Source organism: Oryctolagus cuniculus, chromosome 19 (genome assembly GCF_051225735.1).
Source record: "Oryctolagus cuniculus isolate XC-2025 breed Fujian yellow rabbit chromosome 19, ASM5122573v1, whole genome shotgun sequence".
NCBI classification, from domain to species: Eukaryota; Metazoa; Chordata; class Mammalia; order Lagomorpha; family Leporidae; genus Oryctolagus; species Oryctolagus cuniculus.
The window spans coordinates 16,898,679-17,037,364 of NC_142885.1; the positions used below are offsets into that span (position 1 = coordinate 16,898,679).

Consider the following 138,686-nt stretch of genomic DNA (forward strand, 5'->3'; position numbering starts at 1 on the left):
CGGCTGCACCTGTCCCCTGTGCCCTACAGCTTCTGGAGGTGACCCTGTGGGTCCTCGGTGGCTACGGGCGGGAGGATGGGCACTCTCGAGCCAGGGCCCCTGCCTGGCCCGGATGCGCCACCACACAGCAGTTGTTTCAAGCTTGCCAACCCCAGCCCAGGCTGGCATCCAGTGGTGAGCCCCGCCCCCGGGGGGATGTGGGGACTGGAGGGAGTCACCCAGGAGGGAGCTGGCTCTCCCCCAGGGGAGATGGAGGACAGTCCCCGAGGCACAGGTGGCTCCGAGGGTGCAGAGCAGCTTGGGGGGGGGTTCCCCGCTTGCCCGTGCCGCTGGCCTTTCTCAGGCGGCGGCCACGCTGGGGCAGAGGCCCGGGTCTGGCACAGGCAGTGTGCGGCCCCGTGAGCTCTCACGAGCTCCCACGCAGCAGCAGGAAGCCACTGTGTCTCTGGGGAGGGAGCCGGGCAGGAAGAGGAAGGCTTTGGCCAACAGGCACCGTATCACGGCTGGCTCCGCGAGGACACTTCCTCAGAGCGAGCCCGCAGGCAGGTGTGTGCGCCGGGCAGGGCGGGGAAGCCCAGGCCACCAGGCCTTGTTTTTTGACCCAGTTCCCAGCATGAGAAGGGCCCGGCCCCCCTCCCGGGGCCTCTGCAGTGCAGGGGTCCTGAGGCTCACATTGGGACCACACCCGCAGGCGCAGAGACCTGCTCAGTGCAGGGAAGGGTGGCCCCCACCAGTGCCAAGTCCCAGCCGTGCCCAAACCTCACCCCGTGCCCCTGGGACAGGCACGGGGCGGGGCGCCGGCCGGTGTCTCCTCCAGGCCACGGCGGGGGCAGGGCCGTCCGCTCACCATCCACGGCTGGGGTCACAGGGCCGCGGTCCCTAAGGAGCCGGCATGATGGGCCTGCGGGCTTCCCCCAAACCCTCCCTGTGGTGTTTTCCAGAGAGGGTGCTGAAGCCACAGGGCGGCCATGGGCCACGGGCCACGGCACCAGGCACCCGTGGGACAGCTGGGCTGGGCAGGCTGACTTGTGTCTGTGTGTGTGTAACACCTGCTCCCCAGCACTGGGTGTGCGTGTGTAACACCCTCTCCCCAGCACCGGGTGTGCATGTGTGTGTGTGTAACACTCTCCCCAGCACTGGATGGCTGTGTGTGTGCAACACCCTCTCCCCGGCACCGGGTGTGTGTGTGTGTGTGTGTGTGTGTGCAACACCCTCTCCCCGGCACCAGGTGTGTGTGTGTGTGTGTGTGTGTGTAACACCCACTCCCCAGCCCCCAGCCGACCAGGATCCCCGCAGTGGCCTCCCCTGGCACGCACCTGCCCGCCCTCCAGGAGAGAGCAGGCAACGTGGCCTCAGAAAGAAACGCGTTCGTGTGTGAAAGGCATGGATGGATTTTATTTATTACCCTATATCTACAATTTAATTTGAGGTAAAATATAAGCAACACATAAAAATGCCTATTTCTGCTACCATGTAATAGAATTCTCCGTGGTGGATATTGTGGTAAAGCTACTGAAGACTACGCCACGACGCACTCCAGCGGCGCTGGCGGCCCCGCCCCGCCCCGCCGCGGCCCACGCGCGCACGCACGGAGCCCTCACGCTCCCCGCGGGGCTTCCTTTCACGGTGACAAAGAACACAGGGGCCATGAGAGACAGCCCAGGAAGAGGTTTCGTCAAATATACAGATACTAACTGTTCACCCAGCGCCGCGGAGCGCATCGCGCGGATTTCTCAAATAGAAAAACTAAGGAGTGAACTAGCACAGGAATTGTCTCCACTGCGGAAGCTGAGATGTTCCAGGAGGAGCTACCTTCGCTTGATTGGACAATCAACCCCACGGCCGCGGGCTCTGCCGGACAGGCGGACAGGCGGACAGCCGGCGGCCCGGCCCTGCCGTCTTCCCAGCATCGCTGCAAAATCCTTATAATACATTCCCGAGTAAAGCAGCCGGTCCAAATCTACAGTCACTCTGCCTTTGATTCAATTCACAGAACTGCTGAAAAAGTAGACATTTCTATCTAAAAGTAGAAAAGAAGGTTTGTATAGAAGGTATTTCTGTTATACAAGTATATTACACGGCGTGGGCGTGGGCGTGGGCGTGGGCGTGGGCAGCGACCGCTCCGCGCAGCTCCTCCGCCACGGCAGCCCGGGCTGAAACGGGAGAACAGACAGCGGGCACAGGTCAGGCCGGCCTCGGCCGCCCGGGCCCTCGCCACGCGCTTGGGAGCTGAGGCCCCGGAACGCAGACCGCGAGGCGAATCCCGGGGCCACCCGAGTCTCCGCTGGCAGAGTGCGTGGTTAAGCTCCAGGGCAGAGCCCACGCGGACAGCCCAAGTGCTGGCGGGGGGGGGGGGGGGGGGTGTGTGGACAGGGCACGGGGATCCTGTCTCTGATTCTTGCTTTAGTGCCGCCCCTCCCGCTAATAACACGGCCAAGTCCCAGCCGCCCGGAACAGGCCCAGAGGTGCAGACTGCAGGTGCCACTGCGCCCACGCCAAGACAGGCAGTGAGGACGGGGAGTCGGAAACTGCCCACCAGGGCCCACCCCCACCCCACCAGGGCCCGCCCACCCCTGGACCCACCCCCACCCCGAAACAGGCAGGCGGCTCCGGCGCGTTTACCCGAGGACTAGCAGGTCTACCACGTGGGCTCCGGCTCCTGCTTGATCTGAGAGCTTCCGTCGGCCTCTTTGACTTCTGGCAAGAACAGAAGCGCCCGATTAACCGCACCACCGACCGCGAAGACAGGACCGGCAACCACACTGGACTGTAAACGGAACGCTCCCCCAGCGCCGGAATGTGCGCACCCCGCACCCTCCCGCGGTCCTAGCAGCTTCCGGCTTTCCCAGAGGGCTCTTACCTTCCGAGGCCGGGGCCTCCAGCTGGCTGGGCTCGGCCGATTCTAAAGGCAAACACAGAGATTGAGGCCCACAGCGACCTCAGCAGTGCAGGCGAGGCAGACGGGGAGGAAGCCCCCCAGGGTCTGCACAGAAAGCCCAAGGCCCAGACGAATGTGAACCCGAGATCCCACTGACCCTCGCTCAAACCGGGCTCCCCGGAACCGCTCTGCCCCGAAAGCGAGCAGCGCCTTTTCGCGTCGCCGTGCCCCGTGCCGGTGGGCTCCTTTAACCAAGTCGTCCCGAGACACAAGAATTAACAAAGTCTCCCATTACGAGCAGGCCGTCTCACGAGCGAGCCCAGCGTACTGGCTCAGCTGGGATTTTTTAAAGCACGCTACATAAAAGGTACTTCCCAAAGTAAAAAACAAAAATTTGCAGAAGACCCCTGCATACCCATTTTGACCCAACATAATTTGGCTATTATGGGAGTTCAGTGAAAAAAATGATCCCAAGGGGCAGGTGTCGTGGCGCAGCGGGTAGAGCCACCGCCTGTGACACAGTCATCCCACGTGGGCGCCAGTTTGAGTCCCGGCTGCTCCACTTCCCATCCAGCTCCCTGTAAATGCGCCTGGGAAAGCAGCAGAGACGGCCCGGGTGCTTGGGCCCCTGGCCCAGCCTGGCCCAGCCCCGGCTGTTGTGGCCACTGGGGGAGTGAACCAGCAGAGGGAAGACCTCTCTGCCTCTCCCTCTCTGTAATTCTGCCTTCCAAATAAATAAATCTTAAAAAACAAAAAAACTAATAAGAAAAGAAGAAGGGTGGCGCTCTGCTGGTTCACTCTGCACCACGGGTACTTGGGTTTCTGACGTCAGGGCCACTCGGCATGCAGCCCGCATCAGCTTGTGTTCATGTAACGAGGCTTCCAGACCCCGGAGCTCGAGCAAGCATGCGGGGACACGCGCTCTGCCGCGTGGGGAGGGGTATGTGTGTGTGTGTGTGTGTGTGTGTCATTCACTTTGTATCACCGTGTGTGTCTGTGTGTCTCACTCACCTGTACCACCGTGTGTGTGTGTGTGTGTCTCACTCACCTTGTATCACCGAGGGTGTGTGTGTGTCTCACTCACCTGTACCACCGTGTGTGTGTGGTGTGTGTGTCTCACTCACCTTGTACCACCGTGTGTGTGTGTGTGTGTCTCACTCACCTTGTATCACCGAGGGTGTGTGTGTGTCTCACTCACCTGTACCACCGTGTGTGTGTCTCACTCACCTTGTACCACCGTGTGTGTGTGTGTGTGTGTGTCTCACTCACCTTGTATCACCGTGTGTGTGTGTGTGTGTGTCTCACTCACCTTGTACCACCGTGTGTGTGTGTGTCTCACTCACCTGTACCACCGTGTGTGTGTGTGTGTGTCTCACTCACCTTGTATCACCGGGCCTTCTGACTCATTCTGATCAACCAACTCTGGAAAGAAAGCAGACGGGGCTCAGCAGAGACCCAGTGAGCGCGCCATCCCACTGCAGAGCCGCGTTCACACCCATGCGCGCCGACACCCTAGGCCGGGTGCCCGTGCAGCCACCCCGACTCCCTGGAGACCGCCACAAGGGGAGCAGAGCACTGGCCCAACACCTGACTGAACCCCCGCAGCACGCAGACCGGCCGGCACTTAGAGGCGAAGCAGAGAACTGCGACGGGATTTCTCGGACCGACAGAAGCCCCTAGAGGACAGGGCGCGCTCTAGTCGGCAAGGCCTCCCCAGCTCCTTGCAGACAGGAGGCAGAGTCTGGAAGAAGCAACGGAAGGGCGGGCTGTGCAGCAAGCAACCTGACAGAAAACTGAACCTCAGAATGCGCAAGACGAGACAGGAAATGTGTGACAGCGGAGCAGGCGCACAGCCACGCGCTTCCCAGCCCATGGGGGCCCGCTGAGCACAGCCCCCAGAGCCCGCACACCACACCGAAGGTGACTGCCAGGGCACAACCCAGAGGACCCATCGGTCAGCGCAGATGGTTCTCACGAGCCAGAATCATTACAACTGCAGGAAGGACCGGATGGCTCGAGGAAGGAGAGGCCGAGGCTCACCCTGCAGTCTAACCACACACACCATGCTAATGTGACGAAGGCGGCTCCGGATACCACGCAAAACCACAGGGACGTTAGGGGACAGAAAGGGCACCGAACACTTGTTCACTGAATGAGACCCGAGAGCTCGGCCTGCACCAGACACTGTGTCAACACCAGGGCCACTAACACAAGTGACCGGGGCGGCACGACAACCCCCGCAGGGACCAGCACCCGGCAGCAGCAGCAAGAACGCGCCGAGGGGAGGGCAGGCAGACTGTAACGGGCAGCCAGCCAGCAGGTGAGGCTCTGCAGGGGACCGCGGCTCAGCCGCAACATCTCAGCTCCGCCTGGTTCGAGCCCCGGCTCTCCTCCCGACGCCAGCGTCCTGCTAACAGACAGACCCTGGCAGGTGGCAGTGATGCTAAGTCCTTGGGTTCCCGCCACCCACAGGGGGAGACCCGGACTGTCTTCCAGGCTCCTGGGCATTCAGACCGTGGGCAGTGAGCCAATGGATGCGAGGCGTCATTTTCTGTCTCTGCCTCTAGGATTTAAAATAGAACAAGACCGAAGCCAGAGTTCCACATTTATTAAGAGTGGAAGGGCAAACAGCGCTCTAAAACTCTCCCCGTGGGTCCCACAATGGCCGTATAGCGGCTGAAGAAGCCGAGGAGACGTCAGGTCTCTCCACCCAGGGAGTGCCTAGGAGTGGCTGCGGCTGGAGGACAACGCGGGGCCCAGACACGCACCGCAGGCTCTGCCAACACGCGGGGCTCACACTCAACACGGACACGGACACGCACACGCACACGCACACACACACACACACACACACACAGAAACACAGACACAGAGACACAGACACACAGACACAGACATGCGCCACAGGCCCTGCCTCACACTCAACACGGAAAAGGAACGGCCTCCATCAGCCTGGCGGCGGATCCGGGGTTTTGGCAAACGCTGCTTCAAGTCTTGGTCCAGCCAAGTGTTCAGAACTAGGGACCACTGCCGTTCCTCTTCTCATCTGACTGCAGTTAGATCCTTTGCCCACACCCCCGCTGAACCAGGCTCCTGTACCTCTATGTGTTCAACTCTTTTCATTTAGTGGAGCAGAGCCTTTGACTAGCACGTAAATTTAAAATGTTATCTCAAAAGCTACAAAAAAGAGACAGAGAGAAATGCAAGCCAGCCACAGGCTGTGGCTGAATCCCACCACACCGCAACCACAGCAAGGCCGCCACAACGGGGAATCCCACATGTGTGATCACAGGACAGACAGACAGACAGACTGTGGTCAAGACGCGGCCGTGCTAAAGACAGCAGATGCAACCTCCTTCCCATGGTTCAAAGAGCTCCATCGACACGAAGCAGCGAACTGTACGTTTAGATCTGGGTCCCGTTCCTAAGGTACCTCGCCATGTATAAGCAGATACTCCACAGTGGGAGAAAACCCATGGCTCGAAACACTTCGGGTTCCAAGCGTTCTGGAAAAGGAGCTCATCTGTACCCCGCGTGCAGCTCCTGCCACAGCCGAGCCGAGGCTGTGGACACACTCCCCCACCCCCCAGGGTCGCCGGCGGCTTCCCGAGATACTCACGGTTGTTAATCACGAGTCCTGGGAACGGCCTACAAAGAGAAACACTGCGTAAGGCGACACTGGTCCCACACGCATGCCGTGCGCTGACAGGGACCAGTGCCGAGGGCGGAGGGGGACCACAAGGAGGGCACGCTGAGCCTGGGGGCGCGTCCTGGTGGGAGGCAGATCTCCACCTGCCTCAGGGGAATGGCGTGCAGACCGGCCCCGGCTCAGCGGGATTTTCAGGCCGGGGGAGCTGGGACAACATGAAGGGGAGAAAACAGACTCAAAGGTGGTGGTGGTGGGGCCCTGGCGACTGCTGGGTGCTGGTGCTAAGGGGTCTTCCACTAGACCGGGGCCCTGGTGGGCAGTGCCTGCGGAGATACAGCGACAGCTGAGGTCTGGGGGGCAGCTGCCACTCACAGGGCGTGCACGAATAAACGGAGCGCTCTCCTGCCCTGGCCCCGCCCACAGACAAGGAGGCAACAGCGACTGCACTATGAGCAGCGGCCAGCGCGGGCTGCAGCCTGGGAGGCGATGTCTCACGAGGCTGCCAGGATTCTTCTGTTACAAAAACGGAGCCGATGCTGTTTCAACCGTGCAGGCCGCACCATCTGTCTCCACCATGCAACCCGACTGCGTCAGCACAGAGCGCCCACGGGCAACGTGCAAACACCGGATCCTAGTGCGTTTCGTTAAGAGTGTGGAAACGGGGACAGGCTGGCCGTGGCCCACAGGCCAAACCCTGGCCTCGAAAACCAGAGCGTTACGCAGAGCTCTGGGAGGAGGGGCTCTAACAGTTACAATAACTAACAAGGGGCCATGCTGTGGCGCAGTGGGCAAAGCACCACTTGCAGTGCCCGCAGCATCCTATATGGGAGCCGGTTCGTATCCCAGCTGCTCCACTTCCAATCCAGCTCCCTGCTAATGGTCTGGGGAAATCAACGGAAGATGGCCCAGATGCTTGGGCCCCTGCACCCACACAGGAGACTCAGAAGGAGCTCCAGGCTCCTGGCTTCTGCCTGGCACAGCCTGGGCTGTTCGGACCATCTGGGGAGTAAACCAGTGGCTCTGATTTCCAAATAAGTCAATCTTAAAAAACAAAACAACAACAACAAATCCCTTTAGGGCACTGGTTCGAGTCCAGGATGCTCCATTTCTGATTCGGCTCTTTGCTAATGGTCTAAGAAAAGCAGTGGAAGATGGCCCAAGTGTGTGGATCTCTGCCACCCACAGGGGAGATTAGGAAGAAGTTCCTGGCTCCTAGCTTCAACCTGGCTGAATCCTGGCCTTAGGGGAGTGAACTAGTGGATGGAAGATCCATCTCTTTCTTTCTTTTCTTTTCTTTTTTTTTTTTTGACAGGCAGAGTGGATAGTGAGAGAGAGAGAGACAGAGAGAAAGGTCTTGCTTTGCCATTGGTTCACCCTCCAATGGCTGCCGTGGCCGGCGTGCTGCAGCCGGCGCACTGTGCTGATCCGAAGCCAGGAGCCAGGTGCTTCTCCTGGTCTCCCATGGGGTGCAGGGCCCAAGCACTTGGGCCATCCTCCACTGCACTCCCTGGCCACAGCAGAGAGCTGGCCTGGAAGAGGGGCAACCGGGACAGAATCTGGCGCCCTGACCGGGACTAGAACCCGGTGTGCCGGCGCCACAAGGCGGAGGATTAGCCTATTGAGCCGCGGCACCAGCCTGATCCATCTCTTTCTAACTCTTGATTTTCAAATACTTAAATCTTTAAAAAGCTAAAAAATAACTAGTAAGTATCTGTGTTTGTTCCTTTGCTGCCTGGTGAACTTGATCTGACTGCACACTGAAGATGACGTGGGCCATGCCTGCGCGGATCCGTTCTCTGACTGGGCAGGGGACGCTCACCTGATGACCGTGAACTTGATGAACTCGGCAGAGTCTAGGATCCTCCGCATGGAGCTGATCTCCAGGTAGCTGGGGGCCTTGAACGACACCCCTGGCGGCATGCCGTCCACCACCACGCAGCCAGGGTTGATGGTGATCTTCCTGTAGGGGACCTTCACAGGGAAGCCCATACCGATCGCCTCACCTGCAGAGGCCAACACAAAGGCGCGGATGAGCCCAGCACCCACCCGAGGACGCATTCAGAACACACGAGCCCAGGATTTACTGCAGACACCACCCTGCCACTGACAACGGGCGGTGCACTTGAGACACAGATGTGAACCTCAAGGGCATTAACCGACACGGCATCGCTCCTCGTTCCTTACTGAGAGACCCAGCAGGAGCAGGAATACTGACTTTGTAGCTTCCCTCACCCCAGGGAGTCTCCCTGCTTAGCACAGCGCCGGCTGACGCCGCACTCACCGAACTTCCGACTGAAGAGGTCGTTCACTTGCTCCCTCAGCTGTCTGGCCTTCTCGACCTTGGACAGTCTTTCGTTATCATCGTCTGAAACGGCCGAGAGAAAACCCAGAACAAGGCCCTGTTAATTCTCTGTGCCACGCTCATCAAGCATTTCAGCCTGTGAATGGCTCGAGCTCTAAACCACCTAAAGGTGCCACAGACGGAAAGTGCTAGAACCTTAGTGCTGAGTGCTGTTACATCATCGGCTGTGTTACGCAGACTTCTTAAAGGACAGACTGGGTGAGTGACAGGGGTCATCCCAGCCAAGGGTACCACCTGCCTACAGCCCTTCCGAGAAAAACTGGAGAGGGCCGCGACCCGGCTGCCCTGGAGGGGCGCGTGCCAGCGTGCCAGGGCCAGCCCCGCCACCCACGACGGCAGGAGCGCTCGTACCTGGAATCGTCACCTGGATGATGTTCAGGTCTTCGACACCCGATGCAGTGGTGTTCACGCTGGGCGATGAGTTTATTTTTCCTTGAAACAGAAGCTAAGATTAGAAGCTGTGGAGAGCTGGTCGGAATCCCCTCCCAAGCAGGAAGCCACGTGCCCAGGGCCCAGACCACGTGGATGGGCCACGACCCACTGCAGGCGAGGGCCAGTTTTCTGCCTGGCGCATCGACAGGAGGCGTCCCAAGAGCTGGTTTTCCCCTTCCTGACGGTGCTTAGCACAGCATCGCACACACAGACACACGACCGCTCAGAGAACTACACCGCGAGCAGCTAAGACCCCTCTGCACGAGACGGCGCTGGGCAAAATGCATTCCGCTCCCCAGCAGGACACTCACGTGGCGGGCTCTTAGAGGAGGTGCTCTCCTTGATGGCAGTCTCAAACATCTCGGGCCTGCACAGGAGAAAACGCTCGTAGGCAACAGCAGAACGCTACCGCCAGAAATTCAACGGCACTGAGAAACCCGTAACGCTCTCCGAGTAAGTATCCGATTCTCAATGACGTCAGAAAGGCAGCAACACGGCCACCTACCCAGAGGAGCGCGAGTCACAGCTGAGACCTCAGTGCCGCCCACCCTCCGGCCCCTGTTCGTGGGCATCTTCTCACGCTCAGAGCGTGTCCCGAGAAGGGCGGCAGGAAGTGCCCGTGTGCAAAGCCTGGGCCACAGCCGGCCTGTGCAGGCGTGGGCACAGGGTCTCTCCCAGCAGGCAGCGGCAGAGGCCTGCCTGACAGACACACCTTCCCAGCTGGGCCCATCACCACGGCGACAGGGACTCTTCCCAGGTGACTCCAGAGCAAGCCCTACCCCCAGCAAGGAGGTCTAGGAGTGACGTCACCACGACAGCTATGCAAGCAAGCCCCCCACAGCCGGTGCACAGCAACCATCCTAGAAGGTAACATTCGGCTGGGCCAGTGCTGTGGGGCGGGGGCTAGGCTGCTGCTTGGGGTGTGGTACCCCGTATTTCAGCCCGGCCTCAACTCCTCTGCTTATGACCCACCTGCCTGCTGACGTGCCCGGGAGGCACCAGGGGGAAGGCTCAAGTTCTCGGGTTCCTGCTAACCTCAAGGGGAGCCCTGCATGGGGCTCCTGGCTCCTGGCTTCAAGCCTGCCCAGCGCTGGCTGTTGCAGCCGTGTGACTCAGTAGATGGAAGAAGTGACGCAGTAGATGGAAGAACTTACTGTCTGTTTCTCCTCTCTCTGCCTTCCAAATAAGTAAATAAATAAGTCTTAAACGCATTTCAGTTAATTTCAAATACTGAGCGTCAGTGGGTATTTTTAAATGCCAACTATTCCCATCTATTTCAATTGTTGGATGAATTCAAACATGTTCTAATAAACATGAGTGCAGGAAAAAAATTTTAAATCTTCAATCACTTGGAAAAATAAAAGGCCTCTGGAAAAACAAACCCCTGTCTCTCAGATAATATGTGAAAAACTAAAAAAAAAGAAAACAAGGATGAAGAAAAAAAAGAGGGCGGGCACTGAGCCTGTGAAGGCACTAGCTGCGATGCCCGTACCCTGGCCCTGGCTCCCGACCCCGCTACCAGCTAACGCAGGCCCTGGCAGGAGCAGTGTGGCTCCAGCAGCCGGGTGCCTGCCACCTGCGTGGGGACCTGGACTGTGCCCCTGATGCCTGGCTTCAGCTCGGCCCACCACTGCCTTTCTGGGCATTTGGGGAGTGCACTAGTGGATGGAAGGTCTGTCTCTCTCTCTTTTTCATTTTAGAAAGAAAGAAGGGATGAGTGTGTGTGTGGGGGGGGGGGGTGGCGGGAAGAGGGGAAGGGAGAGACCCCTGCTCAGATCCCAGTAGCAGTTACCAGCACCACCGACGCGTGGGTGGACGGGAGCTGTCACCCCCTACCCTGCAACCCCCTTCCCTCCCCTGTCCCTGTGCCGAGTGCTGATCGCGCAGCCTCCGCGCATGTCGGACAGTCCCAGGTCACGCACCAGCCCCTCCCGCAGGATCCCCTTACTTCTTGATGATGAACTTGATCTTGGCTTTGTTTCTCAGGATCTTCTCCAGCCTGGGGATGCCGAAAGTGGAGGGTCTCCGGAAGGGCACGCCTTCGGGCAGGCCTTCCACGTAGAAGTCTTCCGGGAAGGACTCGAACAGTGCGAAGGGCACCTTCACGGCTTGCTTCAGTCCCAGCGCCTCGCCTGCAGGCGCACAGGGGCCGTCTCAGCGCCCGCAGCACCACCCCCGGTGCTCAGAACAGGGGAAACCGCGGCATTCCCACCCGGGAAAGCGGCCCGGCGCCCGCCCCTCTACTGACAGAGCAAGACTTTAGTAACGTCCCAAAACGAACTCACCGCACTTTTCATTGAAAAGATTTTCCACTTTCTGCTTCAGGTCGGTGATCTTGGCATTCCAGGCCTCTGCACATAAACGCAGTGTCCGTCAGACTTAGCAACACGCACTCCCAGGCAGGGTGCTTCACCCGATTCTAACTCTGCATTTTTAAGCGGTGCAAAATAAAAACGCTCCATCGGCTGCTGACGCGGCTGAGCCCTGGCAGCCACCCTAGGCTTTATGCCGCTACCAGGCGGTGGCTAAGAGCAAACGCTGTCTCCTTCCAGGTCACGGAGCCTGCCCTGTGGCCGGCACGCTGTGGAGCACACGGCCCTGCCTCCGCTCTGTCCGTAAGGCAAGAGCGACAGTCACAGAGCCGCGAGGCGCTGGCATCAGACCGGAGCTCAGGCATCTCAACACCACTTGGTGCCTCTGGTCTGCCACGCAGAACGCAAGTGCCCTCACAAAACGCAGTGTCCTGACTCATCATACTAAGAACGGACCCGCACTTACCAAAGGAAAACTCTCTCCCCCGAGGCTTGAAGGGAATGTTCGAGCCGTTAGTTTGGGTGGGCGTCCGGACAGCCGAGCTCGGAGGGTTGGTGCTGTTGGGGCCTACGGAAGAGTTGCAGAAAGAGTCACGGTCCCCACGCGCCAGTCAGGCTTCCACCCTGGCTGTGGGGGCCGCTGCCAGCCTGGGCTGGAAACCAGGCCGAGTAGGGGGCGCACACGGCACTCCCAGGGCAGACACCCGCCCACAGGCCGAGGACCATTCGTTCCCGGCTGACCCGAGCCACTGGACACTGGCGCAGCATCAGTGCGCCCAGCACGCTGGCGGCCTGTGCTGGCTTCTGCACTTTCCTGCTGGCCCCTAACAGAAGCACACCCCCGGCCCCGCTGTCTCCACCTGGACGTGAACCAGCCTTCCAGGGACACGAGCCACAGCTTCGACGTCCTCACTGCAGAGGTGTTGGTAAGGCGCTGGGCTTCCACTCCAGTTAGCGTCCTACCGAGCCCCAGCACTTGAGCTTGGCGAGTAAGCTGCGCACAGACCCCTAGCTGTTAACGGCGCACACTGCTCGCCGGCTGCAGCCAGTGCCCTGTGCGATGCCGGTGCCGCGGGTGGTGGTTGTACCTGCCACACCACAGCGCCAGCCCCTAAGTCCTAGCCATCCAGCAAAGCCTAACTTAACTGCTGCTGCCACACATGGACCCCTTCCATCAAGTGTTGATGGACTCAGGGGCGGGTTCCCGTTCACCCAGAAGAACCCCAATGCACTCACAGCTAACCAGGGGCTCCTTCGGGAAAGGAAAGACACCCTCAGAACTTTCCAGAAGAGAGCAGAGAGGGGCTGAACGTGTGCACTTGAAACTGCCGGCGCCTCTGAGGGGAAAGGATGGGCGCGGTGCACACCTCTCTCCTCTCAGTGGGGAAACAGCTTCCAACCCACAAGGTCACGGCGGGAGACTATCGCCCACTCAAGATCGAGGCTGCAAATCCTCCTACACACGGGAAATGGAGGGTGCAGCGTGCCGTGCTGACGGAGACGGGAGGAAACACCAACCCCACGGCTGGCCGAGAGCGGGTGGTTCTGCATCAAGTACCTCAGCACTAAACCTGGGCACGGGACCCCACGGGTCAGCGGGAGGGGGGAGGAGGAAGGAGACGGCGGGGTGGCGCTGCTACTTACCCACTTCTTTTTAAAGGTTATTTATTTTATTTCAAAAGCAGAAAGCAGCCCAGGCTGGGCTAGGCCACAGCCAGGAACCAAGAACTGCACCTGCGTTTTCCACTGGGGAGCAGGGGCTGAAGTGCTTGAGCCCCCATCTGCTGCCCCAGGAACATCAGCAGGAGCTTAACTCGCCCCCCACCCCCACCACCGAGGCACCGCGGGCTACACCACCCCTGACCAGCACCGGCTAAACCACCCCTGACCAGCACCAACTAAACCAGCCCTAACCACCGCCGGCTAAGCCACCCCTGACCACCGCCGGCTAAGCCACCCGTGACCACCACCGGCTAAGCCACCCCTGACCACCGCTGGCTAAGCCACCCCTGACCACTGCCATGCAAATCATCTCTAAATGGTGGTCCCTGTAAAGGAGCAGAGAGCCAGAGGAGAAGAGAGCAGTACTGCACCTTGCTCTCTGCACCTGACTGTCCTAGAGGAAGAAGCACTTGGGGATTCTCCTCAGAGCAGTGCACAGCCGACCGTGGACAGCACGCTCAAGGGCTCCTCGACTTTTAGCTACAAACACCGAGACTGGGCAGAGACGGCGGCCTCACCTTCCACGGTGACCTCAATTTCAGGGACCTTCGAGTTGCTTCCGGGGCTCCGTGGTCTTTTCGGAGACTGCAAAGCTGGAAGACAAGCACACGGTAGCTTCGCACACTGCCAGGCCACAGCGGGAGAGGGCGCTGCCGCCGCCCGCAGCCCTCGGCCAGGCCCTCAGAGCAAGCTCAGCACGTGATCCTGCGCGAGCCCTGGCAAAGCTGCAGACGGCAGCACGGGAGGCCGCGGACACGTCACGGTGGACAAGAGAACGCAGCCACTACGTAAACACCATAAAAGGCACAGAGCAGCGCGGCGGGTTAACGCGTCACTTGAGACGCCGCCTCCCGCGCTGGGGTGTGGGCGTGAGTCCCGCCACTCCACTGCCGATCCAGCTCCCTACCAGCACCCCGGGAAGGTAGTGGGGGAAAGCCCAGGTGCTTGGGCCCCTGCCACCCAGGTGGGAGACCAACATGGAGCTCCAGGCTCCTGACCAATTAGGGAGTGAACCCGCAGATGGAAGCTCCCCGTCACTCTGCCTTCCAAACAAATCAATCAATCCCCCCCGCCCAATAAATAAATAAAACAAATCCATCTTAAAAACACAAACAAAAACCCAACCAACAACAACAACAACAACAAAAACACCAAAGAAATGGGGGGATGGCACTGTGGCATAGCAGGTAAAAGCTGCTGCCTACGGTGCCGGCATCCCATATGGGCGCTGGTTTGAGACCCGGCTGCTCCACTTCCAATCCAGCTCCATGCTAATACGCCTGGGAAAGCAGCAATGATGCACAAGTGCTTGGGCCCCTGCCCCTACGTCAAAGACCCAGAGGACCTGGCTCCTGGCTTCGGATCGGCCCAGCTCTGGCCATTGCAGCCATCTGGGGAGTGAAGCAGTGGATGAAGGCTCTCTCTCTGCCTCTGCCTCTCTGTAACTCTGTCTTTCAAATACATAAATAAAAATATATCTTTAAAAAAGAAAAAACAAAAATGAAGCCAAGGCCTCATGAAGGTGTTGGGCAACGCTATCTGAGGCCCGCAGGTGCAGAATGCGGCCATGCGCGGGGCACAGGGAGCAGCAGATGCACCTCTTACCTTTAGTGTTGATCTTACTCGCCATCCCGGGAGGCAGGTAGGAAACCACCAGTTCAGGCCTGCAAGGAAAACATGGCCAGCGGTCAGTGCGGCGCAGGCCTCACGCAGGCACCCCAGCCCCAGGGACTTCCATCTTTGTGGGCGGGAAACCCACCTCCCCTCCCCTGGACTATCTGATGAGGGATTTTATGAACAGTAAGTGACTCCGTTCATGAGACAGGAAATTCACACCAGTTCAGTTTCTCCAACCATGCAGCCACTGACAGCCAGTCACTGCCAACCATGACCAGGAGTGAGAGAGCAGAGAAAGAACAGCATCTGCAACAGCCACCCAAGTGTCTGGGACTCCTAGGAGACGTCCCGTCCCAGAGGCCACACAAGCGCCGCAGAACAGCAGCTGACGCACAAGGCAAGCGCAGGCGGGGACTCGCCAGGGTGCAGCTCAGAGCCCGGCCTCTCCTTCCCGCTGGAAAAGTACTCACACAGGCAGGCAATCCCATCATGCCACTTCCAGGGCAAGTCCCACTCACTTTTTCACAACAAACTTGATTTTATTACTCCCACGGACAATCCTTTCAAGTCGCGGAATTCCAAACCAGGTAGGGCTTCGAAAGGGAATTCCTTCCGGCAAGCCTTCTACATACAGGAACTCAGGGTTGGATTCGAACACAGGATATGGGACTTTCACCGCCTCTGTGAGTCCAAGAGCTTGAGCTGAAAGACAACACCACTTATGGAAGATAAAGCTGTACCCACATTCTCTCCATCTGTGCTCGCATTCCCAAGCAAGTTTTGTGCACGCTCCCTGCAACCTAGAATATCCACTCAACACTAAAGACACTTTTGCTTAGTACAATGTGCAAATCAGAAGAAGAACAAGCCTAAAAGGCAAGCATTCGTTAAGAGGACACTTTAGCACTTTAAATCAAAGGCAGGGCTGCGTTATCAAAGCACTCTCGGAACGCGAGGCAGAATGCAGTAAGGCCATCCCACACAGCAGTGGCCCCGGCCGTCCTGTGCTGCCATCTGGACGCCAAGTTTGCTATGTCAACACAGGAGCTGTGTGGGGTGCATGGGCGTTAGTGACCAGAGGCAGAGTCTTCAAGGCTCCTGATGGAAGGCACAAAATGTCAATTCCAGGAGTTAAATAATCGGATGGCAACAGCCCGAAACCCTGCTGTCACGCCCTGCTGCTTCCTCCCTCTGCCATGACAGATACATCCCACCTGGATCCCACTCCGGACAGCACTCCCGGAACCGCTGCCCCAGATCCAGGTGGAAACCAGTGGCAACACACGCGTGCCAGGCCAGCGTCGGCCAGGGCAGACGTGCAGACCACGGGAGGGGAACTCACCCCATGGCCTCCTCCCCTCCCCCATCCCGACCAGACAATCGGAATCCGAGAGGAGCAGGGTGGCGTGCTTCGTGTGAGCAGTGAGTTGGGCAGAACCAGGCCAGAACCCACGCAGGTCCTGACCCAAGAGACTCCTCGTGGACGCGGCCTTTATTTACGTGTGGCAGTAGACACGAGCACTACGTCTTACCAAACTTCAGGTTAAAGATCTCTTCCACTTGCTTGCGCAGCTTGGTGATTCTGACGTTCCAGTCCTCCTTGACTGCAAAGCAAAGACAACTCCCGTGAACACGGCTGCTGTGCGCATGCGTGCGTGCGACCGCGACCGGAGGTCCGGGCGCGCACCCTCCTTCAGCCGAACCCTGCATTCAGTGTTGCCTACAGTCAGAAGCTTGGGCGTGTGAACATGACTTCCTGAACTCGCCCTCTACCGGAAGACAGGCATGGAGATGAATGCATGCCTCGCTCGCGGTGTAACCAAAGCAGCGGCACTGAAGCACCGGTTTTCACACGCCCCTCTTGGGAGGCCTGTCAGGCTCCCACGCGGGTTCGGCGAGACCCTGCACTCGGATTTGCTCGCTACACAGCCAGCCCTTGTGTCCTGTGACGCGAAACCTCACGAGCGCACCTCTCAGGAAACACGCGGCAGGGACCAGGGAGCTGAGCGCACCCCCACCCACTCGCTGCTCGGTTTTCCAGCCCATTCCGTGCAAGGCAACCACGACCTTTCCATGTGGCCTTTAGAACGGAGTGAAAAGGCCATCAGGAGACACAGGCACGGGCGGCTTGTCGGCGGGCGGAGCTGCGGGTGCCGAGGAGGAGCAGAGTGCACGTCCCGGGGTCGCTGGCAAGGGCGGTGGGGAATGTTGGGGAAATTCTGAGACCCCCGCTGCAGGCGGGCCGCCTCGGGAATCCCCTCCTGACATGGCCTGCGCTTGGAAAGGAAGCCTGGCTCCCCTGCAGCCGGGCCCGAGCTGTCAAGTTCCTATGGATTTCTTTTCTTTTTAAAAAAGACTTAGTGACAGAAAGGGAGACACAGAGAGGCTCCAAGCACTGCCTCACTCCCCACGCGGCCCCAGCAGCCAGGGAGCTTCACCCAGTCTCCCGCTCGAGTGGCAGGGGCGCGAGCACTGGGCTGTCTTGCGCTGCTTCCCCAGGCGCGGCAGCAGGGAGACGGATGGGAAGCGTGGCAGCCGGGCCTTGAAGAGCTCTCCAGTGTGGGACGCCGGGGTCCCGAGCGGCAGCTTAACCCACGGTGCACAAGGCCAGAGCACCCTCTGGATTGCAAAGCAGCCCAAAGGCTCCTTCCAGTGTGAACCCAATCTCAGTGACTTCTCACAGAGACACCCAGACACCCCCGCTCCAGGGCCACGGGCTCTGCCACCTTGCTGCGTGGTCTCCTGCCCTGCAGCGTCCTCCACGCCCTCCACCGCATTTGCTCCTTCAGTGCGGGAAGACAGGAGCCGGGGACCCTCCCCCATCTCCCCCCTTCAAACTCTGTCACTGGGCTAACCACACCTTTTTCACGTGTGACATCCATCCATCCTTCTTTCCCTTCCTCTTTTTCCTTTTCTTTCTTTTAAGGATTTTATTTATTTGAGGGGCTGGCGCTCTGGCGCAGCAGGATAACGCCCTGGCCTGAAGCGCCAGCATCCCATATGGGTGCCAGTTCAAGTCCTGGCTGCTCCTCTTCCAATCCAGCTCTCTGCTATGGCCTGGGAAAGCAGTGGAAGATGGCCCAAGTCCTTGGGCCCCTGCACCTGGGTGCGAGACCTGGAAGACGCTTCTGGCTCCTGGCTTCGGATTGGCGCAGCTCTGGCTGTTGCGGCCAACTGGGGAGTAAACCAGCAGATGGAAGACCTTGCTCGCGCGCTCTCTCTCTCTCTCTGCCTCTCCTCTCTCTGTGTAACTCTGACTTTCAAACAAATAAATAAAACTTAAAAAAAAAGATTTTATTTATTTGAGAGGTAGAGTTACAGATAGAGGGAGAGAAAGATCTTCCTTCCATTGGTTCACTCCCTAAATGGCCGCAACGGCCGGAGCTGCACCGATCTGAAGCCAGAAACTTCTTCCCGGTCTCCCACACAGATGCACGGGCCCAGGGACTTGGGCCATCTTCTATTGTTTTCCCAGGCCATAGCAGAGAGCTGGATTGGAAGAGGAACAGCCAGAACTACAACCAGCACCCATATGGGATGCCAGCACTGCAGGTGGAGGATTAACCTACTGCGCCACAGTGCCAGCCCCATCCTTTTCTTTTTAAAAAAAAAGATGTATCTATTTCAAAGGCAGAGGTATGGAGAGAAAGAGAGAGAGATCTTCCATCCACTGGTTTGCTCCCCCAGTGGCCACAATGAGTTCAGTCTAAAGCCAGGAGCCAGGAGCTACTTCCGAGTCTCCCATGTAGGTGCAGGGGCCCAGGTACTTGGGCCATCTTCTGCTGCTTTCCCAGGCACATTAGCAGGGAGCTGGATCGGAAGTGGAGCAGCCGGGACTAGAGCCGGTGCCCATATGGAATGCTGGAGTCGCAGCCGGCAGCTTTAGCGGCTATGCTACAAGACTGGCCCCATGCCACCCATCTTTCACCAACCTGCACCCAGCATGTTTAAGGAGACTACTCTGACGGCAGTGACAAACACATTTTGCGTGTCATGGAATCGGTGACGAGCTGGCCACTGGCAGGCCATTGCACCACTGTGTCAGAACAAGAGCCACCTCCCATTCCTTCCCAAGGTCTGCTAAGAACGGCAGACACTCAAGTTCTATTCACAAGACTGGGAACTTAAAGATTCTCCTTGTGTTACAAGCCTTTGACTTATGCTTGAAGACAGCAGATCGAGTACTGCTGAGAACGGCACAACACGGCAGCTGGAATACCGCCAAGGCCTGCACGCTCTTTCAATGACGCAATGACCATGCTCAGTGTCTGCAGGAGGCACTCACATTTGTCGCGAGCCTGAACGTGAAGTCTCCCCCAAGGAGGGGCAGGCGGCTCTGGGCGATCGCCATGTCCTCACAGGGCACAGCAAGGCCCTGGGAATACCCGCCTTCTCCACACGGTCCCCTTAGCACAGGACGTGTCCCTTCCAATCTTCATCACCAACACCCTTGTTTTGCCTAAAGCAAAGGCACGCTGGGGGGCGAAGCTCTGGGTCAGTTAGACAGGGCTATGACCTTCTCCACTGCGGGCTTCCCCGGCACAGTATTTAGTATTTCCCATGCCGCCCTACGCAAAGACGGCCCTTCACGTCATCACACACAAAGAAACTCCTTGGCACGCTGCCCGGACCCTCACTAGCTGCCCCAGGCGTCCTGAAAGCTGATCCAGCACTCCTGTTTCAGGACACACAACCCTGACCGCACACGGCCCCTCAGTGCTCACGAGAGTGACCGCACACATTTAAGACACTAACAGACACTCAGGATTCACTCTTTCTTTCTTTCTTTTTTTTTTTTTTTTGACAGGCAGAGTGGACAGTGAGGGGGTTCACCCTCCAATGGCCACTGTGGCCGGCGTACCGCACTGATCCGATGGCAGGAGCCAGGTGCTTCTCCTGGTCTCCCATGCGGGTGCAGGGCCCAAGCACCTGGGCCATCCTCCACTGCCCTCCTGGGCCACAGCAGAGAGCTGGCCTGGAAGAGGGGCAACCGGGACAGAATCCGGCGCCCCGACTGGGACTAGAACCCGGTGTGCCGGCGCCGCAGGTGGAGGATTAGCCTAGTGAGCCGCAGCGCCGGCCTCACCCTCACTTTCAAACACTCATTTCCTGAAAACTTCAAACTCCCCACTGCTGGGCCTGGCCCCATGGAGCAGTGGGGTACGCTGGGCCGCAGTACTTCCACCTCTGATCCTGCTTAGCGGGCAGTGGAAGATGGCCCAAGTGCTTGGGCCCCTGCACCCATCTGGAAGACCAGGATGGAACTCCTAATCACAGCTATAGCCTGGCCCAGCCCTGGCTGCTGTGCACATCTGGGGAGTGAGCAATAGAGAGAAGGCCAATCGCCTGGTGTCCCCTTCCCTCCTTGTCACCCAGCCTTTCAAACACACACACAAACCTTGAAGAAGAAGTTAAAACAGGTCTGCAACACAGAATACAGCTATGGCTGTCCAGGCCCTGGCAGCAGAGACCTGCAGATGTACTCGCTCTTTCTGACACTACACAAAGGCAGAGAAGGGCAGGCATGGCCGGGGCACCTGTGTCCTGCACAGAGTACCCAGTACAACCCTGGCCCCCTTCTCAGTTCCAGCTCCGTGTCACCAGCAGGTGACAGCTCAAGTGTTTGGGTCCCTGCCAAGCCGGAGGGAGACCTAGAGTGAGTCGCTGGTTTCTGGTCCACCACGTCCTCTCCTGGCTACTGAGGGCATCTGGAGAGTGAACCAGCAGATGGCAGGTTAAAAAAAAAAGAGAGAGAGAAAGAGAAAGAGAGAGAGGAAAGAAAGAAGGGCTCATCAGAGCTCAAATAAAGAAGTGAAATCATTCATCCACAACTTGGGCTGCAATATTAGCGGACAGGCTGGAATCATCACACAATCTGCTGCTTTGAGAACAGGGCCCACGTGAGGAGAGCTGACAAGCCCCTTGCCCCTTGTTTGTGGCCTGATGCGGCAGCTAGTAGCCTCCGGTGGCTAGCTGGAGTTAGGATGAGCTCCAAGTATCAAATACACACCAGGCTGCTTAAATCAACTACTGAAATAACGTAGAATGAGTCATGATTATAGAATGAAATGCAAGTCCGGCTACCAGCCTGGGTGTGTTCATCTCGATAAACCAAGGAATGCCTGTAGCCAGCTCCCACAAATGACGGGGTGGCATGGCTTCATGGCTTTAAGAGAGTACAGTCTAAAAGGCCTGAGAAGCGTTGACGTGGGCTTTCCACCGAGGACTCAGGCCTCCTTACCTGGGGTATTCGTCCTCGGCTGAGTGACTTCGGTGGTGCTGTGAGTCAGAAGCTCTGGCCTGCAGCAGGAGCGCGGTTATGATTAGTGAGAGCATTCAGAACAGGACCTTTCCCACAGAGCTGTGCGCTGCCAACTACATCAACTACGCTCTATCTGTCCCTGCCCCCGGACAGCGCACCCTACTGACAGCCACACCATCTTGCATGTTTCCACGCCCTGTCACAAGCACATGCCCCAGCCAGTAGGAACCACCCCCATCACTCAGCGCTCCTTCCTTGTGACCCTACCCCTGCACCCAAATAACTTACCCTGCGGCCCTTCAACAGTGGGAATTCTCCTACAATGTGCTTTCACACCTTTAGCCACCCGGCCAACCCAGTGCGTCGGTCTCGTGTCAAGGCCTGGCAGGCCCACCTGGCGCGCCGCATTCCAGAAGGAATGGGTGAGGGGAACACGCAGGCCTATCCAACCCCACGCTCCACTGTGCGGGCACGACGGCCCAGCTGGACTGTCACCCTCACCCTCTCTCCTGGAGACGCTAACTTCACTGAACTTGTCTCTGTAGGAAGCCCTCGGGGACAGGCTCCTCTCAGGACCAGTTTTGTACATCTGGCACTTGTCTGAATGAGTATTTGTAGAATAAGTGGATCTCCACCTGACTGCTTTAACACAGAGGCAATTTTGTTTGGGGAGGGGAACAAAAGGCCCCCCTCATCCAACGAATCTTCCCACAGGAAACAGGAAACTTAGTTTTGCAGGTTATAACCTTACCTTTTGATAACAAATTTGATTCGATTGCCCACTTGGATGATCTTTTCCAGCCTCGGGATTCCGTACCAGGAGGGGCTTCTGAAGGGAATGTTCTCGGGCAGTCCTTCCACGTACAGGTCGTTGGGGTGTGCCTCAAACTTCTGGTACGGGACAGCCTTGGCCTCACTGCTGCCCAAGGCTTCCGCTGGACAGAAACCAAAGCAATTCGGGAGACTGAATGTGTGTTGCAATCATTGTAGCACAATCCAAAGCAAGGTGCATGTCAGTGAAGAAAAAACTGGAAACACTCTACAAATGTGTCACACTAACCATGGAAACAGACTCAATACAGCCAAGTATGAATGATGTAGAACCAACAGCCAGGTACTGGTGGACTTCAGTGTCGCAGTTCTAAGACAACTCTCATCTTAGTAACTCTAAAATCTTAAGAAATGAAACCTCTTTGGTCAATATCCTTACAAACAGAGGAAGGAAAAAAAAACCATGAGCGCCCATAAAGAACACCACGGCCCCTAATTCCTCCACTCTCCGGAAGCACACACACGCTGCCTGCGGCTGCACGGGGACCCTCAGGACCCCCTTGCTGGCTGCCGCACACTCCCTGCTTTCATCCGTGCACTGCAACCCCGAGATCAGTGTCCCTTACCCCCAGACTCCATGAACGTTTAGAAATTGTAAAAGGAAAAATTTCCCACAAAGGAGCCATAGGAAGGGAGATAAAAATAGCAAGCAGAGGCTGGTTCATAGAAGGGGCAGAGCAGGCGAAGTTAACGGTGCCCCTTGGCTGGCTCGACTGTTCAGCTCCGCATGGAAACCTGACGTGTCAGACGGTTAAAGATTTTTATAAAAACAAACAAACAAACAAAAAAAACCACCAAAATGTGTATTCAAATCTTCGCACAATAAACTTCTTTTAATTATGTAAATAAACACATGAACGGCTGCAGAAGAGAAGTGAGGGAAGAGGGCTGAAGAATGAAACGCGGGGCAATCTAGCATCCCTGAAACCGAGTACGGTTCCCGAGGTTTGTGGTACCACCTTCTCTTCTCCGTCAGCACAGAAACTGTAAGTTAAAGATGAAACCATAAGCTACCAATTCCTGTCCTGAAACCACCTCTAAACAGGCTCTAAAACAATAAAAAAGACTCGCATAGTTTATAAGACACAGGTGAGCCTGGCGGTTGAACGAGAGGGGCGCAGGGCCCGGCGCTGGGGCACAGTGGGTAAAGCCGCTGTCTGCAGCACAAGCATCCTGTATGGGCGCCAGCCTGAGTCCTGGCTGCTCCACTTTTTTTTTTTTTTTTTTTTTTTTTTTAAGTTTGGAGAGATCAATAGCTATAGCAAGTCTACATTTTCCCTCCTCCCTTTCAGGAACCTTAAAGAAACGCAGCACTGCTGGCCTACAGACTCACTGGAAGCAGGAAGCAGGAACAAACAGCCAGGCTTTTATCAGTCATTGTTAGTCAACTTTTCTTTATAATTAATTGTTTATTTAAATGGCAGAGTTACAGAGAGGCAGAGGCAGAGGCAGACAGAGAGGTCTTCTATCCGCTGGTTCACTCCCCAAATGACTGCCACGGCTGGAGCTGTGCCGATCTGAAGCCAGGAGCCAGGAGCTTCTTCTGGGTCTCCCATGAGGGTGCAGGGGCCCAAGCACTTGGGCCATCCTCCACTGCTTTCCTAGGCCACAGCAGAGAGCTGGATGGGAAGTGGAGCAGCTGGGACTTGAACTGGTGCCCATATCCGCTACGCCACAGCGTGGCCCCCGCCATTAGTAAACTCTGAATCTGTTTTCTTAGCTGTAATAAACAACCACATTTTCCTACTGCACTTTTTCTCTGTGAGTAAACCAACTCCTCAACAGCGGTCTCCTTCCACCAGGCAAAAGCAGTCTGCGGGGCAGCCAGTGTGCTAGTGGCCTCATCACTCCATCACCAGGACTACGTGACAGGAGGAGCAGTGGGCGCCTGCTCTTGGAGGCGTTCCGCACCCATCACCTCCTCACAACCCACAGTGACACGGTGACATCTTGAATGATGAATACCCATCCCTCTGTTCTGTGTCCATAAACATCTTAGACACACAATGATTATAAAAGTAGGAAGGGGACCCGTTTTGTGGCTACAGGCTAAGCCACCACCAGCAATGTTGGCATCCCATGTCAGGGCACCAGTTAACAGTCCTGGCCTCTCTGCTTCCGATCCAGCTTCCCGCACATGCACCTGGGAAGGCAGTGACAATCCCAAGATGACCCATGTGTTTGGGCCTCTGCCATCCACGCGGGAGACGCAGATGGAGCTGCCGGCTTCAGCCTGGCCCAGCCCTGGTTGTTGTGGCCATTAGGGGAGTGAACCAACAGATTGAAGATCTCTCTCTCCCCTTTCTTGTCTGGTGCTCTCTGCCTTTCAAATACATAAAAAGAGAAAATTTTGGAAAGAGAAAAAGAAGAGGCAGTTCTTTGGTTTTCTGCTCATGAGCTAGTCTCTGAGCAGATGGAAGAGAGAAAACATCACGGAGGCGCCAGCGTGGGCACTGGGCCTAGCGCTCGATGCTGGTTTGGTTGCTTGCGTTGCAGTGTCAGAGAGCCTGGGCCGGCTGCCCTGCTCCACGCCTGGCTCCAGCGATGGGGCCAGTGGTTGGGTTTCCGCCACCCATGTGGGATCTGGATTGGGTTCCCAGTTTCTGGCTTCAACCCCAACCAGTGAACTTTGTGAGCGTTTGGAGTGGGACAGCTGGCAGTAACTTTTTTTCTCTTTCCCTTTCAAGTGAATAAATAAAATTTTAATATATATATTTATTACTAAGGTCCCACATTCCTACTGGATACCCAGAAATACTGATGAAAAGCAGCTTAAAATTCTGACCTTTTCTGACGGAAAGGGAGTTAGAACTGGTTTAGTGGGGTGTGTGTGTGTGTGTGTGTGTGTGTGTGTGATTTTTTTTAAGCGCATGAATTCTACAAAAGCACACCGAGTGCAGGAAGTCTGCAGCGGTCCCTCGAGTTACACCTACAGGTTGACCCTGAAGACTCGGTGCCATGCACCCTCTCGTGAATCAGCAGATAGGGAAAGCCCCAGGAGACTCGCTGTCACGTAGCAAACCTAACTGGGGGCACTGCTGGCAGTGAGTGCCGGCTCGGCCTCCCGTGTCTTCTCAGAGCTGTGCGCCCGACAGAAGGCTCAGAGACGTCTGCCGGCTCGCACGACACTGCCACACAGCACCTCGCAGAGCACAGAGCGGACTCCTCCCGCTCCTCCACAGAATCCTGCGGGAAGCAGGATCTAGGCAGGGGTCTGAGTGACGCTGCTCTGCTGATAAACTCCAAGTCCTGTAGGCATTTATGAAGTGCTTACGAAGCAACATTAAAAAGGGCAGCATGGGCCGAGCTGCGTGTGGAGAAAGGCAGGTGTGCTGCCAGGCAGCACGTCTCCCCGATTCGGCGCTCTGTCATGAGGCCCAAGGAGCAAAGGCCTGCCAAACTGTGCATGCCCTCAACGGCAGAAAACACTGTGCTGCCTGGCCAAGCTGCCAGTGGAGGGCGCACGGGACCCTGACCCCTTCCCCCGCTTCTGTGTGGAGTAGAGAGAACTGGACGTGAGATATACCCACCTGGATTACTTCCCTAAGGCTCAGAGGGCAAAACATCAGTGTGTGACGCACACTCACCAAATTTTTTGCAGAAGAGCTGGTCCACCATCTTCCTTAACTTGGTGATCCTGGCATACCACTCCTCCTTCACTGCAACAGCAAGCACACGCACCTTCAGTGACCCGGCTCAGCGTGCAACACGACCACACACACGCGGCTCAGCGCCAACACAACCACACACGCACCACTGAGCACGCAATACAACCACACACACGCGGCTGAGCGTGCAACACGACCACACACACGTGGCTCAGTGCACAACACAACCACACACATGTGGCTGAGTGCGCAACACGACCACACACACGTGGCTCAGCGCGCCACAGGACCACACACACGTGGCTCAGTGCGCCACAGGACCACACACACGTGGCTCAGTGCGCAACACGACCACACACACGTGGCTCAGCGCGCAACACGACCACACACACGTGGCTCAGCGCGCCACAGGACCACACACACGTGGCTCAGCGCGCAACAGGACCACACACAGGCTGCGGCAGCTCCCCTTCTGCTCTAAGACCACTCACACCGAGCAGTGAGTGAGAAGCAAAGTCAGCTAAAGCTCGGGCAGAGTAGAATCAGTTTACTCCACAGAGGCTGGTGGGCGGCCGCGAGACCTGATCCGCTGGGGCTGTCCCAGTGCGGACGATCGTTCTGCAATGGCCAGTCCAAACCGGGCGCCTCCTGCTTTCTGCCACCAGCCAACTCCACTCCGGAGCAAACGCAGCCGGGAGGTCGTGGTGGGATTCCCTTCCGCGCATCTGACAAGCGGATGGCGGCGCCCGCAGCTGCGCGCTCTAAGTTACGCTAAGTCCTGGGGGTAATGTGCACTTGCTGAATGGATGTCTGTTCAATCAACCAATGCAGACCAGGAGAACAAGCTCTCCAGTACACGAAGCCAGGCGACAAACTACATCTCACAGGTGGAAGGCACAGTCATTTTAGTCCTTCCACACACAAGGTAATCGTTCCGTTTACTGACACGAGGTTATCACGGGGTTATCAGCACTCTTCTAGCGAGTACTGCAGCTCTGACAATGCAGATTCTCCCGCAGTGGCATCTACCTGAGAGTTAGATATATTATTTCATGTAGGAGGTAACAGAGAGAAGAAACCAGGATTCCTTTAAAGGATAAAGGATCATTGCATGCAATTCTAAGGTAACCCAAGACCAGAGTCTCACCTCCTGACGCTGGTTTATCAAGCTGTAAATCTTCTCGTGTGGAGTTCAGAAGTTCGTGTCTGAAACAGGAGAAGCACCAGACATTCAGACAACCGTCAGCACAGCAGTGATGCCAGCACGTGTGCACAGTGCAGTCACCACGTCCAGTCGTCAGTCCAGACTTCTGAGCACAACCCAACCTTAACTTCCTGAGACTTCTACAGTCTAACAGAACAAAATGTTAACTGCCAATTGTTTCACAATGCACTTGGCGAACACATGTCCTCACAGTACAAGTGGTAACTCTGCGTGAGCTGTGGCACAAGAAGTTAAGCCACCACTTGGGACACTGGCATCCCACATGGGGGGCTGGTTGGAAGTCTCAGCTTTCCCACTTCCGATCCAATTTCCTGCTCACGCAGCCTGGGAGGTAGCAGGTCAAAGCTCAGGAGCCTCCTCCTGGTCTCCCATGTGGGTGCAGGGCCCAAGGACCTGGGCCATCCTCCACTGCCTTCCCGGGCCACAGCAGAGAGCTGGACTGGAAGAGGAGCAACCGGGACAGAACCCAGCACCCATATGGGATGCCAGTGCTGCAGGCGGAGGATTAACCTAGTGCTGGCTTCAGACTGGCAGAGCTCCGGCCATTGCGGCCATTTGGGGAGTGAACCAACGGAAAGAAGACCTTTCTCTTTGTCTCTATCTCTCTCACTGTCTGTAACTCTACCAGTCAAATAAATAAATAAAAATCTTAAAAAAAAAAAAAAAAAAAAAAGCTCAGGAGCACAAGGCCCCCTACCACCTGGGCGGGAGGCCAGGATGGCGTTCTGGGCTCTGGCTCTGGCCTACCCCAGCAGACAGAACATCTCACTCTCTCTCTCTGCCTGCTGCTTTGCTTTTCAAGTAAATAAATAAATCGCTTGAAAAGTAAAATTCAAATGTTAAAAAAGAAACAATGTAATAAAATGGCAGCACAAAGGGGCTCTTAAACAGTGCGCTGACACCTGACGGTGCTGGACCTGGCTGGAGCTAAGCTTTCTTAACAGCCCACTTAGTGTTCAACTTCAGTACAGATCACTCAAATCTTAAAAGTACCATGTGTCTGAAAGAAAAATACCTGTTAGCAACAGCTTGCTCAGTGAAGGGCAGCTTACCCATAATCTTGAGGTACCTCATGGGTTCTTTTCATCTTTAATTAAATCCCAACAGTGCCTGTCATTCTTAGTGCAAACTGAGACGGGCAAGTCTGCCTGGCTGTAATACAAACCGAGGCAGGCGGTCGTGGGCATCCCCGTGTTCTCAGCAGTACCAGAGCGTTACCAGGAATGAAGTGACTGTTGTTTTAATACTGCTTTTCATGGGGCCAGCACTGTGGTGTAGTGGGTAAAGCTGCTGCCTGCAATGCCAGCATCCCATATGGGCACCAGTTCAAATCCTGGCTGCTCCACTTCTGATCCAACTCCCTGCTGATGCACCTGGGAAAGCAGCAAAAGATGGCCCAAGTCCTTGGGCTCCTGCACCCACATGGGAGATCCTGAAGAAGCTCCTGGTTCCTGGCTTCAGATTGGCCCAACTGTGGCCATTACAGCCATTTGGGGAGTGAATCAGTGGATGGAAGATCTCCCTTTCTCTTTCTGCCTCTGCCTCTCTTTAACTCTGCCTTTCAAGTAAATAAATAATTAAATCTTTTTTTTTTTTTTTTTTTTTTAAATCGTGTCTTTCAGTTCACCTTTGTACCTCAAGGTCATATTATTCACATCACTCACAAGAGACCCACCTGTACGGGGGGACTTGAAACTGAAGTCACCCGTGTTAGCAGCCCAGCCACCCTTCGCTGTTCCCTTGCTCACGCCTGCACCTGACAGAATCCTAGGTTTGCTTCCCAGACAAACCCAGGCAGTTCCTGTCTCTGCTTCCCAGATGTGCCTGACTCTCAGAGTGGACGGCATCCCAGAAGCAGACTCCTTGCCAGATGAGCTAAGGACCTTCGCGCACGGGGCTGATCTGCCCGAGAGCTTTTGCTACTTCCTGCTGGAGAGGCCCAGTGCTAGCCTCTTCCTCCCTCAGACACATCTACGGGCCTTCATCCACAACTGTCAACACTGGCTGGCCACAGGAATTTGGAAAGCCAACCAGCATCATTTAAACCTAAACAGAACGGCTGGACAGTGTCACAGGGTCCGTCCGGCTCAGGGAGGGTGATCCGCTCTGCCATCTTCACTCCCTGGGGAGGCCGGAACCTAGCGACCGCTTTTCCTCCGAAGTGCGACGAGGCCACTCCCTCTCCTGTCCTCTCACATGCAGCTCCACACCTCCAAGGCGGGCTCAGGCCACTCCCCAGGCTGTCGATAGCTGTATTCCCGCGAGACAGAGTCACACGGCACACTCCTCACAGCCTCCCAGCTCCTCCACTCCGAACTTCCGCCTGCCCTTTAGATCTGTTTTCCTGACAACTGTGCCCAACTGCTCGCTCTTATTAGTACATCTACAAAGCACTCGTTTCCCGGGGAAGTGTTCACTTTACCTACATTTCCTGAAATCAGCTGATAAATGCCTTCCTCCTTCTTTAATCCTTTTACTGTAATTTGTTAGGTCTTACAAAGGAATAAGCCTAATGCATCTTCAGATTACACCACAGGAAACAGAAAAGTGTGCTGTGCCACCACCCTGACGTGGAAGTCAGCACACCCCCAGCTCGGGGGAGAGAAGAAGGAACGAAGGAAGGAAGCACAGGAAGCACGCTGCCTGCTACTGTAACTGCAGACAGGGCTACAGGGGCTGGCGTCGAGACACAGCAGGTAAAGCCCTCACCCGCAACGCCAGCGTCCCATACGGGTGCTGGTCTGTGTCCGGCCGCTCCACTTCTGATGCAGCTCCCTGCTAATGCACCTGGGAGAGCACCGGCAGATGGCCAAGTGCTTAGGTCCATGCCTACCATGTGGGAGACCCAGATGAAGCTCCTGACTTCTGGATTTGGCCTGGCCCAGTGCTGGCCATTGTTGCCATCTGGGGAGTAAACCAGCAGATGGAAGAGCTCTCTCTCTGATATTCAAAATAAATAAGTAAAAAATCTTAAAAAATAAATAAGTTAATGCTAAGGGATGCAGAGCGCCCTGCTCGGTTTCCTTTCCAGCCTTAGCGTGCTCTGTTCGGCTTGTCTTAGTTCTGCAGTCATTTACGCGCAGGCCCGTTTGAGCTGCAGACAGGCACTGGGCATTAAGATGCCTGCATCCCACTCTAGCGCGCCTGCATCTGACTCCCGGCTCCCGCCAGTTCCCTGCTGAGGTGGACCAGGGTGGTGGCAGCAAGTGACTGGGTCCCCAGCTCCCAGTTCTGCCCCAGCCCGGCCCCAGCTGTGCAGGTATCTTGGGGAGGAAATGAGTGAATGGGAGCTCTCTTAAATTAACCTTTAAAAATGAATGCTTTCAGGCCTAAACATAAGACACTGATACTGACTACTTTTAGTACGCTTAGTAGAAAACTGTGAAAGAAAATGATGGTCACGTGGGCAAGGAGTCACATCCTGGTCTTGTACAGACCCACTCAAAAGCAGCAAACAGAGACACACGACTGAAATCCCGCGTCAGCGTAGCCCTAGTAGCGACAAGGACTCAAGCCCGTCCGTCCGCGGAGGCGGGCGGCACCAGCCTTACTTCTTGATCACAAAGCGAATCCTTTCCTTCGCGAGCAGTATCCTCTCCAGGCGAGGGATTCCGTATGTAGACGGTCTTCGAAAAGGAATCCCCTCAGGAAGCCCTTCTACATAAAGGTCTTCAACGTGGGACTGGAAAAGAGGGTATGGGATCGTCACCGGGCCTTTGGCTTTTATAGCTTGAGCTTGAAGGACAGAAGAGAAAGGGATCACCGTTAAGACAAGGCATTAGGCACAGTGTGCAGAACAGAACGACGGCACGCGCACTGCTCTCTAACCTTTGCCGTGCCAGCTCTACTAGCACTGCTATAACGGAATCAGAAGACAGACTGGCCACGGCGTGACCCGGTAATCTCAGGCAGCGTGGACACTAGGAAGCCAGCCGACGTCAGTGAATGCATACAGCACACGATGCGAGAGGAGTGGGAGTGTAAAACCACAAACATTCGTGTAACTGATACTGGACTTAACTGAAGGGCTATTTTTGCCAAATAACAAAAGCAGAAGATTGTCCTTAACTGCAAAATGTTCTGACACTATTTGCCAAAAGTAAACTAATGTAATGGTCACACAAAGTGCAAAGCACGGAGAGTGACAATAACTAAGCACACTGGTGGCCTCCCACTGGAACAACACTATTTTTTGTTGGTATTTTGTGAACAACCTGTTTGCCAAACATTAACATCTGTACTAAAGTTTCTTGTTAAAAAAAAAAAATACTTCTTTATTTGAAAGGCAGAGAGAGACAGACAGACAGGTGTCTTTCATGTGCCTGAAAAAGCTGGGGCCGGGCCAGGCCAAAGCCAAGGGCCAGGAAATCCACCTACGTCTGCCATATGGGTGTCAGTAAGTACCTGGGTATCCAACTGCCTTCCTGGGTACATGAGCAGGAAGCTGGGTCAGAAGTAGAGAAGCCAGGACTTGAACTGGCGCTCCAGTATGGATGCAGATGTCCCAAACGGTGCCTCAACCTGCTATGCCACAGTGCCTGTTCCTTTACTAAAGTTCCAAGTGTACCATATTACACGGTAATACTGAATGAAGCGATTTGAAGCTCTATCCTAAGACACTAGCTCTGAATACACTTACAATCACAACAAAAGTCTAAAATATAACCTTTGCTTTATTTTATTTAGGAAAATTGGTGGAACAGACCATTCTTACTCAGAACAGTACGAAATTAAGAATGAAACGAGAGACAGCAAGCACAGGCTGGGAGCCTGCGAGGCACACCACCATCCCGCACGCCTCTCAGTTCTCACACGAGGAATCAGAGAGCCATGGTGCGCAGAAAGGCTGCGAAGCCTGAGCTCCCACCACTGCGCCACAGCGTGGCCACGGAGAACACATCGGCTGCCTTTTGCTTGGAAATGGCCTCATCAAACGCACAAGCCAAAAACAGAAAAGCTACTGAAAAACTGGAGATGCCAGTCAACTGAAGGCTGCATAAAGAAATTATAGGACACGTCCAGTGTGGAACACTACACAGTGGTAAAGAAAAAAAATGAAATCCGGTCATTTACAACAAAATGGATGAATCTGGAAAACATCATACTTAGTGAAATAAGCCAGTCCCAAAGGGACAAATACCATGTGTTCTCCTTGACCTGTGATAACTAACAGAGTACTTAAAACATAATCTGTAGAAGTGAAATTGACACTTTGAGAAGCAATGACTTTGGAATAGCCCTTTGTCTTGACTGTTGAAGAACTGTTTTTTTTTGTTTTGTTTTTTTTTTGTTTTTAATATACTATTTGTTGAACTCATTACATAACAGAGTTAAACATATGTGTACAAAGTCAATTGAAAACAGGTCTCAGTAAAAAAATAAGAGTGGAAATAAGAGAGAGAGGAGGAGGAGGGGTGGGAGTATGGGTGGGAGGGCAGGCATGGTGGGAAGAATCACCATGTTCCTAAAGTTGTAATTATGAAGTGTTTTTAGTTTGTAACTGTAAAGCTGTATTGTTCTGCAATACAGACTTACTTCTAAGGGTATAGTTTGAAAACTTGCCATGGGACCCCAAAATCTCGTTAGGGTGGGTGGTAAAAATGCCATCATAAGTGTTAAAGTGATCATATGGATAGGATTGAGTGTCTGGTAAGAATAATAGATAGATGTAAGAAGGAGTGAATGCTCCAACATGGGAAGCAGCCCACACAGCAGACTCATAGAGTGACAGTCAATTTAAATAGCACTCTGACCTCAGAATCAGCCCTTAAGGCATTCTGGTCTGACTGAAAAGCCCACAATAGCATTTCAGGCATGGAAAGCCAAGACACTGTGGCAAAAAAAATGTCCTACATGAAGGACCTTGGTGGAAAGAAGTGGACATCAAAGAAGGGAGGTACTTTTCTCTGAAAGGAGGAGAGAACTTCCACTTTGTTTATGGCCTTGTCTAAATACTGACAGAGTTTGTGGATTCAAAAGGCTTCCATAGCCTAGGCAGCTCATGTCAGAGCCTCAGGTGATCACTGACATCATACATAAGAGTCTTAATTGTTAAATTAACAAGAGTCACTGTGCACAACTTTTCACGCAGGACCTTTCCCCTCAAAGGGTTGTATTATAATTATGTCTAAGTGCTCCCAAAAATGTATCATTCTTTGGTGCTCCTTTAGAGTTAATTAAGTTCCTTAAAAAAAAAAAGTGAAATTAACTTCAAGGTGCAATGGCTTTGAACAGCCCTTGTCTCGACTACTGAACAGTTTTTGTTGTTGTTGTTTATGTTTTTTTCAAGCACTTTGTTGAACTCTACTTAGTACAAAGTTTGTCTTCTGTGTATAAAGTTAATTGAAAATGGATCTTAGTGGAGAATGGGACTGGGGATGGGAGAGGAAGGAGGAGGGGGGGGGGTGGGAGGGCAGGTATGGTGGGAAGAATCACTGTATTCCTAAGGTACTTATGAGATACATGAGGTTTGTATTCTTTAAATAAAAGGTTTCTTTGGGGGGAAACATTATGAGAAACTTAAGGAAATAACGGAAAATATTATTTAGTAGTAATTTAATCTAGACTTTCATGGAGAGCTAGGTTATTACCTATGATAAAGAAACACAGGTTCAGGTTTATTAACATAAATAATGTCAATAAGGTTAACCATGCTAACAACATCACCTAAAGAAACCCAGGCGTGGCTGTGTAAGTTGCCACTTAGGGTACCTGCACCCCACACTGGAGTGCCTGTGACCCAGCCCCAGTCCCAGCTCCGCCTCGCCTCCAGCTGGCCTGCTGAAGGCACCCTGGGTGGCAGCAGGTGGGCCTTGACACACCTGTGGGAGACCTGGACTGAGTTCCTGCTGCCTGGCTTTGGCCTGCTCTGCTCTTGCTGCAAGCACTGGGGGAAGTGAATCAGTGGAAGGAAGATCTCTCTGTATTTCTCTGCCATTCAAATAAATAAAATATATAAAAATTGTAACAAAGAAAATTCAGTGACACAGGAAAGCACTACAATAGACTGTTCAAGTTAAAATGCTGTGTAGCATACAATTTTATAGATTATCAGTTAACTGCAAAGACGAGTCATCCAAACAAAAAACAAGCAAAACAGACGCTGTTTTTCGTGACTGCTGCTATTTTTAGGTGCCCACTTGATAAACAAATTGCTTATTACTGTTTCAGCTAGGAGAAAATTGGAAAATAAAACGGCAAACAAGAATGCTGGATTTAACACAGATTAAGAGAAACCATTATTTCAGAAATTAATCTTTAATTAAATCTCTAAGGTCCAGGACCCTGCAGTCAGTATGCAAATACCCGTGCAAGTCTGCATGCTGGGAATTTAGTTCCAGACCCTGTGAAGAGTGAGGGAGAGGCCAAGGGAAGGTACAGGTCACGGGCAGGGCTGGGCTCGGGGGCTCGGGCCGCCCGTGGGGAACGGCACTCTACTGTGTAAACATCATCAACAAAGGACAAGAATCTTTCAGCACAGACGTACCATATTTTCTTTCAAACAACTCTTCGACTTGTTTACGCAGATCAGTAATTCGAGCATTCCATTTCTCTGAAAATTAAAGCAAAGTCAATTCTCAGTAATAAATCCCTATTGGGGGACAACAGGATGTTCTTTGGAAGATCCCAATATCTAAAGAATCATTTTTCACATTACAGATCCAAATATTTCATTGTCCATCTCAATCTACATAATTTTACTGCTTTCCTAATAAGAGCTTTTGTTTGTGGTTCTAAGAATTACTTAGTTTATGCTCAAAACACTTCCTACTGACCCCTCTGTGTAGTGTCCCCTTTCTGAAAAGCGGGAGTGCAGAAAAGCCCAGTCAGGGAGAGAAAGAGGGGCCCGCAGGGGCCACAGGGCCTCCACCAAATCATCTCAGTTGTGGCGAAGTAAGACTGCACAAGTGGCTGCAATCTGTAGCCGAGTGGCAACGAACAGCCACACAGCGAGTAGCTTACACCTAGTAATGTGACAGAAATGGGGTACAATAGTAAGTGAATGCTTTAAAAATGTCTACAAGTGTTCTATGCATTCCAAATACGGATAACACACATAACTTCCCTCTAATACTCTATTTAGTGTACTCCAAGGGATCCATCGTCAACTGGGAAACAATCAGTGAAAGTCACAAAGCAAACAAGAACACCGGGCTGGGACACAGTTCTTAAACAAAGGGAGTCTTAGTTCAGAGAAATAATGGAACCACCAAGTCGTTAACACTAGCTCAGTCTCTACCGGACGTAAGAAACCTCAGAAGAGACTGTCTAAACGCTGCCCGTGACGCGGCTTCCAAGCCCGCTTTCCAGAGAGGTCACCCTGCAGCCTTCCCCTGCAAAGGCCATCTTAGCCGTAATCAAGAATGGGAGAGTTGGAAGAAAAGGAAGCAAGGTGTCGGCGCTTACCGAAGTTGAACTCCCTCACTTTCCGCTTCCCCGCGTTGGCAGGCTCTGGGGCTGGCGGCTGGGGCGGCTCGCTGCTCTTCGGTCTCTTGGTGGGTGGAGAATAATCGTCATCTTGAAAAGGAAAACTCTCGTTAGGGAGGAACAGCCTGGATGAGCTCCAGCCACAGCCCGTCCAGTGTGCAACACTCGAAGGAGCCGCCGCGGCCCGCGAGCCGTGAGGCCCAGCGGCCCTGCTGCACGGCCACTCTCGGCGCGCTTTCTCCCAGCTACATCTGCGACTTCCCTGCTCTCAGCACGGGCTCAAGCGTACCCTGCGCATTTTCTTTTGTCTTGCTTCAATGTCTGTGTATCTCAACTGCCACTAGCATCTTCCCTTCTGGATAACTTTCAAGTAGCCGCTTAAAATTTTACTTAAAATTTTCCAAAAACAAGTGTTAATGGACACCATCACCTAAAATTACAGTAAAACGTGAATGGAAAAATCTTTAGGCATATACAAATTCAAGCACATAAATGAAGGAGACTGGCAACTGCACGTCCAGTACCTGTCACAAATGCACAACTGTAGGATTACTTTAATCATTCAGATGAGGGGCTACCCTACTCATCAAGCACTTGAGGACTCAGGGTGTGGAGAACTCACGTCTACCAGCTACACGAGCACAGGGCACCGACTGATCCAGACACTGTGGCCTGCCCTGCCATCCTCTTTTTGGATGTATCTGCAATGCAACCCTGCTATGCTCCTTCAACACACCAAATGCTAGAATTATGGACATGTGGGTCAAATAGCAAAATCTTGGCTGGCGCTGGTGCACAGTGGGTTAAGCCTGCATTACACAGGGGCACTGGTCAAGTCCTGGCTGCTCCACTACCAATCCAGCTCCCTAATACACCTGGGAAAGCGGCAGAGGGCGGCCCAAGTACTTGAACCCCTGCACCCATGTGTGAGACCCAGATGAAGCTCTTGGCTTTAGCCCAGCTCTAGCCATTGCGGCCATCTGGGGAGTGAACCAACGGATGGAAGATCTAACTCTTTCAAATAAATAAAACAAATCTTCAATAAATACATCAATATGGCATGGACACGAAAAATAATTAGTGTTAAGGACAACAGGGATGACAAAAGACCATTCAAACACAGTAAGCCATGGATTCAGACAGATAGAATTGTTAGTCTCCTCCTAGAGCCGAACAAACAGGCTCCAAGGATGTTATGGGATGGGACTTGTCACATCACTAGATGGTGCCGCTGAGGTTAGACTTGCCAGAACAGACAACGTTGCCAGGGGCAACCCAGCGTCTCCACCAGTCCCTATCACAGGAGCAGAACACAGCGGCATGCTTCTGCCCCGGCTCTCTGCTATTGGGACAAAGCACCCTGAAATTACTTACTGGGACAACAGCACCAAGATCACCAACATACGGGTGTGCTTGCAAAGACAAGGCTGCTTTTATAGGGGACCCTACTATTTCAGGAAAAGACCATCAAATTAACAACGTTTCAACGTGGCAAAAACCTGGATGTGCTGAGTGCCACTACAGAAAACCATTTCAAATCTGGGGGTGGGAATCCCATAAATTAAAAATAACAAGCTCCCTGTAGCATAGGAATATACTGCCTGGGTTTACAATTATGAAACTATACTATACCACAAGGATTAGAATGGTCACAAAGCCCTATAAATTGAGGTTCCAACCTTAGCAGAGACATTTTGGAACACACTGGGAATCATTCTTAGGTTTGGGCCACAGTTCTGAAAATACACCTCTCAATATCCCATTGGCTGGCGCCGCGGCTCACTAGGCTAATCCTCCGCCTTGCGGCGCCAGCACACCGGGTTCTAGTCCCGGTCGGGGCGCCAGATTCTGTCCCAGTTGCCCCTCTTCCAGGCCAGCTCTCTGCTGTGGCCAGGGAGTGCAGTGGAGGATGGCCCAAGTGCTTGGGCCCTGCACCCCATGGGAGACCAGGATAAGTACCTGGCTCCTGCCATCGGATCAGCGCGGTGCGCCGGCTGCAGCGTGCTGGCTGCAGCAGCCATTGGAGGGTGAACCAACGGCAAAGGAAGACCTTTCTCTCTGTCTGTCTCTCTCACTGTCCACTCTGCCTGTCAAAAAAAAAAAAAAAAAAAAAAAATCCCATTTTCCAACTTTCAAACAGATTCTAGGCACTCTAAGGAATGTGTGTGCTGCTATCCCAAGTGTACAACAACACGTACTCTCTTCCCTGTGAACACTCACAGAGGTTTATGAATGCTGAATACTACTGTTTCTTTGCAGATATTAAACAACGGACGCTAAAGCCAAAGTCTTTTCCTGGTAGGTGAATGTGGCCTAAAAACCCCTGTAGTCACTGAGCACTGCTGATTTATGAGTATCCAATGAGAAGGGAGGCCCAGCTGCGGGCTGTAACGCAGAAGACAGAATACAGAGACTCAGCTACACGGCTCGGGACTGAGCAAAGGGGAGGCGGCAAGGCAGCTCTTCCCGAGTGCCGCGGCCTGGCTGCGGCAGTCAATCCAGGCTGTGTGTAAAATAACAAAGTCCATGAAACACGACAGGTCTAGCTGATACCACATTTTCTCTCCAGTGACCAATAACAAAGTCCAATCTATTAAATATGAATACAAAGATGAATTTAGTTATATGATAAAATATCACCTTACATGTTCTATTAAAATCACGGTCCATTTTGTGAATTAGTCTCTTGACTAACTTTGGCTGTTTTCATGCATGTGGAGCACGGAACTAAGCAGTACTTAGTTCTAAGTACTTAGTTCTTAGTACTAAGCAGTACTTAGTACACGTAACTAAGCTACGTACTTAATCATAAAGTAAGATTTTCTCTCCAATAAACCTTTGATCTAAAAAAAGTTATATTGGTTTTGAGAACGTACAGGGAGCTACGTGAACTCTAGACCCCAAATCCTTTCCACACAGAATCGAATTCGTTGCCGTCTTTGGAGCATAAAACTCAACCAAAGCTCCAGGGTTGCCCTCGGTGAGGGCTGGTATTGCAGGGCCATGGCAAAACAACAGGCAAAGCCTGCTCTTCCCTTCGTCCATTGGTGCCAACAGAAGCCTCCCTGCCTTGGAAACAATCAGCAGCTGCCCACTTAGAAAAAGGCTTCCCAGTGTGCAACGGTTACAGAGAGAAGACCTCAGAGCTGACGTTCCTCATTGCTGCAGCCCCCACCCCCAACACGGGAAGGCTAAGTCACAGTGTTTTCAACACTACTCTAATTCTTACCACAAACTGTCGATATGTTATCAGATAATTTATCCCTATTCAAAGTTAAAATAAAAAAACATCAAAACCAGGCACTGTTATCTATTGGTATTAGAACTGTTCCTCATTCTATACATAATTTCAAATAAAAGGGTCTCACTTTCCACTCATAGATCCAATACGTAACTCCTCTAAAATTCCTAACTTTACATTAACAACTGGATTATGTTCTTTAAGTGACCATCAGCAGCTATAAAAACTAAAAATACAAAGTTCCAAGTGCTAACCTGTGAATTACACAGATTCTACAAACTCTACAGTAATGCAGTACACACGCTGTGTGTGGTAACGTGAACCAACTGTATGTGAAAATTTTATGTCTAGCACAATGTAGGAGAAAATTAAAAATTTCACATATAGTTCACCTAGGAAGACACAAAACCGCTCAGAAAACACATTTATGTAAAATCTGTTTCAGAAAAACACCAGATTATGGAATGGGCAGAGGGCTGGGCCCCGGCACAGTGAGCGCGGGTGCGTCCTTGGGCTTGGGAAACAGCGCCCCGAGAGGGAAACGCAGGAGGAGGACGCTCCCTGCATCGGCACCCAGGACACATCGCCAGCAATTCTCAGATGGGAATTTCTCTGCCCTTAGCAAAGCGGGCGTATCCGACCACACTGCCATTTAACCCACTCATGCAGTTGGGACACAGAAGAGATGGAGGCCTGCAGTCGAATTATTCCAAGGCCTATTTCCCAAACCAAGGCATCCAAGTTTCAAACATGAACAGCGACTTCGAGTACAAACGGAGGTCACAAGGGAAGCACCACCTCGGCACACGCCATCAGCAAATAGCTGACAGCATTGTGTCCAGATAAACATGTCAAGGCCACGCCACCCTCTCCATAACTCCATGTCATTTCAAATGAAGAAACCCAGGCGGAAACACTGGGAAATCTGACCTGCTGCTGACAGCAGTTCTTGTTTGTTTTCTTCTACAGTCTGGGAACTGCACAACATTTAACAGTAAGAATAAGATCACCCCCAGGGCAGCAGGCTATATTACTGTCTGCCATTCTTCCAAGCACAGGTATTTTCTACACAACACGAAGATCACAATCTTCAAGTGTTCTTTAACTTCTAAAACTGCCGTGTTCATGAGAGGCAGGGCCCTTGTTTTCCCTTGTAACTACACGTATTGCATGAGGGAGCTCTTTCCCCCACAGATCAATGCCTTCAGAGAAGATTACCAGCTTTCCAATCCCTGTGTATTTTCCATTAAGAGAATAAACCAAAACTTAACTTGCTAACTGTGGATCCTTAAATGGCCTCTACCATCCTGCACTGATCTTTCCAGAAAGAACAAGCACGCACTACCAACCAGGTGAGCAGGTAAGCTCTCACCTGACCTTTCAGTGTGAACACCTGATAAACGTTACCTGCTTCACGTGCTGCAACGTGGCTGACACAGCTTGCGAGCCTTACCTCACACCAGAGCTCTGTGCGTGTGCATGCACCAGGGAGACCCTGCAGTCCACCCCGGCACTCGGACCTGGCACCTCCCTGGCCTCCTGGACACAGAACGCAAGCCTCTGTGGCCACATGTACTACCCGCTCACACGTTTGGACAGTCAGTCAGGCTTACAGGGCCACGTCTTAAGAAATGAGACTGTCACCCCCTACACAAAGAGCTGAAGTTGAAAATACTGACCCATGCTTCAAACTGATGAGCCATTGGTCTCCTGGTTTTCATGGTATCTCTTTAAAGGTCTCATACTCCGTGTGTTTGCCCTCTAACTTTAATACAGCCTTCATATCAGCTTTAAGATAGGTAAGTCCAGTTCTATCTCAAAGTTTCAGTCTTATAATTTTGATAACTATTTTATTGTCTGTAGAAAGGACAAAATTTGGAGTATTTTAATATTTATATATTCTTAAAATGTTATCCTCTCATAGTAAATAAGGTGTCAAACTAAGTAATTGAATTTCAATCATTTAATGCTAGACAATAAACAATTTAAAATGGCTTTTAGGTTAGCACAATCATGTTAATGAGAGATCTAGATTTCGCTGCGGTTAACACCCAAGCATGAGCAGTTTTCACATCCGGTGAAAGCAGCAATGAGGGCAGTCTGCAAGCAGCTGCGCGTCCCAGACGAGGAGGTGACACCAGCAGGGGACGGAGGGCTCGGCCCTGCGGCAGTGGGAAGGAGGAGGAAAAACGAACACAAGGCACCAGCCGCGTGGCTGTGCAGGTGGAAGCGGGGGGGCAGAACCGGTGGCATGTGGGATTTTCGTTTTCAGAACGTGCCTTACAATGAACACTGAAAGCACTGGGGTGTTCCTGTAAAAATACAGAGGCAGGGGCTGCCGCTGTGGCCGGGCTTTCAGCAGCCACCTGTGGTTTATGGGAGCCCTGGCCGTCGCAGCCATTAGGGGAGTGAACCAGTGGCGGGGAGACCTCTCTCTCTGTCTCGGTCTTTCATTCTGACTTTTAAATAAGTAAATAATGCTTTTTAAAAAATAAGCAGGAATACAGCTCTACACGGGTATGTGTACACAGAGAAAGCAACCTCTACAGGTAGAGGCCATCCCCTAGCCTGAGCATGGTGCGGGGAGGCCGGGGAGGCCCCGTGGTGCAGCCCAGGGGCGGGAAAGAAGTCCCCGGAGGGGAGCCGCCCAGAGAGGAGGCTTGTGAGGTGTTCAAGGGCAAACAACTGACACACACTGACATAGTTATGAAACGGAAGAGGGGGTACTGTCAGGAACCTCACCAGCTGAAATCTACAAGAACCGCAGTATGCAGGACAAACTCACTCGTCTGCAGCCATCTTTTTCTTTAAGAAAACACTAGCTTTGAAGCCACATTAGCTATGGAGATTATTTTGGGAAACACTTGTAGCCACAGCTTCAAAATCGTTCGGAAAGATAAATCATATGCTAGCTTCTAAGCAGCATTTTAAGCAGGGGGGTAAACTTGCTTCAAAATTTATCAACACTTTCTAGTTCTAAACTAACAACACTTTCTCTTCCACTTTACCTAACCAGAAATGAGACGCTCCAGCTGCACTGGGTCTCTTCTCTCACAACCGAACAGGCTCTGAACTCTTCTGTGTGCATTTCAAGTCTGGTCAGAGCTTTCTTTTCATTTCCCATTGACACAGCGTGGAGCTGGGCCTACCTGCAGGCCACCACCATGAATGCTCACAGCTTAATTCTGTTGCGGAAAAGTCCCCAAGCACTGGGAGCACTGGGGGGGAGGGGGGCTGCTCTGGTCCCACGCACACACACACATTTCGGTTCTCTGCACGAGTCTCCTCTAACAGTGGATGAAATGCACACTTGGCGATGTGAACGTGACAAGTCCTTCTACGACCAGAAGTGAACTTTTGGAATCCAGGCTTTCGGGTAACTAACCTTCAATAGTCACCTCAACTTCGGGGTCCTCACTTGTTTCTGAAGGGACATGTTGAGTAGAATCTTGAAAAAAATAAAATTCTAAAATGACATTCATTATTCAGCATTTTCCCCGCTTATGTTCCAACATTTTACTGATGTGAACTCCAAAAGCAGCCTACTACAAAATTTAATTGGCATTTTAACTTCATTTCATATTAAATTAAAATATTTGACCCTTTTAATTACACACAGGGGTAAAAGAAAACAAAATAGAAAAACTCCATGAAAAACTGTTAGATAACAAGTTACCTGCATTAATGGACTCAAAACCCCATCTCCTTAGAGGAATGAGATGATTACAAATCCGTAATCCTTTTCCTGCTCTAACTAGAAAATGCTAGAATAAAAGCAAAAGCTTCCTACTGTAGATACCACTTCTCCTCTGCTATAGGGCCTGGGAGTGGTGTGTGCTGTTAAATAAAACCACAGTGGAGATGGCCACACCACCAGAGTGCATGTGCAAATGCGCCCCCGGCTTGATAACCACCTAAAAGGACAGACTTCATTAATACTGTCGTCGTCACTATGCAGATGTGTGCTGGGATGTTAGTGCCGGAGGCTCAGCTAGAGAGAATTTCCATTAGCTCTCTATCATTTCACAAAGGTTGGGAGATTAATTGATCTGCCAAAGATTATGCTTACTTGTTAGTAGCGGAACAAAGACCAGAACCCAGGTTCAATTCAACTGTAGTATGACAATAAAAATTTCCTCAAAAACAGCGTCTTTCCACATTCATGTCCGACGCAGAGCTAGAAAACCCTGAGGCAGCCTGTGTTGCCTGAGGAGCCCTGCTCGTGGGTCTCTGCCGTTACAAACCCCACCTCCCCCAAACTGGAGGCCCTGTCACAGACGAAGGACCTAACAAAACCCACTCACACCACCTGCTGTGAGGAGAGCTGGCAAAGACAATGCAGCTTACAGTTCAAGACTAGTGCAGTAAGGCTTCGCAGGGGACTGGACTCCAGTAGAAGCCCCACTCCTGTGGGTGCACCTGCAAGGGGAGCCTACACCCAGAGCTTTCAAGTGCTCCCCTTCAGAGAAGGCTAAAGCTCAACTTAACGATTTTTAGAAATAAAATGTAAATAGCAGGACTTTGGTGGCTTTTTTTATCATAGGAAAACAAGGCACCTCATAACCAGTTTATGTGAGAAGTGATGATCCTGAAGCGGGAGTCAGCTGCCTTAGCAGGCGTTATCCCGAGAGCAATCCATCACTCCCGCGCACTATTACACGCAGGAGCAAGCCACACTGCACAGCAGTCTACCCAGGAGGCTCAAAGCTCAGAACCGAGCCACAGCTGAACGCCCAACCCTACATGCCTCGTGGAGCTAGAAACTGCCAAAGGAGTTCAAGAGCAGGTGTGGGTACAAAACCAGAAAAAACTGACATTTCATCTCAACTAAAAGACTGGGACCACTAAATATTATCCTTTAAAAAGAAACATGAACGGAGCCAGTAATAACTTCAGTTCTAAAATATTGTGGCTATTCTTCCTTAAAAGGTTTCTAATATGTCAAACCCACAAAGAAAAAAAAAAAAAAGCCTATTTTGTGCCATGGAGAACTTGATATCCCACTTCCTCCTCACCCTGCCTGCTCCACTCCGTCAGCACAGCAAGAGGCAGGATACATCTTGGAGCTCTAAAAAACAAAAACCTGCAGGCTGAAACGGCATACAAAAACAACCACTTCTTGATTTCCAAATAAAGTATTTCTAAACACTGCACTCTTTAAACTAGAGCATAAAATAAAAATGGTAAAATAAAACCTCCCCCTTTGTTCCTAACCTTCTGCTGGTACTTCCATTTCTGTTCCTTCGTTGCCCTCTGAAGAATGATGGCTTCCTAAAAAGAAAATACAAAAACGTATAATAAACCAGTAACAACTTACATCGAAAGAAGAAAGAGAAACTAGGTAACAATGCACACAATTTAAGACATAACAAACATATATCAAATGAGTTTTTAAAACTCTCTAGTAATTAAACAGTGTTTTCTAATTCAGAAAAATATGTAACACTTCTATTTGGAAGGAAAAAAAACTTATTTAAGAATGCAAATATACAGAATAAACCTAAGTAGATGGGGGATTTCATATTAGTTACTGTAACTACATGATACAATGATGATGTTGGAATCTGAGAAAACACACTATGTTTCAAGAACCATGCTTGTCTGTCAATGACTCACACACAAAAACAAATCAGAGTGAATTCTTGCTTTGCTCACAGACTTCATAAAGTCCTGATGAACAAGTGCAGGGTTTGCTGCTCAATGTTTCCTGCTTTCCATCTGCACTATGGTGGAAGCTATGGAAACTCAATCCCCATCATTTAACCAAAGTTGCACTTAAAGGAAACTCAAGAGTTAAAATTTAAGATACTACCTTTAGTCTCAAAAGCATTTTAATTCAGGTAATATAATCTGCCTGCTTCTAAACACTGGAACATAAAGCAATGCATCAGGTTAGGCAGTCACAAGGTAAACAGGCTCATCTACTAGAGCAGAGCTTCATTCACAAACAGGAGAGAGAGAACCTAAAACATCAGGGAGCCACTTAGGATTCAGTGCCCAAGCTGCCCCCAAATACACAACCTCTGTCCTTAATGCCTGAGCTACAAACACAAAAAAGGCTGGAAAATGCTGCCTTCCGGAGTCAATTAAAACACACTGCCCAGCAGTGAAAAATCCCCTGGAGGAAAAGGAAGCCGACTCTAACCTGTTCTGCCCACTGTTAGCTGCGTTCTGGGGCTTACTAAAGGCAAGGCCTAAGTTACAGTTTATCCTGGTTCTTCAAGAGCATTGATTACACTCTCAAAAACCGTCCCTCAGCATCTGGTGTCCTGGAGTTAGAAGTGGCATTCCAAGGTCAAACAGTTCTGGCTTTCAGATCTAGCTTTCCTGCCAGCGGTATCTCGGGATTCTTCTCTTCCTTTACATTGTGAAAACTCACCTCAACTCAAAACTCTAGGCCAATCTATACCCATCAATCGATCTGCAATTAACACGTAGGATATGCTTTCTCTATACACACTCCTCCCCTTAACGTTTGAATTTAGGGAACGCAAAGTTCTCGGACTGTAAAGTTGAAGCAAACAGACACGAGGTCCGAGAGAAACGAGGTGAAAAGGCTGGCAGCCAAAGGAGCAGTGAGGAAACAGCAGCGACCGCTCCGGGGTTGCCCCCATCAGCAACGACGCTGCACACCCTTGCTGCTTAGTGTCAGGAACAGTAGGCCTGAACAACCACCTACTGCACTCGAAACTACAACAGGGAGAGGTAAAAGCCTATGAGTTTGCCAACACAATACAAAAATTGAAAAAAAAAAAAAAAGTCATCAATCACTCAATTTAGGGATTCACAAGTGACATTTCACAATCTTTCTACAAACGGAGTAGCAGCATGACCTTATCAATATTTACATTACCAACTACACAGTAATAACCTTACTTCTGACTATTCTGATATAAGGTATAAATGTGTACTTTACCTTAAATATGAAAGTGTGTCATGTACCCATTTCGAGATTCATTACTAGATTCACAAAAGGGAAAATTGGTTTTGAAAAATTGTTGCTTGTGAAGTTCATTTATATGTTTAAAAAAAGGCCAATACATTTCTTTTTCCTTTTCCATTTGGAAAAGTACTAATATAGTTATAAATATTAAAAGACAGTCTGGGCAAACATTATACACGAGCAGGACGTGGGAGAATGGAAGTGAAAAGGTTATACCTTGCAAAGACTTCGAAAGGGGGAGTTTCTCATCAACACCATCAGTTTCAGAAGGGCCTGCTTTGGAATACAAAGATAGCAATTCAAAAGTAATCCCCCCAAAATACTGTGGGTCACTTTTGTAAATGAATTTGGGTGAGATTTATGGAATGATAGCCTCTGTGTAAACAAAAAAGGCAAAACCAAACCAAACTAAAAAATGACTGACAGATGAGTGGTGTTAACGGACGGGCGGGGTGGATGGAGACCGGCGCCCACATGGAAACAGGAGCAGTGTGAAAGGTGAGCATGGGCGTGAAATGGGAACGGGACGTCAGAACAGTGCAGGATGGACTTTCCCACAGTAAGAGGCTGGTAGAGCACGCTGCGGCTCTGACTTCTAACACATTACAACCGCACGTTTATTGTGGCGGTATCTGCTTCATCCCTTGTCATACTGAAGGAAAAGCCAAACATTTACACCTTCCTTTAAGAATCTCAACTGGTGTAGACCAGCAGTGAGCCCACATCCTTACTGGAGCAGATGCGATAAACTACAAAGTACCAACTCAGAATTAAACCTTCACAAAATGTCATGGAAATTCTAACTCATTTGCATGTATCATCAAGTTTTTTAGAGATTAAAGTAACACATTTGAAACAAAAATTGAAACACTGTGCTTTCAGTGGCTACATTGTAATATAAAAGTTATTCTTGCCTTAATATGAACACAAATCAGTTCACTCTCTTTGAACGTGATTTTGAAAACATTCTATGACATCTGGAAGGCTCCACTGATATGTAAGAAAATTTAAAGATGTACCTAACTACACACTGCAAGCAAAGGACATACATAAAAAAATTACATGAAAAATACAAAAATGTTTGTATTTGGAATTCAATAAAGAACACCTCTCTGACCGCACTCCTGAATTAAAAGGTAGATCCGTGGCCGGTGCTGTGGCACAGCAGGTGAGGCCACCACCCGCAGTGCCAGCATCCCCTACGGGCACTGTTGGAGTCCTGGCTGCTCTGCTCCATACCCAGCTTCCTGCTATGGCCTAGGAAAAGCAATGGACCTAACTGCTTGGGGCCCTGCACCCTGCACCGGGGGAGACCCGGATGAAGCTCCTGGCTTCAGCCTAGCCCTGCCCTGGCTGCTGCAGCCATTTGGAGAGTAAACCAGTGGATGGAAGATCCAGCTCTCCTTCTCTAACTTATAAATAATAAATACTTAAATCTTTAAAACAAAGGGGGAGGCAGCACTGTAGCATAGAAGCTTAGGCCTCCACCAGCGGTGCCGGCATCTCCTGTGGGTACAGGGTCCAGTCCTGGCTGCTCTACTTCTGATCCAGCTCTCTGCTGGTGGGCCTAGGAAAACAGTGGAGGATGCATGAGCCATGGAGGAAACTCCTAGCTCTTGGCTTCAGACAGGCCTGGCCCCTTCCCTTGTGGCCATTTGGGGAGTGAACCAGTAGGTGAAGGATCTGGATCTGGATCTGGATCTCTCTCTCTCCCCTTTTCTATCTCTGCCTTTCAAATAGATAAATAAATCTTTTAAAAAAATTAACCATTAACCATCAGTACTTCACAGTACTGCCCCAGCTACATTCCTGAAAGAAAAAGAGGATTTGTTAAAGGAATCCACTTACAGGAAACAAAAAGACCAAACGGATCGAGTTGTTCCTGCGAGGAGCGGGCCCAGAAGGGAGCACAGGGGAGGAATGGCCAGGATGCTGGCAACAGACCTTCACATGCAGAAGTCAAGATGGACCAGGGTGACAGGAGGCGGCCGCCAAGCCAAGCGGGCACAGCGCACCCGCACCCCCTGACACGGGGCGCAGATTGCAAACACATGGAGAGACTCCTCTGCACCATAAAACAGACCTTAACAAACACAGAGTACAGGAAATAAAATAAAGACTGTCCTTGTGGCCGGCGCCACGGCTCACTAGGCTAATCCTCTGCCTTGCGGTACCGGCACACCGGGTTCTAGTCCCGGTCGGGGCGCCGGATTCTGTCCCGGTTGCCCCTCTTCCAGGCCAGCTCTCTGCTGTGGCCAGGGAGTGCAGTGGAGGATGGCCCAAGTGCTTGGGCCCTGCACCCCATGGGAGACCAGGAGAAGCACCTGGCTCCTGCCATCGGATCAGCACGGTGCACCAGCCGCAGCGGCCATTGGAGGGTGAACCAACGGCAAAGGAAGACCTTTCTCTCTGTCTCTCTTTCTCTCTCACTGTCCACTCTGCCTGTCAAAAAAAAAAAAAAAAAAAAAAGAGAGAGAGAGAGATTGTCCTTGCAACTTAATGGCAATAAATCAGAAATCCACAGACAGAAATCAGAACAATCTCCTTACACGTAGACACTAAACTATATTCTTCTAATAAACCACAGGACAAAGCAAATCAAAGGGAAATTGGAAAATATTCTGGGGCCAGTGTAGCCGCCACCTGCGAGGCCAGCATCCTGTATGGGCGCCAGTTGGAGTCCCGACTGCTTCCACTTCTGCTCCAGCTCCCTGCTAATGGCCTGGGAAAGTGGTGTTAGATAATCCTAGTGCCTGGGCCCCTGCCACCCACGTGGGAGGCCCAGGTGGAGATCCAGGCTCCTGTGTTCAGCCTGGCCCAGCTCCAGCCGTTGGGGCCATTTGGGAAGTGAACCAGCAGAAGGAAGCTCCCCCCTCTGCCTCTTGCCTCTCCCTCTCTAATTCTGCCTTTCAAATAAATGAATAAATCTTTAAAAAAAAAAAAAAAAAAAAAAGGAAAATATTCCTTGGGGCCAGCATTGTGACATAGCAGGCAAAGCTGCCACCTATGATGTCAGCATCCCACAATAAATGCTAGTTTGAATCCCGACTGCTCCACTTCTAATCCAGCTCCCTGTTTATGTGCCTGGGAAGGCAGAAGATGGCCCAAGTATTTGGATCCCTACCACCCACTTGAGAAGCCAGGGTGAAGATCCTGGCTTCTGCCTGGCCCACCCCCAGCTGTCGAGGCCATTTAGGGAGAAACCAGCAAATGGAAGCTTTCCCTGTTTCTCCCTCTCTCTGTCAACCCACCTTGTAAATAACTGAATCTTTTGAAAAAAAAATTTTAATGTGAAATGAATAAAAAACAAAGGCAAAGAGAAGTGGGTAGCATGTGGCTTCAGTAGTTCTCTAGGAAAAATGTATGGCCTGCAAAATGGTAATATTAGACAAGAAGATCTGAAACTAACGGTTTAGGCTTCCATCTTAAGAAACCTAAAACACAAACAAAACTGAGGCCAGCACAAGTAACAAAATAACTAAAGTTGGTTCTTTGAGGAGGAAAAAACCATTTTGAGAAGCCCAGTTAAGCCAATACCACATAGAAGCGGTATCAGTCCCCACAGGAGGACTAGGGGGCGCCTAGTGGCATTTTTAGCATTCCTAAGACACAAACTGCCAAAGCTCACTCAAGAACAAATGTGCACCTGCCTATGTCAGTGTCTACTAAAGTTCTTTAAATGGCATGGGTTTTTAAAAAACTTTTCATTAAAGAAACATCAAGGCCCAAATGGTTTCACTGGTAAATTTCACCAAGCGGAAGAAAAGGATAACGACCTTATCAAACAGCTGATTCAGTGAGACAGCCTTACCAAAACCAAATAAAAGCGCTTTTATACACACACACACACACACTAACTGGCTATTATCTCTTATGAACACAAATCTGCAAACTCTGAGTAACGTGTTAGCAAAATCAAACCCACCAATATATAAAAGGAATAACACATCACAATCAAGTGAGATTTAACCCAAGAATACAAGGCTGGCTTACACATATGAAGAAAACCTCTATCTGAAAAGGTTCAGAAACAGCCACTCACAAAATTCAACATCCGAGCACCACCAACATTCTCAAGGAAATACAAACGCAGAAAACTTCCTCACTCTGCGCAAGGGCGTCAGACTGCGCGAGCCGCTGCCGACTCTGTGGGGAGGGAAGAAGGCCCGCTCCTATGCATCACCAGGCGCCTAGGCAGCATGCGAACACGAGAAACAGACATTCCAGACAGGGAGCTACGGAAGACACCAAAGTGCTTCTATTCACTTATCTACATAAGAAAATCCCAAGGACTTCTGCCAAAGCGAAACCACCAGCAAGAAAATGCAGCTGGATCAGAAGACACCGCCAGCAGCCACACAACCTGTGTATCAGGAACGAACGAGATGTGACTCTTACAGAGTGCACACACGCCCGGGAGACTGAACAACAAAGCACCGATGAAGGACCCTGCAGGGGAGCTGATCGTACAGACACACGCCCGAGCCGTGAGCGCCATGAGCGCCGTGAGCGCCGTGAGCGCCGTGAGCGCCGGGAGCACCGGGAGCACGCGCCGGAAGCCTTCTTATAGAGATACTCATCGCTAACGCATCTGCAAATGGAGCACAACCATAAAAACCCCCACAGGCTTCCTTGAACGAACTGAAAAGTTAATTTCTCAAACTTATATGAAAAAGGAAAGGAGTCAGAACAGATGAAAATAACTTTGTAAAAGATCAATGCTGAAGGACACTCGTAATCTTACTCTAAGAACTACAAATGTGCTGCATTCAAGACAGCGTAACATGGGCACAGGGACAGACACACAGACCAGTGCCATGGGATATGCTCCAGCAACTGACAGGGACACAAAGGTATCGAATGGGGGGACAACCCATGCAACGTACAGTGCTTGGGAACCTGGGTGAGCACTCGCAGAGCTCTGAACTCAGCATCTTGCACACCACACAAAAATTAGCTCAAGATTGATCACAGATCTAAAAGTAAAACTAGGAAAGCTCTACAAAGCATCAAAGAAAATCATTATCATTTGGGTCAGGTAAAGATTTCTTACACGTGACAACTAAGTACCATGCATAAGAAACAAGAAATAAGACTTCGTCAAGGTAAACTACTTACAAATCCTATCACAGAGGGCCTTTACTAAGACGGCATAAAGAACTGCCAAAATCAGATTAACAAAAATACCCAGAATGCACTGTCCAGCCTCCATTTTCTTCAACTGCACTGAGGAGACTGTCATCTCAAGCAATCAGACCCTCTACAAACACTGGATTTCCAGCTCTTGCTGCCTGGGGCATCACCCTGAATCACTCACCGTTCGCAATATGGCGGGAGGAGCTTCTAGAAGCAAGGGTGCTAACCACACTGATGCTAATGAGGATGGTTCCAAAGACAAGAGGTTTTTCTAAGAATTAAACACAGCCTATATTTTATCAAATGGCACTTACTACCTTTACGTACAAATACTAGTAAGTGCATAAAGGCTAAATATTGTCCAATGATTTAAAAATCCTGAAATGCTCCAGAACGGATAACCCTGATAACTGAAAATCCCTGTGACTACTAGGCAAATGCAACTGAAAACCACAGAGGAATCAAAGCACACCCACTCAAGTGGCAGCAGTTTGCAGTAAGCCAGGGCACGCAGGCGTTGACAAGGACATGGCACAATGAGAACTCTCTTACCATCGCTGACTAACATGTGAAATGGTACTGAACACTCTTCAATTCCACCACAGATCCCGCTATTCCAGTTCTAGGCATCTACTTGAGGGCAATGAACGCGGATGCCCACACAAAACCTTACACACCAGCTTTATTCGGGGTGGTCCCAGACAGCTGGCAACAGAGGAGAACCAGACTGCAGTGCAGGCGTACCCTGGAGTCATGCTGCAAGGCAGAACGGCGTCGCCCACCGGTGCAGGCAACACGAGCAGTGAATCCAGAAACAACTCTGTGGAATGAGGAGGGCACACTGCTTCCCTGCCCCAGGAACACAGTACACGCTTTATAAACAACGTGAGCTCGTCTAGCCTCCCGGGAGCCGACCAGCAGCTGCCTGAGGCCTGCAAAGACACACAGGGAACCAGGAACAGTGGGTATTTCATTCATTTGCTTAAGTGAAGATGGTGTTACCGGTATGACAAAACTAAGCCAATATCCAGCTTCCAATGGTCCCTGTACTGTAATTATGTGTCAACAGGAAAAATGAGCTGACCACGCAACATGGAAAATGTTCTAAACTCAAACCCACCAACGCACAGAGCTTACTGTGCTGTGAGATTATAATCCTTCCTAGTTACCAAGCGAAAGAAAATGGAACCCAGTGATAGATAAAGCTGAATGTCATCCCTGCCTTTACACTGCATAGACTGGAAGATGACGCCGGCTGCAGGGAGCCATCACTGCCGCAGAGAGGTGTGAAGGCTCAGAAGACCTCACGGGCTTCGCAAATTAACACTGAAAGCAAAGGCGAGACTGAGCCGCAATTTCTGCTTATACTTTTAACCAAATTCATGGCATAAAGAACGTTTAGAATACAACATTATTGTTAAAAGTAAGAACTGACTCCCTTATTCTGACATGGAATGTCTTGAAATAAATTCAATGTAGAGAAACTCAAGGCAACATAGGGGAAAACGTTAATGGCTCCCTTACATTTTCCCTGCACACTAACTTACTGCTCATTTTTTGACATCTTTTACTCCACGGATGAATTACAAATATATGTATCAATCAAGGACTAATAAATAAAATACTCAAGCAATTGACAAAACTTAAACTTCAACGACCAGGAAGTTTTGGAAAGAAAAAACAGTCTTACCTTGAATGTTATACTGATAGTAATCAGGGTCTTCTGATTCTTCCTTTACTGTCACAGCTGCCATTTCCAGGGAAATGCCTGTGGTAAGCAAACGAACTTCTGTAACTGCGTGTCTGTGCGGCACAGCCCTCTGTCCTCCCAACAGTGTAGAGCATGCCTGGATATTCGGAATGCTCTGAAAGAACAAGATGCTCGTAAGTAGCAGGAGGGCAATCACCAAAGCTTGAACCACTGTTACCATGGGAGGGGGAGGGCGTTCGGCAAGGCTTCAACACGGCATCTGGGATGCCTGGGTCCCTGGGCTGCAGCCCCGCCTCCACGTCGGACTCCACCTTCCTTCTAGTGCACGTTCTGGGAGGCAGGCTCCAGCACCCGGGTCCCCGCCACCCACCGGGGAGACCCAGGCTGAATTCCCAGCTTCCGGCCGCAGCCTGGCCTACCCTGGCTGTTAAGGTGTTTGGGGCGTGAGCCAGCGTCTGCGGAGGCAGACAGTGTCCCGGCTTAAGGCAGGAACAGGGTGTGACAGGAAGAGCTACCTGGAACTGAAGAATTAACCCCGGGAGGCTAGGTGTGGAGAGCAAGTCCGCGGGTTAACTGCAGGAGGACACGGGGTGGGAGAACCCCACTCTTCGGGAGTTTCATCTCGGGACAACCAGGTTCCCTCAGGCTTCCGACAAAGGGAGAAGAGGAACCATTTTCAGATGAGCCAGTGGCCAGGCCCACCCTAAGGAGACATCATCTCCCCAGAGCCCAATCCAGCCACGCCTGGCCACAGACCGCCCTTTGGACAGCTCTTCAGGAAAGCAGCTGCAGCAAGCCCCTCAGGCTCCAGCACAGTCAAGTTTACCCTTTCAGGGGCAGCGGCCAAGTCCTGCAGCCACTTAACCAAACCTCAGTCACAAACTTAGTAACTTTACAGCTAGTCAACAATGCTTATATATTCAATTTTTCTGTTCAAATAACTGTATGGTTTCTGTTCTCACTGGACCTTGTTGCACTCAAGCAATGGGGCTGGCACACTGTGGCATGGTGCCCCTGTGGTACAGGTTGAGATACCAGTTCGAGTCATTGCTGCTTCCTCTTCTGATCCAGCTCCCTGCTAATGCACCTGGGAAAGCAGTGGACGACGGCCCAAGTGCTTGGGCTCCTGTACCCACGTGGAGACCCAGAAGAAGCTCCTGGCTCCTGGCTGTGGCCTGGCCCAGCTCCGGCTGCTGCAGCCCTCCAGGAAGCGAACCACTGATGGGGAGATCTTTGTCTTTTTTTTCTTTCTTTCTTTCTTTTTTTTTTTTTTTTTGACAGGCAGAGTGGACAGTGAGAGAGAGAGACAGAGAGAGGTTTTCCTTTGCCGTTGGTTCACCCTCCAATGGCCGCTGCGGCTGGCGCACCGCGCTGATCCGATGGCAGGAGCCAGGTACAAATACTGGTCTCCTATGGGGTGCAGGGCCCAAGCACTTGGGCCATCTTCCACTGCATTCCCTGGCCACAGCAGAGAGCTGGCCTGGAAGAGGGGCTACCAGGACACAATCTGGCGCCCCGACAGGGACTAGAACCCGGTGTGCCAGCACCACAGGCGGAGGATTAGCCTAGTGAGCCATGGCACTGGCCTGTCTTTCAAATAACTATATTTTTAATAGATGTAAAGTATAAAGTAAAAACCTCAGCCTATATGATGATGATACACATATAAACAGTTAAAAAGAACTCAACAAAACTTACGATTTCTCTCAATTCAGCATGTTTACTTTTAGATAAACTATTCAGGGAGTGAATATGAATAATAAGAAAAATTTAGAAAATGATGACCTTTGGTGCGATTCATTAAATCCAAACATAAAAAAGACTTCTTAAGAAAACAAAGTGAAACCCTGGGGCCAGAGCTGTGGCACAGCTAGTTCAGCTGCCACATCTGATGCTGGCATCCCCTATCGGAGTGACATCTGGGGTCCCAGCTGCTCCTTTCCACCCAGGTTCCTACTCATGCGCCTAGGAGATAGCAGATGATAGCCCTAGCATTAGGGTCCCTGCAACCCGCCCCTGGCTGCTGTGGCCATTTAGAGAATGAACCAATGGATGAAAGCTCTTTCAAATAAATAGTCTTAAAAAAAAGAAGAGGGGCTGGCACTGCGTGTAGCAGGTTAAGGCCACTGCCTGAAGTGTCAGCATCCCACATGGGCGCTGGTTCAAGTCCTGGCTGCCTGTCTTCCAATCCAACTCTGCTACTGCCTGGCAAAGCAGAAGATGGCTCATGTCTTTGGGCCACTGCACCCACGTGGGAGACCCAGAAGAAGCTCCTGGCTACAGACTGACCCAGCTCCAGCCATTGTCACCATTTGTGGAGGAACCAGCGGATGGAAGACCTCTGTCTCTCCCTTTCGCTCTCTGTCTCTTCCTTTCTCTGTAGTTCTGCCTCTCAAATAAATAAATAAATGTTCAAAAAGAATTTAAAAAAAGAAAAATACTGTAAACCAAAGAGTAAAAGATTCAAATACTTTTTCCCCAAGAAGGGCAATTCAATAACCTTACAGATCTCCTTTAAAAAAAAAAAAAACCCTTAGGGCCAGCACTGTGGCGCAGCAGATTAAAGCCCTGGCCTGAAGCGCTGGCTTCCCATATGGGCGCCGAATTGAGTCCCGGCTGCTCCATTTCCTATCCAGCTCTCTGCTATGGCCTAGGAAAGCAGAAGATGGCCCAGGTCCTTGGGCCCCTGCATCCATGTGGGAGACCCGGAAGAAGCTCCTGGCTCCTAGCTTCAGAACGGCACAGCTCCAGCCGTCGCCGCCAATTGAGGAGTGAACCATTGGATGGAAGCCCTCTCTCTCCCTCTCCTCTCTCTGTGTAACTCTGACTTTCAAATAAATAAATCAATCTTTAAAAAATAAATAAAAAACCCTCCCCTTATTTCTAACATAAAAGTAATCTCTCAGGACAGACATGATGGCATCAAAGGGTTAAGCCCCATCTGCAACACCCGCATCCCATTTGGGTTGTCCCGGCTGCTCCATTTCCCATCCAGCTCCCTGCTAATGCACCTGGGAAAGCAGCAGAGATGGCCCAAGTGCTAGGGCCCCTACACCCACGTAAGAGATGCAGATGAAGTTCCTAACCTGGCCTGGTCCAGCCCCAGCTACTGTGGCCATCTGGAGGGCGAACCAGTAGCTGGATGATCTCTTTCTGTCCCCCCCTCTCTGTAACTCTACCTTTCAAATAAATTGAGTAAATCTTAAAAAAAACTCACACATAAACACACTGCCACACACAGAAATATTAACACAGAATTCCCCCACCTTTATTTCCTTATTATATATTTGAAAGGCAGAGGGAGAGACAGATCTTTCATCCGCTGGTTCACCCCCCAAGATGGCCACCTACAGCTGGGGCTGGGGCTGGGCCAGGCCAAAGTAAGGAGTTTCATCCAGGAATCCCAGATGGGTGCAGGGGCCCAAACACTTTGGGCCATCTCTGCTGCTTTCCCAGACAGGAGCAGGGAGCTGGATCAGAAGTGGAGCAGCCAGGACCTGAACCAGGGCCCACGTGGGATGCCGGTCACAGGCAATGGCTTTACCCTTTACACTGCCACATTGGCCCGAGCCTGTCCCCCACCGACAATTCATTCCAAATCCATTTGATGAGGCCAGACAAGCTAGGCAGCTATCCGCAGAGGCTTGGCAGAATGAGGACAATGTCAAGTCTGCCTGTGGAGGCTTGGCGTGGAATCTGGGAGACAGGCAGACCAGGAGCAGCAGGACTGCTGTGGTCAGCATAAGGCAGGATGTGGCGATGGGATATGGTTTGAATACAGGGGAAACGATTAAAAATGCACCGACAGTATCTGGGTGTCTGAATTCCATGACAGAAGGGAACTGTAAAGATAGAAGGGAGAGAAAAAAACAAAACCCGCGGTACTAAGAATGGAACTGGGGGCAGGTATCTGGCCTAGCACCGCAGCCAAGACCCAAGCTGGGACACCCACATCCCACATCTAAGTAGCTCGGTCCCAGGCCCCAGGCCCAGCTTCCTGCTAACGCCTACCAGGTTGCGGCTCAAGTGCTTCCATCCTGCCACCCACGTGGGAGATTGCTTCAGCCCAGCCCAGTCCCAGATGCTGTGGACACATGAGGAGTAAACCAGCAGATGGGAGATCTTTACCTCTAATAAGTAAGAATAACTGAATGTTTCATTTATCTATTTGTCTATTTGAAAGGCACAGTGAGAGAGTGAGAAAGCAAGAGAGTGAGAGCACAAGATATTCTCTCCCCAAGTGCCTGGAACACCAGGGCTGGGCCAGGCCAAAGACAGGAGACAGAAATTCCATCCACGTCTCCCATGTGGGTGGCAGGGACCAAAGTACTTGAGCCATCATCTGCTGCCTATAAGGACGCATTCATTAGCGAGACTCAAACTGGCACTCTGACATGGGATGCAGACAGCCCAAGCAGTGGCTTCACCTGCTACAATGCCCACAGCAACACTGGCATAAACTTGTAGCCTTAGACACACAGCAAGTGCATAAATAGATACAAATGTGAATGTGTATACGTTAATTATTTTCCTTAACTTGGTAACTGTATTACAGTTATAAAGAGAAGACCCTAATTTGAAAGAAATACATATTACAGTACTTAAAAGGTGACAATAGGAATCATATTGGCAACTTACTGTCAAAACATTCGCTGCATTGTACATACAGGTTTTTCAATTAACTAGTAACTGTTTCAAACTGTAACATATGTAAGAATACAAACTGGGGGAGCCGGTGGGTTAAGCCGCCACCTGCAGTGCTGGCATCCCATGTGGGCGCCGGTTCTAGTCCTAGATGCTCCACTTCAGATCCAGCTCTCTGCTATGACCCAAGTCCTTGGGCCCCTGCACTAGCTGAGACCCGAAAGAAGCTCCTGGCTCCTGGCTTCAGGTTGGCCCAGCTCCGGCCATTGTGGCCATTTGGGGAGTGAACCAGCGGATGGAAGATCGATCTCCCTCCCTCCCTCCCTCCCTCCCTCCCTCTCTCTCTCTCTAGCTCTGCCTTTCAAATAAGTAAAATCTTAAAAAAATAATAGTAATAAAAACTGGACTGGCATTTGACATTGTGCTTAAGCCCCTGCTTGGGACCCCTGCATCCCCGTCAGAGTGCGAGGGTCGAGTCCCGGCTCTCCCACCTGCGCCCCAGCTCCCTGCTGTAATGCATCCCAGGAGGCAGCGGGGTCCCTGCCACACAGCAGATCCACACAGCAGGCTAGGCTTGCAGCTTCAGCTGCCAGACCTGCTGCTGCAGCATTTGGGGAATGAACCTATAAATGGGAAAATCTGTCTCTCTGCCTTTTAAAACAAATGAAAATAAAGATTTAAAAGAATTTTAGGAGCCAGCACCGTGGCACTAAGTTAAGCCTTGGCCTGCGATGCCGGCATCTCATATGGGAGCCAGTCTGAGTCTTGGCTGCTCCACTTCCAATCCAGTTCTCCGCTAAGATGCTAAAGCTTCTGGCTCCTGGCTTCAGATCAGCCCAGCTCTGGCTGTTGCAGCCATCTGGGGAGTGAACCAGAGGTGAAAGACCAACCTCTCTGTAACTATGCCTCTCAAATAAATAATCTGTTTTTAAAAAATGAATTGTTTTTTTGACAGGCAGAGTGGACAGTGAGAGAGACAGAGAGAAAGGTCTTCCTTTTGCCATTGGTTCACCCTCCAATGGCCGCCGCGGCCAGCGCGCTGCGGCCAGCGCACCGCGCCTATCCGATGGCAGGAGCCAGGTACTTATCCTGGTCTCCCATGGGGTGCAGGGCCCAAGCACTTGGGCCATCCTCCACTGCACTCCCTGGCCACAGCAGAGAGCTGGCCTGGAAGAGGGGCAACTGGGACAGAATCTGGCGCCCTGAGCAGGACTAGAACCCGGTGTGCCGGCGCTGCAAGGCGGAGGATTAGCCTAGTGAGCCGCGGCACCGGCCATAAAAAATGAATTTTAACATTATACATTATTTTAACATTATATACAAATAAACAATGCTTAGTTTGCCTGCCTGCTTCTCTATACCACTGACTGAGACTGGCCATGAGCTTCTAGAACTTAAGGTTTATCAGTATGATAGGTGTAAAACTTCATCTTTCTAGAATTGTTTCTAGTTCCTTCACTACACTGAACATTTTCACTTATTTCTTAAATCTTTGGCCATTTTTTATTTTTGTAACTTAAAAGGCTGGGGCATTTCACTGGTTCACTCCCCAAATGCCCACAATAGCTGGAGATGGGCAGGACATGTAAGGCTGGGCCAAAGCCCCAAGCCAAGAACACATACCAGTCCTCACTTGGATGGCTCATCACTGCTGCCTCCCAGGGCCTGCATTATAGGAAGCTGGAGCCAGGAGCCAGAGCCAGGCACTCTTAGGACAGAGATGGGGAGGAGCGGCTGAGCTCCTGCTATCTGAAGGCTGCGGGCTGTGGGTTTGGCACCTCCTGTTTCTGGAGATTAAACAGACCCCGTGCCTGGACCTAATTCCTACCAGTTTAGGGGGCCAAGGCTGAGCTAGATGAAGGCCTGCTCATCATACACCCACTCTAATACCATAGCAGCCTAACAACACACCCACCTGCCACTGTGACAGGAAATACTGGATCAATGGTGACTGCTGGCTTCTGGGAACCTTTACCTTCCTCCTAGGAAAGCCATGCTCCTCCTCCCCTTACTAGCATGCACCTCCCCTTGGGGGCCCCACGTGAGCTGGCACCGTGACTGCAGGTCCACCCCCTCAGTAGGATGCTTGGCCGCTCGTGACCTCTTCTTGGTGAAGTTCAGCACCACACTGGCAGGGGACCACGGAGGCCTGCGGCATCTTAACTGCTAAGGCTAAATGCTGTTCTCTTTCTTTCCTTTTCTTCTTTCTTGTGTTTTCACTTGAAGAATTTGTCTTATTTGCTTAAAACGCAGAGAGACAAAGATCGTGATCTCCCATCTTCTGGTTCACTCCCTAGATGCCAAGAAGAACCAGGGCCAGGCCCAGCCAAAGCCAGCATCTAAGACCCCAATTCAGGTCTCAGCTGGGTGGCTGGGACCCAAGTACTTGAGCCATCACTTGCTGCCTTCTAGGATGAGCATCAGCAGGTGCTGGGATTGGGAGCAGAGCTGGGATGTAAACCCAGGCACTCTGCTGATTCGTGAAGGGGTGCAGGAACCCAAGTACCTCAGTGCTGGAAGGGGTGAGAGTACCTGCTGTGCCAAACACCCATCCCTTGTTTACTTTCAGAATCAGCTCTCTGGCCGGCACTGTGGCGTAGCTGGCTAAGCCTCTGCCTGCGGTGCAGGTATCCCATATGGGCGCTGATTCTAGTCCCAGCTCCTCCTCTTCCAATCCAGCTCCCTGCTAATGTACCTGGGAAAGCAGCAGAAGGTATCCCAAGTGCTTGGGCCCCTGCACCCATGTGGAAGACCCAGAAGAAGCTCCTGGCTCCTGGCTTCAGATCAGCCCAGGTCCAGCCATGGCAGCCATCTGTGAACCAGTGAATGGAAGACCTTTCTATCTTTCCCTCTCTCTTTCTGTAACTCTGCCTCACAAATAAATAAATAAATAAAAGCTTTAAAAGATAAATATCTACTCTGCAAATCAGAACAACCTTTTGTCATTTGTCTTGTAAACAGTCATCCTCTCATATGTCCTTTGACACATTTTGTCACACAAAATCATTAAATCACTACTCAAATTTATTGCAGGCAAAGTACTCCAAGGAATAATTCATTAAAGTGCTTTTTAATCTAAAGTTGTACTATACTGGCATTTTTAACCTTTCTTGATGAATGTCAGATTGTAGCTGTTTGAGTTTTCTGGCTGTTTCTGTTTGGTCTTCTACAATCACATGACCTGCCTAAGACGATGGTGCCTTCCGGTTTCTGATTAGTGACCCCTCACAACAGCACCGCTGGATACGTGGAGGACACTGGTACACGGCTGGTGAAAATGCCTATTGTCTGCGCTCCTAGCGAGGGCGCTGCTACTGCCCCACTACAAACGCGAACACGATGGTGAGCTGGCACTTACAACTCACACCACGTCCTGATCGGCCTTGTCAGCATTGCCACTGCTTTTTCATCATATATGCAGATGATGCACTGTTTCTCATTAATTCAAAAACAGGGGACAGTGAATTAACAGGTAATTAATAAAGACACCCCAAAGTTTCTGATGAACCCTAAACCTGAAATCCACAGTACAGAGTAACTGTGTAAGCACTCTGCAAGTGCAGCGAAGTTCTCAGGACAGCAGGCTCTATGGCACTGAAAACAGGATCTAATTCAGTGACGGCTGGCTCCCATTCTCTCCAGAAGGCAACAGTCTAAGCCTTCATGATCCTGCCAAGGAGGGAAACCAGGCTCCGTAGAAACCTTGGACTGCACCAAAGCATGTGGGCAGATTATAGTGCGCATGTTCTGAAACACTGTAAACATCACCAAGGATAATTACAACCCGCACTAACAGCAATAATACACTGACCTTTCAAAATTATGTTATTTTCCAAAGATGAAGTTGTCCTTGTCCTTTTTTTTTTTTTTTTTTTAAGGATCTCTTTATTTATGTTGGAAGTCAGAGTTACAGCAAGAGGGACAGACAGAAAGGTCTTCCATCCACTGGTTCACTTCCCAAATGGCCACAATGGCCAGGGCTGGGCAAGACCCAGGCTAAGAACCAGGAACTTCATTCAGGTCTTCCATGCAGGTGGCAGGGACCCAAACAGTTGGGCCACCTTCCACTGCTTTTCCTAGGCCTTTAGCAGGGAGCTAGATCAGAAGTGGAGCAGCAGTTACACAAACCTGCGCCCATATGGGATGCCAGCCCTGCAGGTGGCAGCTTTACCTGCTACTCCACTGTGCTGGTCCCTGTTCTCTTTAACACAGACCTGGGATAACAAAAACAATTCCAATAAAATTGTAATCAAGTCACAAAGAGCTATGTGTTCCTTTTTTTTTTTTATTTGTTTTTAAATTTTTTGCTTGTTTATGAGAGGCAGAGAGCGAGCGAGCTACCATCCACTTGTCCACTCCCTGAATGCCCTCATCGGGCTGAGGAACTCAGTCCCCGTCTCCCAGGTGGGCGGCAGGAACCCAATTACTAGAGCCACCACTGCTGCCTCCCAGGGTCTAGACGGGCAGGAAGCTGGAATCCAACCCAGGCACTCCAACACAGGATCAGGCGTCTCTAACTGCAGGTCAAACATCCATCCCGCGCGTTCCAGAGTGAGCGCGGACACCCGTGCTCTGGAAGTGGAACACGGCATGGAAGTGGATATTAAATCAAACGACCTGAACTGCTGAGAACCTGTAAAAATCAAGGTAACGACACAGGAAAAGGGGGAAAACGGAAGAAATACTGGAAGCAGGTAACAGACACATAAAGCCAGGCTTTACACCTACAGAAACGCGGCATGGGGCGCTTCACTGACTGCTGACAAAGGAAAAAGGCCAATCTTCTCAGTAAATGACACTGGGAGGGCCACATGCAAAATGACCGACCGACTGACAGCCTGGCTTCCCAACACGCACGGTAACCTCACAGTGCATGCTGGACCTGAACACAACATCAGAAAGTACGGGGCTTCAAGAAGACACCTACGTGTAAAACTTTGGGATAATGTATTTTCCAGATAGAATACCAAAAGCATAAGCAATGAAGCAAAAACAGAATACTATCAAAATTTCAAACTTTTGAGCTTCCAGGTGTATTATTAAGAAAATGAAGTCTCAAGGCCGGCACAATGGGTTGATCCTCCGCCTGCAGGGCCGACATCCCACGTGAGGACTGGTTCTAGTCCCAGCTGCTCCTCTTCTGATCCGGCTCTCTGCTATGGCCTGGGACTTGTCCTGGCACTTGGGACCCTGCATCCACTGGGAGACCGGGGAGAAGCTCCTGGCTCCTGGCTTCGGATCAGTCCAGCTCCAGCCATTGTGGCCATCTTGGGAGTGAACCAGAGGATGGAAGACCTCTCTCTCTCTCTGTAACTCTTTCAAATAAACAAATCTTTAAAAAAAAAAATCTGTAAAACATGTAAGTAGAAATGTCACCATAAAAGAGGGTGAGCGTGGTCATTAATCATTAGAGAAGTGAAAATCACAATGACATCATAAATGCAGGACATTCTGGCCAATGCACCACAGAGAGGAAAGACACCTGCTGGAGGGGAGGGACGGGGCGGGGCGGAGTGGGAAGCGCAGGCCACACACAGGACTGATTTCCAGGGCACAGCACTCCACGGGGAGCAGAGCAGCACCAAGGGCACGCCCACGGGGTATACGGACTGCAACAGGGCGCCACTCTGCAGAGGGAGGCGGCGGGGCGGGGCGGCGCTAGATGGGAACTAAGAGAACACAGTGAGATCTGGCTTTGCGGCCACTGAGACTGCTATGATCAACAAGACAACCCAGGCGTCACCATGACAGAAGCTGCACCCCTCCTTCCCAGGCAGCTGCTCCCAGAAAGTCACTGACTTCCCCAAGGTGACTGCAAATATATTTCCACGAGCACACACAGGTGGGTATCCACAGCATTTTATTTAAAACAAAAAAGCAGCAACAGGGCAACTATGTGTCGAGTGATATGAAGACAGGTGCTGCCGGGGCACAGTTTCAGGTACAAATTAGCACAGGTGCTGGAATCTTTGTGAGCCTCAGAACATGAGAGAGAGAGAGGAGGAAGGTGTGACCCCGTCTATATGAAACGGCAGATAAGATGAACGTAAACCCCAGAGTGGGTTAGTTATGACAGCAAGGACTGACAGCAAGTGGACGCCGGGTTTCCACACGCACTGCTGCAGAAGGCTGGGATTCACCAACCACTGCCGCACTCTCCAGTTACAACTGGTACACGCATCTTGGTGTATGCATTATGTTTCACCGAGGCCAGCCACAAACCCTGTATTATATAACAGTATGCTTAGGCTATTTAAAAATAAGGAATGAAAACAGCTTCTTTGGAGAGTAGGAAATGGGAAGGCAAGAGGAGAAGGGAGCGGGAACTAGCTGAGGGAGGCCAGCAGCGTCTGCAGGTGAGAGTGCTGCCTGCACACCCACATCCCCCGTATCCCCTAGCACAGTGCTGGTTTGAGCCCCAGCTTCCAAACCAGCACCCCTCTAAGGCACCTGGGAAGGCAGCGAGTGCTAGCCCAAGCACTTGGGCCCCTGCCACCCAAGTGGAAGACCAGAATGGAGTTCCCGGCTCCTCCTGGCTTCAGCCTGGCCAGAGATAGCTACTGCAGCCATTTGGGGAGTGAACCAGCAGGTGGAAGTGCTCGCTCTCTCTGTCGCTCTTTCAAATAAAGTTAAAAAAAAATTAGTCTGTTTATTTGAAAAGTAAAGCTAGTGAGGGAGAGACAAAAAGATTTTCTATCTGCTAGTTCACTCTCCAGATGGCCACAATGGCCAGGCTGAAGCCAGGGGCCAGAAACCAGGAGCTTCTTCCAGGTCTCCCACATGGGTGGCAGGGCCCAAGCATTTGGGTCATCTTGCACTGCTTTCCCAGGCACAGTACCCAGGAGCTAGATCAGCAATGGGGCAGCTGGGACACGAATTGGCAACCATATTGGATGCTGGCATCACAGGTGCCAGCACCCAAATAAATAAGCCCCCAAAAAAAAAAAAAAAAAAAAGTTGGTCTTTCACATTAAATTCCCATATAAATTGGCAGGGGGACTTAAATTTTATCTCTAACCATGGAATTGGCAATGAACTTCTGATTAGCACTTATTAAGCAAATTCTCTTTTGGGGTTTTAGTACCAGGACATTAACAAATAATGTCACAACTAGAACAAATTTATCATCACTGCTAATTTCTCATCAAAACAATACAGCAATTTACAAGTCAAAATGTAACCTTGGAGACTAAGGAACTTCGTTTTCTAGAACTGGTTCTAAAGGCAGTGGGACTTACCAGAGTCCTCCGCGGGCTCGGTCTTCACTTTGATGGGGCCACAGCTGGAAGAGAAGGAAGAGGGTCCAGTGGGGTGGTGGTAGAGCCCCTGCCTCCACACTCAGAGGCACTGGGGCTCCACGCACGCGCGCCCGACCCGGGGGGACGCCCAGCACAGCCAACCCACAGCTGACATGCTTATTTCTTGCATAAGCAAGAGTTGCCACCTGAATTTAGTACTTTAATTCTAATCTACCTTTTGAGGAAAAAGGACAACAAAGCAACACGGAGTTGCTGGTTAACTTTCAAAGCCACTTTCCTACAAGGCTTTCCAATTTGCAGTGCGGAACAATACCGGCCTTCTCCTAGGAGGCACCACTACACAGAACTACCAAGCCCCAAAGCAGTATGTTCACGAAAATCCCCAAGTGACTTAACTACATATGAAACTCGGAGATGTGTGACACAGGCCTTTCTAATATCCCAACAATTAAAATCGAAAACTTGGTGAGGAATCTCATAGAACTAATCAAATTACGCTTTACCTTCCACCTGGAGACAAGATCGACCTGTCAGGATCTGTCACCATCACGCGACCACCTGTGCACCAGAAAAAATTAGATTTAGGCTTTCTCAACAATTCAAACATGCCTAGTATTTCCGAAGGCTTCCCCGAAGAGCGAGCGAGTGAGTGAATGGCGGGTGTCAGGTCTGGGCTATTTCTGTAGGTACTCCAGCAGTTCTCCCTAGATCACAGGAATAACCACTCACAGCTTTTCTTCTCCTCGCTCATCAGCAGCTTCTTTAAAACAAACCAAGTTCTCTGAGAGGCAGAGAGACAAGAGAGGTGATGGCTCAAGTACTTGGGTCCCTGCACCCGTGTGGGAGACCCAGGTGGAGTTCCATGTCCCTGGCTTGGGCCTGCAGGCATTTGGAAAACAAACTAGTGGATGGATGAGTGAGCTGATGGCTCTACCTTTCAAATAAATAAAATAAAATAATACATCTGGCTCAAAGAACTGGGCAAGAGTGACTGCTAACAGGTATGGTGGGGTGTTCTAGAATTCTACAGAAGTGACAGTAGCATAGTTTACAGATACACTAAAAATGATGGGGTTATACTACTGAAAATGACAAATTATTTATTATTTAAATTATACTTCAGATTAGAATTTGCAAAAAAAGGGGGGAAGGATTCCAAATTTTCAACACCAGATAAATGAGTAAACTGTGATATGTCAGCATTGTACATGGGTAAAAATGGACTACTGATCAGCAATTTATGAAGAATCAACTATTGATATCCGAAACAACCTGGACAAAATTAAAAATAAGAGGCCAAATAGTAGGCACATTGTGATCCTCTTTACACACAAATCTGGGAAACGCAAACAAATCCACGTGGCAGCAAAAAGGACGCAGCAGGCAGGCGCAGAAGGAAGGGGCGTGAGAAAACTGGATCCTGGGGTATGAGTCTCACCATGCACACGCGGGCCCAGGATGAACCACCCGGGGGTTTTACATCCCGTGTACCTCATCGTATGTCAAATATACCTCAAGGAGTCATTAAATGTTTTTTTAACACTGGAGACTAAAAATGCCATTACAACAACTTTCCAATTATACTTTCAGGGTTGAATGGCAAGAAAAGCTGACCCACTCATTAGGGAACACCACACAGCACTGGTCTCTAACTAACAGCCAGAACGCCAGGTCTCCAGATGAGTTTCTAGGGGCCAACGCTGTAGCGCAGTAGGTTAGGCCGCCACCTGCAACGTCGGCATCCCATGTGGGCGCCAGTTTGGGTCCAGCTCCATGCTAATGCACCAGGGAAAGCAACAGAAGATGATCTAAGTACCTGAAATTCTGCCTTTCAAATAACATAAATAAAATCTTTATAAAAAAAAGTTTCTAGAATAAATGGCTTCATAAACTATAAATGGGGGCCAGCAAACAATATGGTGCAGCAGTTGAAGCTGCCGCCTGCAGTGCCAGTATCCTGGCTGCTCCACTTCTGATCCATCTCTGTGCTGGGAAAGCAGCAGAAGCTGGCCCAAGTCCTTGGGCCCCTGCACCCGCCTGGGAGACCTGGAAGAAGCTCCTGGCTCCTGGCTTCGGATAGGTCCAGCTCCACCTGTTGCAGCCATCTGGGGAGTGAACCAGCAGATGGAAGACCTCTGTCTTTCAAATAAATCAATATTTAAAAAAAAAACTATAAATGGCACACTAGGACCACCTAAAGTACCATACAAATACTGATCCAAAATGAATACATTTTCTCAAAAAACTAAATTACGTAAAATAATGTGTTGATTATCTTGACTAGGACATTCTACAACACATACATATATCAAAATATGTTCTTGTACAAGACAGAAACAATTCTAGGACGATTTAACAAATTAATTTTAAAAGCGTTTTGAGCCAGTGCTGTGACTCAATAGGCTAACCCTCCGCCTGCGGTGCCGGCACCCGGTTCTAGTCCCAGTCGGGGTGCCGGATTCTGTCCCGGTTGCCCCTCTTCCAGGCCAGCTCTCTGCTGTGGCCCGAGAGTGCAGTGGAGGATGGCCCAAGTGCTTGGGCCCTGCACCCCCATGGGAGACCAGGAGAAGCACCTGGCTCCTGGCTTTGAATCAGCACGGTGCACCGGCCACAGCGGCCATTGCGGGGTGAACCAACGGAAAAGGAAGACCTTTCTCTCTGTCTCTCTCTCTCTCACTACTGTCCACTCTGCCTGTCAACAACAACAACAACAACAACAACAAAAGGCATTTTGAGGCAGGCATTGTAGCTCAGTGGGCCGCCTCTTGAGACATCCTCATCCCATATCATAGTGCTAGGTTTGAGCTCCTGCTGCTCCAGCCTTCCCAATCCTGCTTTCTGGTAATGAACCTGAGAAGACAGTACATGATGGCCCAAGTGCTTGGGTTCCTGCCACTCAGGTAGGAGACCTATATAGAGTTCCCCGGCTCTTGGCTTTGGCCTGGCCCAGCCCTGGCCATTGTGGGCATTTGGGGACAGAACAAACAAATGGAAGACATCTTTTTCTCTTTCTCTCGGTTTCTCTTTGCCTTTCAAATAAACCTCTGATAAAAATGTTTGAAGTCTAAATTTACTTTTTTTCAAGTTTAAGATTTACTGATTTATTTATTTGAAAGAGCAATAGATAGAGAAGAAAGGCAGAGAGAGATCTTCCATCTGCTGGTTTACTCCCCAAATGGCCAAACCGGCAGGGACTTGGCCAGACCAAAGCTAGGAGCATAGAGCTCCATCCGGGTCTCCCACATTTGAGTGGCAGAGCCCCAAGTACTAGGTCCGTATCCTGCTGTCCTCCCAAGCACAACAGCAGGGAGGTGGATCAGAAACACAGCAGCCAGCACTTGAACCTGAGCTCCGATATGGGATGCAGCACAATGCCAGTCCCAGATGGCTGGAATCAAAAGACAACGAGGTAGGTGGAGATGAGCCGAAATTGGGGCATTCACACCGCTGACAGGAGTAGGAAACAAGGCAGCGCTGTGGCAAACACTCAGCAGTTTCTTAAAGGCTAAATGCAAATTTCCCTGAGGACCCACCAATTTTACTCCTGGTGTATATCCAAGAGAAATTAAGATTCCGGTTCAGACAAAACCTTGTCCAAGTATTTTCTCCTTAGTGTTACTCATCTTGGTCCAACGTGGAAACAATGAAAATAGCTATCCACTGGTAAACGGAGACAAGGAAACAGGCAGTGCACCCGGACAATGAAATGAATACTTAGCATCCTGCAGGAAAAAGAACAAACTACTGTCCCATATGGACAAGCTCACAAGAAGCTCAAGTGAAAAAAGCTAATCTCAAAAGGATACATGTTGCATATTCCATTAACACAATACTCAAGGAATAACTCAGGAGACAACAAAAGCATTCTAAAATTAGATTGTGATGATGGCTCTAAGTCTGTTTTAAAATTGTTCAGATTATAAACTTACTAAAAAGCATTTAATTTGGGGCCAGCACTGTGGCACAGCTGGTTAAAGCCCTGGCCTGAAGCGCCGGCATCCCATATGGGCACTGGTTTGAGTCCTGGCTGCTCCACTTCCAATCCAGCTCTCTGCTATTGCCTGGGAAAGCAGCAGAAGATGGCCCAAGTCCTTGGGCCCCTGCACCCACATAGGAGACCTGAAAGAAGCTCCTGGCTCCTAGCTTTGGATCGGCGCAGCTCCAGCCGTTGCAGCCAATTGGGGAGTGAACCAGCGGATGGAAGACACCTCTCTCTCTCTCTCTCTCTAACTGCCTCCCTCCCTCCCTCCCTCCCTCCCTCTCTCTGTGTAACTCTTTCAAATAAATAAATAAATCTTTACAAAAAAACTTTTAAAAAAAAAGCATTTAATTATATACTTAAATCAGGTGAACTTTATGATATGCAATATACCTCAATAAAATTGATTTTAAAATCCACCTTTTCAGCCGGTGCCGCGGCTCAATAGACTAATCCTCCACCTAGCAGCACCGGCACACTGGGTTCTAGTCCCGGTCGGGGTGCCAGATTCTGTCCTGGTTGCCCCTCTTCCAGGCCAGCTCTCTCCTGTGGCCCAGGAAGGCAGTGGAGGATGGCCCAAGTGCTTGGGCCCTGCATCCCATGGGAGACCAGGAGAAGCACCTGACTCCTGCCTTCAGATCAGCGCGGTGCGCCAGCCGCAGTGCGCCAGCCATGGCGGCCATTGGAGGGTGAACCAACGGCAAAGGAAGAACTTTCTCTCTGTCTCTCTCTCTCACTATCCACTCTGCCTGTTAAAAAAAAAAAAAATCCACCTTTTCACCACAATGAGAAAAAAAAGTTAACAGAAAATAAAAAGTGTGTGTTGTTTTTTTTTCCTGTACGTGTCTAAGAAATGTCCAATGATACCGGTTGTTTACTTTCAGAAGACTCAAATAAGCCTGGCTCCCAAGGGTAACCACTCTTTGTCACGTTTTCTCTTCAAATGAAATGGCCAGATGTCCCTAAAAGAAGTCCCGCGGAATCCTCCCCTCTCCAAGGGCCCATCTCAATGTCTTCTTCGCAAACGACAGGTGAACCCTGCCTCCACATAAGTGCCACGGCACCTGCTGACTCGGGCGTGCAGTGTGGATGCCCGTCCCTGCCCTCACCACTCTGTAACTGTGCCTCTTCCATGGGAGACCAGCTCGCACAAGTCCTAAAGATGCCCCCGCACAGCGGTGTGCCCGGTTCTCAGCAGTGCCTCACCTGCTCACTGAACAGCGGGGTAAATCAAATCCTACTCACAATCCCGGGGAAGGGAGACACATCCCGTGCTCGCCTACGATCTCAGGACTGCAAACGTAAAACCCTGAGTCCATCACAGAACGAGAAGCTGAGCTGAAAATAAAAAACCACGTCGCCACATTTCCAGCTCCGTGAGCCTTCACGGGGTTGTAGCCACAGCTTAACGTCGCACCCCAAACGGTCTCACACCATAGGCTCCAAGAAAATTAAAAAGCCACTGTAATGAATTAAAATCCGGCAAGAAAAAACAGAGTTTAGACGAAGAGTCAGCTGCTGGGCATGCACAACAGTCACTTACCTAGGTGCTTCTTTGGCTCTAGGAAAGGCCTGCATCAAAACAGAACAGAGATGGTTATGTAAAGACACAGAGTCATCGAGAGGCGCCAATCAAGTGGCTTCCACACCCACACAACTCCTGCCACACTCGAGTTAGATGAACACGCTGGCCATGGGCAAGGAGGGAGGGAAGCACTTCACCTCTTGATGATAAATGAAATCCCTGCTTTGTTCTCCAAAATCCACTTCAGGGTTGCAAGATCGTAATTCTCAGGGTGTTTAAAGGCGACCCCTTCCGGAAGCCCCTGGACCACCACAGCCGACTGGTCTCGCAGCATCTTCTCATACGGAACAGGTACCACTGTGGACTTGCCTAGAGCTTTCCCTGAGAGAGAGGGCAAAGAGGAAACTGATCATCACGTGGCCAACGTCGGAACACCGGACTGTCACTAACTTACCAGGCACTCCTGCTTCCCCAGAACCTGCACTGCAGCACTGCTTTACAAGGACTCCGATACTCCCACGCTAGAAACTTGACCCTGGGGCCGGCGCAGTGGGAAGCAGGTTAACCACGCTAGCATCCCACGTGTGTGCTGCTTGTTCGAGTCCCGGCTGTTCCACTTCCGATCCAGCTCCCTGCTAATGGCCTGAGAAAGCAGCAGAAGATGGCCCACGTAATTGGGACCCCCTGCATCCACATGGGAGACCCAGAAGAAGCTCATGGTCCTAGCTTCAGTCCGGCCCAGGTCTGTCCTTTGAGGCCATTTGGGGAGTGAACCAACAAATGGAAGACCCCTCTCTCCCTCTTTTTTTACCTCTGTCTGTAACTGTGCCTCTCAAATAAACAAATAAATCTCAAAAAAATTAAAAAAGAAACCTGAAACTGACCCAGAATTCTAATGAAAACTACATAAAAGACGTGACTCTAAACCCACACCAAAGCAGAAAACCAGTGGCTTAGTTCTTCCCTGTTCTCCTTCTTTAAGGTGGGCCCATTCTGGTCATACATAATTCAGCCTCAGAACACGGCAGCCCAAGAACTCCAACTATTACCACAAACTACCAGGAAACGTTAGCTGATACGATCAGTGAACGCTTACCAGGTAAACACAACTTCCGTCCACTTCCCGCTCTGTTCGGACTGTCCGCATCTGTCAGACACCAACTCCTCAGATGCTAGAAACAGTGCAAAGTCTACCTCTATCTTCTCCCTCTTGGGCTTCCTTTTTTTTTTCTTTCAAGATTTTATTTATCTGAGAGGTAGAGTTACAGAGAGAGGGAGACACACAGAGGTCTTCCATCCACTGGTTCACTCCCCAGTGGTTGCAATGGCCAGAGCTGTACCTATGCGAAGCTAGGAGCCAGAAGCTTCTTCCAGGTCTCCCACGTGGGTGCAGAGGCCCAAGCACTCAGGCCATTTCCCACTGCTTTCCCAGGCCAAAGCTGAGGGCTGGATCAGGAGAGGAGCAACCAGGACACAACCCAACACCCACATGGGATGCCACAGGCGGAGGCTTAGCCTACCCTGGCACAGCGCCAGCCCCTTGACTGGCTGCTTAAAAGAGCTTTATCGTACAGTGTGACCAGATTAACCAGAGGTGGCTGTGCTGCTGTCTGGGTTCTTCCAACACAGAAGCTGCTCCTAACCATACACTGCGTTCTTGGGGGCTAATCCTTTCAATGTGTAAAAGCGCATTATCAGATACTCAATTATACCACCCACTATTGGGAAAACCCAAGTACGTAATGCAGCTTTCTGAAAATGTAAAGTGCGCTGCTTTTACCGTAGCAAAAGCAGAAATAGTCCTCCACGGTTTTTCTGAGTGTCTCGATTTCCACAGCATCTACACTCATCCGATTGCCCTGGGCTGGAGATTTCATTTTATGCATCTCTGCAGCCTTTTCTTCTTCTTCAACACCTGTAAAACAATCCACAATACAAGGGGCACAGTCCTTATCTTCATATTTGACTCAGTAAGAATATTTCCCCACATATTCTAGTATCTACGACTTGTTATGAAAACAAAGCAAAAAGACTGAGAACTTTTCAATGACTTAAATGAAAATATCACAAAATGGAAATCAAATCCGAAGTAAGTAGCTTCAACAACAAGAACTAAGAATTAGCTTTTAGTAGGTTTTTTTTTTTAAAGGAATCACAAAATTTATCAGCTGCAAATTTAAGTTTAGAGAAACACACACAAAATGTTGGACTTACAAAGTGCAACACAGAAACACCAGACCCCAGACACCGCTGTGCTGCAAGGCCAACAAAGTAACACCTACTGTGTCCAACAACACATCCTGGCTTCAAAGACAGAGCACAAAATGAAGCAGGTAAACATCCCATTCACAACTTCTCTGTCGACTGCTGAAATGCCTTCCATTTATTAGATTACAATAATATCATTAACATCAATTTCACTTGTTTCTCTTTAATGTCATGTCTGTTGAGTGGGATCTCTTTCTGTTGGACAGCACTTTTCTAAAACCTTGGAAGGGCTTAGAATTCTGCTACGACTTTCTAAAAGCAACCCACAAACCTACTGGTTAGGTTTCCAAAGACCTCTCTGGCTGCTCAGCTGCAAAGCAAACACAGGTGGTCCCTGAATGACAACGGTGGCTCGATGCAACCACTGTTCTTCACTTGCGGTACGGAAACTACACAAGATATTCAACGCTTTGCTTTACAACACAGACTTTGTTTTAGATGGCTTCTCTCAGGGTAGGTAAGTGTCCAGCACATGTTTGGAGACTACTGAGCTAGGCTAGGGTGCTTGGCAAGCTGGATGTGTTAAATGCATTTTCAATTTACAGCGCATAACCCTGATGCAAGCTGAGAGGCATCAACCAGGTACTTGAGAACTTCTCACAAAGGCCATTTTCAAGGGCATCAAAGAACTGGCAATGAAAACAAAGCACAAACATCAAGGGACAGCGACCACAACAAGCAAGGATGAGTTTCCTAGTGCTTCCTTCTAACCACTGGAGAAGCACACGAGCGAGCAAGGCAGCACAGCTGCGAGCTGGGCGACAGCGTGCATGGGACGGATGGCACAACAGCCTAGTCAGCACAACTTAAACACACACGGATCACACACACCATCCTAACAGCCTAGTCAGTACAGCTTAAACACACACGGAATCACACACACCATCACCACACCATCACAACAGCCTAGTCAGTACAAGTTAAACACACATAGAATCACACACACCGTCTCAACACCCTAGTCAGTACAACTTAAACACACACACAGAACTGAGGCATTAGAATTTCTCAAACTGATAAGAAATGTTGACAATTTTAAAAATAGATTACAATCACAAAGCTTAAAAGACTGAATTGTGGTCTCTCTCACTGTCCACTCTGCCTGTCAAAACAAAACAAAACAAAAGAAAACAAAAGAAAAAGAAAGAAAGAAAAAGGCCGGCGCCGTGGCTCAACAGGCTAATCCTGCGGCGCCGGCACACCGGGTTCTAGTCCCGGTCAGGGCGCCGGATTCTGTCCCGGTTGCCCCTCTTCCAGGCCAGCTCCCTGCTGTGGCCCGGGAGTGCAGTGGAGGATGGCCCAAGTCCTTGGGCCCTGCACCCCATGGGAGACCAGGAGAAGCACCTGGCTCCTGGCTTCGGATCAGCGCAGTGCGCCGGCTGCGGCAGCCATTGGAGGGTGAACCAACGGCAAAGGAAGACCTTTCTCTCTGTCTCTCTCTTTCACTGTCCACTCTGCCTGTCAAAAAAAAAAAAAAAAAAAAAAAAAGACTGAACTAGGAAGGAAAAAGAATGTAATGGAGGGGTATAAATGTCTTTGTAAAAGGTCTAGAAATACAAGTGGAAATTGAAATAAATGGATTACAACTATTTTCACTCATGATCCACTCAACTGACTTGTCCCTGGAAATCCAAGTGTGGATGTTCGAGACGTGTATAAGGGGCGTACCTTCTTGGCTACTGCTCTTTATTTCACGAAATGCTTCTATCAGAGTTAGCACACAGCCTGCTGACGGAATGAAGCACAGATATACAGGCGTTCACACCCTTCCGTGTTTATCCCAGGGTCAAAGAAGCTCCCCAGTGCCCTCCGGGGGAAGATCACAGACTCACTGCGGCCTGGCAGGCCAGGTCCTGAGGGAGTGGGGCACAGACTGAACTCAACCCGGCAGAACTGTTTATCTGAGTAAGATCTTTCAACCAACTCAGCGCCTCTCCCCTTCTGGGTCCCCCGGTCTCGAGGGAAGCCCAGCAGGCAGCAGGCGGCAGGGCGCGAGGCAGAGGCCCACCCCGGAAGGATCCACCTGCCACTTCCGCCCTGCAGCGACTCGGTTCAAGGCTTCTGACCGCTTCCCTGAACACTCAGAAAGTCTTCTGTTCGTACGAATCTCATTCTGCTTGACAAGAGTAAGACGATCTCACACACACACGCAGGTTCACAGCTTCTGACACGGACACACGGACGGCAGGAACACGATGCTTACAGTATTTCACAAAGTCTTTCTGAAAATCCTTCCTGGTATTGACAAAAGCACGCCCTCTCTCGGTCCCGACGACGAACACATCTGTTTCATACACTGCAATGCAGGCCACTTCTGCCTTGGACTTGGCCAGCTCTTTACACTGCAACAGACACAGCAAACACGGTCACACAAACATGGCCAAGAGCACCACTTCCGCCGGAGGAGTTCAAAACCTAACACTGAAAACTGTCTTAATTCATATTTGCAATCAGGTTAGGTTCTGGCCTTAAATATCATATATACAGACAGTCCTCATTTTAAGGTACCTTTCTTTGTAAATAATTTTTGTGCCTGATTTTAAATAGAAAAAAAAAAACACAAAATTCCTAAGAAATCTCTTATAATTGATTATAGGTCTGATCTCTCAAGAAACAGATGTGCCCAGCGGCTTGCTGGGGCGTGCTCTCTAGTGCGAGCACCGCCGGCGAGGCGCGGGGTGCAGGTTGACAGGGCGGGGTGCCCCTGGGGAAGGCTGGGCCAGGAGACTCTGACATTCCCAGCAGCTGGAGGAGCTGGCGCCTGGGCCCTGTAACTCCACCTGCCAGTGTATACACAGCTGCCACCACCCCGAGGCGAGCACAGCGCATCCCTGTGAGATTACAGACCCTTTAAAACCTTCATGGAGCACAGAATATTCCATTCTATGGATACATCTTCATTAAATGAATTATGAAATATTACTGAACCAGTCACTGGCTCCAGTTTTCCCTCCTACAAATGGCACTGCAGTATCATCTGAGAAGAAAATACGCGTGTGCCTCTTGAGTGACCAGCCACAGGGGGAACAGTGGCCCGGGGGCGGGCTGGTGGACAGCAATTCTGGTCCACTGCGTGGCTGCAGGCCTCTGAGGAACCACCATCTCCTACTTACCTTGAGATAAATGAGGGCGCATCCCTGCTGCACCGTCCACTCTTAGCTGGACAACCCTGTCACCAAAGGTGCCATTTATAAAACGGCAAAGCAAGACTCACGCACCAGCCAAGGATCAGGTGGTGTGTGTGTGTGTGTGTGTGTGTGTGTGTGTGTTTTAAGATTTATTAATTGAAAGTCAGAGTTAAGAAAAAAAGGAAGAAACAGAGAAAGAGATATCTTCCTTCTGCTGGTTCATTCCCCAGATGGCCACAATGACCAGGACTAGGCCAGTCTGAAACCAAGAGCTTCTTCCCAATCTCTCATGTGGGTGGCAGGTCCATCTCCTACCGCTTTTTCCAGGCCATCAGCAGGGAGCTGGACTGGAAGCGGAGCAGCCGGGACTTGAACCAGTGCCCATGTGGGATGCTGGCATCACAGGCGGCAGCTTTACATGCTACGCCACAGCGCCAGCCCCTGATCTCAGTCTCTTGAGGACCCTGACAAGCCATTCAGGAGCCCGGCCCTTTACAAACACCTACAGTTACGGTCTGTAACACACAAGGAGGAAGAGCAGGAGAAGACTCTTGCTTCTACCAGGGAGGAGGGAATAAAGGCCAGGAATAATCAGCGGGCTGCGCGAGAGAATGACCCGGATGCTCCAAGAGGAGACAGGTCTTCTGTGACCCTGTGGTTCCCTATGCAGAGAATGGCATAAGACACTGATTTTACTACCAACAAAATAGCATTTAATCTCTTAAGTTTTTTAACATCAACGGTCACAACTTTTGGCTGGCTTTATGATCACAAAGCAGAAATAAACTATATTCAATTCATAAAATAACAGTCTATAACTACTAATCACTCTGAAATTTCTGTTTAAGGAGATTTTTTTTTTTTAATTCTTAAAAGAATAAAAAGAAAAGAATGCCCTAATGGCAAAACAAAACAGACTGCAGGCACACCAAGCCGCGCTCTGAGAGGCCTCCTACTGCCTACGGCTGGTTCAGTCTCTGCAACCGGAGCGAGCCACAGCCTCCGGACTCGGACTGCTCAAAATATGTCAGAAAACACCCAAGCTTGCAGCTGGCATCGTGGTGCAGGGGGCTGGGACACTGCCTATGACGCTGGCATCCCATATGGGTGCCAGTTCAAGTCCCAGCTACTCCACTTCTGATCCAGCTCCCTGCTAACACACCTGGGAAAGCAGCGGAAGATGGCCCAAGTGCTTGGGTCTCTGCCACTCATGTGGGAGACCAGCTAGAGTTCCAGGCTCCTGGCATCGGCCTGGCCCACGGCCATTTGGTGAGTGAACCGGCAGATAAAGATGACTCTTTCTCTCCCCACAAATAAATAAACCTTATAAAAAGAAAAAACACTCAAGCTTGAAGCTTTTTATAAATTAAACACTGGGGCTGGCACCGTGGCACAGCGGGTAAAGCTGCCACCTGCAGTGCCAGCATCCCATATGGGCGCTGGTTCAAGTCCCAGATACTCCACTTCCCATCCAGCTCTCTGCTATGGCCTGGGAAAGCAGTGGAAGGTGGTCCAAAGCCTTGGGTCCCTGCACTCGTGTGGGAGACCCAGAGGAAACTCCTGGCTCCTGGCTTCAGATTGGCTCAGCTCTGGCCGTTGTGGCCATCTGAGGAGTGAACCAGCGGATGGAATTCTCTCTCTCTCCGCCTCTGCCTCTCTGTAACTCTGACTTTCAAATAAATAAATAATATCTTAAAAAATCAATTTCATAAATACTGCATTTCCTTAAACACCGTATGAATATCCATAAAAACCTGATCAACAAATTGTATAACTATCATCATCGTGACACAGAAACACAGAACTACAGCGAGAGCACCATTTCGTTATAATTATGCATATGGTCGGTTTTTTAAACTGCACAACTGAGTAAAGGGTGGCAGAGTAAAGACAGATGCTTGTGGATGCAGAAGCAGTGAAATAGAGAACAGATGTAAGTGCTAAGTATGCTTCATGGCCCAAAATTTGGGAAATACAGAGACAATAAAACACCAGCATCATAATACATTCTACAAATCTACTCTAACTTTGATTATACGTAATTCAGTTAACACCTGCAAAATATTGGCTGAGAAAACGTGAAATTAATTTTTTTAAAGACTGAAAATAGGTAAGTTAAGAATATTCTAGAACATGGTAATAAAATGCAACTTTAAAAACTTGAATCTATAGCAATTATTCACGCCGAAAGACCATTCTTTTCCAAAGGCCAATCAAGCTCTGCACAGCCCAGTGCTAGCCGCCTCCGGCCCTGGCCACAGACCCATCGGCGTCTCACCATGGACTCCAGGGCTGACATCAGGAACGTCACCACCATCCTGCTCTCCGAGGACTCCTCGTCTTCCACGGGCAGCGTGGACATCGCGACTTGGGCCATGATCCCTGTGCGAGAGAAGGAAGGAGGAGGTGAGCACTGGAAACCGGAGTCTCTCCTCACAGGGAGAGCTGCAAGGGCCCTACCCAGACGGCCTCACTCACAGATTCCTCGCGGGCAGTATTCCGTTTGTCCAAGGCTGTGAAGACACAGACTCCATCTCTTCACTCTCTTCCCAGCACTAGTTCCATAAGTGAGGCCGGCATCGCATTCAAAGGGAACCAGCCAGAGCTTCTCCCAAGGAGCCAAGGAGGAAGAGCTGAGATGTGCCCACCACTCCAGGCCCCAGCTCTCCCTGCACACACTGACCCCGCCCACAGGAGACTGCCTCCCTTCTCAGAAGAGACAGGGCATCAGCAAGCACTCCCATTCCTCCGTGATACAGCATATCGTTACGTTTAGAAAACATCTTCTGATACTTTAGTATCAGCCAAGAGCCCCAGCTGAATTCCCAACACTGCAAAAAATAGGAACTACTGGGAAGGATGTAGAGAAATGGGAACCTTTGTGCATGGCTGTTGGGAATATAAAACGGCGCGGCTGCTCTGGAGAGCAGTTCTAAAAAAAGTTACACAGAATTATAGAATCCGGCAATATCATCTCTGGGTATACACCCAGAAGGCCCGAAAGCAAGAATGCAAACAGTAACCAGCAGCCATGTTCATGGCAGTCTTACTTCCAGTAGTCAAAAGGTGGAAACCACCCACGTGTCTGTAACAGATGAACAGATAAACAGAATGCGGTATCTACATAGGCAGGCTTACTCAGCTTTGAAAAAGAAACTGATAACAGCTACAACCCAGATGAAAGATAACATTATGCTAAACAGACACAAACGGACCCGCGTTGCACAAGTCCACTTAGGTAACTACAACAGTCAAGTAGCGAGCGGAGTGGTAGCCGCAGAGTAGGGCGAGGGAACGATGGGTATGGTACAGAGGGTAACTTTGCAAAAAACAAAGAGTTCCACAGCTAGGCAATAGCATCATTGGCCCTGACATCAGAGAACCTGCTACCTAAAAATATTTGCCACTGAGGTTTTGTTACATATACCTTACAAAAATCAAAAATCAAAAAATAGGAGCCGCCGGCGCCGCGGCTCACTAGGCTAATCCTCCGCCTAGCGGCGCCGGCACACCGGGTTCTAGTCCCGGTCGGGGCGCCGGATTCTGTCCCGGTTGCCCCTCTTCCAGGCCAGCCCTCTGCTGTGGCCCGGGAGTGCAGTGGAGGATGGCCCAAGTGCTTGGGCCCTGCACCCCATGGGAGACCAGGATAAGCACCTGGCTCCTGGCTCCTGCCATCGGATCGGTGCGGTGCGCCGGCCGCAGCGCGCCGGCCGCGGCGGCCATTGGAGGGTGAACCAACGGCAAAGGAAGACCTTTCTCTCTGTCTCTCTCTCTCACTGTCCACTCTGCCTGTCAAAAAAAAAAAAAAAAAAAAAAAAAAAAAAAAAAAAGAATAAAAAAAAATAGGAGCCAGCATTCTGGCGTGGCAGAATCACCAACCACCTGTGATGCTGAGGTTCCACTTCCCACCCAGCTCTCTGCTAATGGTCTGGGAAAGCAGCAGAAGACGGCCCAAGTGCTTAGACACCTGCCACCCACTATGGAGACCCAGAAGCTCCTGGCTTTGGTCTGGCTCAGCCTTGGCCATTACAGCCACCTGGGGAGTGAAACCACAGATGGAAGACACCTCCCCTCAAACCAGAACTCTAGCTCGCAAATAAATACATAAATCTTTATATACTGATTTTTTATTAATGAAATTAAAATTAGTTACCTATTAAAAATTGTCCCTGTAAATGCAGTTGAATTACTTCTATTTTTAGCAAGAGATTAAATAATCAACTGAATGTAACAAATTGAAAACTGGAAGCATGAATCAGAATTCTAAAAACCTGTGTGTATGAATTAACATACTGAAACACTGGGCTATCCTTTAATTAAAGCCTAATATTCCAGAGAACATGAACAATCGTTCGCAGAGCTGTTAGCATGATATGTAAATCTTTTTCCTACTATTATAGAGGATGACCTGTTTCCCTATTACTAAAGACTGGGATCCAGCTTTGCCGTCTATTGTGATGTGGCTTAGCTGCTGGGCCACCTGCAACCAGGAAGCAAAGCTCTGGTTTCACAGGATGGGGCAGGCACTTGGCACAATGCTCACATCCGTATCAGAGACCCTGGGAGGATGCAGATGTCCCGCAAGTCATGTGGGAGATAAGGATGGAGTTCTGGGCTCCTGGCCCAGTCTCAGCTTTTGTGGGTATTTGTGGAGTGAACCAGCAGATGGAAGATCTCTCTCTCTCTGCCTTTCAAGTAAATTGAAAATAAATAAATAAAAAGTATAAAAGCTGTAATAAAACACTGACAGTTATTTCCATATCTGTAAACAAACAGAAGAAATTCTGTTTCCCAAAACCAGGTCCCCATCCTAAGCAGACACAGAACCAGGGAACAGTTATCAAGCAACTGAATGGCTAGGGGATAAAAACTGTTTTCTTAACAGTCTAAGTTCCGTTTTTTTTTAGGCTGGCTAAATTAAGTCTAAGTAAATTTGCACTAAAATGTGGCTTAGTTAAAAAGGACAACAAAGGCATATTATTTGTCTATAATCAAGACACGGAGCTGGCATTGTGGTGTAGTAGGCTAGGCCACCGCCCCTGAAGTAGGCATCACATATGGGTTGAAGACCCAGCTGCTCCACTTTCAACTGATAGAAGATGGCCCCAAGTGCTTGGGCTCCTGGCTTTGGCCTGGCCCAGCTCTGGCTGTTGCTGCCATTTGGGGAACCAACCAATGGATGAAGATCTCTCTGTCTCTGTCTCTCTCTCCCTAACTCTTCCTTTCAAATAAATAAAATATAATTTTTTATAAAGATTTATTATCTACTTGAAAGGCAGTGCTACAGAGAGAGAGAGACAGAGATAGGTCTTTCATCCACTGGTTTGCTCCCCAAATGGCTGCAACAACTGGGGCTAGGCCAGGCCAAAGCCAGGAGCCAAGAGCTTCATCTGAGTCTCCCACATGGGTGCAGGAGCACCAAGCACTTGGGCCATCTTCTGCTGCGTTCCCAGAAGCATCGGCAGGGAGCTAGATTGGAAGTGGAGCAGCTGAGACTCGAGTGGGTACCCACATGAGACGCTGGCACTGCAGGCCAGGGCCTCAATCTGCTGTGCCGCACCACCAGCCCCAAAAAATAAATCTTTAAAAAAAAAAAAAAGAGGCCAGCGCCGCGGCTCACTAGGCTAATCCTCTGCCTAGCGGCGCCAGCACACCGGGTTCTAGTCCCGGTCGGGGCGCCGGATTCTGTCCCGGTTGCCCCTCTTCCAGGCCAGCCCTCTGCTGTGGCCAGGGAGTGCAGCGGAGGATGGCCCAGGTGCTTGGGCCCTGCACCCCATGGGAGACCAGGAAAAGCACCTGGCTCCTGCCATCGGATCAGCGCGGTGCGCCGGCCGCAGCGCGCTGGCCGCGGCGGCCATTGGAGGGTGAACCAACGGCAAAGGAAGACCTTTCTCTCTGTCTCTCTCTCTCACTGTCCACTCTGCCTGTCAAAAAAAAAAAAAAAAAAAAAAAAAGACATCCACTTAGAATATACTGTCATTATCTTCTTTATAATTCACTGTTTCCTGAGTCCCCATCAGTAGAAAAGGCAAACATGGTCTCAGTTTTCAAATGCAGCAACTCCAAGGTCATACAGCCACCGCCAGGGTCAGAACGCGGAACCAGCGCGATTTTCTGTCCACAGCTGTTCTTCAGCTCTCGCCTTCCGTTGCCATAAACCTGCTCTGACGTCATTCACGCAGTATGTGTTAGGAAACAGGACGGGAGGCAAGGGTGGGCATTTGGCCTAGCAGTTCTTAACCGCTGCTTGGGACATGCCCCTTATTGGAAGTGTCTGGGTTCAATACCCAGCTCTGGCTCCTGACTCCAGTTCCAGTGTACTAATGTACACCCTGGAAGGCAGCAAGTGACGGCTCAGGTACCTGGACTCCTGCCGCCCAAGTGAGAGCCTGGACTGGGTTCCTGGCTCCCTGGTTCAGCATGGCCCAGCCTCAACTATCGAGGGGATCTAGGAAGTGAACCAGCAGAGAAGGGGTACACGTGTGCATGTCTCTCTCAAACACTAAATTTAAAAAAAAAAAAGTTTTTTAAAGGTAGGAGGCAGACATCACAGTTGCAGCCCAGGAGGCTGTTCCCTGGGTGCCTTTAGCTGCACCTCTCACTTGATGCCAGCTCCCCCACTTCCCTTTCCCAGAACAAACTGTCACAAGACAGTGGCATCCACACTGTGAGCTGGAGGACACCCCCAGGCCTGCAGCAGGAGGCCAAGGCTCTGGTCCTCCCCAAAACCAAGAGAGCTAGGGAAGGGCTCCCTGTACCCCAGCTGCTGCGTGACCCCAGGAGCTGGCCTCAGATGGCTTTCCTACAAAAGCAGAGGCTAACCCAACCTTTATTAAGGAAGGTTCTTTTAACCCTGAACCTTTCCCAAATTCCCTCAATTTAAGGAATTTCTTAGGGGCCAACATGGCACAGCAGGTTCAAGTCGCGGCTGCTCCACTTCAGATCTACCTCCCTGCTAATGTGCCTGGGAAAGCCGTGGGAGATGGCCAAGTGCTTGGGTCCCCGCCACCCACATGGGAGACCCAGATGGAGTTCCTGGCTCCTGACCTCGCCCTAATACAGCCCTGGCTGTTGTAGCCATTTGGGGAGTGAACCAGAGGATGAAAGATCTCCTTCTATCTCTCTTCCCTCAACCCTGCCTCTCTCTCTCTTCACTCTGCCTTTCAAATAAACATTTACTTAAAGACTTCTTTTATTGATCATCTCTGTTAACATCCACAACAATCCTGCAAGAAAGAATGAGTAAGCAGAAGAGCAAAACACAAATCTATGTAGACCTAGAAGCACCTCAAAGGAGCTGGGACCCCAGAGCCCCCAGGCCAGGACAGCCTCTCAGGATGTGTTCACAACCCCACAGAGCCTAATCCACTCTCAGTGTGCTGACCTTGCCTCAGAGGCCAACTCGCATCCTCTTCCAGCCATGCCGCATACGCGAAAGACCAGTATTCATTTAGACACCTGCACGCCAGTCCAACAAAATAGCATCATACAATTTCTCTTAAAATCTCATAAAGTTATCTCTTGCCTTCTTTATCTCTGTATCTTAATGTTCTCAATACTACAGTAAACAGCACAGACATCTTTATAGCTTGTGGATACAGAAAGCCAAAATGTTAACACTGCCACCAGAGCCATTCAGGCACATTAAATTCATCGGTCTCACCACATTTCAGGGTTGTGACCTAACTATGGTGGCCTCACGGCTGCTAAATAGCTGAGTTTCTTTACTTACTACAGAAGCATTTTTTCATAGTTGCGTTCTTCGCATTTCTGCCTTGAGTGCCGCGTCCTCCGCTTCGGTCCTATCCCACTACTAGAAGGGCGTCTGACCCTGACTCCACGCTCCGTCCCTTCCTTTATTTCTGGTAACGATGTGCATGATCACAACTGCTGGCCACGCAGCTCTGTCCGCCATTCTCACTCTAATCCATTTCACCCGCATCCAGATTGCGCCAGGCTCCTTGTTCCTTGTCTTGGATCTCAGATCTCCTCTGCCTGAGGGAATTCTTTAGGCTCTCTGTCCGGTGACACCCTTCTTCCTGAAAGGTGTCTCCCTGGGAGAGCAGCCTCGGCTGGCAGCTCCTGTCCTTCAGCACGCACAGAGCTCCTGCACTGTCGCCAGCATGCAGCGTAGCCCCGAGGGCCGTCCCCAGGCCCCCTGTGTGAGGAGCTTCCCTCTGCCTTTTCTGCCCTGCAGCCTCACCATCTGCACAGGGATGACGTCTTCTTCTTCTTCACTGGGCTTGACCGCCCTGGGCTCCTTCACTGTGCAAATTCTCAGGTCCTGGCTGGACCACGGGAATGCAGATCAAACCTGTCGGTTCCCACTTGGCCCCCTGAAGTCGCCCACCTTCCTCTCTGTACCAAATGTGCTTCCTGTGGCTTACATGTCAATAATTCCTTCTGCACCTGTGCTTATGATCGTCTTTAAAGCTTTTATAACTTTATAATTTAAAAATCTTTTCTTCTCTTGGATTTCTTTTATTTATTTATTTAAGATTTATTTATTTATTTGAAAATCAGAGTTATACAGAGAAAGGAGAGGCAGAGAGAGAGAGAGAGAGAGGTCTTCCATCTGATGGTTCACTCCCCAGATGGCTGCAATGGCCGGAGCTGCGCCAATCGGAAGCCAGGAGTCAGGAGCTTCTTCCAGGTCTCCCACGCAGGTGCAGAGGCCCAAGGACTTGGGCCATCTTCTACTGCTATCCCGGGCCATAGTAGAGAGCTGGACAGGAAGTGGAGCAGCCGGGTCTCAAACTGGCGCCCATATGGGATGCTGGCGCTTCAGGCTAGGGCGTTAACCCACTGCGCCACAGCGCCAGCCCCTCGTCTATGGTATTTCTATTTGCTGCTGTGTCACATTTTACAGTTGCTACCTCCTGGAGATGTAAACTTGTCATACTGCTTCACCTAACAGTGCTAGTTATTTTATAGCCTCTGATAGCCCCGAAGGCCCAGGCCACGGAGGTCCATTTCTGCTGCTGCTGGGTTCCTGCTTGCAGTCACGATGCTCACTCCCTCACTGCCTCACCACGCTTCTGTGCTGGAATCCTACGTAAAAACCTTCTTGCGATGTGAATCCCAAGATGAAGGCAGCTCCCCCAGGTGTCTAGTGACACTTTCCTGCCTGGACACACCGTAACCCAACACCACAAATCCCTTTTATCTCACCTGGGGGGCCTCACTGCATTGAGGGGAAAGCGTCTCCTATGTGACCCATGAATTTTGTGCAGGCTCTGGGCTTCGATTTCCTCTCATCCCACAAAGTTCATCAAGTCAGGAGCTGCTTATGACATCAGCATCCCACATTGGAGTCAGGTTTGCAATCCAACTCCCTGCTAGTGTACCTGGGAAAGAGTGGGAGACCCGGATGTAGTGCCTGGCTCCTAGCACTGGCCAGGCCCATCCTAAGCCATTGCAGCCATTTGCAGAGTGAATTAGCAGACAGAAAATTTCTGTCTCTCCCTCTCTGTCACTGTTTCAAATAAGTAAGTAAATCTATTTTTTTTTTTTTTTTTGACAGGCAGAGTGGACAGTGAGAGAGAGAGAGAGAGAAAGGTGCTTTTCCTGGTCTCCCATGGGGTGCAGGGCCCAAGCACCTGGGCCATCCTCCACTGCACTCCCGGGCCACAGCAGAGAGCTGGCCTGGAAGAGGGGCAACCGGGACAGAATCCGGCACCCCAACCGGGACTAGAACCCGGTGTGCCGGCGCCGCTAGGCGGAGGATTAGCCTAGTGAGCCGCGGTGCCGGCTAAATCTATTTTTTTTTAATGTGGCAAAAAGTGATTTCCATCTCTATTACGGGGTTTCCATTTTCCTTTTAATGTCAGCCTTTCCAGGGCTGGCTCTGTGCCACACTAGGCTGAGACGCTGCTTGCAACGCCAGCATCCCAGCATCCCATAACGGAATGCTAGTTCAAGTCCCAGCTGCTGCTCAGCTCTGAACCCAGCTTCCTGCTAATGTGCCTGGGAAGGCAGCAGTTATGGCCCAAGTGGGGCCCTGCCACCCACATGGGAGACCTGGATGGAGCTCCTGGCTGCTGTGGCCATTTGGGGAGTGAACCAGCATGTAAACAGTATCTCCCTCCCTCTCTTTCTGATATTTTGTCTTTCGAATAAACAAATCTTTCCTCAAAATTAGCGTTTCCAGCTTTTTTTTTTTTTTTAAGATTTCTTAATTTGAAAGAGTCAAAAAAAAAAAAAAAAGGCAGAGGTGCATGGGGGGATTGGGGAGGGGGTCTTCCATCCGCTGGTTCACTTCCCAAATGGCCCCAAAGGCCGGAGCTGTGCCAATCTGAAGCCAGGAGTTTCTTCCACGCAGGTGCGGGGACCCAAGGGCTTGGTCCATCTTCTACTGCTTTCCCAGGCCATAGCAGGGAGCTGGATGGGAAGTGGAGCAGCCTGGACTCAAACTGGTGCCCATATGGGATGTCGGCACTGCAAGTGGCAGCATTAACCACTACGTCACAGCACCAGCCATAGTTCTTCCAAACTCCTTTCTTGCCAACTTTTCGGCACTTTTACAAAACTTGGTCAAATAATTTTAGAATATTCACGCTGTTTCTAGTACAAGCACTAGCTCCACCAACTGAGAACTGTGCCTTATGTATTTCTGAGTCTCAAGGATAATTCAAGGGTGGACATATAGCTCAGTAACTGAGACACCACCTGGGACACCCACACCCAAATCAGAGAGCCTAGGTTCAAGTCCAGGCTCTGCTTCCAACTCCAGCTTCCTGCTAATGAGCACCCTGGGAAGGAGCTATGGCTCAAGTACTTGGGTCCCTGCTCACATGGCCGTTCTGGATTGAGTTCTGGGCTCCTGGCTTCAACCTGGCCCAGCCCTGGCTGTTGTGGGCACGTGGGGAGTAAACTCACAGAGGAGAAATCAGTCTCTCTGCCTCCGTCTCTCTTCCAAATAAATTTTTTTAAAAAATTTAAATAATTTGAGGCCAGTGCTGTGACACAGAGGGTTAAAGCCACGGCCTGCAGCACTGGCATCCCATACGGATGTTGGTTCAAGTCCCAGCTCCTCCACTCCTGATCTAGCTCCCTGCTAATGCACCTGGGAAAGTCGCAAAGGATGGCCCAAGTACTTGGGCCCCTGCAGGCACATGAGAGACCCGGAGGAAGCTCCTGGCTCCCAGGTTTGGCCTGACCCAGTCTGGTTATTGTGGCCATTTGGGGGAGTGAACAGGTAGATGGGGCCGGCGCCGCGGCTCACTAGGCTAATCCTCCGGGTTCTAGTCGCGGTCGGGGCACCGGGTTCTGTCCCGGTTGCCCCTCTTCCAGGCCAGCTCTCTGCTGTGGCCCAGGAGTGCAGTGGAGGATGGCCCAGGTGCTTGGGCCCTGCACCCCATGGGAGACCAGGAAAAGCACCTGGCTCCTGGCTCCTGCCATCGGATCAGCGCGGTGCTCCGGCCGCAGCGCGCTGGCCGCGGCGGCCATTGGAGGGTGAACCAACGGCAAAGGAAGACCTTTCTCTCTCTCTCTCTCTGTCCACTCTGCCTGTCAAAAAAAAAACAAAAAACAAAAAAACAAAAAAAAACAAAAAAAACAGGTGGATGGAAGATCTCTGTCTCTCCTTCTCTCTCTGTAACTCTGCCTTTCAAATAAATAAATAAATCTTTAAAAAAAGAGAGAGTAAAGAAGAAAAACTTAAGGGGGCAGTGTTGTGGCACAGCAGGTTAAGTTACCACCTGCAACGCCAGCATCTCATCAGAGTTGGTATGAGCCCTGGAGCTCCATTTCCAATCCAGCTCCCTGCTAACGTGCCTGCCACAGCAGCAGAAGATGGCTTAAGCACTTGGGGCCCTGCCACCCACGTGGGAGACCTGCATGGAGTTCAAGTCTTCAGCCCAGCCCAACCCAGCCTATTTACAGCCATTTAGGGAATGAACCAGCAGATAAAAGATCTCTCTTCTCTCTGTCACCCTGCCTTCAAATAAATAATTCTTAAAATAAAAAAAGGAGAATTCATAACTTAGAACTGAGACTGTGATGTTATAAATTCAGAACTGTTATTGCTTCATTTGATTAAGTGGCAAAGCCGCACAGACTGCCCCTGAACCTAGACCCAGGCCCACAGCCTTCCCAGGACACCTCACCTGTGGCCACATCATCTTCACGCTCATCACACGTCCGTGCTGTGATCCCAAAAGCAAAGGAAGATACCTTTGTGGTACTTTCTGCACAACAGACCTGAGTGTTTGTGTCACAAGCCTTCCCCAATGCCAATTACTCCGGCAACTCAAAGCAAGATCACACAGGCTGCACCTGTTAGGAATGTTCTAGCTAGAGCCACAAGGTATAGAGGCAGGCAATTCTCAAAAAGGCAAAGTAGGCAGGCACAGGCTAGCACCAGTAACACCGGCAGTCTCCCCTCATCTCCTGGGTAAACATTCCAGGAACCCCCCCCAGGCCACGTCTGCAAGTGCAGATCCTCTGTCTTCAACACACAGGCCTGGGACACAGTTTACAAACTACGCACAGCAGCAGTAACCTGTAGGAAGGCCGGGTGACTGTCACACTGCAACAAAGCTAGGTGCCCTGGTCTCTCTCGGCACAGCTCAGGGGACTGTACTCACCCTCCTGCTGCCCGCCTTCCCAGCAGTGGGAGACGCGCTTGGGGCGCCTTCCTCTCTCCTTCAGCAACTTCTCCCACTCTGCAGGAAACTCCACGGCCGCCGCCTCCTCACCGGAGGCCGCCCCTCCAGGAATGCTCCCGGTGTTCAGTCCAAACCTGCTCCTGAACCGGTGCAGCCAGCCCTTACTCGCGGTGAACGGCTTTCTCTCCAGGAGCCCCTCGCCCCTGTCGGGGGACCCCCGGCTGCAGTCCGCGTACAGGCTCAGGGCTTTCTGCCGCAGCACGCTGCCATGGATCGCCACGCGCCTCCTCTTCATGTCTTCCACCCACACACTAAGCTCCTTTTCCATCTTCACCAGGCGCTTGTCTCGCACTGTGGCCGTGACCTTGGCGTTCTGAGGGGCCACAGCGAAGCTCGCGCGAATTTCCTTCTCCTTCTTCACGATTTCACGGATAGACGATTCGTTCTTACTGTAGATCTTGGCAACCTCGGCATAGGACTTTTTCTCTTTCCTTATTAAGTCAAGGACTTTCACCTTTTCACTTAAAGGAAGCACTTTCCGGCTTCTCTTTGGCAGGTGCGAATGGCCGGCATCCTTACTCTTGCGCTTTGGGGCCATCCTTAAGCAAGATAAGAAGTGGAAGACGAGCACTGTGAGCTCCCAGGCAGTCCATCTGATTAGCAGGAGGGCTACCGCGTGGCCAGCAGGCAGGCAGCAGACACAGTGTAGACACACTGCACACAGGGACGACTCATGGCCTCAGCGGGACGGAGGGAGACATCACTGCACTACTCACAACCTTACAAACTTTATCTGGAACTTTTCCATTTAATATTTTTGGCCCGCAGCGGACCGCGGGTAACTGAAACCGCACACAGTGTGGCCACAGATAAGAAAGGCTACTGCGGGGCTTCCTGAGTCTGCTGGGTCCTCTTCCCATTCACGCAGCTTCCTCAGTCTTCCATCCTGAACGCCTTGGTTTTCGTAAGATGCTTTGTCTCCCCAGGTTTTCTCCTGCATGAGCTTCAAAGATGAACTTAATTGGTCTGCCGCTGTTGCTTTTTGTATTGTTTATTCTTGTTGGCTATTGTTTAATAGATGTGCTGTCTTCTTTTATCTCTGAAAACAGCCTCCAGCCATTCTCTGAAATCTTCCTGTGTTTCTTGTTGGAGATCCATTTCAGGAGTTAGGTTTATCTGTGTCCTTGCTGTCCTGATCTGCTGTACCTCAAAACAAGCCAATAATTAATTCCATATAAATGTTTCTGCTTGACTACACTTCTGCTTTAACTTACTGATCCTTGCTGTCAATACTCAACAGCACCTACAGTGGGGTGGGTACTTTATAATGAGTCACGGGAAGGCAGCTCTTGAGGATTCACACACTAACAAAAACCAAGTTTCTTAATATTTTTTATTATGCTGTTCTCTAAAGTATTTCCAATTTCAATGTATTTCTGCCTTACAACAAACTTCAGGTCAGATTGGTAAGTGTGAGAAGGAACCATAACACTGAACTTGGTTTTGATTACATTTGTGCCCCTATTTCTTGCTCCATTTCAAACTTATAACACAATCTCTGATCAAGAAGAAAATTCAAGGGATTTTAACTGAACCTCTCCATTCTATTATGTCATAAATGAGCGAGTCCAACTAGGAAGATTAGCTGTCTTGCTGAGTTTACCCTAACAGTTTTACAACAAGGGACTAGAATCAGTCTCTTCAAATTCCTACTTGCCCATTCATGCACAATAATAAGCCAAGAAAAGCAGGTTTAAAAAAAAAAAAAAAGGAATGAACACAAGGTAAATGATCATACAATGACTAGAACTGTTAAGACTAGGTAATCTCTGAACAATTAACTGTCACAAATCATAAGGAAACTGAAACAAAAGTATAACATCCTTTTTGTCCATAAAGCAAAAATGATAGTGGCCACTGAAAAGTATTTTATGTATCCACCCCAGTCACACTCTATAAAAAAAGAATTTGGCTCAAGGAAAAATTATGAATTATTACAGACCAACCACCTAGATGAACACATTACCTACGTGAACAAATACTGCTGGCCAGCCAACAGGCAAACATCTCTCCTTTTAACAACGAAAAATGGCCTGAGCTTAATACAACTGTGGACTCACAACACAAAGACTGAACACTCAACCAGGAGGAAATGTATTTAAGTAGGTCATAGACCCCGTGATTTTCTTTCCTTCTGCACAAATTCCTGCAGATTGCTAAGCGTTTCTCAGTTGTTTTTACTTGCATTAAACAATTAAGATCTACCCTGCACATTTACTTAAGGATGGTGAGATGACCTTTACGACTGCAAGATTCTAACTTTCTTAACTGTTTTGCACTAGAAAAGTCATCACTAGAACCTTCCAAGTTTGCTGAGTGGTCTGCCCCCAGGGTGTTGTCCCTGGAAGACTAGACACTACTTAAGGCAGGTAATGGCATTCAACCTTGTAATTATCCAACAGGCTTAACAGTGGTTAAAAAAGAATGAATACTTTTACTCAAAAACTCTTCCATCCAAATTAAGTTTTGCCCTCTACCCCAAAAAAACACAGTAGGATCTCCCTGTGCTGTAGCCCTTCTTGTCCTGGGCAGGCAATGTGTCACGGTTTGAGTCCTGGCTGCTCTGCACTTGGGATTCGGCTTCCTGCTACCACGTCTGGAAGGCAGATGATGACCCTGGTACACGGGTTCCTGCCACCCACATGGGAGACCTGCATGGAGTTCTGCCTGGCTCAGCCCCACCACGGGGAGTGAACCGGCAGATGGAAGCCAGCTCTCATCCCTCTGTTTCTCTACCTTTCAAATAAATAACAAATCTTGAAAAAACAAAATAAAATCAATTGTCACTTTCCTGGTTTCTGGTGTCCTGTGTCTTCATTCTGGAAGGCCACTTTTTATGTATGAGGTAAAACTACAAAGCTCAAATTTACCAATTTGTTTTTATTAGAGTCACGAAAATCAAGTTTCAACAGAACTGAAAGACTAAAGGAATCACCATGTTCCTAATTACATATACTAACAGAAACATCTTTAATGAGAAGTGTAAAATAACTTCAAAGTTAGAATGAACTAAGGGAAAAATAAAACAGAACAGCAAACTTTAAAAATATCCTTATTTATAAAAGAAATTTCTTCAAAATAGTGAATAAAATTAAACTGCATCACCTACGATGTTACACGTTTTGTCCTAAAACGGTGACTCAAGGAAAAAGGACCTAACAGTGTAATCTGCTGGCAACATCCTAAAAACAACTCAGCTGTAGCAGTCGCTGTGGTGTAGCAGGTAAAGCCACTGCCTGCAGTGCCAGCATCCCATATGGGCGCCGCTTCAAATCCTGGCTGCTCCGCTTCCGTTCCAGCTCTCTGCTATGGCCTGGGAAAGCAGTTGACCCAAGTCCTTGGGCCCCTGCACCCACGTTGGGGACTTGGAGGAAGCTCCTGGTTCCTGACTTTGGATTGGCGCTGCTCTGGCCATTGTGGCCATCTGGGGAGTGAACCAGTGGATGGAAAACCCCCTTCTCTCCCTCTCTCTCTCTGCCTCTGCCTCTCTGTAACTCTGCCTTTCAAGTAAGTAAATAAGTAAAATAAAATAATAAAATGGTCAAGGACATGAAACTAAGAAAAAAAAGCCACCTGGAAAACGTGCTAAAATTTAAAGTTGTTAGAGAGACAAGAAAACTGTGCCACATGGGGTCATGGATTACACTCTTGCCATGAAACACATCCATCAATGACACATTAGACAGAACTTGAGTGATGGTCCCCGGGTGCAGGACACATGGGCAATTTTTGCTTGTTATTTTTCTATCCTTTAAAAGCATTTTAAAATAATTTTCAGGGGCCGACATTGTGGCGGAGCGGGCTAAGCTGCAGCCTGTGATGCCAGCATTCCACATGGACACAGTCCCCGCTGCTCCACTTCCGATCCAGCTCCCTGCTAATGTGCAGGGAAAGCAGCAGCAGCAGGTGGCCCAAGTACCTGGCCCCTGCACCCACACAGGAGACCCAGAAGAGGCTCCTGGCTCCTGGCTCCAGCCTGGCCCAGCCCCGACCACCGCAGCCATGTGGGGAGTGAACCAGCTGATAGAGGATCTCTCTGTCTCCAATGCCCTCTAACTCTGCCTTTCAAATAAAATCTTAAAAAAAAAAATCATTTAAAGCATTCAGTACCTTTGAGCTCTGCTAACAAAATTTCTACTTTTACTGCTTCCTGGCACCTGTGAAGACAGGTGGGATGTTAGAATTCAAAGAAAGAGCTTACAGGGTAAATCACTGATTACAGTTTGTCTGCTAGCTAAATAAAGAGGCTAGAAATGGGGTGCTTTTACAGCCTCTCGTACTTCAAGGAAAGACTGGAAATTAGTTAAAATAAAGATATCCAAAAGTACAAAAATGCCTGCCATTTTAGCTAAGGATTATCAAATAAAACCCAGCACCAACACAGTGCCTTCTACACAATAAACCACTGTGAATGGAAGACTGAATACCAGGCTCTTGATTTTTTTTCTTCCAATAATAGAATTTACTCACACTGAATGCTATGAAATTAGTAGATCATCAGCTAGAATATATCATAATTTTTCCCAAGGTAATTTTACCTCATCTTTCAATCTGGTAGTTATCTTGTTCACTAATCACAGAAATAAAATTACTAAAGGCACTGCCACCGACTCAAATTTATCAATTATTTATACTTACAACCTTAATTTCAGAATAACAGAATTATCAATTAGAAGAGCACAGTAGTTAAGAGAAGGCATTCAGGGCTGGGCTGTGGTGTAGCAGCACCCTTGCATGTCCTGGCTGCTCCACTTCGGATCCAGCTCCCTGCCAACAGCCCATGGAAGCAACAGAAGATGGCCCCATGCTCGGGTCCCTGCCATCCATGTGGGAGACCCAGAAGAAGCTCCAGGCTCCTGGCTTCTGCCTGGCCCAGCCCCAGCCATTGTGGCCATCTGGGGAGTGAGGCAGCAGATGGAAGATCCGCCCCCCCACCACTCCCTGTAACTGACTTTGAAATAAATAAATAAATCTTTGAGAGAGAGAACGTGCTCTGAATCTCACTACCTTGGCACCAGGATACCTGAGAGTCCCAACCCTGCTCCCAATTCCAACTTTCTGCCCACCGGGGACACCTGGATTGAGTTCCTGGCACCCATCAGCCAGCCCAACTTCTGCCACTGACAGCATTAGTGAAGTGATCCAGCAAATTGAAGAGAAAAAACTCTCTCACCTTCAATGAATAGCATTTTTTTTTAGGATTTCATTAATAAATTAACAATCTCTTGTCAGTCCTTGCAATGAGTTGAAAATCTGTAACTTCTGCCTCCTAGCAAAAAGTTCCTTAAAAAAAGATCCCTTCTAAATACATTGTGCTCCTTCCACAATTCTTCACTTCTCCAAACTGCACAGCCCTAGATCTGTCCCAGGACCACCCGGAATGTGATTCCCGAAACATCCCTCCGCCTCGCCACCTTCTAGACGTTTCTGGATTTTCCTGATTGATGTCCCAGAACCGGACATGGCATTCTGGACAAAACCAGCTCACCAGACTCTGCACTCAAGCCCCTAACTATCAGGATTTCCGTACTCTTTATTTATGAATTCCCAAGAATATTATCATTCACACTTCCTAGAGCTTATCTCCCTCAGTTTAGTAGGTCTGTTCCAAAGGAAAATAAATGAGGTTGGTAGTTCCTTCAGAGATTGTTTACAAATAGGAGGGCACATCAGAAAATTTGTGGAAAATGTAATTAAAAGTAAGTGTTTTGGCCGGTGCCGCAGCTCACTAGGCTAATCCTCCACCTTGCAGCGCTGGCACACCGGGTTCTAGTCCCAGTCGGGGCGCCGGGTTCTGTCCTGGTTGCCCCTCTTCCAGGCCAGCTCTCTGCCTGTGGCCAGGGAGTGCAGTGGAGGATGGCCCAAGTGCTTGGGCCCTGCACCCCATGGGAGACCAGGATAAGTACCTGGCTCCTGCCATCGGATCAGCGCGGTGCACCGGCCTCAGCACACCAGGGCCGCGGTGGCCATTGGAGGGTGAACCAACGGCAAAAGGAAGACCTTTCTCTCTGTCTGTCTCTCTCACTGTCCACTCTGCCTGTCAAAAAAAAAAAAAAAAAAGTAAGTGTTTTGTTTTGGTTTTATGTTGTTTAAATTTACTTGAAAGGCAGAAACGGGGGAGAGAAAAATTATCTTCCATCCGCTAATTCAATCTCCAAATGCCTCAAACAGGGTTGGGCCAGGGTAAAGTCATGAACTCATCCATTATTGTTTTTTAAAAATGACTTATTTATTTGAAAGGCAGAGTTACAGACAGAGCTTTCACCCACTGGTTCACTCCCCAAATGGCTGCAACGGCCGGGGCTGAGCCAGGCTTCATCCAGGGGCCCACATGCGTGCAGGGACCCAAGCACCTAAGCCATCTCTGCTGCTTTTGCCCAGAGCAGCTGGGACGAGAACTGGCACCCAGACAGGATGCTGGCATTGCAGGCGGCGCCTAGACATCACCTCCCAAATTATTTTCTGTAGCTGGTAGGTTTTTGTCGTGACAGTTGCTTCTCATAGAATTTCTAAGGCATGTTGTCAAACAGTGGGGTGGTCACTTAGACCCAACTAGACAGGACTCTACTCAGGTTAAATATGTTTCCCCCTTAATTTTAGGAGAAAGCTCCAGCAGAATGCATGGTTGAGCTGTTGTTCACTATTAGCACATATCTGAGACTTCGGGGGAAATGAGGGATCTTGAGTCCAGTTTTTTTTTTTTTTTTTTTTTTTTTTTTTTTTTTTGTTTGTTTGTTTTTTTGTTTTTTTTTTGACAGGCAGAGTGGACAGTGAGAGAGAGACAGAGAGAAAGTTCCTTTGCCATTGGTTCACCCTCCAATGGCCGCCGCGGCCGGCACGCTGCAGCCGGCGCACTGCGCTGATCCGATGACAGGAGCCAGGTGCTTCTCCTGGTCTCCCATGGGGTGCAGGGCCCAAGCACTTGGGCCATCCTCCACTGCACTCCTGGGCCACAGCAGAGAGCTGGCCTGGAAGAGGAGCAACTGGGACAGAATCCGGTGCCCTGACCAGGACTAGAACCTGGTGTGCTTGCGCCGCAAGGCAGAGGATTAGCCTAGTGAGCCGCGGCACCGGCCTCTTTATTTTTTTAAGAGTTTATTTATTTATTTGAGAGGTAGAGTCACAGACAGTGAAAGGGAGAGAGAAAGAGAAAGGTCTTCCAACCGCTGGTTCACTCCCCAGATAGCTGCAATGGCCGGCGCACCGCGCTGATCCAATGGCAGGAGCCAGGTACTTCTCCTGGTCTCCCATGGGGTGCAGGGCCCAAGCACTTGGGCCATCCTCCACTGCCCTCCCGGGCCACAGCAGAGAGCTGGCCTGGAAGAGAAGCAACCGGGACTAGAACCCGGCACCCATATGGGATGCCGGCACCACAAGCGGACAATTAACCTACTGCACCACAGCGCGGCCCCTTGTCTGTTCTCATTTTCTTCTTCTAGTTTTTTTTTTTTTTTTTTAAAGAAAAATGGTTTTTGGAATAAGGTAATTTTTTAAAATTTAAATGTTAAAATGTAATCCCTTGGAGTTGTAGATTTGACTAGAAACTTTCGTCTCCTTTTACTCATTCTCATGAACGCTCTGAGAGGTGTGCGTACTGTATTCTGGAGCAGTGATTTATTTTGATGCTTTCCTGATTAATTTTCCTGCTCCATCGCAGCAGTGATAGTTAAAGCTGGGCTGGGCATTTTCAGTTTATCAGGCGTGGATTTGGAGAGTTGGTATGTAAATACGTAAATATACAAGTATTTTAAAAATAATTACCTTAATGAAGTTTAAATTGCAAACACTCAATTGACTGGACGTTTGCCAGTGCTTTTGGGAAGCATTCTTATCAAATGCCTGCGCACAGGGGCAGGTGTTGTGGCACAGCAGTTAACCTGCCACCTGCAATGCGGGCATCCCATGTGAGCGCCACTCAAACCCCCATGCTCCACTTTTAAACCTGCTTCCTATTAACACACCTGGGAAAGCAGCGGAAGATGGCCCAAGTGTTTGGGCCCCTGCACCCACGTGAAGACCTGAAGACCTGGAAGAAGCTCCAAGCTTTGGTCTGGCCCAGCCCTGGCTGCTGTGGCCATTTGGGGACTGAACCAGGGATGAAAACTCTCTCTGTAACTGCCTTTCAAATAAAAAAGTCATTTTTAAAAAATACTAATAGTTTTTTGAGGCCAGCACTGTGGCTAGCAGGTTAAGCTGCTGTGCAGTGCCAGTAGCCCATATGGACGCTGGTTCCATCTCAGTCACTCCACTTCCAATCCAGCTCCCTGCTAATGCGCCTGGGAAGGCAGCGGAGGATGGCCCGTGCTTGGGCCCCTGCACCCACCAGGGAGACCCGGATGACGCTCCTGGCTCCTGGCTCCTGGCTCTGGCCTGGCACAGCCGCAGCTGTTGTTGCTATTTGGGGAGTCAATCAGCAGATGGAAGACCTCTCTCAGTTGTCTCTCTCTCTCTGTAACTCTACCTTTCAAATAAGTAAAATAAATCTATAAAAAATAATTTTAAATTAGTATACAAAAATGCTACTATCTAAGGAGTGCATACACAAACAAGTTCCAAACACAAGGGGCAACTCTCACACACACAGAAGCTCACACAACAGGCTCTGTCTGCTAACACGGCCCATTTTAACCAGGCAGACACCCCAGCCTCTGCTTCTCCCACTACGCCATACAGCAATCACGAACTGCCTTCAGAACAAGACACACACGGATACACATGCGCACCATCTCCTTCACAATATTCAAGTGCAAAAACCACTGCAAGGGTTATAAACAAAGGAAATTCTGACACACAGACAAACCTGTCCGAAAGGACAGAGGCTGCACGAATCGGTTTGCAAGAGGTCCCTGCAAGAACCGCCCCCAGACAGGCGGCAGTAGGGAGCACCAGGGCCCAACAGGGAGAACGGGATTTTGAGACCATAAAAGAGTCTTAGAGGTGGACGGGGATGGGTGCCCAACAGTGGGAATGTACTTGACACCCCTGAACTACACATTGTAAAACAGTTAAAATGTTAAGTTCTATTCTGTGCAACCATTTTTTTAAAAATCACTTTCAAGAACTACTTGAGAGAGGTTTTGGGGGCCACCACCTGCAGGGCCAGCACCCCATATGGGTGCTGATTCAAGACCCAGCTGCTCCACTTCCCATCCAGCTCTCTGCTATGGCCTGGGAAAGCAGTGGAAGATGACCCAAAGTCCTTGGGCCCCTGCACCCACATGGGAGACCTAGCTCCTAGCTCCTGGCTTCAGATTGGCTCAGCTCCGGCCACTGCAGCCAAATGGAGAGTGAACCAGCAGATGGAAGACCTCTCTCTCTCTCTCTCTCTGCCTCTCCTTCTCTCTGTGTAACTCTTTCAAATAAATAAATGAATCTTAAAAAACAAAAAAGATTTTTGAATTTGCGTGTGAAAGCAGTAGATGAAGGCTCAAGTACTTGGGTACTTCCAGGCTCTGGCATCAGCCTGGACCAGCCCAGCCATTGCTCCATCTGGATAGAACTCTGTTCACATTTATGCTGTGGTTGATAGCCAGGGCTATATTTAGATGCAACAAATTCTTTACAATGAACAATAAATAAAGCAAAGTCTTCTCAAGTTTCCTTCAAACTGTCAATCTCTATTAAAAAAGCTTCAGGGACTGGGATCTGGCTAAAATACGACAGCTCGGGTTTTCTTAAACCACCTTTAATAGCCCAGGAAGGCCAGGAAACCGCAACTGTCCTTGAGCTCCCTGACGCTCCTTTCTACATCAAATATACAGTTTTCAAAAAGTTCATGGAAAAGGTGGATTACGGAAAAAGCATGCACCAAGAGATATCTAACTTTTAATTCCATTTTTTCATGAATTTTTTTTTTCATTTCATTTTATTTGAAAGGCAGAGAGAGGGAGACAGAGATCTTCCATCTGCTGGTTCACTCCTCAAATGCCTGCAAGAGCCAGAGCTGGGCCAGTCTGAAGCCAGAAGCCAGGAACTCAATCCAGGCCTCCCACTTGAGTGGCAGGAAGCCAGGTACCTGAGCCACCCCCTGCTGCCTTCCCGTGCTATGCCCCAGCAGGAAGCCGGTGGGTGAGAACCTGACCAGGTACTCTGATGGGGGACGCAGACATCCCACACTGCGCCTCAACCTCTGCACCAAACACCATTCCTCCAGGAACTCTCTAAAGTGCCCCGTACCAACGCTGTCATGAGGAAACACAGTACTACATCTAGAACTCAGGACAGCTCAAGTTAAGAAATAGGGAAGAGGCTGTGGTGTAGAAGGTTAAGCATCTGTCTGTAGTGCCGGCATCCCATATGGGCGCCAGTTCAAGACCCGGCTGTTCCACTTCCCATCCAGCTCCCTGCTATGGTCTGGAAAAGCAGATGTTCCAAGTCCTTGGGCCCCAATGCCCATGTGGGAGACCTGGAAGAACCTCCTGGCTCCTGGCTTCAGATCAGCCTAGCTCCAGCTGTTGTGGCCATTTGGGGAGAGAACCAGCAGGTGGAAGACTTCTCTGTCTCTCCCTCTCTGCCTATGTAACCCTGCCTCTCAAGCAAACAAATAAATCTTTTAAAAAAAAAAAGGAGAAAGAAAGAAGTAGGGAATGTAGGTGCCAGGGCTATGGCATAGCAGGTAAAGCTGATGTCTGCAGTGCTGGCATCCCATATGGACACCAGTTAAAGTCTCAGCTGCTCCAATTCCAATCCAGCTTCCTGCTAACATGCCTGGAAAAGCAGCAGAAGATGGCCCAAGTGCTTCGGCCCCTGCACCCACATGGGAGACCAGAAGAAGCTCCAGGCTCCAGGCTTTGGATCGCCCAGCTCTGGCCATTGCGGCCATTTGGAGAGTGAACCAGCAGATGGAAGACCTCTCTCTGTCACTCTGCCTTTCAAATAAATAAATAAATCTTTAAAAAAAAAAAAAAGAAATAGAGAAAGTATCTTAAATATTGGGCACCAGTTCCAGAAAGCTATTTTTCTTTTTAGAGAGTTATTAATTTGAAAATCAGAGTGAGAGAGATAGCAAGAAATCTTCTACCCGCTGGTCCACTCTCCAGATAGCCACAATGGGCAGGGCTGGGCCAGGCAGAAGCCAGGAGCCTGGAGCTTCAACCAGGTTCTCCCCTGTGGCTGTAGGGGCCCAAAGACGTGGGCCATCTTCTGAGGCTTTACCAGGCCATTAAGCAGAGAATTGGATCAGAAGTAGAGCAGCTGGGACTTGAACCCATGTCTATATGGGATGCGGGCAGCTGCTTTCTCCTCCACACCACAATGCCGGCCCCCCAGAGAGCTATCTTTCAATTATAATTCACTGTGCAAGGCAGACATGATTAGTCTCCACTATGCAAACTCCTCAGCTCCGTCTACTCCAGGGCCCAACTGAACCAGATACTGTTTCTCCAGTTAGTCATGACACAATCATATCCAACACTGTTTATAAAATCATTTCCTTTGCCACACTGTAAGAAAATCCTATTAAATTCTTGCCATCTCAGTTTTTAGTCTTCAGAGACTGGAGACTAACACAGCAGCCAGTCTTGCTGGCTATTTTTACTGATTCATTTTTACTTCCTCAGAAAAATTATAAGATATATTTGGGGGCCGGTGCTGTGGCGTAGCAGGTAAAGCTGCCACCTGCAGTGCTGGCATCCCATATGGGCTCCAGTTCAAGTTCCAGCTGCTCCACTTCTGATCCAGCTCTCTGCTGTGGCCTGGGAAAGCAGTAGAAGATGGCCCAAGTCCTTGGGCCCCTGCACCCGCGTGGGAGGCCCAGAAGCCCAGAAGAAACTCCTGGATCCTGGCTTCAGATTGGCATGGCTCTGGCTGTTGTGGTCATTTGGAGAGTGAACTAGCAGATGGAAGACCTCTCTCTCTCTCTGCCTTTCAAATAAATAAATATAAAAGAAAAAAAAAGAGAAGAAAGAACTGCCTGAGGCCACAGCCAGGATAGGAACCCAGGCACCTCTGCTTTCAGAACCTGCGCCTACCTCCACTGAGAAATAAACCCTCTCTCCTTTTTAAATGTTCTTTGGGTCTTACAATGAACGTCTTTTAAATAGAATAATTCTGTAAAAATCCTACATGGTTTTTAATCAGGAACAGAAGAGCCAACGCTCTCTCAACTCCAACGATGTCTGGCCAAATCGACTTTTCCCTTCTTTCTTACCAGGCCAAGTGGTAAAAAGCAGGTGAATAAAAGCAGTGCCAGAAACCAGCGCAGACCACGAAGATAAAGGCGGCAGGAACAGAGAGGAAAAAAAGGAGAACTAGTGTTGAGAGTTCCAGTAAAGGACAGATAAGGAGAAACAAAACAGAAGGGCAGACAAAGAATACCAAGATAATACCTCCTTGATACTCAATAAGCCCTACAGTACACACCCATCCTCTCAACTACTAACTCGCTGTATTCCTCCAGTGCGGGCGCCTCGTCTGCACTTGGGTTGCCAGAGGATTTTCATTATATCACTATCCTGCCATTTTACACCTCCGCTCCACTGCCTATCCAGCTTCCTGCTGCTGTGCCTGGGACACAAGATAGCCCACCTACTCGGGCCCCTGCCACCAAGTGGAGACCAAGACGGAGTTCCAGGTCCCTGGCTTCTGCCTGGACAGCCCTAGCTGTTACAGACATTTAGGGAGTGAACCAGCAGACATTAGATCTTTTTCTCTCCTTCCCTCTCTCACTCTTTCAAATACATAAAAAAAAATCCTTAAAAAAAATGTTTTTCTGGGGTCCGCGCTGTGGCATAGCAGGTAATGCTGCCACCTGCAAATGCTGGGATCCCATGTGGGCACTGGTTCAAGTCCCAGCTGCTCTGTTTCCGATCCAGCTCCCTGCTAAAGGCCTGGGAAAGCCACAGAAGCCAAAAGTGCTTGGGCACCTGCCACCCATCTGGAGCCCAGATGGCATCTGGGGCTTCTGCCGTCAGCCTAGACCAGTCCTGGCCATTTGGAGTGAAACACTGAATAGAAACCTGGCTCACTGCCTTTCAAACAAAGAAGTAATCTTGCAGAGACAGTAGGCATTTAGCCAAGCAGTTAAGACACCAGCATCCCACACCCCAGTGCCTGGGTTCAAGTCCCATCTCCACTTTCCATTCTAGCTCCCTGCAGAGCCACCTAAATGAGACCCTGATGGGAGTTCCCAGCTCCTGGCTTCAGGCTGGCCCAACCCTGGCTATTCTGGGCAAACGAACAAGTGGATGGAAGACCTCCATCTCTGCCTTTCAAATAAACTGAACTCAAACTAAAGAAATTTTCCAATAAAGAATGACACAACAGTAGAAACGAATTAGGGGGAAGGCAATGCAGACAGCTGGTGACCAGGTGCGAGAAAAGGCTAAACATTTCATTTTTAGTGCTTTACTTCAGCTCCGGGTAACACCACCAGAACAGAGGTCTTGTCTTCTGTACTTTTTGTTTTGGAACACATCATGCAATTATGGATCAGCAGAAGTGAGAGAAGATGGGGGGGCATCTGGCGTGGCAGCTGAAATGCTGCTTGGGACGCCCACATCCCATCAGAGTGCATGGGTTAGAGGACGGGCTCTGCTCCACCCCCAATGCCGACCACCGGCTCCTGGTAATGAACATCTGGGGGCAGCAATGCTGGCTCAAGGGCCTGGGCCCCTGCCACCCAGGCGGGAGCCCCGGACTGAGCTCCTGGCTCCCTGCTTCCGCCTGCCCCAGCCCTGGCTGCTGTGGCCTCTGGAGAGTGATTCTGCACACGCAAGATCTGTCTCTCATTCTTTCTGTCTTTCAAACAAAACAAAAAACAAACTTCTAATGATAGAACATAATTGTACAAAGTAGCCTCATTCTTCCTACCTAATTTACAATTATTTTCCCCAGAATAAAATCCATTATAATAAAAAAATTTAAAAATAGTTCTAAGGCTTGTCCCACAAGAAAAATAACGTCCAAGGGCTATGTTTTCATGCAAAGCCTTTGCAGGCAAAGGAAGTCAAGTCGTCGGGGGCACACATGGCCGTGGTGCTGCTCTGAACGCCCCACCTGACCAAACCTATCTCCAGGCCCAAGTACCAAGTACCCGCCCTATTTCCCAAACCCTGGCCTCTACGGTGCGTATGTGATGCTTCAGGCATCGCTAAGAGAGAACATGGCAAATGCCTGTGCCATGAATTAATTAATAAATGAACCAGAGTGGGAGGGAAAAAAAGACAAGGCTAGTTTTTTTTTTAATCTATTTATTTATTTAAAAAGCAGAGAAACAGAGAGAAGGAGAGACACAGAGGGAGATCTTTCATCTGTTGGTTCACTTCCAAATTGGCTGGAACTGGACCAGGCTGGAGCCAGGAGCTTCTTCTGGGTCTCCCACGTGGGCCATCTTCCACAGCTTTCCCAGGCGCACTAGTAGAAAGGTGGATCGTAAGGGGAGTAGCCAGGGCTCAAACCGGGGCCCATAAGAGATACCGGGGCTGCAGGCTGAGGCTTAACCTTCCGAGCCACAGCGCCAGCCCCCAGACTAGATTTCTAGTTTTAGTCTGCACTTACATCCAGGATGCTTTTTTAAACCTCAGATTTAACTTCTAAATTTGTAATCGTGGCTAGCCCAAAGAGCCTTCCCTCGCAAGCCGACGACAGCAGCAGTCGTCCTATTTAACGTCGTTTCAAAGCAACGAAAAGCAAACTTCTACACATCCCTGAATTTCCTACCACTGCCAATGGCTATAAATATGCCATCCACCGAGCTGCAGCCAAGGGTACCAGCTGGGGTGCAGACTCTGCCCCCTAAAACCCACTTCTCATATGAAAAGAAAAGCTACCCTCACAACCAGAAATGCGGATTCCTAGGCCCCAGCCCCACGGGATCAGAACCTGGGGTGCGGCCCAGCCCACTGTGCTGCCCCCATGATGCGCTGTTCGGGAAGCAGAAGCTACGCACCCAGCGTCCCCCGGCTCGTGCCTCCTTCCCCACCGCAGCCGGGCTACCACGGAAAAACAGACGCACGGGCCGGTCCCGAGGACGCCGCTCAGAAGTTCGGGGCCCTGCCCACTGCACCGCAGAGGCTGCACGCGCGCACGCGCCTGGTGACTCCGAGGAAGGCAACAAGTGCCAGGCGCACCGAGGACGACCGGCCACCTCCAACCAGACCACACGAGAGCAAGGCAGGAAAGAGCTCCATAAGCCCACGGACGGCGTGAGCCGAGCCCACCCACCCCCTCCACGGGGTGGCCGAGCCCCGAGGCGGCCCGCGCAGTACAGGCCTCCTGCACGGCCGCGAGGGGCAACAGGCCACCCGCCGGCCAGAGCCTCGCCCTCGGAACACACCCAGCCGCAGACCAGCGCCGAACCCCCAGCGAGAGGGGCTCAGAACCGGAGGCGAGGCAGGCCAGACAGGGCCCGAGCCGCCCCCGCCCCGTCCTGCAGGCGTGCATGGCCTCAAGGCCGAGGTTTTCTCTTCCGCTCATTGTGTCTTATTTCCCCCAGCCCCAAAGCCCAGGCCCCGCGGGGATGGGCGCGCCAGGCCGGCCCGGGACAAAGCCCACGACGGGCTCCACCTGGGAGCCGGCCGGGGGGCGGCGCCGGCACCCCGCCCCCCCGCGCGGTTACCAAGGCAGCGCGGCCCCGCCCCCCGCGCCCGCGGGCCAATCGCGCGCGTCTGCTGCCCCGGCGCAGGAGCCCCGGATACACCAGCCGAGCGCGACCCCACGGCTCGGGCCTGGCACGACGCGCGCCCCCGCTCCGCCCGGCCGGCCAATCAGCGCGCCGGAGGCCGGCGCGGCCGCACACGCCAGGCGGTGCGCCCCTCCCCCCAGCCCCCACTCATACACCACACGCCGGCCGGCGCGAGCGCGCGCGCGCCCCTCCCCCACGCGCACCCAGGCGCGCGCGTGCAACCGCCGTCCCCCGCGACCGCGTCCGCCCCACCCCCACCGCCTCGCGCCCCCGCGACCGGGGCCGGCGGGGGAGGGGGGGAGCAGGGCGCCCCTCAAAAGCCCGGCCGCAGCACCCCGACTGCTGCCTGCGCAGGCCCTCGGCGGGGCAGAGTCTGGAATAAAAGGCCTAGCTCGCCATGGCACCCGCGGCGGGGGCCGCAGGACGGGGCTGGGGGCGGGAGTGGGAGCTGAGACCAAAGGGACTCACCCGAGTGCAGCCGCCTCCAGGCAGCGCCGGGGCCGGGGGTGCGAAGGGAAGCGAGTGAGGGCCGCCGGGGAGCAGCCTCGGCTGTGGCGAGCTGGCGGGCGGCGAGGGGGCGAGGGGCCGCTGCGTCTCGGCCGCGCTCCTGTCACCGCCGCATGGCCGCCCCGGCAGGGCCTCGCGCAGCGCCTGGATCCGATCGCGGGGGAACCCTGAGAGAGGCCGGGGTGACCGCGGCAGGCGGGCGGCCGCAGCTAGAGAGCGCGTGCGGGGAGGCGGGGGGGCGACCAGTGGGCCCCTTTTTCTCTGCTCTCCGAGCTTCGCTCTCACCCTCCTCCTCCTCTTTTTTTTTTTTTTTTTTTTGTTCCTCGAAGGCGCGCTGCGCGTGCGCACCCGCAGCACCGCCCAGCGGGAGTTGTAGTTCCTGATTGGTTCCCCACCAACGCGGCGGCGGGGACGGGGGACTACAACTCCCAGGAAGCCGCGCGCCGCCGAGCCCGGAGCAGGAGGACGAGGCTAGCGCGGCGCCCGGCCCTCTCCGGCGAGGACTGTCAATGGAGGCGCGGGTGGTGGGAGCAAGAACATGGCTGCACCTGGGGCCTGCGCGGCCGCCCGGGTGGGGGAGGGGAGCTGGGGGGGGGGGGCGAAGGAGCGGAAATGGAGACGGGTGGTGGCTCCAGCCGGCCTCGGCGGCGCTCCAAGTCCCCCGCTGGACTGTGGCACCCGAAATTCCCTGCACATTGGCGAGCTGGGGACGCGGCAAAGGCCGGGAATCCCCGGGCCAGTCCATCGCCCTCCGCCCTGCACCACCCTGCGGGACACAAAGAACTCCTGTGGGTGTCCCCAAAGCTAGCTTCGGAAGCCGCCCAGCCCGGGACAGGCTAGGGGAGGGGGCTCCCGGGTCGGTCTTTCTCCCTCCCCAGGCTTGGCCCACCCTGCCGCCTGCCACTCGACGTCTGGAAAGAAAAAGCCAAGTGGGCGCAAAAGGCCGGACTTGCAGACCACCACCACCCCACCCCACCCCTGGCGCCCCGTTTTGTTCTGGGAACCGCGAAGGGATTTAACCCGAGCCTCGGCCCCGCCCGCCCAGGTGCTGGTTCTTCTTCAGCCCGGGAATCTCGGCGGACCACGAGCCCTGCACAGTTGGCCGGCAGCAGAAGTTTGCAAAGCCTTGGACGCTAACGCACCTGAACCTCGCCGCCGCCGCCCCCTGCCCCCCGCAGCCGCCGCTCGCTAGGTGGCGGCCGCACGGCTCCCCGCGGCCTCCCGGCCTCTTTGTGGGCTCGGGAGAGAAAACTTTCCGAACTGCCCGGCCTTTGATGCAGGTCCAAAAAAATAAAAAATAAAAAAAAAATACAAAACGCGTCCTTTGGGTTCGGGGATCGGCGCTCCCTGGGTCTCCTTTCCAGCATAGGCCACACCCATTAAAAAAATTCCTGGAAACGTTGGATTTCGCTCCCCGAAGGGGAAAATTGAGAGCTCCTGTCTGAGGACAGGAGGCTTGTGTGTTTTTATTATGCGACCCCCACGGTCTCGCACACAGACGCATGGGTCTGCGCGGGGGGTTCGCCCTTTGTCGACCAATTCCTTACGAGCAACTTTGGGAGGTTTTTGTTGTTGTTGTTGTTGTTGTTGTTTTCACTTGCATTGCATTGACATTTGGGAGCTTGTTTAATTAGAATGATACAGTTGCAGCCTTAACCAGCTGCGGAGGGTCCGCTGCCTGCACAGGCCTGGGACACAGTTTACAAATTACGGACAGCAACAGTAACTTGTAGGAAGGCCGAGTAACTGTATCGCACTGTAACAAAGCTAGGTGCCTGTGGTCTCAGACAGCTCGTGACCTTACTCTCGGTGAACAGGGGGTGGGGGGTGGGACCCCTGCCGCAGCACGCTGCCATGGATCGCCACGCGCCTCCTCTTCATGTCTTCCACCCACACACTAAGCTCCTTTTCCATCTTCACCAGGCGCTTGTCTCGCACTGTGGCTGTGACCTTGGCGTTCTCAGGGGCCACGGCGAAGCTCGCGCGGATTTCCTTCTCCTTCTTCACGATTTCACGGATAGACGACTCGTTCTTACTGTAGATCTTGGCAACCTCGGCATAGGACTTCTTCTCTTTCCTTATTCAGTCAAGGACTTTCACCTTCTGGCCAGCATCCTTACTCTTGTACTTTGGGGCCATCCTTAAGCAAGATAAGAACTCAAGAGGAGCATTGAGCTTCCCCTCCCACCCCCCCTGCAGTGGATCTGATAACTGAGCCGGCTGCTGCATGACCAGCCGGTGGGTAGCAGATACAGCGTGGATCCGGTGCGAGATTTCATCACTCCACTCAGAAATTTGTGCAAGCTAAAACCTCGGAACACCGTAAGTATGTGGGTGTGTGCTACTGTACAGTGTCTGTCACCCTTGAGAAACCTACAACCCAGCCAGTCAGAGCAGCAGGGCTACTGGATGCAAGCAGTTGGCTGTTGGGGACATTGGTGAGTGTTTTACAGGCAGGGTAGCAGGCATCCATGAAACTGAGGTCAATGGAGGAACCACTGGGCTCCAAGGAGTAAGGAAGTGAGTCGGTAAGGGGCGGGCATTGTGGCTCAGGGCTGACCACACCGCATCCTAATATCAGAATGTCCGTTCAAGTCCCAGCTGCTCTACTTGCTGTCCAGCGCCCTGCTGATGGGCCTGGGAAGGCAGTGAAAGACCTCCCAAAGTGCTTGAGGCCCTGCGGCCCACAGGGGAGGCCCATATGAAGTCCCTGGCTCCTGGTTTCAGCCATTTGGGAAATAAGTCCCAGCAGATGAAAAGATCTCTGTCTCTCCCTCTCTCTCTCTCTAACTCTGCCTTTCAGATAAATAATACATCTTTTCAAAAACAGAAAGTAAGACGGAAGTTCATTTAGTTCAAGAAGATCCCTATCATGAAAATTGTTTGAGAGATGATGGTTCCTTTTCACCATGAATTTGTTCAGTGGTTCATTTGGGTGTGGGCATTTGGCACAAAGGTTAGGTTGATGCTTAGGGTCCCCACATCCCGTGTGTGCACCTGAGTTTCAGTCCTGCCTCCTGATTCTGATACCAGATTAATTTCCAGGCTTGTGGCTTCCACTGGCCAGGCCCTGGTTACTGTGGGCATCTGGGGAGTGAACCAGTGGAAGGGAGATCTCCCTCTTTCTCGCTCTCTCTATGTCTCCCCCCTCTGCATTTCAAGAAAATACAATATTTTTAAGTAACATGAAGTAGACTTTTGCTGCCTCTTCAACAACATTTTCCTCTTCTTTGAGGGTGGGAGAAGTTCCTGTAGCTGTTCAATGAGCGATCTTTGGGTGGGAATCGCCTGTGGGACAGTGAACACTGTGGAGGCAAAGCCTTTTTCCCCACATAGCGCCCCTGAGGTTTGCAACACTCAGCTTCATGTCTTGCAGTCATAAATAGCAATACTTTCTCAGCCTCCACCAACGCCTGCCTCACCACCTTGGCAGCCAGCGGACCACCTTCGCTGGTCCATAACCAATCATACCCTCACCTTGGATGTACAGATGCCACATTAATTGTGGCCATAGGCATGAGCCACCATGGATACCACCTCTTTGCACAAACGAGTTGTTTTTGTTTTGTTTGTTTTTCCCAACAGGCTGCCTTTTGGGATGAGCAACAGATCAAAAATATAACAGTTGATTTGTGTCTGTGGCTGATACAGTTTAGAGTCTTTTTTAAGACACTAGAATCACGCTAAATGTGTGAAAAGACACATACCTGTCTGAGGCTTCAGGGGAGAGGAGATTCGCAGCTCTTAGCTCAGGCTCGCTTGGACATAAATGCATGGAGTTTAACAGCTGGGAGTCACCATGCCATTTCAGTTAGCTCTCGCTTTCAGGTGTTGAGCCCAGTGTATACGGTTCTGCAGTCAGCGATCCATATGATATGACATCACCATTCCACTGCCCTGGTCCCCAGCCAAGCTAAAGATGTATCTAGACCAAATGCATCTTCACGAACACTCTGAGATTAGAGCCTCATTGACAGCTTTATAAAAAAATGAATATTTTGAAAGGCAAAGCAACAGAGAGAAAGGAGAAAGAACTTCCTTCTGCTGGCTCTCTCCTCAGGTAGCCACCATGGCTGGGGCTGCTCCAGCTGGAGAAGCCTAGAGCCCCATCTAGGTCTGCTGGGGGGGTGGCAGAGGCTGCCTTCCCAGACACATTAGCAGGGAGCTGGATGGGAAACAGAGCAGCTGAGACTCGAACCGGTGTTCCGATGTGGGATGCCAGTGTCACAAACTGCAGCTTACCTGGCTGTACCACAATGCGGGACCCATCATTGGTGGCTTCAAATACAAGGTGACCAGTGGACCTGGCATAGGAAACCCCAAAGACCCAGGTGGGCAGTCACTGCTGTTGGGATCACACAGTGCTCCGTCAAAGATCCTCCTTGGAAGGTGAAGTGCATAAATCACATAGCTCTGTTATACATTTTGTTGGAAACCATAATCCTGGCAAAAATGCATGTACTCTAAACACATCTATTTATTACAATACGTGCTGTCTTTTCTTTTGAAAGGCAGAGGGGGAAAGAGAGAGAAAGCTTCTAGCCAAAGATTCATTCCCTACATGCCCACAACAGCCAGGGCTGGGCCAGGGTGAAGCTGGGAGCCAGGAACTCCATCCGGGTCTCCCACATGGGCGGCAGGGGCCCAGGGACTTAAGCCATCACCTGCTGCCTCCCAGGGTGTGCATTAGCAGGAAGCTGGATCGGAAGCAGAGGCAGGACTGTGGTGTCCCAAGTGGCAGCTTAGCCACTACGACACAATACCTGCACCCCGCCCCATCTTTCTCCCTGAACCTTGCTTGATGCAGGCTCAGTATCTCTAGGGTTTGGCTTTTCTTTAAGTATATATAGTGTGTATTCTCTGTGAGAGGATGTGCAGCAATGTACCTCTGCCTTGTAGGATCTCAGTTTGCTCTCTCAGACAGTGCTCCCGGCCACCTGCTGCGCAGCCCAGTGCCCGATCCTTGTGTGGGGCCACAGTGACACCTCAGGTTGTCACCTGCATGCCTGCACTCTGGCACCTAGCTCCTCCACGGTGGCAATGACACTCTGCGAAGCTGATTGTATAATCACACGGTTTGGGGGCAATGTTCTTGTTTGGATAATGTGATTGTTTCAAATCCTATGTAAATGATCTCTTACAGCCTGTATGGTCTTCAGAATGCTTCCAGAGGTGGAAAGCAAACTAGATCCAACCTATAATTTATTCATAATAATTAATAATGCAAATGTCATTTAAATAGGCCTTTCAACTCTCCCTATGCCTTTTCTGCAAGCACCTGCCCTGTGCAATAAAACAGATGTTTATGTAGCACCAGTTGAAATTTATTTTATTTTTTATTTTTTTAATCTTTTTATTTTTTATTTTTATTTTTTGACAGGCAGAGTGGACAGTGAGAGAGAGAGAGACAGAGAGAAAGGTCTTCCTTTGCCGTTGGTTCACCCTCCAATGGCCGCCGCGGCCGGCGCACCACGCTGATCCGAAGGCAGGAGCCAGGTACTTATCCTGGTCTCCCATGGGGTGCAGGGCCCAAGCACTTGGACCATCCTCCACTGCACTCCCAGGCCACAGCAGAGAGCTGGCCTGGAAGAGGGGCAACTGGGACAGAATCCGGCGCCCCGACCGGGACTAGAACCTGGTGTGCCGGCGCCGCAAGGCGGAGGATTAGCCTACTGAGCCGCGGCACCGGCCAATTTATTTTATTTTTAAAAGATTTAATTATTTATTTAAAAGTCAGAGTTACAGAGAGAGAAATCGTCCATCCGCTTGTTCACTCCCCAGATGGCTATAACGGCCAGGGCTGTGCTGGGCCAAAGCCAGGATTCAGGAGCTTCTTCTAGGTCTCCCACATGGGTGGGAGTGGCCCAAACATTTGGGCTGTCCTCCACTGCTTTCCCAGGCTGCCAGCAGGGAGCTGGATCAGAAGGGACGCAGCCAGGACACGGGACGCAAACCTGCATCCATCTGGGATGCCGGCACCACAGGCAGTAGTTTAACCTGCTGCACCACAATGCCAGTACCCCCTTCCAGAATATATTTCAAAATATGTCCATACTAGGGGCCGGCACTATGGCACAGCAGGTTAATGCCCTGGCTTGAAGCGTCCACATCCTATATGGGCGCCAGTTCAAGTCCTGGCTGCTCCGCTTCCAATCCAGCTCTCTGCTATGGCCTGGGAAAGCAGTAGAAGATGCCCCAAGTCCTTGGACCCCTGCACCCATGTAGGAGACCTGGAAGAAGCTCCTGGCTCCTGGCTTCGGATCAGCCCAGCTCCTGCCATTGCAGCCAGTTGGGGAGTGAACCAGCGGATGGAAGACCTCTCTCTCTCTCTCTCTCTCTCTCTGTAACTCTTTCAAATAAATAAATAAATCTTTGAAAAAAAATATGTCTATACTGATGCATACTCATCTTTCAAACAATGTTTTTTTGTTTCTTTGAAGTAATATAAATCAGCGTTGAGAGAAGCCTCTGCTGCACCAAGATTTAGACTCTCTCTCTCTCTCTCTCTCTCTCTCTCTCTCCTCTCCCAGGGCTGTCCTTATCAGAGGCCATCCTGCAGGAAATCCTTCCCCACCAGCAGCCTCGGGCCCTTTCCTGAAGCTCTTACTCCCTGCAGCCCCAGGCCCTCATTTCCCCTGCACCTGCAGCCGCCCATCCCTGGAGCGCGGGCTTCCACAGTGCCAAGGAGCACGTGGGCAGCTGCCCGCCTAGGGAGTTCCCACAGGACTCGCAGACAGAGCAGAAAGGGCTTCGAACACGAGCCCGACCAAGGCCCCGGGGAATCTCTGTTGCTCCCTGTAAAGTGGGAATGTGCTGAGCTCCATCAGGTGACCTGAGCTTCCTTGGTGTGAATTCGCCCCACCCCCCACTTCTGACCCCAGTCCTCCTTAGGCATGTCATTGATGCAAACAGTGAAAAACATCTTCCCTCCAACAAAGGAGGTATTTTTAAAAGCTCATGGAACCAGCGCCGTGGCTCAATGGGCTAATCCTCCGCCTTGCGGCGCCAGCACACCGGGTTCTAGTCCCGGTCGGGGTGCCGGATTCTGTCCCGGTTGCCCCTCTTCCAGGCCAGTTCTCTGCTGTGGCCAGGGAGTGCAGAGGAGGATGACCCAAGTGCTTGGGTCCTGCACCCCATGGGAGACCTGCCTTTGTATCAGTGCGGCCATTGGAGGGTGAACCAACAGCAAAGGAAGACCTTTCTCTCTGTCTCTCTCTCTCACTGTCCACTCTGCCTGTTAAAAAAAAAAAAAAAAAAAAAAAAAAAACAACTCATGGAAAATAGAACTAAATGATTCTTTCCACATGGGCATTTGCTACAGCAGTGAAGGTGCCTGGGTTTGAGTCCTGCCTCTGCTTTCCATTTGAAAAATAGAAAGAGAGAGACAGAGAGAGATCTTCCATCTGCTGGTTAATTCCCCAAATGCCAGCCACAGCAAGGTGTGAGCCCGGCCAAAGCCAGGACCCCAACTACTTAGGCCCTTACCTGCTGCCTCCCAGGGTGTGCATTACCGGACGCATAGGAGAGGAGCCAGGCAATGCCGTACAGGATACGGGCACCCCAGGCAGCCACCTAACCCCTGCACCTGTGCTGGCCATGTCATTTTCGTATGCATCGTGAAGGAAGGCTCTGACTTCACACTCATGGAGGTGCAAATCCAGGTTTTCCACACTGTTGAGGATACTGCCTTTCCCACCACTGAATGACTTTGGCACCCTTTTCAAAGGTCGACTGATTGTATGTGGATGAGGGTACATTTCTTTCTTTCTTTTTTTTTTTTAAGATTTTATTTATTTATTTGAAAGGTAGAGTTACAGAGAGGTGGAGGCAGAGAGAGAGAGAGAGAGAGAGAGAGAGAGAGAGAGAGAGGTCTTCCATCTGCTGGTTCATTCCCCAGATGGCCGCAATGGCTATAGCTGTGTTGATCTGAAGCCAGGAGCCAGTTGGTTCTTCCTGGACTCCCATGCATGTGCAGGGGCCCAAGGACTTGGGCCATCTTCCACTGCTTTCCCAGGCCACAGCAGGGAGCTAGATGGGAAGAGAAGCAGCTGGGACTTGAACCAGCGCCCATATGGGATGCCTGCACTGCAGGCGGCGGCTTTCCTGGGCTCTCAATTGTGGAAAGTGACTGAATAAGGTCAGAGCAGCATTAGATTTCTTTTTTTAACACACTGCAAGGGTGTAGCAGGCAGCACAGCAAGAGGCTTTCTGCTACTCAGACTGGGACCAAAGAAGCCTACTTGTAACTGCAGTGCTTCTTAGAGTGAGTTTTTCCCATGATCCAGCAGGTTTTCCCAGGTAGGTGATCTGCATTTCTGGGTGGAGGAGGGGAGCCTGCAGTGCCCTTAGCCTTGGGGGGACCCTCCACATCTGTTACACTCCACTGAGCTCCATGTCTATGTTTCTGCAGGTCTCACACTCTTCTGACTGGTTGTAGCTTTGATTATTTTGACTATTGATGGTTCTTTGGAATTATCAATTCTGGGATTTATTTTTATTATTATTTCTGCAAAAGACACCATTGGGACTTTTAAAAAAAAGTATTTATTTTTTATTTATTTGGAAGACAAAGAGAAAGAGAGGAAGAGAGAGCTTCTATCCACTGGTTCACTCCCCAAATGGTGCAACAGCCAGGGCTGGGCCAGGCCTAAGCCAGGAGCCAGGGGCTTCATCTGGGTCTCCCACATCAGGGGCAGGGGCCCAGGTACTCAAGCTCCATCTTCTACTGCTTTCTGAACACATGAGTAGGAAGCTGGAGCGCTAGCAGAGTAGCCAGGACTGGAACCGGGGCTCTGATCTGGGACACTGGCATTGCAAGTGGGGGCCTAACCCGCTGTGCCACAGCACCAGCCCCAGGAGTTTTGAGGACGATTGTGTGCATTGCTTTTAGTAACACTGACGTGGGGGAGGTGCATAGTCTTCCCTCTGCCTTTGTAGCTAGGCTCCCATCACAGCACTACAACAAGAGAGAGACTGGCAGGAGTCAGTGTGGTGTTCCATGCGTAGTTAATATGCGTATCCCCCACCCCGTGTAGGAATACCTGGCTTTGAACTCTCACTCCACTTCCAGTCCTGCTTCCTGCTGCAGCGCTAGAGAGCAGGTGATGGCTCGAGTACTGGGCCCCTGCCACCCGCGTGGGAGACCTGCATTGAGCTCCAGGTTCCTGGCTTTGGTCTGGTCCAACCCCAGCAACTGTGGGCATTTGGGGAGTGAACCAGCAGATGGAATCTTTCTCTTCATGTGTGTGTGTGTGTTTGCCTTTCAAATAAATACATAAAATAAGAAAATTTAAAGATTAATAAGAAACATGTTTATTCACACACACATATTTCATATATACATGGGAGAAACCTTACGGGAAGGGTAAAAATCTAAAGGCTGACCTCTTGTGACTGTGGTTTGCAGGAATGGATTCTATCCTCGCGTAAAGAACTGGAAGAGATGGGGCCGGCAGGGTTGCGCAGTAGGTTAATCTTCTGCCTGCAGTGCCGGCATCCCATATGGGCGCTGGGTTCTAGCCCCGGTTGCTCCTCTTCCAGTCCTGCTCTCTGCTGAGGCCCGGGAGGGCAGTGGAGGATGGCCCAAGTGCTTGGGCCCTGCACCCGCATGGAAGACCAGGAGGAAGCGCCTGGCCCTGGCTTCAGATTGGCACAGCGCTGGCCATAGCAGCCATTTGGGGAGTGAACTAACAGAAAGAAGACCTTTCTCTCTCACTCTCTCACTGTCTGTAACTCCACCTGTCAAATAAATAAATAAAGAATCTTTAAAAAAGAAAGAAAGAAAGAAAGAAAGAAAGAAAGAAAGAAAGAAAGAAAGAAAGAAAGAAAGAAAGAACGAACTGGGGAAGGCCACGCCTCCCAGGCCATCTGCCAAGTCCTCCTTCCCAGTTGCACCCAGCAGCCTGCCACGTCTCTGCAAGGAAGCTTCACCTCCGTCCTTGAAGGAAGAGTGGCCACCGTCTCTTCCTCACCCCTCTCTGGGTTACACAGCATCGCAGGAATCAACAAGAGCCCAGAGTCTGGAGCCAAGTATCTCAGGCAGAGAGACAGAAAGATCTGCCACCTGCTGTCGCCCTCTCCCAGCGCCTCCAGTACCCAGAACCCGGGCAGACTGAAGCCAGGAGCCTGGGACTCTGTCCAGGTCTCCCATATGAGTAACAAAGACCTGGGCGCTTGAACCAGCACCTGCTGCCTCCCCAGGGTGTGCATTAGCAGGAAGCTGGATCAGAATTGGTGAGCCAGGTGCCCCAGTATGGGATGCAGGCAGCGACTTAACCACTGCTCCGAAGCCTTCCTCGGGGCCGACACTGTAGCGCACTAGGTTAACCCTCCGCCTGCGGTGCCAGCATCCCATATGGGCACCAGGTTCTAGTCCTGGTTGCTGCTCTTCCAGTCCAGCTCTCTGCTGTGGCCTGGGAGGGCAGTGGAAGATGGCCCACTGCACCCGCATGGGAGACCAGGAGGAGGCACCTGGCTCCTGGCTTCAGATTGGTGCAGTTCTGGCCTCTGGCCGTGGCGGTCATTTGGGGAGTGAACCAACGGAAGGAAGACCTTTCTCTCTCTCTTTCTCTGTCTGTAATTCTACCTGTCAAATAAATAAATAAAAAAAAAACCAAAGCCTTCCTTGTTTTTATTCTTCTTTAAAAAATCTGTAATAAAGCTCTAAAGAATAAAAGAAAGAAGAGGAGGAGGAAGAGGAGAGGAGGAAAAAGAAGAAGATGAAGGAGGAGGAGGAGAAGAACTGGAGGAGGAGCTAGTAGTTTCCAAATGTAAAAAAGGAAAAAAAAAAAAGGAAATGCAAAAGCTAGTTTTCTGACAATTAGTTTCGCTGTGTACTTGCGTTGAAATCTTGCACTGTACCCTATAAAAATGTACTAGTGTTATATGTTTAAAACAATAAGATTTAATCATTTATTTGAAAGGCAGAATGAGAGGAAAAGAGAGAGAGCTTCCATCCACTGGCTCATTCCCCAAATGGCCACACAGCCAGGTATTGGCTGGGCTGAAGCCAGGAGCCCAGAACTCCATCCTGGACAACCATGGCATTGACAGAAACTCAGATCCCTGGGCCATCTTGCAGTGCTTTCCCAGGCACATTAGCAGGGAGCTGGATTGAAAGTGGAGCAGCTGGAACTCAAACAAGCATTCAGGTATGGGATGCTGGCATCACAAGCAGCAGCTTAACCCACTGTGCCGCAATGCCTACCCCAATCAAAAAAAAATTTTTTTTAAGCCCAGGTGATTTAGAATTCTTATTTAGATAGCATCTTTAACAAACAGCCATAAAGTTGTTGAAAAGGGACAAACCAAAAGGACTCTGTGTCTCTAGGGTCAATGAATTGCAGGAAGGCAAATACGTGGAAAACACAGCAAGATAAAGGCTAATTATTAAAGCATGCAGTGCGGCTGCCCCTGCTGTGTCTCCCGCTGGTAAGGGTATGAGGTCATGTCCAAGGACCAACCTTTGTCCTTGCTGCCAGAAGGCACAGGGTGGGGCTTCTGTCCTGCTTTTAGGCAGAGTATAACATTTTTAGTAGACATTTTTCAAAGATTTATTTTATTTATTTGAAAGAGTTACAGAGAGAGGTAGAGACAGAGAGAGAGGTCTTCTATCCACTGGTTCACCCCCAAAATGGCCTCAACGGCCAGAGCTGAGCTGATCCAAAGCCAGGACCCAGGAGCTTCTTCCAGGACCCCCATGTGGGTGCAGGAGCCCAAGCACTTGGGCCATCCTCCACTCCTTTCCCAGGCCACAGCAAAGAGCCGGATCAGAAGTGGAGCAGCGGGCCGGCGCCGCGGCTCACTAGGCTAATCCTCCGCCTAGCGGCGCCGGCACACCGGGTTCTAGTCCCGGTCGGGGCGCCGGATTCTGTCCCGGTTGCCCCTCTTCCAGGCCAGCCCTCTGCTGTGGCCAGGGAGTACAGTGGAGGATGGCCCAGGTGCTTGGGCCCTGCACCCCATAGGAGACCAGGAAAAGCACCTGGCTCCTGGCTCCTGCCTTCGGATCAGCGCGGTGCGCCGGCCGCAGCGCGCCAGCCGCGGCGGCCATTGGAGGGTGAACCAACGGCAAAGGAAGACCTTTCTCTCTGTCTCTCTCTCTCACTGTCCACTCTGCCTGTCAAAAAATAAAAAAACAAACAAAAAAAAAAAAAACAAAACAAAAAAAAGAAGTGGAGCAGCTGTGACCTGAACCAGTGCCCATATGGAATGCCAGCACTGCAGGCAGGGGCTTTAACCTGCCATGCCACAGCACCGGCCCCTTTAATAAGCTTTTTAAAAAAATGTATTTGAAAGAGTGGCAGACACACACTCACACACACACACACAGATCTTCCATCTTCCATCTGCTGGTTCACTTCCCAAAAGGCTATCCCAGCAAGGCTGAAGCCAGGAGCCAGGAACCACATCTGGGTCTCCCATGTGGGTGGGTGCGGGGTCCCTAGGACTTGGGTCATCCTACGGTGCCTTCCTGGGTGCATGCGCAGGGATCTCGGGCAGCAGAGCACCCGGAACTCAAGCCAGCACTCTGATAGGAATGTGGGCATCTCAAGCAGTGCCATGACGCTGCCGCCTGTAATCAAGTGAAGTATTCAGCGTTCAAAGAGAAAATGCCTAAAATAGATATGAGGGGCAGGTGTTGTGGTGCAGTGGGCAAAGCCACTGCTTGGGACGCCTGCATCTCATGTGAGAATGCCTGGGAGAGTCCTGGCTACTCTGTACTTCTGATCCAGCTCCCTGCTAATGCACCTGGGAGACAGCAAAAGATGGCCCAAGGACTTGGATCCCAGCTCCTCATGTGTGGGAGGCCCAGATGGCATTCCAGTCTCCTGGCTTCAGCCTGACTCAGCCCTGGCTAAGCAGGCATTTGGGGAGTGAGCCAGAAGATGAACCATCTCCCCCTCCCTCTCCCCTTCCCCCTCCCCTCCCCCTCCTCCTCCCCTTCCGCCTCCCCTCCCTCTCCCTCTCCTCCTGTCCCCCTCCCCCCTCCCCTCCCCCTTTCAAATAAAGAAGTAAAGAGAACATGAGAAGCAGAAGTATATGGCTGAATAGGACTGAGGCTGGCACAGTGCTAACACTTTAGATTGCAGAAATGGATTGATTTGGGTTCCCTGGAATCTGAAAATGTCCCTGGGTCTCATTCACCAATTTTAAAAATTAATTAAGGGGAAAAAATTAATTAAGGGGAAAAAATTAATTAAGGGGCCAGCCTGAGTGAGCCTCTGCCTTCGTCAGAGGAGGGAGGAGGACTTGGCGTTTGTAGACTGACTGAGTGACCGTCAAGAGCTCAGGGTCAGCAGCTTCAGGCTCGAGTGTAACACTTCCTGAGAACAACCTCTGTCACGGAGCTTCGAAATGTTCCTGGAAAACAGAATTAAAAGATGAGTCAGGGCAGGTGGTGTGGTGCAGTGGGTTAAGCGGCATCCCCTATGAGAGTGCTGGTTCCAGTACTGCCAATGCAGCTCCCTGCTAATGTGCCTGGGAAGGCAGCAGAGGATGGCACAAGTCCTTGGGCCCCTGCATGCATGCGGGAGACCCGGATGAAGCTCCTGGCTCCTGGCTTCGGATCCAGCTGCAGCCGTTGTGGCCACTTGGGGATGGAAGATCTCTCTGTCCTCTCTCTGCCTCTGCCCCTCCCTCTCTGTAATCCCGCCTTTCATGAACTTGCTGAAGCATCAGCTTCTAAATGTTCTTTGTCCCCAGATAAACTGATCTTTTAACTCCGTTTCCCGCAAGACGTTTCGAAGCAGCCCCTTACTCCTTAGGCAGACCAGGAGAATGTATTCAGCAAACACATGTGAAGGGCCCAGCCCCTTCTTACCCAAGAGGCATGCCAAGAATGTTGTGTGTGTGGAGGAATGGGCCGGGTGCTGTAGGGAGGCAGAGAAGGCCAGGGCGCTGCCCTTGACCTCCAGGAGTGTCCAGACTGGTGGGAGGAGAGGTCATAGCGGCGCCTGCCCAGGGCAGCTGCAATGAACACGCAGAGGAGACTGTGAAGTGTGCACTGAACTTGCCCAGCAAGGAACAGGAGGGGGCATGTGGAGCTAGGGAAGCGGCTGTCCCTCCGGGGCGCAGGTGGCAGAGTCGGGGAGTGGCCAGGCGCCTGTGCTGGCTGGGGCCGGCTCTGTGGGGGGGCGAGGGGGGCGGGGCAGGTGCCCGTCCATCCGGAATCCAGGGTGCACCACAATGGGCCTTGTGTACCGGCTAAGTGGTTTGTGCTGGGCATGTGAGCCAGGATGCCTGTCATTCCAGCCCGTTTCCACCACCTACTCAGCTGCTTTTTTTTTTTTATTTGTTTTTAAATAGACTTTATTCAAGTGTTTTATTAACACAGAATACGAGGCCAGAGCCTTATCAAATGTAGTCACTGCACAACTGTTACAGCCCCAAAAGCCTTCTCCCCCCACCCATCCCACCACGCCCCTCCCCTCAAACTGGCCCCTCCCCCCACCCATCCCACCATGCCCTGCCCCCCTTGAGCTGGCCCCTCTCCCTGCCCCAGGCCCTGGCCTGCCCCCTGTCACTGTTTGGGCCTTTTGGAGAATGACGTGTCAGGTTTCTGTGGCTCAGCCTCATTCGGGTCATGCATATCGGAGGGATCCATTCCCTTTTCTAAAAACAGGGATCGATTTATTTTCCTTAACTTGAAAGTCAGAGAGACAGAGGGAGAAAGGGACTCTCTTAGCGTGCACACTCAGCTTCCCTCCGTCAGGCCCTCCCGGTGGGGAAAGCAGCCTGGCTGTGTGGGAGATGGGAGGCGTCCCCACGTTGCTCCTCTGTGCACCCACGGTCTGCCCCTGCCCCAGTAGCTATGGCCACCACTAGCACCCTGAAGGAGTCTCCTCTGTCCCCAGCATACAGCATGCACTGAATATTTCCTGCGACCCAAAGAGGCCCCAGGTGTGGCCTCCCCTGGCAGGTGTGGCCACGAGTCCCCGGATGCCTGAGTGCTACTGTCAGGCTCAGTGGACGTGGTCTGGATACTCCCAGGCACAAGGACCGCCCTCCCTGCGAGGAGCCCGGGGTGGCGGCACCAGGTGAAGTGGCAGCCAAGCCACTCGCAGCCCCCACAGGTGACCAGCTCACTGCAAACTTTCCCTGGTGTGTGAAAGGCAGCGGGAACCATCCAGACTCACGACCCGGGAGCAGAGGCCAAGGCACAGGGAGAGCAGCAGGCGCGAGCCCAGCCCTCCCATGACTGATGTCCCACTGCGGGAACAGCATGCAACGGGGGTGGGGAGTGGTTATGGGGGGAGCCCCAGGTTGGGCGGCACAGGACAGCTGGTGCCGGATGCCGGCCTATGCCGGACCAGCCACCGGCAGGCCCCCTGGCACAGCCTTCTGCCCCGAGGCTGTTTGCAGAACATGGGAACAGCGTGGTTCTCCCTGCCCAGACAGTAAGTGGTTCCTGACCACCTTTGTCACAGCAGCCGGACTGCACCTGCCTACCGGTTCCTCCCAGATCCAGCCTGCCTTGACCCTGTGCCAAGTTGGCCCCAGTCGGGGAGATGACACTGGGCGGCACAGAAACCAAGCCTCCAAGCCAAACCTGAAGAACCAGCCAGACCTTTTATCCCTGTCCCAGGCTGTAGCCGAGCCCTGAGGCCTCTTTGCACACCTGCGCCTTGAGTTGGCATTGAATGTGGCTGCCAGGCTGCCGGTCTCTCCTGCAGCTGGCTCCACGTCCGGTGTTGGCTCCACGCTGTACCCTGAGAGCTCTCTGCAGGCCCCTTCTTGCTGAAAGACTTTGCCCCTCCCCGGGGCTCCAGCCTCCTCCAGATAAACACCCGGGAAAGCAGGTGCAGAGGAGGACTGTGGGGGCTCCATAGTGCGGCTTTGTCCCAAGCTTGTGTTATAAGATGTGCTTGCGTGTGTGCGCATGCAAGTGTGTGTAAGTGCACGCGTGTGAGTGCAATGCACGCACATATATGCATGGGTACACTTTTGTATATGTGTGTGGTGTGTGTGCACGTGTGTGTGGCACATGTGCATGTATATGTATATGTTCCTGCACACACGAATGTGAATTACATAATTATTGGTAAGGCCGAGGTCTTCAGGTCTCCTGTTGGTGTTTCTTCTCTTTTTATAAGCAAAGATTTACTGGGGGCTGGCATTGTGCCACAGTGGATTAAACTGCCACCTACAACGTTGGCATCCCATATGGGGAATGGCTTACGTCCTGGCTGCTCCATTTCTGATCCGGATCCCTGCTAATGCTCCTGGGAAAGCAGCAGAAGGTGGCACCATTCGGCTGTGGCGAAGTGGGCTAAGCCTCCACCTGTTGCGCCGACATCCCACATGGGCGCCAATTCCAGTCCCAGCTGCTTCTCTTCTGATCCAGCTCTCTGCATGGCCTGGGAAAGCAGTAGAAGATGGCCCAAGTCCGTGGGCCCCTGCACCCATGTGGGAGACGCAGAAGAAGCGCCTGGCTCCTGGCTTCAGCCTGGTCCTGCACTGACCTTTGCGGTCATTTAGGAAGTGAACAAAGCAGATCAAAAATCTCCCTCCTTCGTCTCTGTTTCTGTTACTCTTTCAAATTTGAAGGACAGAGTAACAGGGAGAAGGAGAGGGAGAGGGAGAGGGAGAGGGAGAGGGAGAGAGAGATCTTCTATCTACTCATTCTCTCTCCGAATGCCCACAACAGCTGGGGCTGGGCCAGACCAAAGCCAGGAGCCAGGATCTCCATCCAGGTCTTCCACATGGGTAGTAGGGGTCACACACTTGTACCATCATCTGCTGCCTCCCAAGTGCGTTAGGAGGAAGCTGGATGGGAAGCAGAGCAGCCATGTCTCAAACTGGCACCCCAAGTAAGGGATGTGCCACAACACCTGGCCCTGAACTTAGCTTTTCGTTCTGTTTTCCCATGAACTTGATGAATTCCCCTTGCCTAAAGGGATGGTTGTCCAATCCAAGACCTTTGTGAGCATAGGCTATAAACCAACCCTAAGTTAGAGTGGGTTTTAGCTGTGGGTGTGGTGGTATAACCAAGGCGCTACAGACATGCAGTGTGGCCTTGGGGCAAACAGAGCCAGGCCCACGGACATGTGGTTCCTAGCAAGTAAATAGCTGGCGCCCCGGGCTGCCCTTCCTGGTGATTCCCAGGCTGCACGATGGATCTGCTTCTGCTTTGGGTAGGGGTGGGGGGGTCAGGGGTGGGAGAGGGGGGATTCAGGGTAAGCTCACTTTCCACAGTGCCATACCAAGACCGCATTTGATTTGTTGTGATTTCTGGAAAGGAAACCTCTATGAAAATTGTCTCCATTGTTTAAAAAGATTTACTGGGGCCGGAGCTGTGGCGAAGCAGGTTAACACCCTGGCCTGAAGCGCCGGCATCCCATATGGGCACCGGTTCAAGACCCGGCTGCTCCAGATAGGGAATAGGGATAGGGAATCCATCAGAACGAAAGGGACAGAGAGTGCACAGTCACTCAGACTGGGGGAGAGAGAGGTGACATGGTTGAATGGAGAGACTACACCTGGGCTGGCAGGCCAGGCGGGCGGCTCAGCAGAGAGCAGAGAGCTGAACGCTCTGTCTTTGTTTGGACTCCTGGTTTTTTTTTTTTTTTTTTTTTTTTTTTTTTTTTTTTTTTTTTACAGGCAGAGTGGACAGTGAGAGAGAGAGACAGAGAGAAAGGTCTTCCTTTGCCGTTGGTTCACCCTCCAATGGCCGCTGCGGCCGGCGCACCGTGCTGATCCGATGGCAGGAGCCAGGTACTTTTCCTGGTCTCCCATGGGGTTCAGGGCCCAAGGACTTGGGCCATCCTCCACTGCACTCCCGGGCCACAGCAGAGAGCTGGCCTGGAAGAGGGGCAACCGGGACAGAATCCGGCACCCCAACCGGGACTAGAACCCGGTGTGCCGGCGCCGCTAGGCGGAAGATTAGCCTGTTGAGCCGCGGCGCCTGCCTGGACTCCTGGTTTTTAAAGGAGTCTCTTTACCCCACCACCCCCTTCTCCAGGACAAAGGATGGGGAGAAAGTGTTTGTTGGGTGAAAGCTGGCAAATTCTTTGCAATTCCGCTGTCACCAGGCAGAGCAGAGGGGCTTCCCTTAGGGCTCTGTGAAGGTGTTACTGCCCCCTGCTATCAGGTCAGGGAACCCATCTGGTCCTGAGGGGAGAGAATCCCCCAGGAGCTTTCCTTGGGGGAAGGGCTGGGACCACCTGGGAGGTCATCAGGGTCTGGGCAGGACTTTGAAGTGCAAGATGCTGGGCTGCTGGGGCTTCCAAAGCAGATGCTGGGTTCTCCAGTGCCTTCTCACACACACACAGGCTGGTTTCTAACTTCCTACTTAACATTAATAGGCAGGGTGGTCCCGGTGTTAATTTAGGGTGCAAAATGCTTTCTTCCTCCAAATGTTATCTTTAGCAAGATCAAAAGTGCCTACTCCTTTTTTTTTTAAAAAGATTTATTTTATTTATTTGAAAGAGTTATAGAGAGAGGTAGAGCGAGAGCGAGAGAGAGAGAGGTCTTCCATCCGCTGGTTCACTTCCTAAATGTCCACAATGGCCAGAGCTGTGCTGATCTGAAGCCAGGAGCCAGGAGCTTCTTCCAGGTCTCCCATGCAGGTGCAGGTGCCCAAGGACTTGGGCCATCTTCTACTGCTATCCCAGGCCACAGCAGAGAGCTAGATGGGAAGTGGAGCAGCCGGGTCTTGAACTGGCACCCATATGGGATGCCTGTACTGCAGGCAGTGGCTTCACCCACTTAACCACAGTGCCAGCCCACTTTTAAATGCTTTCTCTCTGCCTTGCACACTCAGGAAAAAACTCTTCCATGTGAGACAAAAAACAGGGGTAATATTTTCTCTGCCACCATTTCACCCATAACAAAATTATGAATTTAACTCGAATGTATGCCAATACAGAGAAAGGTAATATTAGAGAACTTTCCTTGATCAGATGGTGTAGAGAAATTTCTGGAATATTCAGATTTGAAGATTTCTTATTAAAGAATGCCTTTGACTTAAAGCTAACCTGGAACTACTAATATTGTCACCGCAGAGGTACAGTGGGCTTGGTGGCAACATAAAATACTCAGATTGGTAAAGAAAGAAATCAGAACTCCAAATGGCAGCATCCTTTGGGGCAAGAGGCGTAGAAGAGAGAAAAGAGGAGGTGCATCTAACTACTCTCATAGAGTTGGGCTATTTGGGCGTAATCATTTCAGGAGTGCCTTCATAATTATACAAAATTAAAGATTTCTCCAAGGACGGGTCACAGATAACCCCTTTCGACGCTGATTAGTTCTGCAGAGATGTAGTTCAAATGCAGCCGTAAGACCAGAAGGAAATTTAAACTCCAGGAGGTCCCGCTGGCGGATCTGCTAGGAGGCATTGGAGGCAGCTGTTTGAGAGATTCCCTGTAAACCAGAGCTTTGATTTCTTGGCTGGCAGCTTCCGCCAGGGGGCCACGTGACCGCTCCAAAGGGGACAGCCCAGTCTCATCAAGGACACTCGGGGGATCGGGTAAACTCCTGGTGTTCTAGCCCCTGAGTTTGCCAGTGTTTTCCTAGCTGTTCGCACCTCGGCCCTGCACAGTCCTGGAAGAAGCTGGCTTAGAGCAATCGGATGATCAGATGAGGGGCCCAGGCACTAAGAGGCGGAGCCAGGACTCAGGCTGGCCTAATCCACACAGCCCCTTTGTTCTCAGGCTAAAACAATTCAATCCCCGCGTGCAGGGACCCAGCCTGGCTGCATTGTGTTTGCTGCTGCTGAGCAGTGGGCAGGCTTCTCCTCTGAACCCTTTTTCTTACTCATGGGGTAAAGTGAGATCAGTGTGAGAACCTAGGAATCAGTGGGGCAGCCAACCCGGGCGTGGAGAGGGAGGGACAGATCCAGTCATTTCTCAAAGCTTGAAACGCTTCCAGACGCCAGAATCACTCACCACTTGCTTCGTTTTGTTTGGCCGGGCTAAAATTAAAACCCCGCGTTCCAGGAGCTGCGGTGGGAATGGGATGGGGCACCCTCTGCCAGACTGTTGGGAGATGACCTTGAGAGACAGGAGAATCCCACGTGGTGTCACTTGGGAGAAAACATTGTCCAAGGTGCAGGCATTTGGTGCATCGGCTGAGACACCGCCGGGCTGCTCCCTTCTGTGTCCGAATCCCTGGGTTCTTGCTCTTCAGCTTCCTGCCAATGCTACCTGGGGAAGCGGCAGGTGCCTGACGCAGCTTAAGGCTTAGGGTCCTTACCACCCACACTGGAGACCTGGATTGAGGTGTGTTTTTGTTTTTTTTTAAAGATTTATTTATTGGGGTCTGGCGCTGTGGCGTAGCTGGTAAAGCTACCGCCTGCACTGCCAGCATCCCATATGGGAGCCGGTTCAAGTCCCGATGGCTCCTCTTCCCATCCAGCTCCCTGCTAATGTGCCTAGGAAAAGCAGTAGAAGATGACCCAAGTCCTTTGGCCCCTGCCCCATGGAGACCCAGAGGAAGCTCCTGGCTCCTGCCTTCGGATCGGCTCTGCTCCGGCCATTGCGGCCATTTGAGGAAGTGAACCAGTGCATGGAAGACCTCTCTCTCTCTCTCTCTCTCTCTCTGCCTCTGCCTCTCTAACCCTGTCTTTCAAATAAATAAATAAACATTTAAAAGATTTATTTATTTATTTGAAAGTCATAGTTACATAGAGAGAGAAGGAGAGGCAGAGAGAGAGAGAGAGAGAGAGAGAGAGAAGTCTTCCATCCGCTGGTTCACTCCCCAGATGGCTGCAACAGACAGAGCTGCGCAGATCCAAAGCCAGGATCCAGGAGCTTACTCTGGGTCTTCCCATGCAGTTAAAGGGGCCCAAGGACTTGAGCCATCTTTCTACAGCTTTCCCAGGCCATAGCAGAGAGCTGGGTCAGAAGTGGAGCAGCCAGGACCCATAGGGGATGCTGGCACTGCAGGTGGCAGCTTTACCTGCTGTGCCAGAGCGCCAGCCCCAATAAACAATTTTTAAAAGATTTATTTATTTGCTTAAAGTCAAGAGTTACAGAGAGAGGGACAGAGTGAGACAGAGATATCTGCCATCTGCTGGTTCACTCCTGGCTGGGCCAGACCAAAGCTAGAAGCCAGGACTTTCTTCCAGGTCTCTCATGTGGGTTTAAGGGCCCAAGTGCTTGGGCCATCTTCCACTGCTTTCCCAGGCCATAGCAGAGCTGGATTGGAAGTGGAGCAGCCAGGTCTTGAACCGGTGCCCGTATGAGATGCCAGCACTGCAGGCAGCAGCTTTACCTGATACCCCACAGTGCCGACTGGCGTAACATTTAAGATGCCAGTTACGACACCCGTGTTGGGGGCAGGTATGGTGGCTGTATGGGTTAAACTGCAGCTTGGGATGCCTGCATTGTGCATCCAAGTGCCTGCAGGGAGTCCTGGCTTCTCTGCTTCCAGTTCAGCTTCCTGCTAATGCACCTGGGAGGCTGCAGGTGATGGTTCGAGTACTTGGGTCCCTGCCACTCACATGGAGACCAGGACATAGTTCCAGGCTCCTGGCTTTGGCCTGGACCAGTCCCACATATTGCGGCCATTTTTGGGGGGTAAAAGATGAAAGATCTGTCTTTCTCTGTCTCCCTCCCTCTCAGATAATTTTTTTAGACAATGTTTTAAGAAAGCAAATGCATGTACTGCAACTCGTGTGCTGAACATCACAGCTGAGCGCCCTGCGGCATGTTGATTACGGGACTGGCTAGGAGCTGTGTTCACTGCCGCTGCCCAGCGTGGAGACCAAGGACCGGGCCACGTAGCACCAGCCTGGGGAAAGATCCAAATTCAAAACCGGGGTGGGGGTGGCGGGTTGTCACTGTGTGTGGGGAGCAATCCGGACTGGACTAAGTTACTGGAATTAAGACTTATTCTATGCACCTGCTCTCCCACAATATGGCGCTGGGAGAGAAGAAAACAGCTTCTACACAGCTGCCTCCAGTTCAACCAATAAACTGTAGGACTTGCTCCTGATTGGAGGAGAGCAGCGTACTCGGCGTGTGGGCAGCCGAGTTGGGATTGGCAGAGGAGGACTATAAAGGAGGAGAGAGGCCGGCGCCGCGGCTCACTAGGCTAATCCTCCGCCTAGCGGCGCCGGCACACCGGGTTCTAGTCCCGGTCGGGGCGCCGGATTCTGTCCCGGTTGCCCCTCTTCCAGGCCAGCCCTCTGCTGTGGCCAGGGAGTGCAGTGGAGGATGGCCCAGGTGCTTGGGCCCTGCACCCCATGGGAGACCAGGAAAAGCACCTGGCTCCTGGCTCCTGCCATCGGATCAGCGCGGTGCGCCGGCCGCAGCGCGCTGGCCGCGGCGGCCATTGGAGGGTGAACCAACGGCAAAGGAAGACCTTTCTCTCTGTCTCTCTCTCTCTCACTGTCCACTCTGCCTGTCCAAAAAAAAAAAAAAAAAAAAAAGGAAGAGAGAGACGGCATGCACCAGGAACATCTAAGGGGAACATCTAAGGGGAACACCTGTGTAGCCCCCGAGAGAGCCGGCCGGCGATGTGCCGCTCCCCTGCGGAAGTGGGGAATGTGGCCAGGGGGAACTGCCCTTCCACGGAGGTGGAAGGGACAGTAGCCAACCCGGGAAGAACCAGCAGCAAACCCGGGGAGGGCCGAGCAGACGAAAGAACAGCGCAGGGTCCTGTGTCGTTCCTCCACGAAGAGGGGGAGCGACAACTGTGGTGCAGTGGGCTCAGGTGCTGCTAGCAACACCCATATCCCAGGTTGGAGCAAAAGTTCGAGTCCCAACTGCTCCACTTCTGACCCAGCTCCCTGCTAATGCACCTGGGAAAGCAGCAGAGGATGGCGCAAGCGCTTGGGCCCCTGCCACCCCCATGGGAGACCTGGATGGAGTACCAGGCTCCTGGCTTCAGCCTGGCCCAGCCTGGGGCTGTTGTGGGCCATTTGGGGATTGAACCAGCAGAAGGAAGACCTCATTCTGGCTCTTGCTCTACCTTTGAAATAAATGAATAAATAACATTTTTTATTGCCATTGTGGTGTTGTTGAAAGGTGGGGCTTTGGAGAAGTGATTTGGCTGTAGGGGCGACGCCCTCCCTGATGGGTTCAGGAAGCTCTCGTGGGACTGGGTAACTAATTGCATGAGCACATTGTTCTGTTTTGTGCATGCACCCCTTCCCCCTCCCCTTTCGCCCGGGAGCTGGAGCAGCAGAGAGAGGCAGAGACACTGAGAGAGCTCCCCTGTGCTGGTTCATTCCCCAAACTGGGGCTGGACCAGGCTGAGCTGACAGCCAGGAACTCAATCCACGTCTTCCCCTGTGGGTGGCAGAGACCCCACCACTTGAGCCACCTCCTGGAGTCTCCATTAACAGGATCCTGGAGTTGGGAGCTGGACCCAGGAACTGAACCCAGGTACACGGATAGTGGCCATGGGCATCTTAAGTGCTAAGCCCAGCACCCACCCCTAAAAATACAAATCTTGAGGGTTTTTTTTTTTTAAGTTTCCTTGCCTCTAGGCCTTACCACATATATCCGTGAACTATTTCTGGTGGATGAGATATAAATGGGAATCTACCGGGGAGAGCTTTCTGGGAAAACAATGGTCTGTCTGGCAGAACGGATCCGAGCCAGCTGATGGGTGCCTTCCCTCTGTGCCCGCCCGGGACACAGCCTCAGTGCTTAGAGTGTGGGAGGCTACCCTAGGACCATGGGGACCAAAACCACACTCTGGGGACGGGGATACATAAGGAGACAGAGCAGTAGCAGCCTGCACCGTCTGACACTGGCCTCTGCTTTTGCTTTTGAAGACTTATGTGTTTATTTGGAAGGCAGTGTAACAGGAACAGGGAGAGAGAGAGGGAGAGAGAGGGAGAGAGAGAGAGAGATCTTCCATCTACTCATCCACTCTCCAAACACCTGTAACAGCCAAAGCCAGAAGCCAAGAACTCCAGCCGGGTCTCCCCTGAGGGTGGCAGAAACCCAGGTACTTGGGTCGTCTCCAGCTGCCTTCTGGGATGCTGTCGCGCTGTCCAAGAGCGTTTGGGCTTCATGTTTGCCAATTCCAAAGGAACTGCCCGGAGGTCCGACAGGCAGTGAGAGTTGGTGGCAGTCTGGTCACTACTGGGCGCCATCTTGTCCAAGTGGAGGGTGTTGGGCAGGAAGTGGTAAACAGGCACAGCTGGCCACACAGGTGCCCTTCAAGGCCACGACCTCGGCGCTGTCACCTTCACCATGCCATGGGATCGCCATCCCCACCCACCAGGCGTGCAGTGCCCCTCCTCCTGGGGGCGGGGCATGTCCTGAGCCTTCCCTGCCCTCCCCTACTCGGCCGGGCCTCATCAGGCAGCTGGATGGGAAGTGAAGGGGGTGGGGCCTGGAACCAGGCGCTGTGACGTGGGAGCTGAGCCCCCCAAGCAGCGCCAGGACACCCATCGTCCCCTTCTCGTTGTGGGAGAAACATGAAACCCATTTTGCCCGCGAGGCTCTGAAAGCGATCTCGCATGATTACTGTGCGCTCCGTTTCACTGAAGGGAAACCAGGTGTTGAAGGCTCCACATCGCCCCATCACCAGGGAACACCCAAGGGTAGACTGGCCGCCAAGGAGAGAGACGAGGTTTTGATTTTACCCTCTGATTTCCATTGTCTCAGCAAACATGCGTTCCTGTTGTGATACAATGTAATCATGTCCAATGACTTTGTCATTTTTCTTTCTTTTTTTTTATTTTATTTTTTTAAAATTTTTGACATGTAGAGTGGACAGTGAGAGAGAGAGAGAGAGAGAGAGAGAGAGAGACAGAGAGAAAGGTCTTCCTTTTGCCGTTGGTTCACCCTCCAATGGCCGCCGCGGCCGGCGCACCGCGCTGATCCGATGTCAGGAGCCAGGTACTTCTCCTGGTCTCCCATGGGGTGCAGGGCCCAAGCACCTGGGCCATCCTCCACTGCACTCCCTGGCCACAGCAGAGAGCTGGCCTGGAAGAGGGGCAACCGGGACAGAATCCGGCGCCCCGACCGGGACTAGAACCCAGAGTGCCAGCGCCACAAGGCGGAGGATTAGCCTAGTGAGGCGTGGCGCCGGCCCCATGTCCAGTGACTTTGTAAGAAGAGAGGAAGAGAGCAAAAGGGCAGCCGACAGGGTTCTTGGTGTCACCTGTTGTCCCTTGGCCTGTGGGGACCCAATGCGGGCTGCACCCTAGGGACTGGGGAGAGCCGAACAGCATGGCGGGAGCCAGGCCCAGGACATGGAGGGAAGTGGCCAGGAGAAGCTGGGGCTGTCAGACCTAACTCAGAGCAAGGGAGTCCCAAGCAGGGCCCCTGTCCAGAGAAAGGTCAGCTGTGGCAGGGAGTGCTGGTCCCAGGCTCGCAGCACCAGGGCCCGGTCCCTGCCCGGCTGGATCCCACTATACCTGCAGCCGGCAAGGGCTGGGCCACACAGGAGCCCAGTGAGCAGCCCCGGTGCTAAATGAAATAACCTGCAGGTGCTTGGCTCCCCTGAGCCTTCACAGCACGGGTGCTGTCTTGTGCTGGGCCCCTGGGCGGCCCAGGGGAGGGGGCGGAGCGGGACCCGGCTCCCAGGCTGCGGGCCTGGGGGAGGGGCCCTGCTCCCATTTGTTTCCTGTCTGGCAACAGCCAGGGGCTTCCTGCCTTCCGTGGCTGTCTGAGTCGCTTCCTCACTGACCGCTCGGCGTCTCGCAGCAGGTGCCGGGGTTGCTTCTGCTTTCGGAAACAGACAGGCTGGGCCCTCCAAGTTCAAAGGAGAAATGGCCCCCAGCAAAGCGGCAGTTCAGCTCCCCCCCCCCCCCGTCCCCCAGGGAGCCAGCGGAGGGGAGCAGCCATTTTCTAGAAACTTCTGGTCTGACCACAAGCTCCTGCCTTCTCCCTCCCTCACTGGGAGGCCTCCTCTGCGGCCTTTGCCCAGGGACCACAGGCAGGTGCAGGAAGCTGGGCTCTCTGGGACCCGCAGGCAGTCGACAAAGCCTTTCTCCCCTCTGTGCGATGTCCCCAGCCGTTTACGCGAAGGGCTCGGTTGCTGTTTTATCTGGACTCCGCATTGACCGGGCTGCCTGTCTGTTTATTTGCGAAATCTGGCAACCGGATCCTAAGATGGCTCAGCTTTCCAAGCCCTAATCAGATTTCCCAGAGAGGAAAGCGAGGGTGGGGGCAGGGGGAGGAGAGAGAAGAAAAGAAAGGAACAGAATACCCCCCTGGGGAGAGCATGGGTGTGACGCAGGGGCCTCTGCCCTGGGCACGGGGGCTGGGGAGGGGGCACCCGGGTGTCCATGCTGGCTCCTGGGTGTCACTGGGCAGCGGCTGGGCCTCCCTGGCCTCCCCTGCTGCCTCTCTAAAGATCCACAGGGCCGTTCCATTTCCCGTTCCACCTGGGATTGGGTGGTAGCAAATGAGGGTTCAATTATTTTTATTGAATATTTTATTTATTTGTAAAGTAGCGTGATGGAGAGAGAGAGAGAGAGAGAGAGAGAGAGAGAGAGAAGAGAGATCTCGCATGGGCTGGTTCACTCCCCAGATGACTGCAACAGCCAGGGTTAGGCCAGACCCAAACTGGAAGCCCAGACCTTCATCCGGTCTCTCTCCTGGGTGGCAGGGGTCCAAGCACTCAGGCTATCTCCAGTGCTTTCCCCAGGCGCACTAGCAGGGAGCTGGATCAGAAGCGAAGCAGCGCTCTGATTCGGGATGCCAACGTTGTAAGCAACAGCTTGAGCCACGGCACCATCATGCTGGCTCCTGCAGCTCGGACCAAACTCTAGGCTCCTGGCCCTGTTCTGAACCAGCGGATGGAAGATCTGTCTGCTCCCAACCCCTGCCCCCCAAAAAAAAGATCCCCAGTCTCTGGTGCCTCTGTCCGTTGATTGCACCCCTTTGGGGCCTCCGGGAGGCCCTGGGAGAGGATGGAGGAGGCTCCTGGGCATCCCAGCAGCAGCTGCCTGGCTGGAGCCCCGTGGAGCCTCCAGACGCGTAACCAGATCCCCGCCCGCCACTGAGATGGGGTTTCTGCTTCCTCCTCAGAGTTCCTCAGTCCCCGCAGGCCCTGCACCTGTCCGCCTCGCCGTGCCAGCTGCTGCTCGGGGTTCTGCAGGGGCTGTTGCCGGGGGCACCTGTCATTCTATCCAGCAGTGGCCACTGCCAGCACTGACAGAAACCCCTTCACGCAGCCCCCAGACCGGCAGAGGCGAGCTGGGGGGCAGGAAGGTGCTGTGCCCTGGGCAGCTGGGTGGGTCGGGTCAGACCACCTCTCCCAGGGGCTTCAGGACACCCAGGGAGCAGACTGAGGTCGGAGGCTTTAAGTGACAGGCTGAGGATGGCACGGCCAACTCTACCTGTGCTTTCCAGCACAGATGGATGATGGGAAGATGGCAGGAGGAATTTGATTTCCATGACCAGGGGCAACCTGGAAGCCACCTTCCTCCACAAAGCAGCCAGAGTGCCTAAAAATGCTTCAATTGCAATAAAAATGCATGTTTGACACAGCATGGACCATTTTAACCATTTCTTAAAGGATTTTCTATTTGAAAGGCTGAGTTACAGAGAGAGAAAGAGAGAGAGAGAGAATCTTCCATCCACTGGTTCACTCCCCAGATGGCTGCAATAGCCAGAGCTGGGCTGATCCAAAGCCAGGAGCCAGGAGCTTCTTCCAGGTCCCCCATGCAGGTGCAGGGGCCCAAGAACTTGGGCCATCTTCTACTGCTTTCCCAGGAGCATTGGCAGGGAGCTGGATCTAAAGTGGAGCAGCTGGGACTTGAACTCAAGTGCTCTGATATGGAATGCTGGCCTCCCCATATGTTATTTTTAAAAATAAAATGTTTGAGAGTCAAAGCAACACAGAAAGAGACAGAGAGAAAGAGAGCGTGCTCACTCTCGTCTGCTGGTTCACTTCCCAAATGCCCACAGTAGCAAGGAGCTGGGCTGGGCCAACACTGGGAGCCAGGAACTCAATCCAGGTCTTTTAAGTGGGTAGCAGGGACCCCGGCACTTGAACCATCACCTCCCAGAGTCTGCATTAGCCCTAACCGGGACCCGAACCCAGGTTCTCCAATGTGGGAAGTGGGGATCTTAACCTCTGAGCTACATGCCTCTCCCTCCATCAGCTACTTTTGCAGGGGACAAATACACATGCATTGTGTTCAGCACAGGAGCAGGCGCTGGGCTGGGGCAGATTTTGTCAGGCAAAGGAAGGGGAGGGGCCAGCCAGCCAGGCCAAAGCTTGGCCAGAGGCGTGCGGGTGGGAGAGGCTCCAGAGTGTTCTGAAAACAGTGGGGGTCTGGTCTGGTTTGGCCGGGGCCCAGGGTACACTGGGAGAACCGGGGTGAGTTGCTGGGGCCAAGAAAGAGACAGACAGACAGAAACAGCCCCCACGTGCTGGCTCACTCCTCGAAACGCCCAGAAGAGCCCGGGCCAGGCCAGGGTGAAGCTGGGAGCCCGGAGCTGCATCCCAGTGTCCCACGTGGGTGGCAGGGACCTGGCCCCTCGAGCCAGCACCTGCTGCCTCCCGGGGCGTGCATCCGCAGGGAGCTGGAATTGGGAGCAGAGCAAGGACCGGAGCCCAGCGCTCCCAGAGAGGCTGGGCCATCCCACGCAGCAGCGGCACCACCCCAGACGCCAATCGGTTCATCTCTGAGAGCGAAGCACTGTGCTGATACTGGGACTGCTGCAACGTCTCTCATGAAGCTTTCCTGTTAACAAGTATGTGTGTGTGTGAGTGTGAGTGTGTGCCTGTGTGTGTATGAGTGTATCAGTGTATGGTTGTGTGTGTGCCTGTGTATGATTGTGTGTGCCTGTGTGTGTGTGCGTGCCTGTTTGTGTATGAGTGTATCAGTGTATGGTTGTGTGTGCCTGAGTGTGTGCCTGTGTGTGTGAGTGTGTGCCTGTGTGTGTATGAGTGTATCAGTGTATGATTGTGTGTGTACCTGTGTGTGTATGAGTGTATCAGTGTATGGTTGTGTGTGCCTGAGTGTGTGCTTGTGTGTGTGAGTGTATCAGTGTATGATTGTGTGTGTACCTGTGTGTGTATGAGTGTATCAGTGTATGGTTGTGTGTGCCTGAGTGTGTGCCTGTGTGTGTGAGTGTGTGCCTGTGTGTGTATGAGTGTATCAGTGTATGATTGTGTGTGTACCTGTGTGTGTATGAGTGTATCAGTGTATGGTTGTGTGTGCCTGAGTGTGTGCCTGTGTGTGTGAGTGTGTGCCTGTGTGTGTATGATTGTGTGTGTACCTGTGTGTGTATGAGTGTATCAGTGTATGGTTGTATGTGTGCCTGTGTGTGTATGATTGTGTGTGCCTGTGTGTGTGCCTGTGTGTGAGTGTGTTCTGTGTGTGTATGAGTGTATCAGTGTATGATTGTGTGTGCCTGTGTGTGTATGAGTGTGTATCTGTGTGTGTGCCTGTGTGTGTGTGCCTGTGTGTGTATGAGTGTGTATCAGTGTATGATTGTGTGTGTGCCTGTGTGTGTATGAGTGTGTGCATCTGTGTGTGTGCCTGTGTGTATGAGTGTATCAGTGTATGATTGTGTGTGCGCCTGTGTGTGTGAGTGTGTGTGTGCTTGTGTGTGCCTGCGTGTATGAATGTATGTGTGTGCTTATGTGTGTGAGTGTGTGTACCTGTGTGTATGAGTGTATGTGTGTACCTGTGTGTGCCTGTGTGTGTATGAGTATGTGCCTGTGTGTATGAGTGTGTGTATGAATGTGTGTGCATGCATAAGTGTGTGCCTCTGTGTGTATGAGTGTGTCTGTGTGTATCAGTGTGTAAGTCTGTGCCTGTGTGAGTGTGTGTGCCTCTGTGTGTGTGCCTGTGTGTGTGAGTGTATCAGTGTATGGTTGTGTGTGCCTGTGTGTGTATGAGTGTGTGTCTGTGTGTGTGCCTGTGTGTGTGCCTGTGTGTGTATGAGTGTGTATCAGTGTATGATTGTGTGTGTGCCTGTGTGTGTATGAGTGTGTATCTCTGTGTGTGCCTGTGTGTGTATGAGTGTGTGTATCTGTGTGTGTGCCTGTGTGTATGAGTGTGTGTATCAGTGTATGATTGTGTGTGCGCCTGTGTGTGAGTGTGTGTGTGTGCTTGTGTGTGCCTGCGTGTATGAATGTATGTGTGTGCTTATGTGTGTGAGTGTGTGTACCTGTGTGTATGAGTGTACCTGTGTGTGCCTGTGTGTGTATGAGTATGTGCCTGTGTGTATGAGTGTGTGTATGAATGTGTGTGCATGCATAAGTGTGTGCCTCTGTGTGTATGAGTGTGTCTGTGTGTATCAGTGTGTAAGTCTGTGCCTGTGTGAGTGTGTGTGCCTCTGTGTGTGTGTGCCTGTGTGTGTCTGGGTCCTTCTAGCTGTTCCAGCTCCCTTTTCTGTGGAATCAAGATGGGTTTGGTCTGGGCAAACCTGACCTAACAGATACTTATTTTTTTTCCTCTTCAAAGAGACCTCTATTCTCTTTCTTTTCTCTTCTAAAAGAAGTATTTACTTGACAGGCAGGGTGCCAGAGAGAGGTCTTCCTGCTGCTGTTCGTTCCTAAATGGCTATTGCATCAGGGTGAAGCCAGGAGCCAGGAGCTTCTTCCAGGTGTCCCATGTGGGTGGCAGAGGCCCAAATACCTGGGCCATCTTCTACTGCTTTCCCAGGTGCGTTAGCAGGGAGCTGCATTGGAAGTGGAGCAGCTGGGACCCGAATCGGCACCCAGATATGGGATGCCCATGTCACGAGCTGTGCTTTAACCCGCTGTGCCACAACACACGCCCCCTTCCTTCTGGCTCATGCAAAGGGCAGACAGAGAGCAGCTGTCCCCAGCCAAGGTTGCTTTTCCAATGCCCCTCCACCGCCGCCATGGCTGCAGCCGGCCCGGGGCGGTGCCTGGTGGCCTGAGTCTCCGGGTTGTGTAACACTGCCCATGGCCCTGGTTGCTTCTGATTCTTCATCTGTGAAATGAAGAATAATATTTACTTTGCAGCACGGTGGGGATTAGCAGAGCTCACAAAAGGTCTTGCATAACGGCCGGGACCCAGGAGCTGTTCAGCACATACCAGTTATTTCTATGATTACCTGCGAAAGTGCAGGCGAGGCAGAGAGCTTTGGAGACCTCTTAAAGAAATATTTTAAAATTAAGAGTTCGGGCTGGCGCCATGGCTCAATAGGCTAATCCTCCACCTGCGGTGCCAGCACACCGGGTTCTAGTCCTGGTCGGGGCGCCGGATTCTGTCCTGGTTGCCCCTCTTCCAGGCCAGCTCTCTGCTATGGCCCGGGAGTGCAGTGGAGGATGGCCCAAGTGCTTGGGCCCTGCACCCGCATGGGAGACCAGGAGAAGCACCTGGCTCCTGGCTTCGGATCAGTGTGATGCACCAGCCGTGGCAGCCATTGGAGGGTGAACCAACGGCAAAAGGAAGACCTTTCTCTCTCTCTCTCTCTCTCTCTCTCTCTCTCTCTCACTGTCCACTCTGTCTGTCAAAAATAAAAAAAAAAATAAAATTAAGAGTTTGATTAGTGTGGCCAGTGCTGTGTTGTAGCAGGTAAAGCCATTGCCTGCCGTGCCTGCATCCCATATGGGCGCTGGTTCAAGTCAAGTCCCGGCTGCTCCTCTTCTGTTCCAGCTCTCTGCTATGGCCTGGGAAAGCAGCAGAAGTTGGCCCAAGTCCTTGGGCCCCTGCACCCACTTGGGAGACGCCGGATGGAGTTCTGGGCTCCTGGCTTCAGCCTGGCTCAGCCCTGGCTTTGTGGCCATTTTGTGAGAGAACCAGTGGATGGAAGATCTCTCTCTCTCTCTCTCTCTCTCTCTCTCTCTCACTCTGCTTTCCAAATAAATACATAAATCTAAAATTATAAAAAAGTGGGAGAAACAAAAGTTGGCGGAAAATGGAATTATAAGATAATTTCAGTGCCAAAAAATTGTAACTGCATGCATACACAAGCCCTTCAAGACGTTCACGGACAAGTTTATTAGGAAGAAACCATGCGTGGGGTCTGCAGAGGGCTCTGGAGAGAGAGGGAAAAGAGGAAGGGGCTGGCTGCCAGGCAGAGGGGAAGGCCCGGAGGCCAGCTGGAGGAAGTGAGAGACGCCCAGCCTCCTGGACCGGGACAGGGACAGCCCTAGAGATGAGGTCAGAGAAGCATGACCGTAGCCAAATCACGGAGAGGGGCGGGGTTGTTGGGGTCCAAGTCTTTTGTTGTTGTTTATCTGAAAGGCAGAGAGAGAGAGACATGGAGTTCTTCCACCCTCGGGCTCACTCCCCAAAGGCCTGCAACAGCCAGGGTTGAGCCAGGCCAAAGTTGGGAGCAGGGAACTCAACCTGGGTCTCCCCAGCGCGGGGCAGGGACCCAAGTGTTTGAGCCATCGCTGCTGCTTCCCTGCACGGCACGCATTAGCAGGAGCTGGAATCGGAAGCAGAGCCAGGACTGGACCCCACACGGGGTCTAAACTGCTGCCCCTAGCCAGCGTGGGCTGGTTTTGTTTTTTATTTTTAAAGATTTATTTGAAAGGCAGAGTTACAGAGAGGGAGAGAGAGAAAGAGAGAAAGAAAGAGAGCGAGGTCTTTCATTCACTGGTTCACACTCCCAGATGGCCACAATGGCTGGAGCTGTGCCAATCCGAAGCCAGGAGCTTCTTCCAGGTCTCCCACATGGGTGCAGGGGCCCAAGGACTTGGGTCATCTTCTACTGCTTTCCCAGGCCACAGCAGAGAGCTGGATCGGAAGTGGAGCAGCCGGGATGCCAGCACTGCAGGCAACGCCCCTCATGGATGCTTTTGAAGAGGGAGTTCCCTGGGGTGGGCCTGCCTTTCGCTTAGCAGTTAAGATCCTAGTTAAGGCCGGCGCCGCGGCTCACTAGGCTAATCCTCCGCCTTGCGGCGCTGGCACACTGGGTTCTAGTCCTGGTCGGGGCGCCGGATTCTGTCCCGGTTGCCCCTCTTCCAGGCCAGCTCTCTGCTGTGGCCCGGGAGTGCAGTGGAGGATGGCCCAAGTGCTTGGGCCCTGCACCCCATGGAGACCAGGAGAAGCACCTGGCTCTTGGCTTCGGATCGGTGCAGTGCGCCGGCCACAGCGCGGCGGCCATTGGAGGGTGAACCAACGGCAAAGGAAGACCTTTCTCTCTGTCTCTCTCTCTCACTGTCCACTCTGCCTGTCAAAAAAAAAAAAAAAAAAAAAAAAAAAAAGATCCCGGTTAAGACACCAGTGTCCCACACCAGTGTCCCACATCCTCCCACATCGGAGGGCCTGGGTTCCTCTTCGGGCCCCAGCTTCCTGCTCATGCAGCCCCTCGGGGCAGCGGTGGGAGACCTGGGTGGGTGGAGTTCCTGGCTCCCAGCTTCTTCTTCCAGGACGTTGCAGGCTGGCATTTGGGGAGTGGACTTGTGGCACTCTCTTTCTCTGTTTCTCACAAATAAATAAGTACGAAATACAGCATTTTAAAAACTATTTATTCATTTATTTGAAAGGTAGAGCCACAGAGAGAGGGAGAGGGAGGGAGAAAGACACACACACACACACACACACACACACTCTATCCACCGGTTCTCTTCCCAATGGCTGCCCGTCCAGGCGAAAACCAGGAACCAGGAGCTTATTCCAAGCCTCCCATGTGGGTGGCAGGGGCCAAATCATTTCTTTTTTTCCTTTTTTTTTGGGGACAGGCAGAGTTAGACAGTGAGAGAGAGACAGAGAGAAAGGTCTTCCTTTTTCTGTTGGTTCACCCCCCAAGTGGCCGTTACGACCGGCGCGCTGTGCTGATCCGAAGCCAGGAGCCAGGTGCCTCCTCCTGGTCTCCCATGCGGGTGCAGGACCCAAGCACTTGGGCCATCCTCCACTGCACTCCCGGGCTACAGCAGAGAGCTGGACTGGAAGAGGAGCAACCAGGACAGAATCCGGCGCCCCGACCGGGACTAGAACCCGGTTTGCCAGCGCCGCAGGCGGAGGATTAGCCCCCAAGCATTTCGGACATCCTCTCTGCTGTGTTAGCAGGGAGCTGGATCAGAAAGTGGAGCAGCTGGGACCAGAACCGGTGCCCACACGGGATGCCGGCGTCACAGGAGGTGGCTGAACCTGCCATGCCACAGCACCAGTCGCAAAATACAAAATTTCTTGCGACGAGGGAGCTCCCACTTCCCTCCATCCTTCTCCACCTCTCCATAAACCTTGAGGGTTGGTAGACCCTCCCCCTCCAAGAAATCTTGGATTCCTTAAAAACCGGGGTGTGTGTGTGTGTGTGTGTGTGTGTGTCATTGCCTAGGAATGCAAGTATCCCCTGGCTGCTGGGAAGCCCCTCTAGGGGGGCCCTCAGTCTCCTGTGGGCCTGGCAGGGGTTGGGGGGGCAGCAGGTGTGGGTGCCGCCTGCTCCCCTTGGCTTTGTCCTGTGTTGCTGATTGCTTTATTGCTGTTTTCAGTCAGATATAATTCCAGCATTTTCCATAATCGCGATCTCTTCCCGGATAGCAGATTGTTGCACAAAGCCCGTGCACCCGGAGGAACGCGTCCCGGCAATTAGCGTGTTTAACATGCAGCTCCCGACGCCCCTCCTCCCAGCCCTCATTTAGCACTTTGGAAAGCGCTTTGTGATTTTTTTTTCTTGGGGCGGGGGAGGTGTTTACATATCCGGTAACAATTCTCTTGCCTAGTTGCAAAACACGAAGCCATTGCGTCGGGAGACAGATGGCAGCTAAATGAAGTTTAATTAAAGAATGAGTGTTTTGGAATGAAAATGCCTTCAAAAAGCACGGGTCGCTGCGATGCACAGAGTTGGCATAAACTACATCTGGGTGCAAGGCTTTGGAGAGATCCCGGGGTCGGTGCGGCGTCACCCTGGGATGGGGCCTGGGTTGGGGAACACCCTGGG

General features: G+C 51.5%; 1 protein-coding gene across 11 annotated transcripts; it reads right to left on the bottom strand.

Moving 5' to 3' along the window:
• Positions 1 to 1,375: 1,375 nt before the first annotated feature.
• On the bottom strand, positions 1,376 to 104,252 carry GTF2I (general transcription factor IIi). Of its 11 annotated transcripts, none has more exons than XM_070064508.2 (36): positions 103,918 to 104,057; positions 87,747 to 88,967; positions 77,438 to 77,541; positions 74,235 to 74,373; positions 71,544 to 71,678; positions 69,961 to 70,144; positions 69,782 to 69,810; positions 64,763 to 64,817; positions 64,239 to 64,282; positions 52,336 to 52,413; positions 45,726 to 45,782; positions 43,781 to 43,837; positions 41,952 to 42,014; positions 35,305 to 35,415; positions 34,385 to 34,450; positions 30,450 to 30,633; positions 26,821 to 26,879; positions 25,653 to 25,724; positions 21,986 to 22,169; positions 21,214 to 21,272; positions 16,505 to 16,576; positions 15,491 to 15,674; positions 14,961 to 15,019; positions 13,874 to 13,948; positions 12,100 to 12,201; positions 11,607 to 11,672; positions 11,270 to 11,453; positions 9,633 to 9,688; positions 9,241 to 9,321; positions 8,809 to 8,892; positions 8,347 to 8,530; positions 6,498 to 6,526; positions 4,259 to 4,300; positions 2,861 to 2,902; positions 2,623 to 2,697; positions 1,376 to 2,153 (listed from the first exon to the last, which is right to left on the bottom strand). In XM_070064508.2, the coding sequence occupies exons 2-35, from the start codon at positions 88,363 to 88,365 to the stop codon at positions 2,639 to 2,641; spliced, it is 3,618 nt and encodes a 1,205-aa protein (XP_069920609.2). In that variant the 5' UTR covers positions 88,366 to 88,967; positions 103,918 to 104,057; the 3' UTR covers positions 1,376 to 2,153; positions 2,623 to 2,638. The 11 variants fall into 11 exon arrangements, with proteins under 11 accessions (XP_069920609.2, XP_069920608.2, XP_089178105.1 ...); XM_070064507.2 differs by having other exon boundaries at positions 45,726 to 45,785; XM_089321979.1 differs by lacking the exon at positions 87,747 to 88,967 and having other exon boundaries at positions 103,918 to 104,252.
• Positions 104,253 to 138,686: the final 34,434 nt, after the last annotated feature.

Bases quoted from the DNA above. Each gene is read 5' to 3' on its own strand.
- GTF2I (XM_070064507.2), bottom strand. From the start codon at position 88,365: ATGGCCCCAAAGCGCAAGAGTAAGGATGCCGGCCATTCGCACCTGCCA. The intron at 77,542-87,746 runs GTGAGTACAGTC...TCTCTCGCACAG, and splicing joins GGAAGGCGGGCAGCAGGAGG to GGATCATGGCCCAAGTCGCG. The intron at 52,414-64,238 runs GTAAGTCCCACT...TGCTTACCACAG, and splicing joins CGAGCCCGCGGAGGACTCTG to GCATTTCCCTGGAAATGGCA.